The 144179-nt window shown below is 42.6% G+C and overlaps 1 protein-coding gene across 1 annotated transcript; it reads right to left on the reverse strand.

The window, feature by feature from the left end:
- Nucleotides 1–18193: 18193 nt before the first annotated feature.
- On the reverse strand, nucleotides 18194–62898 carry RAD50 (RAD50 double strand break repair protein). Its single transcript, XM_065409125.1, has 25 exons — nucleotides 62732–62898; nucleotides 61904–61987; nucleotides 60653–60804; nucleotides 59667–59852; nucleotides 59314–59518; nucleotides 55844–55972; nucleotides 54173–54338; nucleotides 49104–49297; nucleotides 47421–47627; nucleotides 45888–46070; nucleotides 45497–45654; nucleotides 42443–42618; nucleotides 41545–41782; nucleotides 39958–40147; nucleotides 38667–38793; nucleotides 38142–38335; nucleotides 37624–37734; nucleotides 36946–37038; nucleotides 36755–36868; nucleotides 33983–34110; nucleotides 32072–32296; nucleotides 24493–24578; nucleotides 23827–23969; nucleotides 19463–19596; nucleotides 18194–18641 (listed from the first exon to the last, which is right to left on the reverse strand). Exons 1-25 carry the CDS (start codon nucleotides 62858–62860, stop codon nucleotides 18455–18457), a joined length of 3939 nt encoding a protein of 1312 aa, XP_065265197.1. The 5' UTR covers nucleotides 62861–62898; the 3' UTR covers nucleotides 18194–18454.
- Between the last annotated feature and the right edge of the window lie 81281 nt (nucleotides 62899–144179).

The following is a 144179-nucleotide window of genomic DNA, read 5'->3' on the forward strand; positions in this document are numbered from 1 at the left end:
AATAGGAACTTTTGCTTCATTTTTACACCTGAAGCATTATGGCTAAGGCTCAGATTTTGTCAGGGATATTTTTAGTAACAATCACGGACAGGGCAAGGGCAAGGGCAATAAAAATTCACGGCAGCCTGTGCTGTCTATGATTTTTACTAAAAATATCGTTGACAAAATGGGGAAGGAGGGGGCTCCCCTGGCCGCCAGCTAGGGGCTGAGCCGCTGCGGGGGTCCTCTCGTTGGCTGCAGCGGCTGGAGCTGTGGGGGGCGGGTCCCCCACCATCCTCAGTGGCTGAGAGCTGCGGGGTCCCCCTGCTGCCTAGGGGATAGGAGCTGCTGGGGGCCTGCTGCCAGCAGCAGCTGAGAGCTACGCAGCCTGTCAGTGACAGCTCCAGCCCCGGGGCAGAAAATGTCACAGAGATCTCGTAGCCTTAATTATGGCATATCCTCTGCCACATCTGGCTTAATGCTAGGCATATAAAAAAGGAGGATTGTGGGTTCGGGAGCTGAGTATACTACCTAGTTCTTTGCCCAACCCTCGGCTGAAACCCAGGTTAGACTGTGGAAGCTGGTTGGAAATTATCTGAGAAAATATTCTGCTGTGAGAAAATGCTGTGTTGGTGAAAATTAAATGCTTTGTGGAAACAGGTCGGTTTTGATGAAATGTTATTTTGGAAAAAAAAAACTGAACAAAAGGCATTTTATTAACATTGAAATGTTCTGGTTTGACCTTTTAGGAATGCAATGGTTTGATTTGCCATTTTGAAACAATTGTTAGTTAATGTCTGTATGTTAATTGCATTGTATAAAATAAAAAAGTCAAAATGGGAATGAAACATTTTGATTTTTGTCTAATGTTTTGATTGACCTAAAACTAAATTATTACTGGAATGATGTTTTGTGGGAAATTGAGAAATTTCTGTTTTCATTCCATTTTGGAATGGAAAAAAATTAAAAAACTGTGGAATTGCCCGCAAAACGGAAAATCCACTTCCCACCCAGCTCTAGCTCAGACCCAGTCAGGGACTGGGTCACTCCTCTACCTGCCCACCCCGAGGTCCGACGAGAGTGGGGGGAAGCCAGTACAAATTACCGGGGCCCGGCAGTCCGGAAGGGGGCTGGGGCCCGGCTTCTCCCCCCTCTCGTCGGCCCTGTTTAGCCGATTCGCCCTTGCTGGGGGGCCCAAAAAAATTCCAGAAGGGGGCCCGGGGCCCGGCTTCCCCCCCCAGTCGGCCCTGTGTAGCCGGTCTGCCCTTGCTGGGGGGGGCCCAAATTTTTTTTTTCATCGGGGCACGAACCCGCTCTCGGTGGCCTTGCCCGCCCCACCTTCTCAGCCAGAGGTCACAGGGCTAGAGATTTAGGAATTGGCTAGGTTAGGTGTATTCCTACTGGAGACTCCCCATTCTGGAGCTTCCATGATCTCAGGGAGTTTGTTGGTGCCAGCTCTAGAAAGGTGCCTGTCATATTTGCCCACATTTGTGACTGGAAAGTGAGTGAGTTGGGGTTGTTAGGAGAATGTCTCCAAAGCATTTGGAATACTAAAAGCACTACAACGAACTGTGGTAAATATGGGTCTATCACCCAGGAGGGAGATAAAATCTTTTACCAGACAGATGACAGAATCTGATTCTAGATACTGTAACAGTTAAAGAGCTGGGGAAAGCCTACCATACTTATGTCAGATCAGCCAGTGTGGGTGGAATGCAACAGGGGAGCCTGCGGAGAGAGATTCTAAGAAACAACACTAATCTATAGGTTTAGTTACCAAAATACTCAAGGTGGAAGAAAAGCGGGCTTATCAGTTGACCCAGTATGGTGGTGTGATGGGGGGAAAAGGAAGACACAACTTCGTTCTACAGATAAAAGTGTCTGATTACTGAAAGTACTAAAGCAAATTCAGCAACTAAGGGTATGTCTACACTGCAATCACGGGGTGTAATTTAATCTAGCTACTTCAGGTGCTCAAACAGTGAAGCCATGGCAGCATAGGCCTCAACATGGCCTGTAGAAGCTGCCTCTAACCCTGGGTAATTACTCCGATTGCTAGCCTGAACTGAAGACCATCCTGTATAACTTCACTGCTCCAATACTGACTGCAGTATAGCCATACCCCCAAAGAAAATGATAAAGCATAAACTCCCACCCATCTTGAATTTGTGCAACAATTTACAATTCTATTTTTGTTTGATGGAGTGAGAAGTGTCTATTCTTTTTGCTTCTACCTTTGACTCTATAAAGCTTAATGTTATGCTATCCTGGGAATGTCACAGTGAGTCACTTCCAGTGAAGGTGAACTGAGGTCTGTCTTTATTCCAAGCTTCATTTCCCAGGATTTTCATGCAAATTTAGGTATTTAAACGTTAAATACCAATTTGTGTACACAAAGATAAGTGCATGAATGTGTGTGCATTTTTGTGCACGCAGATGGGCTCTTTATTGTTAAAATATGGCCTGGGATGGTCGATCTGGGTTTTTGCTCATTAGCAGAGTGGGTGAAAAACTTTTGAAATGAAACTAAGCAAATTTCACATGGATTTGGCTTTCATGAAAACCCCCCAAAACTTAGGCCATGTTCACTAACAGGGAGGAAGGGTCAGAAAGAAAACATTTGCTTTCTGTTGCTGCTGGAAGTAGGTGGGTGAGAGCAGGGCCGGCTCCAGGCACCAGCCCACCAAGCTTGTGCTTGGGGCGGCATCTGGAGGGGGGCGGCGCGGTGCTCCGGCCGCCGGGGAGAGCGGGGCCACGGCCGGGCTCGCCGCCCTCCCCCCGGCGCTCTGGCCGCCCTCTCGCCGCCCTGCCCCCTGCGCTCTGGCCGCCGGGGGGAGAGCGGAGCCCCGGCTGGGGCTCGCCGCCCTCCCCCCGGGGCACCGGCCGCCCCCCGCCTGGGGTGCCGCCTGGGGTGGCAAAAAAGCCAGAGCCGGCCCTGGGTGAGAGCATGATCAATTTAATTTAAAGCAGTGCAAAAAAGTAGCTTATTTTTTTAAAAGCAGAGATAGGTCTAAACCAATATAATCCCCAAATCTGGGGAAAATGTGAAGCCTGATTAAACTTCAGGGCTGGTCCATACTGAATCTCTACAATGGGTTGAGCCAAAATCCAAACACGCCTGCAATCTGAAGAGGTTCTGATCTGGACCCAAACTTGGGAGCTCAAGTCCATTAAAAGTGGCTCTGGGAAGCGCGAAAAAGCTTTCAATTTAGCGCACTGTTCAGAACCGTATCTACTAATGTGATGTATATTTCATTGCCACTTTACTCCTAAATGCAGTTATGTGAAAGCAGGATCTTTGCTTCTGAAGTGGACACGTGCTCCTGCTTTTTCCCAACCGCAAAGCACCATTGTCCCTCAATTCACAGTAACCAGCTGTGATATGTCAGAGGGACTAAGGATTTGCCCTGAAAGCAGCATTGCCTGTAATAAGCCCCAAACCCTGTTATACACTGGTGCAAAACTGCTGTATTCTCTCTGCCCACTAACAAATATCCGATAATTTGTTGTTTTAGATTGTCTGCTCTTCTGGGACACACTTTGTTTGTGTCTTTGTTTGTGTCCTGCATAGTGCCAAGCACATTGTCAGAGCTTAATAAATAATAACATTGACCAACTTTGCCTGTTTTTCTCTGCCCAAGAGAGGCAGCTGCTTGTGAGGGCATGAAGCCCCATTGAAAGCTACTGGAAAATTAAACTGTACCTACAGTGAAGGCCTTCTGAAAGGTGCGTAGCACTAAAGTTGAAGCTGAAGCCACTCTGCACCCTATGAATTTGCACACAGGGCCTTTGGGGGCTCCCAATGACGGCTGACTGTTTCAACATTTGTGCTTCTGGATGGCGACACTGGTGAAAATAAAGGGATAGCTTTGAATGCCTAATAAGGTCTCCATTCCAACTGAAGATAGACAACTCCTCCCTTCCCCTTAAGCACACAAGACAACCTTACAGCAATGAAACTATCTTTAGTTGAAATGAACCTTTACGGTTTAAATAACCCATAGTCATATCTTATTGCTTAAGTTACGTTACAGTGCATGGAAAGCTGGCACAAGGCAGCTGGATGTGGTAAGCAATTACACTGATAGTGAGCTTTGGTTTTCCTTCTGCATGATAGTCAAAGTTTTACCATGCTGTCACTTAGCACCTCACTCTTCTCCAGTGATTGATGAAGACTTGCTTTTTCCATGCACTTTTCCTTGACTCTTTTTTGATATCAGGGGTTGTCTACATAGGAAAATTTCCCAGTTATACCAATATGATGACACAGGGGTAGTTAAAGCACTATAGATATACCAGTATAACTCCCAGTGTGGATACTTATAAACTAAGCCTGGAAAAAGGACTCCTACTAGAATCAGAATAAGCGTGCCTACCTGGGGAGTTGTATCAACATAACTTCACATACTACCTTATTATAGGCAGGGCTGGGATTACTTACTGCCTATTAAGGATGCTCACCACTTCCCAATATAAGACCCTGTTAACGGTTGCTTACAACTTTGCCAAACTTCAAACATTTGGGCTGAAGTTTTCCATGCTGGATATCGGCCTCAGACTGAATTTATTTCTAAAATTTTTAGCCAGAACAGTTCAGTCATTTTGGAGAATGAAGCTAAGGAAACATATGTTCTTGGGTTCATATTAAACAATTCTTGAGACATTTTCTTTGAAATGCTCTAGTGCTCCCATGCCTTGGAGGAGGGACTTGAAATTTGGCAAGGGGTCGATCTTTGTTTCAGGGATGTGCCTTTTGCCATCCCCAAATCTGGCCATATTACAAGCCTTTTAAAAACTCTCTGTTTTCATTTGCTCAATGGAGGCTTGCTAGAGCTTAACAACTAAAATCTCCAAAAATCTGTCCTCTCTGAGCCTGTTAGAGGTTCTCACACTCCTAGTACTGATTGGACTGTGCAGGATCCATCTCTTCAGAGTGCCTATGTGTAGCTGCATACTGCATGCACTGGCCCAGACTGACTGAACATGGTCTATCCTCTCTCAGCTCCTACGTGTGACCAGCCTGCACATGAGCAATCCCCACAGAGCAAACAAGCATCCTCCAAGCCCAGGGCTACAGGGGCTCAGGACTTTCTCTGTAATTGCTGCTCTGGGCCAGATTGTGCCCCCCTTTAGGTGCCCCCCGCCTGGCACATGTCCACAGGGAGGAGGAAGCTGTTTGATTTGAATGCAGAGAGGACAAAATCTGGATCAGTGGGTAGGGAAAGGAATAGACTGGGACAAAGAGTCTGGTGACACTGGAACCGGAGTGTGGAGGGGGAGCAACTGGAACTGGGAGGGGGAGCGTGGCACCAGTTGGGCAGAGAGGCTAGAAGTGGGAGCCAGGGAAAATGAGACTGGAAGATGGTGGGAAATGATGGCGGGACTGGAAGCCAGTTCGAGTGGGGCTGAGGGAAACTCTGAGCTTAGACATGAAGATGGGTTGTGGTGGGGAGGACTGGGAGCTCTGGGGCTTTGAGAGAATTAGAACAGTCTTTAATTACATGATCACATGCTATTTTTCTCCACAGGTCCTCTGCCTCATGCCGTGCACAGGCTGGACCTGCGCTGGTGATGAATCAGAGTAATGTAGTAAAAGATGCTGTTGTCTGTATGACCCCAGCAGAAGTTGGAACGTGTGTATTGAATGAGGCAAGGGACTGCAGGAAGAGATAAGAGAGTCCCATGGTAAAGGCAGATCAGTGCTTCCCTGGAGAACTGGATTCAATCCCTGTCTCTGCCACAGTGTTACTATGAGATGCTGAGCAAGCCCTTTCAGGTGGTTGCTAACTGTATAGTCCTCATTTTCTGGGTGCCCCCACCTGAAAGCCTGGGTCATGACTTACAGAAGTTCAGAGCACCCAGAACTTAAGCTAGGTGAAATTTTCATGTGAAATGTTTTTCACCTCACAGGGGTTTTGGGAAGAAATATTAATTACTGTTGGTGAAGCCCATAAGGAAATAATTTTATCTTCATTGCAGGTTTTGACTAGGTTATAGCAAATAAGTCATGTGTCCACACAATGAAGATAAAACAAAATATTGACTGAGTACTGTCCATTCTGTGCACTGAATGAGTCTTTCGGAAGAAATAGCATGCGATCGTGTAGTTAAAGACTGTATCATAATGGCCATGAGCTCCCAGTGTGATGCTGTAGCCAAAAGGGCTAATGAAAGCCTTGGATGCATAAACAGGGGAATCTTGAGTATGAGTAGAGGGGTTATTTACCTCTATATGTGGCACTGGTGCAACCGCTGCTCCAGGACCTCAATCTATGCAGTTTAACAAAGAGAAGGTTAAGGAGTGACTTGGTTACCATCTACACATCCCTACATGGGGAACAAATATTTAGTAATGTGCTCTTCAATCTAGCAAACAAAGGTATAACACAGTCCAATGGCTAGAAGATGAAGCTAGACAATTCAGACACAAAATAAAGTGTAAATTTTTAACACTGAGGGTCGTGAACCATTGGAACAATTTACCGAGGGTTGTAGAGGATTCTCAGCAGTGGCAATTGTTAAATCAAGACTGGAATTTTTTCTAAAAGAACTGCTCTACTTCAAAAGGAATTATTTTGGGGAAGTGTTATGGCCTGTGTAATACAGAAGATTGGCTAGATGCTCACAATGGTCCCTTTTGGCCTTGGAATCTATGCATGCAGACATCATTCCATAACTTTTGAATGCTTGATTTTGTGACTTTAATAATGTTATCACTTTTCTGAGTAGGCAATTCAAGTATAACTTTCTTGCGCTGACAAGCCCTCAGAGAGAATATAGATCCTCACAGAAGGAAGGATTTTTCTAGAGTTCTTGATTGTTGCACTGATCTTTACTTTTAGAAGATGATGTAGGAGTTAAATGAATTTTTTTATAACCTGAATAGCACTAGACATGAGTCACAATATATCTCATGTCAGCATGTGTACTATCTCTTAATCAGTGGTTGATTTTATATGCCATTTCGATAAGTATATTGGAAATATACTACAGTCACATTTTTAGTAAGCAAATCATTTGGCTACATAAGCAAATGTAAATGATTGATGCAGAAAAATCTAAATAGCTATTTATTATTTTAGATAGGTCAATTTTGATGGAATGAGAGACTAAGGAGAATTGTAAATTGTATCAAGTTTGCCAAAGTTGAAACCTTTCAGTTGTCATGTACAAGTAGATGATAAAATATTGGTTAGATACATCTTGGCCAAGTAGTTAGCACAGAATTGTCATACTGAAATAGCTTAGGACAGATATTTAAGTGTTGTTTAAATAATAAACTCTTACACAGTTACAAGGAGATATTAAAAGGTCAAACATTTAAAAGCATCATCTATTTTTATGTATCCAACTTTTGAGTTTTTGCAAAGTTGTTTTTGCTTACACACAAATGGAGTAGTTTAGCCATCTAGTTATCTAATTTGAATATGCAATTCCTAGTTTTAGGGCATGCAAAAACTTTAGTGGCTATAATTATGCATGAAAAAAGCTGAACTTCCAAGTTAGAGACTATGCTGAGTATTTGTTCCTAGAAGAACCATTTTTTTCTTTTCTTTTCCTTAAGTCATTATTTTATTTCAAGTGTCAGAGAACACAGTTTTGGGAGCAAAGGGAGAATTTCCAACTTCCCTAACTGAAGAACTCTAAAATAAAGATTGAAATCTCTTCTAAGCACGGACCTTGTCTTCATATCTGTCTGAAAGAGCTTAGCACACTATTTTTGCTACATAATAAATAATAAAATTAGTCATGACTTGTGTATTTTTTTTTTCTAATCTGCTTTTGCATTAGTAGGGGAATACTGTTACTTATTTTACTATTTAATGTGAACATGAACGTATTCAATTTATTTACTGGCATTTCTATAGCATTCGTTACTGTAGTATTGGAGTAGCACCTTGTTTATTACACGTGGAGAATTCATGTAGACATAGGGCATAGCACAAGTAGCAGCCACAAATCATCAATATTTTAGAAAACATAAATGATGGATATAATGGAAACAAGCCAGTTTTAGACCATGTTACCTGATGTTTATGTTTCCCTTGTTCTCACAAGAAGCATTCTCTCTTCAGGAGGGAGACAGAACACAAGTCTGACTGGACAGCTGGCAGTTCATAGGCATTGAAATGGAACCAGAAAGGGAACCAAGATGTCCTGAGAGATATTCATGGCGCTGCAATAAGAGAGCCCAACAGACATGGTAGGCCTTATATAGGAGATTGCAGGCCAATGTTGTGACAGCCTGTCCAACAGAGAAGAGGCCAAAAGAAAATTGGAGGGAAACCTGCCACCAAAGAATGGGGGAGGAGAGCCAATTAACTCCACAGTGTAACTGAGAGAAACACAGAAGTGCCTAATGAATGAGGGAGAGGAGTTCTTTAAGTTAATCACCAATGTTGACACAAGAACAAATAGATATAAAACTGGCCAAGTTGAGGTTTGAAATTAAATGGAGGTTTCTAACCATCAGAGGAGTAAAGTTCTGGAACAGCCTTCCAAGGGGAGCAGTGGGGGCAAAAAACCTAACTAGCTTCATGATTGAGCTTGGTAAGTTTATGGAGATGATGGTATGATGAGACTACCTACAATGCAATGTAGTAGATTTGTGACTGCTAGTAGCACATATCCCCAATGGCTGGTGATGGGACACTAGATGGGGAGGGCTCTGAGTTACTACAGAGAATTCTTTCCCAGGTGTCCGGCTGGTGGGTCTTGCTGACATGTTCAGCGACTAACTGACCACCATATTTGGGGTCCGGAAGGCATTTTCTCCCAGGTCGGATTGGACTCTGGGAGTTTTTTGCTTTTCTCTGCAGCATGGGACACAGGTCACTTGCAGGTTTAAATTAGAGTAAATGGTGGACTCTCTGTAACATGAAGTCTTTAAATCATGATTTGAGGACTTCCATCATGTGCAGGAGTCAGACTAGATGATCATGATGGTTCTTTCTGGCCTTGAAGTATGAGTCTATGTAACCAACAGTATTGCCAAAGTCAAGTGTTCAAAAATTGTGTCAGGACCTCCAAAATCATGACATTGGCTTAAAAATCCTGGGATATTTTAAAAAATAATATATTTTGATTTTTTTATTTCCCTTCTGGTTTCCAGCTTTTCTCTGCCAATATGAGGGCTAGAAACTTACTTAAAACAAGACAAAAAACACAAGCAAACCCTGAGATTCTCCAGCAGCCGTGGCTTTAAGTAAAATACCACAAGGCACATGATAACTTCAGAAGAGCTAGCAACACTGTTAAAAGAAAGCCCATAGCTCCTTGACCCAAGGAAATGGGAAATTTCTTACCTAATATTTACCTTTTTGCTAGTAGCATCTCCCATAATTCTGTGACGTAAAAGCTGTTTTCACTTTTCTCTGCAGTTCTGGAGGTGGTTGTGTTGTAGTGGAGCCCATGCTTGCCATGTCTCCTGCTCTACCTTCCCATCAGAAGCATTATTCCAGAGCTCCTAGAGCATGATTGGAATCAATAACCTTAATGCTAATCATTGAATTTATGCAGTAGGCTAACTGGTCCACATACTGTAGACATAAAAAATTAAATGTCCCTTGGCTAACGAAGCCACACCGGGGAGGGAAGAATTTTGGGAGACGCTGCTATCAGAAAGGAAATGACTGAATACGAAATTTTCCATTCTGCAGCCCAGATGCCACAATTCTGTGATATTCGGGAAATAGCAAAAGCATTGAACATTAAATAGGGATGGAGAACGAAACAGACAAATAGAGAAGACTTTCCTTGAAAATACCGGTAAATGCCTGATTGGCAAGTTATTTTTGGATCAGTGGAGGCACCTCCTTCCTTCCAAAGGAAGCTGGTGTAGAAGACAGAAAATCCACCAATGTTTAATAAAAGGTGTTGATATAAGACCAAGCTGCTTCACTGCAGATTTCCTCAGCTGAAGCACAAGGTCCTTCTGCCCAAGGACCTCCCAGAGATCATGTAGAGTGCACCTCAATACCTTCAGGAATAGGTTCACTTGGTGCTTTGTGTGCCTCCACAATGCACAATTTAATTCATCTGGCCAGCATAGTTTGGATGCCTGAAAACCTGGGCACATTGGGTGAAAGGACACAAAGAAAGAGCCAGATCTTCTAGTCGATTCAGTGTGCTTGAGGTAGATCTTTAATGCTCTACATACATCCAGATTATGTGATATCTTTTCAATAGGATGCTGTGGATTTGGACAGAACAATGGGAGGACCACTTATCTTTGGTAAGAAAAATTCTGGAGTCCTTAAGAACCATCTTGTCATCATGGAACCCACAATAGGGTTCTTGCATGGATAGAGCTGCTAATTCCAAGACTTGTCTAGCAGATGTGATAGTGACCAAGTAGCAGGTGTTGATGGATAGATAGAATGGTGTGACCATTGTTCATGGTTCAAAGGGGTGGGTGGTCAGGGCTGCTAGTACGAGTGGTAGATCCCACTTTGGAAAGATTGATCTGACTACAAGTCTAGCCAGTCTGAGCAAGCTGAGAAATCTTGAGACTTAAGGATTGTGACTAGAACTCCCAAGGACCCTATTTGTAAGATAGGCAGGGATTACCTTGTGGCCAACATCTGATGCACTATTGGGCTGAAGTCCCTTGCCCGCACCATCCTAAAGAGAAACCAGAACAGCTGGAATTCCATGATCCTTAGGATCTCAGTGAAGGATGTCAAGGCTCACCGTTAGATGCAGTGGGGATTTCAACACCTAGTCTGCCAGGTCTAAAACCCATTCTTTCCTTGGCCAACATGAAGCTATCAATCTGGCTCCATACAAGCTAGAATGGTTTACTTTTCCCATGGCTAGTAACCTCAAATGCAAGTAAAGGAGGTAGGGGCCAGAGACTGCTAATGAAAACCGACAGACTGGCAACGAGATACACAGAGACAGAGCCACAGATACTGTGAGCAGGACAGGCTGCTTCTCCCTGTCAGTGATGGATTTAACAAGGCTGGAGGGAACTTAATAGCTAGCAAGGAAAGTTTAAGATGTCAGTGACACCCATGCATGTAGTTCTTTTCTTGCTTTTACCCTTTGCTCTACTTGCTTTGTGCATTTGAAGGATAAATAAATAGTGCTTTTTTCTGAAGATGCTGTTTCTGTGTCACTGCAAATGTAGATGGTCACAGGCTCCCAAAGGGAAATTCTTATCAGTGCCACAACTAAATTGGGCCAGTCTAGTTAACACAGTTGGGAACTAGGTGTGCTGGGCTGTAGCCCAGAAATCCAGTCTAAGTGTGTTTGGACTATCGAGGTTCACCCACAGTGAGGTGCAGGAAGCCAAGCCTGTCTCCTAAAGGGTGCACTCAAGCGGAACTAAAGCGGTCAAAGGCACGTTCACCCCGTAGCTGTGACACAGCCAGAACACAATCTGTAACATTGACAATTTTCTCTAAAGGGAGATTTAGACATAACATTTTAACAGATAAAGCACAAGATGAGGGACTAGTTGGAGGACAGGATGACCAGCTTCTTAGGCACCTATCTTCAATATGTAGGGAAAAAAGCTGCATTATCTTAGGGGACTTCAATCTGACATATACTGACGGTCTCATGCTGCCAGTATTAAAACATCCTTGGAATTTCTAAAAATTATAGATGACAATTTCCTCACTGAAAGAGCATTGCCTCCAATATGGGGGAATTCTACACTAGACCTTAATCTGACTGATAAAGGGAAATTAATCAAAGAATTAAAATGAGTGGTTACTTATGTGAGAGACAAGATGGTATCTTTTATTGGACTGACTTCTGTTGGTGAGAGAGACAAGCTTTTGAGCCACATAGACTGGAAGAAGAGCTCTGTATGGCTTAAAAGCTTGTCTCTCTGACCAACAGAAGTTGGTCCAATAAAAGATATTACCTCACCCACCTCATCTCTCTATTATCCTGGGACCCCAACATGGCTACAATAACACTGCATACATGGTTACTTACATGCAAGTGATTATGACTTGATCACATTTGTTATGTGCAAACAGGATAAAGCCCAAACCAGTAATACATATACTTCGTGCTTTAAAAGAGCCAATTCCTCAAAACCTGAAAACAATTATGACCAAAGCATCTGGGAGAAAGCATTTAAATAGAGTAATGTGAATAACAATTGGGAAGTGTTTAAGAACATTTTGCTAGATGCCCATAAAGCTACAATAACACAACTGAGAAAGAAGACTTCACTGATTCTAATGGAAAAAGGGGAAAGTTGATAGCAATAGATATAAATTAGAAGCTAGGAACTGTAGCAATTGATAAGGGAAACAAAAAGGCAAAAGGAAAAATCTATGAATAGCAAAGTTAAGGATAATGAGGAAGTTTTTAAAGTATATTGAGAACTAAAGGAATCGGTTCATTACTATTTGGAAATGGTAGAATTGTCAATAGTAATGCAAAAAAGGAAGAAGTGTTAAATAAATATTTCTGTTCTGTAGTTAGGGGGAAAACAGATGATGTATTCATATCATGATGATGATTAAGAAACACTTTCCATTCCAACAGTAACTCAGGAGGCTGTTAAACAGCAGCTATTAAAGTTAGACCCAGGGTCCATGGACCAAAGGTTGAAAACCACTGAGTTAGACACTTTAAAATAGGCAGCTCTGGATAACTTCCATCCAAGAATTTTAAAAGAGCTGGCAGACGAGCTCTCTGGACCATTAATGAGTTTCAGTAAATCTGGAACACCAGAGAAGTTCCAGAGGACTGGAACAAAGCTAATGTGCAAATATTTTTAAAAAGTAAATGGACTCAGCTTGACAATGATCCTGGGCAAAATAACTAACGACTAATATAAGATTCAATTAATAAAGAATTAAAGGGGGGTAATAAAATTAATGTCAATCAACACAGGTTTATAGAAACAGGTCTTGTCACACTAACTGGACATCTTTTTTGATGAGATTACAAGTTTGGGTGATAATGGTAGAGTGCTGATGTAATCTACTTAGATTTCTGCAAAGCATTAGACTTGGTACTGCATGACATTTTGATTAAGAAATTAGAACAATACAAAATCAACATCAAACATAAATGTATTAAAACCAGACGAACTAAGAGGTCTCCAAATGTAATCATAAATGGGGAAATATCATCAAACAGGTGGGGTTCCAGGAGGTTCAGTTCTTGGCTCTACACTATTTGAGATTTATCAGTGACTTGGAAGAAAACATAAAATCATTACTGATAAAGTCTGTGTATGACACAAAGATTGGGGGAGTGGTAAGTAATAAAGAGGAGAGGTCACGGATACAGAGTGGTCTGGATCACTTGGTAAAATGGGTGCAAGCAAACAACATGCATTTCAATAAGGCCAAATGTAAAGTTATATATGTAGGAACAAGAAACGCAGGCCAGGATGGGGGACTTTATCCTGGGAAGCTGTGACTCTGAAAAAGACTGCCATGGTGGATAATCAGATAAACATGAGCTCCCAGTGAGATGTTTAGGCCAAAAGGGCTAATGTGATCCTTGGATGCATAAACAAGGGAATCTCAAGTAGGAGTAGAGAGATAATTTTACCTGTATTTTGGCACTGGTACAACTACTACTAGAATAGTGTGTCCAGTTCTGGTGTCCACAATTCAAGAAGGATTTTGAAAAATTAGAGAGGGTTCAGATAAGAGTCAGACAAGATTGACTGCGACATTGGAAAACATGTCTTATAGTGAAGGACTTGAATAACTCAATCTATTTAGCTTATCAAAGAGAAGATTAAAGGGGTGACTTGGTCATAGTCCCGTATGTGGGAAATGGAAATATGATAGTAGAGAGCTCTTCAATCTTGCAGACAAACATATAATGTGATACAGTGTCTGGAAGCTAAAGCTAGATACATTTTGACTAGAAATAAGGTGCAAATTTTTAACAGTGAGAGTAATTAACATTGGAATAATTTAGCAAAGGTTGTGGTGGATTCTCCATCACTGGAAATTTAAATCAAGATTGGATGTTTTTCTAAACAATATTCTCAAGTTCAAACAGGATTTAATTCAGGGAACTCCTATGGCCTGTATTATGCTCCTATGGCCTATATTATATCAGATTAGATGATCACAATGATCCGTTCTAGCCTTGTCATTTATTAATCTCTAATTGCATCAAGGTTAATTAATATATTATCATATAAACTATCTTAATGAGGTGCTGGAGTGTTCTGACAATTTTGGAAGAACTCTTCTGTTGGCCTGAGCTGAAAAGTAAGGCTTAGGATCTGCAGTCTCAAACGACGACACTGGAGTGGCTCCAAATTCGTGATGAATGAGGAGAGAAGCTGCATAGTAGAACTGTTTGGAGTGGGCTTCTGCAATCCAAGGCTAGAAGCAAATATGGCATCTGTTTGGTGAATTGGAGTGGGAGGCAGAAGAGCGGCAGATGCAGGTGGATGAGGCCACCACACTGCCAATTACCCAATCCAGGAGAAAAGGAAGAAAACAAGTTATAAATTGCTTGCTAATTCCTAAAAACTAAACGTTGCCATAGGAAATGGTTGGGAGAAAAGCAAACTGCCACTAACTGCTGCCCTAGAGGCAGAAGTTCTGGAGGGAAGCTGGAGAAAGGGACATGCCCAGCACAGGCTATGCTGCAACACTGAATCATCTCCAGAAATGCAGAGAGAAGGGGAACAGTACATACATCACAGAACTGTGGGAGATGTTGGGTTGTAGAAATGAACTGCACCTAGTGGTCTGAGACAAACACTGTTCTTACTGGATAAGACAGTCCTGAGCTCCCTGCATCAAGATATGAAATCGTAGGGGAAATCTGACAAGTAGCTCCAACATAAAAGTAACCATGGGGATGGCTAGTTGTTCTGGTTTTAACAGCACCCACTCGCCTTTTCCGGAGACATAGGGCGAGCGTATTGTGAGGTGGAGGGTGGTGAGGTAGCAGAGCTTGAGCATGATGCACTGCTGCTGGTGATCTCTACATATTCCAAGTTATGCCAGGGGCCCTGACAACAGGCACTGACTTTTAGTTTTCCCTGTGGCACGGCCAAACAGCTGTGGCAGGTGGGTGCTGAGCACCCACTATTTTTTTCCATGGGTTCTTGAGCCCCGAAGCACCCACAGAGTCGGCGCCGATGGCCCAGACTCTCTGCCTCCTGCCCCATCCTGCCAAGGACATTTTCCTTGTATTTGTATGTTTGGGGAGTTGTTTTTGTTGGGTTTTCTGCTTCCCCCCCCCAAACAGCTTTAGATTTGTGGGTGACACTACTGCTTTTTCATGATGAGAAGCTCTCTTTAGAGATTCAAAGGCATTCCCCCACTCTTTTAAGAAAGAGCGGGTTCTTCTTCTCTGTCCATAAGGGACTTGGAGAGGAGATGCAAGGAACTCTTGGATAGGCCTTAGGTCAAACCATTTCAGGAGGTTGTAGAGCAAGGTGGTTAGGGAATGCATGCTTCCTTCAAAGAGGTTAATGTTTACTTGAGAACCTGAGTGAATATTAGAGACCTTGTTACCACTGGAAATGGGGAAAAGGTTTGGGGAGGAAGGTACTTTTTCTTTTCTCTGCAGCTCGATTGGTGGAAATGAATAGGGTGGCCATGCTAACACCCATTTATCCAATAGGACAACGGATCAAGGTTGGTTGAAATGGGAAAGGCAGCTCCCAAAGGTAGTGGCAGGCTTTGGGTTGGCTCCAGTGTGGCTCTCAACCCTCCCGTCACACTTGCTGCCTTTGTGATGGCATCAGGTGAATGATGGAGGACAGATGTCTCCTGGAAAACTGAGATACCTTCTGAGGCAAAAAGTTTTCAGCTTTGCGAGTAAAATGGCAGGTTGTCAGCCTTGTGAGCAAAATGGCATCCTCTGCCAAGGTTGGTACCTGTCTGGTTTCTGGTAGGGAGATGGTATGTAAATCCCGATCAGAGTAACATACTCCTTGAGACCTTCAGAGAATGGAGAGCACCATTGGTTCTTTGGCTAAAGAGCTACAACCTCTCAAAGGGCAGGTGACTTGTACCTCTTTGGGTAACCCAAATGCTAACAACTAAGAGGTCCATCTCATCATGATGGCCACAGCTATCAACTCTGTGACTGTGCTGGATATGTCCATGGCCGCCTGCGGTGACATTCTAGCAACCATTTGGCATTCTTACGATTTCTTGCAACTCCTCCCTGTTGTTCTCCTGTCAGAGATCTCTAATGGGAAGGGAGTGACCCTCTCCCAGGTGAGAAATGTTATATTTTGCTAACAGGGCTTGATAGTTCTGTACCTGGAGCTGGAGTCAGGCAGAAGTGTACTCTTTATACCCATACAGGTCTAATTTCTTTGCAACTCTGTCCATAGGTGTACCCTGTGATGACATGTATTTTCTACTGGACTGTGAACACCACTGAAGATCCTGGAGTTGGTGTATGGAAAAATGTTCAAACCCCTTCAGAGACATCTGGTAATTTTTCCCCACCTGTTTAGATAGAGGAGGAGAGTGGACGGATTCTGACAGAGTCCCTTAGCTGGCTCCAGTATGCCTCACTGATGGGGAGGGAAATCCTGGCTGGAGTTGTCAAACTTAAAAACCATCCCCAAAAGCATGTGGGACTTCAGTCATATTACTACTATTTCAATGTCCAGAGTCTCTGCAATGTCAGACAGGAGAATGCTTTGAAGTCATCAGCTCCTAGGGGAGGAGCTGTTGTCACTGCCTCATCAGGTGACGAGGCCTGGACAGTGATGCTGCTGGAGAATGGGATCACCTCCTCTTCCTGGATGCGTGAAAGGGGGATCTGCTCCAGGGCAGGTGCAATGACAGTCCCCAGTTAAGTCAGTTACAGCTAAGGTGACATGATTTGCTTGAGGCTGGTTGGCCCAGTGTCACTTATGCCCTGCCTGGGACGGAGATCTTAGCAAGGGACTTGTGGCACTGTCCTTGGGGTTGCTCTCTGAAGGCAGGGGAAAGGCATCCCTGCTCAATGCCAGGAAGGCGTAAGCTAGTGAGAGTGAGGACAAGTACATCACTTCAAATAGCAGTGCCATAGAGTAATGTGGCATCTGCACCAATTCTGGAACTGGTTGCCACTCTGGAGTGGGGGATGCTGGAGCCTCTGAGGGGGATAATTGGGCCTGTTATTGGCTCAGTCATCAGCACTAGTATCAGTGCCAGGACTCCTTCATCCTGTGCTACACTCTCCTTGCTAGAGGACTTGGGAGGCTCAGTCCTTGAAGGAGTTATATTTTACTTCTTCCTTGTGGGATGATCCCATGTGCTGTTTGGAGCTACCTTTATGGTCTGTGCATGTTTGTCTCTCGCACTGCCTTTCTGTATCAGCAGCATAGGTGCTAGCTCCATTATTGAGGTTGTCTGGGTCAAGGTGGTTAGTGTTGAGGACACTGGTGCCGAGGTTGTCGGGGTTGACACTGATGATGCAGGTTTTGACTATGTCCTCTTTGTTTCCTTGCTTTCACTGCCTGATCCCAGTATATGGTGTTTGCTAGGGGGAGTGGTGACTGATGCTTGCTCTTTTGGCTCCACCTTAGTTGACATTTCCTTTGGGTCTGAAATGGACATCTGCTCAAGCATGCCCACATTGGTTCCTTGAGCACGTGTAACTTGAGTTGAATGTCCCTGACATGCAGGTTCTGGAGAAAAACAACCTGCACATCAAACACCTGTCCAGAATGTGGCTCTCTCCAGGCAGAAGAGTCACAGGGTGTATCAATCACTGAGGGGGATGAGTCCATCACAGGATGGGCAGGATTTGAACTCTGATGGTTTAGAGTCAACCATGTTGGCATACAGAATCTTGCCCTGCTGTTCAAGGGTGTGTGTGTGTGTTGTTCAAGGGTGTGTGTGTATGTGTGTGTGTGTGTGTGTCTCTCTCTCTCTCCCCCCCCCCCTTTTGGGGAGGAATGGGGGACATCCAAAGAAAACATGGAAGAAGGGTGAAAATAAATTTTCTTCAGCAATTTAACTGAAAAAAGACAAGTCTGAAGCTCTGAAAAGTAGAAGATCGGAGACTTGCGACTTGCTGGGTTCCATCTTGCTACCATAGGCAGTTAGAAGGAACTGAGGGATGGTGAGACACTATGCCCTTTATGCGGCACAGGGCACGTACACAGCCCTAACAGACACTGCTATTTAAAAAGAATCTGACCTTGCATGCATGAGACACATGTGCACCTACAGTGGAATCATGCTGACACATACTCGAAGAACATGCCTTTATTTATATTTGTAAAGCACCAGGTACATTTATAGTGCTATCTAAGCATTTTGTAATAATTCAAAATCCTCCATATTTTTGTATTTATATTTAAAACAAGCACAGAAATGTGTATCTTTTAGATTTTTTTTGAAGATGCAGAATTTAACAATACAATAGTTTGATACTACTTAACTAGAATTTAAACATTAAGCTATATTATTTTTCAGTGTCCGAAAATATAGTTCCTTTCTTCATATCCAGTATCTTAATTTTTGCTGTGTTACTGAGTCATCCTACAATACAAAATTATTTGAAAGTTCTAATGAGCATAGGATCCTAAGGAACTGACACTGCACTTCACAATCTCAGAACATTGGTCAATGTTCTTCTTTATCCTGTAGAATTTCTCCACGTATTCAGAACGGCCCAAAAGCTCCACAAAATCTTCATCATGTGTTATGACAAGAAGCTGAAAGTTGCGCTGTTGTGAGCGGCTTTTTATTATCCTGTGAAAGAGTTGAAGTTTAGGACACTTTTATGGAAGTTGAATGCTAACTTTACATAACTTGCAAATACACAAAATAAAAAACTCTAAAACAACATTAATGCAATATTCTAATAAATACTGTATTCAATAAAAAAAGGTATCTTCCTAATTATTATCTCTTCATTTTTAATTTAATTTTTCATGTAAAAGAAAATGAGATTGACTACTTCGGCAAAAACAGGAATGTACTGGAAACAAATGCAGACTCTCCTTCTGTCATCTAATGAATCTGTCTGTTAGTAAAATGCTTCACAGTTCATACTCTTAGGCTCTGAGTATCAAAGATGTAGTGAACTCTTAGCAAAGATAAAAGAATAAAGAGCTGTGACCCATATTAACTGCATGACTAAAAAGCTCTTCATTGTTCCTGTGGTAGCCCTAATGTGGATGCACCAAGACAAGGAGCATAAACTGTCAAACAATCTAACAGCTAACGTTCATGTTACTTCTTGGCTATGTGTAAAATGAAAGAAAACTGATTCAATGCTTCTCTTCTCTTCCCAACAAAGCAGCAGGAATCTAAATCTCTTCCTGCCCAAAATATGGTAAGAGGTGTACAGAATTAGCAAGCCACTGGGCAAAATTAAAAACTAGTGGCAAAACTACTGCAAATGCTGGAATGTGAAATTTCTGTTCTCACTTAAAACTGTATATGTCAATGAAGACACAGTAGTGTAAAACCAAATCTATTTATAACAAAGAATCCACCTTTCTCAAGTCTATTAAAACTCAGAAGACACCCATCCCAAAAGACTCCCAATGAAAGCCGAAGTCACTTACTCCACCAGAGCATGTGCAAGAGACTCAATGTTCTCTCGATCAAGATTGGTGGTAGGCTCATCCAGTGCAAGAATGCCACAGTTGAGACAGAACGTTTCTGCCAGAGCAAGACGAATAATGAGGGAAGCAAGCACCTGAAAGAAAATAAAAACACACTCTTCAGTATGTTATTAGAAAGCACCGATGTACATAACTGTTCAATTTATAACACCAAGGACTTGGCTACACTTGCAAGTTAGAGCGCATTAAGTCATCCCCGGCCGCCCTAACTCCTGAGGTGTCCACACTGGCAAGGCACATAGAGCGTCCGGACTCCGTGGCTGGAGTACCCCTGGTAATCCACCTCCACGAGAAGCATAACGCTTGCTGCGCCCTGGCAGCGCCCAAACTGTGCTCCTTGTCCCAGTAAGGCTAACATGTCCGCGCCACTGTGCCGTGACGGGCGGGGGGACCATTGCTGCACATAGGCAAGCTGCATAAGGGCCAGGGCGGAAGCTGCATTGTAGTAGAAGACCCTCCCTTGCTTCCCAGGTCACTCTCAGCAGTGAGATCTCTTCCAGGACGAACTCATCCTGTGGAAAATGTGTGGACAGTGTTCATTATAGGGGCCACCTGCAGCTGTTGGCTCTCCCCAAGGCACAGAACTCCAGAGGACAGTACGGCCATGAAAGAATCAGTCCCCCTTACCCCTGTGCTTACTCACCATTTTGGGGCTCCTGTGCGCTCACACTGGGATGGGCAATTTCTGCTATTGTGCACAATGTACTTGTCTTTAAGTACGGTTGAATCATTGCTCTGTCTGGTGTGAACAATGCTGCCTCTGTTAAGTGTTGCATTTTGGCTTTACAGATGCAACCTTGAGATCCCAGCCGTCCTTGTTATCAACAGACGAAAGACTTCAAAGAAACAGGAAGCGTCCGCGAAGAAGCAAAGAGGACATGCAGCAGTCCCTTAATGAAAATCAAAAAGTGCAGGAGTGGCGGGAGACTGAAAGGAGGCTCCGCCAGCAGAATGCAGATCGCCGGCACCAAAGCACGGAGCGCCAGCTAAGCATCATGGAGCGCCAAGCGGACTCGATACAGGCGTTCGTAGCAATGCAGACGGAGCACATCCGTGCTCCCCCCCCCGCCACAGCCCTTTTCCCAAAACTCTTTCCCTTGTGCTCCCATGTCACCATCAACTACGGTGACCAGATGTCCTGATTTTATAGGGACAGTCCCGTTTTTTGGGTCTTTTTCTTATATAGGCTCCAATTATCCCCACCCCCGTCCCGATTTTTCACACTTGCTCTCTGGTCACCCTACCGCCAACCCACTTTCCCCAACATCTGGGATCTTATCACTACCAGCTGCCTCCAACACCTGTAGCTTCAGCACCCAGCCCTGCAAACTACGACCCTTAACCACTGCACTCAACCCCCATCACCATGCATTTTAACCAGCCTGAAGTGCAGCACTCATTGCATGGCACTCCAGACAGGAAGGCTGAGTATGATAACAGGACATACACAAATCTGTGATTGTCCCGTTCCCCACCCCGCCACCTTCCCTCCTCCCACACAGTACAGATGTGTCACAAAATGCCCTGTTTCCCAAGCAGTTGTGTTTCTTTTCAATTTGGCTTTGAAGACATTCTTTATTGCATTAAGTAAAAGATACTGTAGCCCAGGAAAGCAATAGGCACTGCAAGTCAGTGCATCATACGTAGCAAACACAGATGCCTACTAGCATTGGAACCACTGCACTTCACTCCCGTACAGGGCACCGAACATTACTGGTGGCTTTCAGCATCAAATTGCTCCCTCAAGGCATCCCTAATCCTTACAGCCTCGCACTGGGCGCCTGTAATAGCCCTGATTCTCTGGCTGTTCAAATTTGGCCTCCAGGTGTTGAACCTCCGAGGTCCAGGCCTGAGTGAAGCTTTCACTCTTCCTTTCACAAATGTTATTAAGGATACAGCACGCGGCTATAACCGTGGGGATGTTGTTATCGGCCAGGTCTAGCTTCACATACAGACAGTGCCAGCAGCCCTTTAAACAGCCAAAAGCACACTCAACAGTCATTCTGCACCGACTCAGCCTGTTGTTGAACCGCTCCTTGCTGCTGTCAAGGCTCCCTGTGTAGGGTAAGCGGGGTCTCCAAGGATCACAATGGGCATTTCAACTTCCCCTATGGTGATCTTCTGGTCTGGGAAGAAAGTCCCGGCTTGCAGCTTCCTGAACAGGCCTGTGTTCCAAAAGACGCGTGTGTCATGCACCTTTCCGGACCAGCCTGCATTAATGTCCATGAAATGCTCACGGTGATCCACAAGAGAACCATAGAGAAATACCCCTTCCGATTTATGTACTCGGAGGCTAGGTGGTCTGGTGCCAGAATTGGAACATGCGTCCCATCTATCGCCCCTCCGCAGTTAGGGAAACCCATTTGTGCAAAGCCAGCCACAATATCACGCACGTTGCCCAGAGTCACGGTTCTTCTGAGCAGGATGTGATTAATGGCCCTGCAAACTTGCATCAACACGATTCCAATGGTCGACTTTCCCATTCCAAACTCTTTAGTGATCGACCAGTAGCTGTCTGGAGTTGCCAGCTTCCAGATTGCAATAGCCACCCGCTTCTCCACCGGCAGGGCAGCTCTCAATCTTGTGTCCTTGCGCCGTAGGGTGGGGGCGAGCTCATCACACAATCCCATGAAAGTAGCTTGCCTCATCTGAAAGTTCTGCAGCCACTGCCCGTCATCCCAGACTTGCATGACAATGTGATCCCACCACTCAGTGCTTGTTTCCCGAGCCCAAAAGCGGAGTTCCACTGTGGTGAGCATGTCCGTGAATGCCACAAGCAATCTCATGTCATATGCGTTGCACGAGTCGACATCATTGTTGGACTCCTCACTGTCACTTTGTAGCTTAAGGAGTAACTCAACTGCAATTTGTGACATGCTGGCAAGACCCATCAGCATATTCCTCACAAGTTCAGGATCCATTCCCGCAGACCAAAACGGAAGACAGAGCGCTCAATACAAAAAATGTTGAAAGATGGTGCCAAATGTGGACAAAAGCATAGGGATTGCTGGGATGCGAAGTGATGCATCATGGGGCATTGGGACAGGACTCAGAATGCCCTGTCTCTGCCCCCTTCCCACAAGCCACAGCACTACAATGGGAAGAGGTGCTCTGTGGGATAGCTGCCCATAATGCACCGCTCCCAATGCCACTGCAAATGCCGCAAATGTGGCCACGCCACTGCGCTTGCAGCTGACAGTGTGAACACATGGCAGTGCTTTCCCTGCTGTGATCGCCGAGGGCTGGTTTAATTCACAGCACTCTACATCTGCAAGTGTAGCCATGCCCCCCAAAAAAGCAGCAGCAGGCTTTAGAGTTAAAAGACAACATGCCAGATGTTTGTAAATGTCCATTAACAGATCCATTCACTGTTAACAGACAGAACTAAATGAAAAAATTCTAATTTAAATTAAACAATTAATTCAAAAAAGCTATGCTAAAAGAATGTTGTGAAGGTTGGAAAGTGGAGTACTTAAAACTTAGGAAATAACAGAATTAAGTATGTCTCAGGAACCTTAATTCCGCATCTGTATAAGAATGCATTACGATACAGTCTTTAATTAGGTGATCACATTTATTTTGATCCATTCTCACACCTTTTGACACTGAATGGTTGAGATCTATGTGCATATCTTAGTGGACCCAGCCCCTTTTTGGGTTACTGAACCACTACTCAGGCTGATACTATGTTACTAAGCCTGACTGATTAGGTTCTCATGTGACCTTATGACCAAGTAAAAATTATAAACACATCATGGGAACTGTAGCAGGGGTATACTCTACTAAAGGATACTTTCCAGTGACTATATATGCAGGCATATTTCCTGATGAACTAGTTCTCAGAAAATGACTAAGAAGAAGAAGAAATGAACATGTTTCACTCTCATTTATAAAGGGCTCTCATAGAACATCCTAGGCTACTGCAACAGTATTTTTGTTTTATCTTTACACTGCTGTCTGGCAAAAGTCTTAGATTTTCCTCAAAAGGTAATGTGTGGAATTTTTATTAAAAAAAAAAAAAAAAGGGATAGAATTGCTTTCAGCAAGAGATTAATTTGAGAGCATTTCCCACACCAGCGTGATAACACTGTATGCATCTATTCATAGAATATCCTTTCAATGCATCAGTGCCATGGAGCAGCTAGACATATTTTGCATTACTCATTTTAATTTTGGGGCCATTTTTTTCTTTTCCTTATCTTCACTTCTAAAGATCCAGAGTATGCCTATTCTCTCAACCCCCCAAATCTCCCACAGACTTCTTGTCCCTCAAATGTGTATTTAAATAAAATGCTGTAACGTACCTTTTGCCCAGCACTGCATCTCCCTCGCATGTCCAGAGCAGTATCTCCTTTTATCATTACTACTCTATAATTGTAGCTCCTCCTTTTATCAGACGCTGAAACATTTTCATCTGCATCAGAACGAATTTCTACATATTCAATATCTAATATGGGAAGAAAATGCAATTTCATTATAAAAACATGTTTTAAAACAATGGATTGAGACAGTGAGGTGGTAAAATGTGCAATAGTTAAACTGAGCTGGGAAAGGAGAGAGAGTGTTACTGTAGGCAATATAATTATACAAACAATATTCAGAACACTCGTGCCAACAGATGAATTTTTGACATTGGCAGGTTAATTTAATCCAAATAGGCAAAACTAAAGAAGTGTGCTTAATTGGCACAAGTTTTTTCTTTGGAAGGATGTCTGAACTTTGGAAAACATGGGAAGAGAATGAATTACTTCTGGTTAAACCAAATCATGGTTAACCACATAATTCTTTATTACTACTACAATCTGCTCACATTTTAAAGGGGGACAGATGCAGATTTTGAAGAATGGCACTTTCTCTATTTTGATATCTTAGGTTTTTATATTTTGAGTACAGTTTTTATTATAGATCATTCTATACCTACTAGACAGCACCTGGAGACTGATAAACCGAAACTACAAAAAATAATGTACCTTGCCCTCTGTAGGTGCTTCGCCAAAGATCACGAATGATTTTGTTGATTTCTTCCATTTTCATGCTGTGAAATGTCATTATTGCTCTAAGAAAGGGGGGGGAGAAAAACAGTCCATTTGCTTTGGGTGTAACTGTGTACTGCAGCTGACTGCAAGCTCCTTGGAGCAAGCACCACTTTTCCTTCTATGTCTTCTAAGCAAACAGTTGGTACTCAAATGCTCTTTAAAATAGTAATTTATAGTGGTGAGTGTATTAGAAATATCTATACAACAAATACATTACAAACAAGTAAATATTCCCTCCCTTCGCATCCTTTTTATTTTTTAATGTTAACATATTTTCATCTTGAGAGATGTGGGAGCAATGGAAACAAAATTCTTTGTCTGCTCTTCTTAGGGCTTGTCTACATGACAATTTACTGCATGGCAATCCAGGATGTAAATCTATAGCGCACCAGCTTGCCACGCAGCAGTACACTAAGCCACCACATTCCGGGACTTTTACTGCGCTGTGGCTTTGTTCGCATGAGATGGTACCACATGGCAAACTAGCAATACTGTAGCTTCACACCCTCACTTGAAGCACAGTAACTTCCCATGTAGGCAGACTCTTAGATGTGCAATCATTCACTGAAGAACAGGGTTACGAACTTGTAATGTAATCATAATTCACATGTAAAATCTGCTTTTCAAATCTTTACCAAAAAAATTAAAGTTTCCCCAAATCTGCAGTGAATACGAAGCAATTATGATTAAGTTATATTAGGGTTAGTAAGTTATGTTTAGCATTAAAGTGGCAAAAACAAATTCAAAGTTATGGGTGCACCACATTTTTTAAAAAAATCACAGTGAACTTTCACAAAAATGACACCTGTTTAAGATTCTGAAAGTTATGAACTGTAGACTTAGGCCCTGATCCTGGAAACACTTATGCTGGTGACTAGCTTTACATATGTAAGTATCCTCACTGAGTTCAATATATGAAGTTACTCAAGTGCATACATGTTTGCAGAATTGGTCTTTCTTGGTTTCTCCTTCAGAAAAATGAGATCACAACTATCATAAACAGAGATTTGAAAGAAACTGTCTATTCTAAATTTCTAGTTGCATTACCTTTTGGTTATAGTGCTTGATGTCTGTCATTCTGGCAGACATACCATGTCTACAGCTCAGATTCTTAGAGGGGTAGTTTTAAAAGGATGGTGCTAATTACAATTTTATTAAACAGACAAACTTTTTTGTTCTTTTCATATGTTGCTAACATTTAATTTTTATTTACTTTTTTTTTATTAAAGGAACAGAATGTTGACAATACAAAAAAAAAATAGCATTGCCTATCACCTTTATGACTGATTCTACATAATGGTTTAGATTATCAAAGAAGTTCAGGGAATTTAGCTATTCATTTAAAATGAATAGAGATGCGTGGCTAAGTATCTTGGACTTTGAGAATCTCAATCAATATTTCAAAATATTGAAGCACACAGGTAATTCTTATGCACTGATTTGCAAACATAGGCAATACTTAGGCACAACAGGAAGTCAAAGGGATATCATCAAGGATGGCGGGCTTAGAAACTCCCAGAAAGACTTCTTAGCCATGTCTTGCTTCGCAGGCACACATATGCATGTGACAGAGTGTGCATATACATGTCGTCATACCTCCTGCCCCATTCTATCCATTTATTCCAGGTACTGAAATTTACCAGAGTCCTACTTTTGATGCACTCAGAGAAATGTTATATATTTTGACAGCTTGCCTATATACAAAAACAAAGCAGACTAGCAGAGCGGGGAATGACACCATGTGCAAACAGAATGGTATTTTAAGTCACATTTAGGGATTTGTCAGTCTTGCAAGTGAACCTTGTAATAATTTTGTCTTCCTTCACTAAAAATGTCCATCTTTATCAAATTTAAAAGCACAAATATGCCTTCATTTTAAAAAACACAAATAAAATAGAATTCGTTTAGAAGTGAACAAGATCTGGCAAGAGACTAATGGACATCAGGTAACTTACCACAATCAAAGAACATTTGAAGCTTGGGCTACATTTAGTATGCACTGTAGAGTTTAAAATTATGGCTCAGTCACTAGGCAAACTTGAAAAAAGAACAGGAGTACTTGTGGCACCTTAGAGACTAACAAATTTATTTGAGCATAAGCTTTCGTGGGCTACAGCCCACTTCAACGGATGCATAGAATGGAACATATAATAAGAGTATATATATATATATATATATATATATATATATATATACACACACACACACACACATACAGAGAAGATGCCATACCAGCTCTAAGAGGCTAATTAATTAAGATGACCTATTATCAGCAGGAAAAAAACTTTTGTAGTGATAATCAAGATGGTCAATTACAGCCAGTTGACAAGAGGTGTAAGGATAGTTATCATAAGGAAATAGATTCAAGTAGTGTAATGACTCAGCCATTCCCAGTCTCTAGACTCTTAGAGTGTATATATATATATATATACACACACACACACACACACACACACACACACACACTCTTATTATATGTTCCATTCTATGCATCCGAAGAAGTGGGCTGTAGCCCACGAAAGCTTATGCTCAAATAAATTTGTTGGTCTCTAAGGTGCCACAAGTACTCCTGTTCTTTTTACGGATACAGACTAACACGGCTGCTACTCTGAAACTAGGCAAACTTGTAGGCACTGACTACAATGGAATGAGGAAACAACCCTATACCAGCACATGATGGTTGGTTCACCATCCCTGCCTCTTAGCCCAGCCGAAGTGTATATTAAAAACTATAAAAACATGCAAATTAAAATAAATATGAAAACATGGTTGCAATAGAAGCAAACAAAATGTTAACTCAGTCATCTCCTTTTATTTTGACAAATTCTCATTCTTTTGGACAAGTCTGGAAAATCACTAATGTTAGGGGGCCTAGAAAAATATTTAAAACTGGATAGAAACCAAAACAATCAAGTATCTATCTCATAAGGATGGAGAAGCAAACCTTGGCAGCACATACTGTTTTCTAAAAGAGAGAGGTTCAATTTAGATATATGTTTCATACATTCATAAATGTTAAGGCCATGTTGGACCATTATGATAATCTAGTCGGATGTTACTAGTAAGGCTATGAAATGCCCAGACATTTAAACAGCAGGATATGGAAGAGGTAAGATCTGAACTCCTGATCTTTTGGCTCCCAGAGCACTGAACCTTCCCCTAAACTAAACAGTATATTTAATGTACAATCTCTTATAAATTCTAATAATTTTCCTCACAGAGAAAAGTTGTAGTGCAATACTTCCCTGTGGCAACTCTTTTGACCAAACAACAGTCTTTTGTGTCAAGGATTTCTTAATTCACACTATTATTTATTTTTTCTTATCTTTGTGTTGTCTTATAGTGTATTTTAAAACCTGAAGTAATTTAAGAGATTTTGCAAGTATCTATCTATCTTGGTGTTTTACACTGTTGCCCATCAGCATAGTATCTGAGTACCTACAAAGTAAAACCAATGGCAAAAGCAAAGTCACTAGCAGATTTAATGTAATCTCTGGCATGGTTCCCTTTTCAAGGTAAAACCTCTGCTTGGAGTAGGTGGGTGGATTTTTTCCTTTGGTTTTTTAGATATTGTTGTTGGCAGGAGTTTATTGGGTGGAAGGGAACGTCAGATAAGTGAGCATCATTCTTATGGTGGGAAGGCTTTTCGTATTAATAGTCAAAAAGGATAAAAAATAAACTTGGGTCTTTGGTTGACATATATATAGAAAGGTGAGCTCTTTTTCTCCCTTTTAGCTAGAAAAAGGAACGTTTTTGCCCCATTAGTATTTTGAAGGGGTTAGGCTTGAAAAGTCAACTCAGGCACTCACTCTGCAGTCAAGAAGTCAAGTCAATACACGTTGGGCTTTGAAAGTAGCAAGTACTGAGGGGAGATGGAGTAGTATCTTCTTGATTACAACGTGCAGGGGACTCTTCCCTCCCTTCTGACTCTACCAAGAATACTGTTTCAATCATTTGGAAATGCTTAATTCTAGTAATAAATTCCACCCACCTTGTCCTACAGTAGTAAAACGGACATAAGGACTTTATTAATCCTATATTTTATTTTAATCCTCCACCTAATAATATCGAACGTATGTTTTTTATGTTGAATCTTCTCTTTTTTTGACATTGAACCAAAGACCTGCAAGAAGTAAGCACTAAAGGAAAGATGCATTTTTGAGTTGACCTTTAAACAGAAAGCAGTGCTCAACCTGGTGTTTTGCTATAATATCAGATAAGAACATGGAAATAGAAGTAGATTGCTGGCTCACGTCATTTGCATGAAAGTTTCTTTTTTCCTTTTTTAAACTGGGGCAATAAAATGCACTATTTAAAAAAAATATTTTTCCCACCTGCCCATCAAGAGGAACATTCTTTCCCTACCTCTTGTTGGGATATACAAAATTCCCAATGCCATTAATAGGAATTGCTAAGCATGAATGAAGGAAAAAAACATCAAAACATTCTCAAGGACTTAGGAATTTGTTACTCATCAATATTTATTACCAATCTTCAAATTTCAAAACAATAAAACTATATAAAGAAGAATTAATCTCACAGCGAAACCTTGACAGCACAAAAGTGCATACAAAACGCTGCCTACATGTAGAGATTTCAAACTCTGACCATTAGAGGCAACATTTCTTCTCACTGATTATTGTAGATTACCAATAAGTGATGCTTATCTGTTTTTTCTTGAAATTACATGACTGGATTTCCTGTATTGCCTTAAAAAGACACACAATAGAATCTACACTATGCAAGTGAGTTCTGAACTCTAAAAGGGAAAACTGCAGGGGAATTCCTGGAGAGCACATCCATTTAGGTTGAAAGGTTAATAGTGTGCAAGGTTGCACACTAAATTTCAACACTCACTATTTCATGAATTTTGGAGAAGCTTACAGTGGAATATTAACAAATCTTTAACTGAAATTAATTTTTTTAGTAATAAAATTACTTCTATTATACTAATTTAGTATTCTGAAAAAAATCTACATGTAAAGAAAGTATACTTTCACTGAAACTCAACCTTTGAACACTGCAGAAAAACACAAGGTAAAATGTTCTGAATGCAACTGTAATAAATTTAAATTTTAATCCTTAACCAGAAATGCTTATAGATTGTGATGAATAAGTCATTATCAATGGAGGACTAATGTTTATATGTCTGCAGTGCATCAATAAAAGACTATTATGATTGTGATAATTTACTATAATATGTTAAGTAGCATGCCATCAGCCCCAAACTGTGCTCTGTCTCTCTAAATCTTTGTAAAATACAAAAGACACTAAAGAATATTTGTTGTAGTTTAAATTCCATCGTAAAATAAACACGTAGAATACCTTTACTGATGAAAAATTGTAAGCCCAGTAGAAAGGAAAACTAGTTTACTGCTTTTAAAAAAAAAAATTATGGAGGAAAAACTGTCACCAACAGCTTACTTTATCTTTACCATTCATTTAACACAGACCCTGGGCATGAAGCCATCAGCCCTTAGGAAACTCCAACTAGTACAGAATGCTTCATCACATCTCTTCAGAAATATGGGCTACCACAAGCATATGTAATCTGTTCTCCACTCTCTGTGCTGGTTTCCCATAGAATATAAATACGAAGTTCTCAATCCTTATCTGCAAGGTGCTCAATAGCCTAGGCCAGCTGAGCATATCAAAAAGATCAACTAAGGCTTTGGAATGAAGACTGTGGTCAACAGTTCTGCTTCTTGGGGACAATGGAGCATTCTACCAGAAGGCAAAGATCTTCTGTGCAAGAGAAAAGGCTTTCTTGAGGAGGTCAGTCTGAGACTAGAATGAGCTCCCACAGGAAGTAAGGACCATCACAAACCCCATCACGTTCTACTCTAAGGAACACTTGTTCAATCTTTTCTTCTCTAACAAAAAACACAGCACGTACATTAAAAAAACCTCAAACCCCTCCAAGTCAAAACACTACACGGCACACACATTTCTCCACTTGATATGAGAGTTAGAGAGAGCAAACCACTTGTGACAAATGCTAATCATATTGCTTGGTGCTAAGATACTATGGTACTGAGGGTAGTACAGGAACTTGTATAGAAAAGAAGAGAAAAATGGGTTTGGTATCCAAATACCTAAATAAATTCCACCGTGCTCATAACTGTTATTTTGGACTTTTTGTCTTTTGGGGCTACATGAGAGAAAAACTGCAGAAAGAAATGCCTGAATATCCATAAGACAGAGTTATACCTTGTGTATCTGTACTGAGTCAAGAGTGTCCCCCCGCCCCCAAAACTGGGAGGCATGCCAATGATCAGAGGGAGTGATAAGAAAATGAAAACTGTGTGTGACTCTCCTTATACAGTTTCCTAAAAATTCCTTTATGGGGGAAAGGATCCATAGGAGAACAGGACAATCTGCATGGAGACCCTGTGTTTCCACACCACCTTTGGATCCTCCTCTGGTTTCCAGACAACTCTGCTGTTGGGAACTGTGCTGCCTGGGTTTCCTCTGCCAGTAGCTGCCCTGGAGAACCCCATGAAAGGGGGTTTCATAGCATGGAGAGGATTCTACACAAAAGGCCAACAGAATGATCCTGTGTTATCATTTAGGTTCATTCACTGGACAGTTTTGCTGAATATAACTATATGAATCTTCTCCCATACCTCCTAACTTGTACATCTAGACCCAAAGAGTTTCTCCAAAGAACTGGAAATGAAATGGGTTTGAGAGGGTTAGGAAGACAATTTTGTTACTGATTTATGACTTAACTGGTTCAGTTGTATTGCATACATGAAAATGGAGTAGATGACATGACTACTGATATACCTTAATTTCTGGGGACATGTTTATGGTTCCAATCTTGTGCAATGTGCTGAATTATTTTCTTCATTAATAAAATTTGTTTTAAGAAAATGCAGCTATCTTCATCCTATCTTCTAGATATAAAGAAGTTCTGGTTGCAAGCTTTCAGGATAAATATTATAGAACCATTTAAAAAGAAATACCCCACATTTCTATAGGAACTTTAAACTTAAATAACTGATTTTATATCAGGGAAAGAGTCATGGTATTTTTCAAGAATGTCAAGAATTTTTAAGAATGAATTTACTCACTATTTTGAATTTATCTTAGAAAGCTTGAAATTGAAAGCTGTTTCCATACCAAAACTCCTCCCTTTCCAGTTGTGTTCACCCAATGGTTTGTTATTTACTGTTGTTCCTAAGTGTTGGGCTACTATATGAATAATTTATTTTTATAACACTGAAGAATTTGCTTTGATCAAAACCTAACCAATTTTGACCCAATTAACCTTGGGCTTGACAATGTCTTTTTAAAATTATATCTTGGGAGAAAAGAATATTGATCAGACTTTTTTTCCAATAGCTACACGTGATAAGTCAGCTTTAGTGGCATAGTTTGCACTGCAAAAGATAATATTGCATTTCAAAAATTATTTTAGTTTTAGGCTCAATAAGAGAGGTGTGTGATGTTACTAAATGTAAAACAGTCTCTAAACGTTTAGGGAGCGTCGTCATATTAAAATACTCACTTATCAAGTGCCTTGTAGTACATGTCTAGATCCCTGTTTACCAGCTCTGTTGTTCTCATAACAATCATCATTTCTCTGTACTTTTCCTCAGCATCTTTGAACTGAGATTCTCGAAGCTCTTTCTTAAACCGAATGATCTCTTCCTCAAATCCATGCTGCCGACCTAATGCCAAACTGTGATTTCTTTTAAAATCCTCTATTTTCTCCACCAGACGTTGTCGTTCACTGTCAAGTAAGAGAAGAATCAAGGTATATAAAGTGTTCTGCATTTAAGGCTTCATATACAAAGAAGTCTTTAAAAAACAGCCCTACTTCCCTAGTTATGCCAGAAAGTAACACTTTGGCCTGGTCTACACTAACCCCCAAATTCGAACTAAGGTACGCAACTTCAGCTACGTGAATAACGTAGCTGAAGTCGACATACCTTAGTTCGAACTTACCGCGGTTCAGACGCGGTCCACACGCGGCAGGCAGGCTCCCCGTCGACTCCGCGGTACTCCTCTCGCCGAGCTGGAGTACCGCAGTCGACGGCGAGCACTTCCGGGATCGATTTATCGCGTCCAGACCAGACGCGATAAATCGAACCCGGAAGTTCGATTGCCAGCCGTCGAACTACCGCGGTAGTGTAGACCTGGCCTTAGTATACAAACTTAAGTACTAGAAATTAATCCACCAGGCCTAGAGTATGTTTATTGGTCTGAAAGTTGGAAGTGTACTATGAAAGTATATTTACTATTGGCAAAAAGTGAGAAAACATTTTTGATAAAATTTGTTTACAGAATAAACTTAAAGCCACTATCTAGTTAGAGAAAACAAATTACCTATGTTGGAGGCTCGAATGCTATAAAATAACTAGTCTGACATTAGGGACCTAATTATTCATGCTGCTGCTCAGCAACAAGATTATTATTTTGATAATTTGTTAGGTGCCAATACTGTATTTGGCACTGTACAAACAAATATAAAAAATAGCTACTGCCCCAAAAAATTTACAAATCCAAGGGATTAATACCAAAATTGCTGAAATCAATGGAAGATCTGCCATTGGCTTTAATGCAAGCAGGATTGAGCATTGAAAAAAAAGACATGAAGACATGATATTCTTGTTTGGAGAAGGGAATTAATTCCCCACACATCGTTTGGAATCATGATGGAAAAATCATTGAAACCATTCAATGTGCAGCAACAAGAAAGAGGGCAAAGATACTCTGCCAGCTACATTTTTTAAAATTCGACAATCATACATGACATTTTAAATTTCATATTACAAAACTATCAGAAAAGATACACTGCTCATAAAATATTAAGCTGTATTAGACGTGGTATATAAAAGAAAATAAAAGTGGTAATATTGTTATTTTATAATTCTATCTGAAATGCTACTTGCAGGATTGGTTGCCACAGTAGTCTCAAAGTATATACGATTACACTGGGGTTTGATCCTGCGAACACACATGTGAGTGACTACTCGCATGAGGAGTCCCATCAACATAAATGGACTTATGCACGTGTGTAACTTCACTCATGTAAGAAGTGTTTGTAGGATTGGACGTTTGGAGATTTTGTAAAGCAGCAGTCCTCAAAACTATGGTTTCTGGAATATTTGCTGATCAAAATAACAAAAATTTGCTGGCCTTCCTCTTAATTCCCACTACTAAATGACACACAAAAAGACAAGAAAATATTTAATGTACTTTTAATTAGCACCACTTTTTAATTTAAGCAATAGCTTATGCTATAGTTGACACAGGGATTTTACGCACGCATGAACTTGGTGGGGAAGTGGTCTGTGTGAGTGGAAGGAAAGGTGGTCCATGAAACAATTCTCTGTTAAGATGTGGTCAACTTCTTGAAAACTCCTGCTTAACATTTAAGAAGTTATTTTTTAAAAAAAAGATAAGGTAACCCTACTTTTTCAGTTGTGGAACTTTCATTTCCCCCATCTCCTTCAAATATTGTTTTCGTTCTTCTTCAACTTCTTTTAGGTCTTCATTTCTTTTTCTTAATGTAAGGTTATCCTCTAGCCATCTTTCCTGGATCTAAAGTCAAATAAAGTCAAGCGGTTTAACAGACTAATGCATTTTTCGAATTCCATATGTTTTTACAAAATTACATAACTTTCCACATCTAAATGAAAGCTTTTGATTATTTTAATCAATGGCTCTGGATAGATAAAAGTCATTGGAGATGAAATTTTCCATGAACCATGTATGCCTCAAAATGCCTTTAGGCATTACAACGAATATTATTAATAATAAAATATCAGACATGCCAGTTGGATTTTTGCTTGTAAATAAATAAAATTTAGGTGTCACAATAATACTTTATTCTGATTAAACACATAGTATAGTGAAAAAAATGGGATAAATCCAGTATAATGCTTGAGAATATAAGTAGTGTTTGTTAAATACACTACCAAAGAATTTCAAGTATTGAAAAAGAACAAGTACAAGCTAATAAACATGTTCAAGAGTGACTAGTTGCTTCTGATGCCTTGATTTCTGGTTTCAGAGTGGTAGCCGTGTTAGTCTGTGTCAGCAAAAAGAACGAGGAGTACTTGTGGCACCTTAGAGACTAACAAATTTATTTGAGCATAAGCTTTCATGGGCTAAAACCCACTTCATCGGATGCATCCAGTGGAAAATACAGGAGGAAGATATATATACACACGGAGAACATGAAAAAATGGGTGTTGCTATACCAACTATAATGAGAGTAATCAATTAAGGTGGGCTATTATCAGCAGGAGAAAAAAAACTTTTGTAGTGATAATCAGGATGGCCCATTTCCAACAGTTGACAAGAAGGTGTGAGTAACATTAGGGGGAAAAATCAGCATGCAGAAATAGTTTTTACTTTTTGGAATGACCCATCCACTCCCAGTCTTTATTCAAGCCTAATTTAATGGTGTCCACTTTGCAAATTAATTCCAATTCTGCAGTTTCGTGTTGGAGTCTGTTTTTGAAGTTCTTTTGTTGGAGTATGGCGACTTTGAGGTCAGTAATTGAGTGACCAGGGAGGTTGAAGTGTTCTCCGACTGGTTTTTGAATGTTATAATTCTTGACGTCTGATTTGTGTCCATTTATTCTTTTGCGTAGAGACTGTCCGGTTTGGCCAATGTACAGGGCAGAGGGGCATTGCTGGCAGGTGATAGCATATATCACATTGGTAGATGCGCAGGTGAATGAGCCTCTGATAGTGTGGCTGATGTGATTAGGTCCTATGATGGTGTCCCCTGAATAGATATGTGGACAGAGTTGGCAACAGGCTTTGTTGCAAGGATAGGTTCCTGGGTTAGTGTTTTTGTTGTGTGATATGTGGTTACTGGTGAGTATTTTCTTCAGGTTGGGGGATATCTGTAAGAGAGGACTGGCCTGTCTCCCAAGATCTGAGAGAGTGAGGGATCGGCCTTCAGGATAGGTTGTAGATCCTTGATGATGCGCTGGAGAGGTTTTAGTTGGGGGCTGAAGGTGACGGCTAGTGGCGTTCTGTTACTTTCTTTGTTGGGCCTGTCCTGTAGTAGGTGACTTGTGGGTACTCTTCTGGATCTTCAGTCTGTTTCTTCAAGTCACCTACTACAGGACAGGAAACCATCATAGAACCTAATCACATCAGCTACACTATCAGAGGCTCGTTCACCTGCACATCTACCAATGTGATATATGCCATCATCTACCAGCAATGCCCCTCTGCCATGTACATTGGCCAAACCGGACAGTCTCTACACAAAAGAATAAATGGACACAAATCAGACGTCAAGAATTATAAAATTCAGAAACCAGTCGGAGAACACTTCAACCTCCCTGGTCACTCAATTACAGACCTCAAAGTCGCCATACTCCAACAAAAAAACTTCAAAAACAGACTCCAACACGAAACTGCAGAATTGGAATTAATTTGCAAAGTGGACACCATTAAATTAGGCTTGAATAAAGACTGGGAGTGGATGGGTCATTCCAAAAAGTAAAAACTATTTCCCCATGCTAATTTTCCCCCCTAATGTTACTCACACCTTCTTGTCAACTGTTGGAAATGGGCCATCCTGATTATCACTACAAAAGTTTTTTTTCTCCTGCTGATAATAGCCCACCTTAATTTATTACCTCTCATTATAGTTGGTATACCAACACCCATTTTTTCAAGTTCTCTGTGTATATATAGATCTTCCTCCTGTATTTTCCACTGGATGCATCCGATGAAGTGGGTTTTAGCCCATGAAAGCTTATGCTCAAATAAATTTGTTAGTCTCTAAGATGCCACAAGTACTCCTCGTTCTTTTTGTTTGATTTCTGGGTATCCTTAAAGGGCCCTCCTACTCAGAAGGCTCTACATGCAAAATTACTAGTCACTTCTGAAAATTTAGGCTGTTAATTACACTATATACTTATCTCTTTTGGACTACCATGTAAACTGAACATTATAGACCCAACTTTTCAAGAATGCATCTACTTTAGAATGTGTAAATCTTGAACTTTTTGGGCTGATACATGGTAATTATTCTCACTAAGGTCCTGATCAATCAAATTGATCTATGTGGGAAGACCCTTGTGCCTGCGTGGGTCACTCCTGAGTCACCGCAGTTCTGCCTGGGTGCTAGGGACCACTTGCCTGGACCCACCTACAGGATCAAGGCCTAACCATTCAGTATATGCTCTATCATAAACCAAGACAAGTAGGAACTTACCTTCTGAGTATCAATGTCTTGTCTAATTGTTCCCATTTCTTTACTTATTTTTTCTTTCTGTTTCTCACAATCAGCTAGTTGAGTTTTTACTTCATCAAGTTCAGACTCTTTTTGCTATAAAGAAAGGAAATTTTGTTAGTTTAACAAAAAATAAAGTTTGAGTATTTTTATTCTCTTTATTATAAAATTACCTTTTTATAGTCTTCTTTTCCGCCCTGAATATATTTCTCAATTTCTTTCACATAGTCATGGATATTTTTAACTTTCTCTTTGATCTCATTTATCTGTGGGGAAAAATATCTAATGTAATATAGATTTATGTCTAAAAAATATATATACTTCACAGAACTGCATAAACTTTAAGTACAGAACATTTTCAAAGTGCAGATCATTATCATAGCTAAAGCTTACTTACCTGTGAAACCATTTAGTTTTTAAAAGCCAGGTATAATCCAGTTTATCTCACATTACCATACTTTTCAAAACACATTTAAATGTTATATTTTTTAGCAGATAGATGCATAATTATTTTTACTGACTGTTGTTACACAGAGCTTTTTCCCCCAAACAAGGCTATTTATATTACTACATTTTATTGATTTTTAATTAATTGTTGTCAGAATTGTAAAGTAACCAGGTGCTTTGGCAATGAGTACCAATATAAATTCTAAACAATCTCACACATCTAATAGTTTGCTTCACATTAATCTTCTACTATGTAAATCCACGACAATTCTCAACAAGGGAAACTTCCTTATGACAAAGGCCCTGCACCTCTGTCTAAAAAGTGTATCATTTTAATTGACTGAATTTCTACTATCCCAACCTAAACAAAATACATTTTACTAACATGTGATAAGTAGTCTAACCTTCTCTTGTGTTACTTTGTTACTTGTGTTCTTTTTGTTGATTAGATCTACTCTCTCCCGCTGAAGTTTTTCTAAAGTTGCTTCCAAAGGAAATAGCTGATCCTTCGCCTCCTAGGGAAAAAAAAAAGCCAAGTTGCCTAATTTCCATTAGAAATCCATCCTTATCTTCTCAGTGCCTTAGAGATTGTTTCCTGTTATTGCTTGTAAAAATTGTGAAAAAAACACATGCATGCATGGGAACATACCTGGTTTTTCTGTGATCTGGAATGTTTTTTAAGGAAGTATGTTTATTTTTTCAGTGTTAATGAAATTGTGAATATGCAGATAAAGCAAGTGCAATAGGTCGCCAAATTTATACGGTGGCAAAATAAAAAGGAGGAATTAAAAAATAAATCTTAATTTCCATGATAACTGATAATGTTAAAATAGGACAAAGTTAATCCTAGTGTACCCCAGTTAAATTCAATATTTAACAGTATTTCCACAAAAGTAAATAAACTACTATTGGATTTTCTTACTTTGATCTCTCTGTATAAAGACTGAACCCCAGTGGACAATTCCACAGTCTGATCCTCCAGTTGTTGTCGACGCTGCATATTACTGGAAATTTGTAGCTTCTCTGCTTTAAGTTCATTCACTGTACTCTTTAGCTGCTGGATCTGAGTCTGCTGGTCCTGTTTAAGTTTTTGATTTAACTCAATTTTACCAGTAACTGCAGAAAAATAAATACCCCCCCCCACATTTAATCAAATTAATTACATTAACCAAAACCTTTTACTCTGCACTAACTGAAATCTTACTCTTAGTATCAGATGATGGATCATAACATACAAAACATTCCAATGAAAAATGAGAAGCAGTATGCCTGAAATAAGATTTCATTAAAAGATATTAAATAATCAACTATTGCTTTAAAAAATTAAAAATATAAATAAGCATATACTTTAAAATAGAAACTTTCATAAAAGAAGTTTTAAAAAGTTACTTTCAATATTCAAAATGCACAGAGGCTAGGAAACTACCAGTTTACTTGTATGATTTACCTGTATCCCACAGGTGTTTTTTTTCTTGTTTTTCCTGGCTTACTTGTATAAGAGTTCGATCTAAGTCTACCCCTTGCAGCTTATTGGCCTGCTGGGCAATTTTTCGTTCAACATCCCTTAGATCAGTCTGAAAATAACAGGAAAAAACGTTAAAATTTTTGTACTGTTGATTGCTGTATTTAATAACTTTAAGAAAACAATCTTGCACTTACCCTACTTCAAATTCAGAGCAGCTTATACTAAAAAATGTGTTTTAATCTAAAACGAACTATTTATTTTTAAAACAAATGCACAAATGGATGAGGTTATTTGAAATTGAGTTTATACTATAGACAAATTTTGCCAATTCAGAACTTCAGATGTGCATGGGAAAACAGCATTCACACAACGGTTTCTATCTGAAAAATTCAGGTGTGCAAAATTGATGATGTAATTTTGTAGTCCATGTTATTAAATTAGGCACAATTGTAAAAGCTTACACTTAAGGTCCGTTGAAACAAAGGAAGGAAAAATGTAGCCAGAGTAATAAATATATAATGATGCATTCAGAACTAAGGGAATTTTAAATCAGTTATGAGCAACATGACTGACTTCAAATCATACAGGGTGCAGAAATATATACTTTATTTCCTGCCCATTTGACACTTTTAAACACTGTGCCATGGTTTGACACAGCTGAAACTATGTCAGCTATTGTTTTGTTTAAAAAAAAAAAAAAAAAAATCAGTCAGAATTAGGAACATTCTTGAATTTATCTTCTCTTATTCAGTGCTGCATGAATATTTTCACTTAATTATGGGGCAAATGCTGCCCCCACATGTATGTGGATGGTGCTATAGCAAATGGGCACATTTGGAGAGGCACATAGTATGAAGCCCAGATGCAGGAAGAGTTGGAATAGAGTGGCAGAAGGTTAGGGCTGTAAAGGACAGTTCAGTCACTAATTAGGAGTAGCTTCCAAAGTGATTGTGTTCCCATCTGAAGGCCTGGAGAACATAGGAAAAAGATCTCTCCCCTACTTCCACCATGGTGTTCTACAAAACCCAATGATGCTTGTGAATTGTTTGTAAAGCACTTTAGGATCCTCTGAAATTAAGGGCACTATACAAGTATATATTATTATTATCACCCATAACCACTTGTGATAATTTTGGTATTCTTTTTTAAAAATCCTCTTTTTCCTCTATTGTCTTTGAGATCCTTCAACATTTCGAGGCACTGTGATGGACTGCATACCAAGGTAGCACTAATGGAGTGTTATTTTATTCATTAATAAGTCTAGTAAACTTACCTGGTACCTTTCCATAAGTGTTATATCTTGTAAACATGCTTTGGCACTTTCCTCCTCAGGCATAACTGTACCTAAGAGAGTTTCCTGTTCTTCTACATCACTCTTTAGGCGCTGAATATCTCTGTTTACATTCTGTAGCTTGTTTCTTAAGTCTGGTATGTCCTTTTCTTTAAGTTCAGCTATGGTCTGCCTTAATATAAAATATAAATCCATAATAACAATTGCCCATTTAAAAATAGTAGCTTAAGTTCAAAATAATGGGTAATTTGTGCTATGATTTAAAATTGGAGCAGATGGAACTATTTTACAGAAATTGTCAGTTACTGAAATCTGCCCATCTGGTCATCTCATTCATCAACCTATGGTAACAGATCCTATCCTTTCAGTCAGCTAAGATCAGTTCAAAGTCAAGAAAACTTATCAAAGCAATGTGCTCATACTAGTCTCAGATCTTACAGAAAACCACTATACAATACTACCACCTTGTGAAGGAAAAGCATAAAAAGTTTTTATATTGTGTACTTTTTTTTTTCTCTCTTACACACTAAGTCCCATGCAACCCTGAGCTAACCAGACTACTAGAAAACAGGCTCCCAAAACTTCTTGAGCCTGGAGACCCTTCATCTCTGCAAAATGCATGCGTTTTCCACCCCAACCCCAAATCTTGTTGGTACTGACATGAATGCTAAACTTTTTTTCAGTTTTGTTTTGGGGGAGTGGTGGGGAGAGAAGAAAAGGAGAGTAATTCAAAGTGCCTTGTGTGATACATTTTCCCCAGTTTAAAAGATGCAGACAATTTTGAAGCAAGGATAATTAATTTTTGTAGAGAGATCTGCAGGGATCCTTCTGGTGATTTTTTTTTTTTTTAAACATTAACTGCTATCTGGTGCCATCTGGTAAATTTCAAAGACAACAACAATTAAACTGCTCCTTAGAAAGATCTAATGTCAAGGGATAAAATTCAATCCATGCAGGGACGGATTAGCAGTATACAGATACAAGGATGGATTCCAAAAAAGGCAGGAACGCACGCACGCACACGCACATTAATAAATAGATTAATAAAAATAATTGATTTATATCACCTGTAACAAAATGTTTGTAAAATGGTGAGCTTGTTTCAGTTTGTTTTTAGCAACATAGTCTCCGCTTCAGCAAACATATTTAACATGAAGTAGAATGAAGACATTTTAGTAACAGCATAAATAATTTCACCATTTTAATTATATAGATGTTAAAAAGTGAAAAAAAAAGGAGGATTTTTTACACTGGACATGACCACTGAAGAAGCAACACTTAACCAATTCCTCTGCCTAGCCCTCAACAGAAATGTGAAAGTACTGGAATTGTCAAACATATAGTACAGTCTAAACTGAGTAGAGGACAAAGCTCTTAGTTATTATATATTGACGTAATGACACTTTCGAGGGTTAGTGTTTTGAGAGTTGAATTATCTACTTCCAAAATATTTTCCTCACGTTTATTCTTGTTCTTTGTAACACACAGAAACTATCATCATTTGGAATAATCTGATTCCTTTTAAAAGTGTGTAACAAGAGGCGTAGTATTCTCTGCGTGGTGCCTTACCTTATTGGTTTAAGCCCCATCATTTCATCACGCTTCTTTTCTCTTCTTTTAAGCTCAGACTCTGTTGACTTCAGTTTATCTGGAGCAAGACGTAACTTGGACTGCAGATCGCTAATTACATCTTGCAGTTCTGACTCTGTTTGAAAGACCCTCTGACAAACTGGGCAACATGACTGGTTCTCATCTGTCAGTTGTGTAATAAACTGTGAATAAACTGCTGTGGCTCCAGCAAGCATAGCTGTTTTTAAAAGAATAAATTAAAGTTTGTCAATTAAAGCAGTGAATAATCAAATCTGCAACAATAATTTGTTGCACTATAAAAGGAAACAAATGTGATACCTGTGAAATTAACAGAACAAGGGAATATTTTAGCTTAAATTGCTCTCTCTTAAATAAATGAATTGTGAAAGTGACTGTAATTTTCTTTGAATACTACCAGACTCTTCTGCTAACATTAGGCACAACGAGCCACATCTGTGGCCACGCTGGAGCTGCTCATTTGCACTGTTTGTATAGCTGGCAGATCCAGGTAGCGGAATATTCTCCCAGCTTTGACACAATCAAAGATCAGGACCTAAATATTTACTATGTCAAAGTAGTTACTAGTAAATTTATAAGAATGAAGTAATAAGGTAGCAAATTCATTGAGAGAACGAAAATATTTTCATGGCTGTTTACATGCAATATAGAAGTAAAAATAAAACTAAGGAAAAATGATTTTAATTTTATTCTTAAATATGGCACCTTGAGGTTGGGCCTTATATCAAATTTTATATTAACTATTGATCATCTCACAAGGACCCACTACTCCATATAACAGGCAGTATTACTGTCTTAAGATTTGGAATTTAAGTTTAAAAAGAGCTTTAGAAGAAAGTGAAGAAATACATAAACTTACCTCGCTGCTTTGAAGTCTTTTCAATTTCATCCTGAAGTTTGTATAGATCACTATCAAAATCTTGGCTTCCACAAACATCAAAAAGTTTGTCTTCATAATTGGACAACTGCTCTTCTTTTTTTCTTAGCTCAATAGTGATATGATTTTTATTTTGTTCTGCTGAAGCTAGTTCTTTGCTGAAACAGGAATGTGTGAATTCTTATATTAAAGAAGGGCACCAAAACAAGTTTATAAACCATTATAGCCCAGAAACTATTAGGTTAGTTTGAATCTCAAATTCACACTGGACAAATTCCTGTCAGTTCTGGCTGAAAAACTAATCTATAAGGAATACTTTCAATACTATAAGCATTGGATAACACTTTTTATTTGCTAATTTGAAGAATGGGATAATATGTTGCATTTCAAAAGTCTACCAGCCTGTTTGCCAGAAGCTGGAAATGGGCGACAGGGGATGGATCACTTGATGATTACCTGTTCTGTTCACTCCCTCTGGGGCACCTGGCATTGGCCATTGTCGGAAGACAGGATAATGGGCTAGATGGACCTTTGGTCTGACCCAGTATGGCTATTCTTATGTTCTTATGCCAAGACATTATTTTTGTTTTCTAGCTTATTCCTGGAGTCCATTTCTAAATTATATATCCATGGCCATAACTTCCTAGAAATGAAATCTGAATTTCATTTTTATTGTTGTTTACTCCACTTATATACTAACTAGAGCTGTCAAGTGATTAAAAAAATTAATCGCGATTAATCATACTGTTAAACAATAGAATACCATTTATTTAAATATGATTTCAATTACAACACAGAATACAAAGTGTACAGTGCTCACTTTATATTTATTTTTTATTACAAGTATTTGCACTGTAAAAAAAAAGAAATAGTATTTTTCAATTCACCTAATACAAGTACTGTAGTGGAATCTCTTTATCATGAAAGTTGAACTTACAAATGTAGAATTATGTACAAAAAAACCTGCATTCAAAAATAAAACAATGTACAATTTTCATGCCTGCAAGTCCACTCAGTCCTACTTCAGCCAATCGCTCAGACAACAAGTTTGATTACTATTTGCTAGAGATAATGCTGCCCACTTCTTGTTTAAAATGTCACCTGAAAGTGAGAACAGGCGTTCACATGGCACCATTGTAGTTGGCGCCGCAAGATATTTACGTGCCAGATGCGCTAAAGATTCATATGTCCCTTCATGCTTCAACCACCATTCCAGAGGACATGCGTCCATGATGATGACGGGTTCTGCTTGATAATTATCCAAAGCAGAGCGGACTGACGCATGATCATTTTCACCATCTGAGTCAGATGCCACCAGCCAGAAGGTTGATTTTCTTTTTCGGTGGTTCAGGTTCTGTAGTTTCTGCATCTGTGTTGCTCTTTTATGTCTTCTGAAAGCATTCTCCATACCTCGTCCCTCTCAGATTTTGGACGGCACTTCAGATTCTTAAACCTTGGGTTGAGCGCTGTAGCTATTTTTAGAAATCTCACATTGGTACCTTCTTTGTGTTTTGTCAAATATGCTGTGAAATATAAGTGTTCTTAAAATGAACGTGCTGGGTTATCATCCGAGACTGCTATAACATGAAATAGATGGCAGAATGCAGGTAAAACAGAACAGGAGACATACAATTCTCCCCCCAAGGAGTTCAGTCACAAATTTAGTTAATGCATTATTTTTTTAACGAGCATCATCAGCATGGAACCATGTCCTCTGGAATGGTGGTTGAAGCATGAAGGGACATATGAATCTTTAGCGCATCTGGCACGTAAATATCTTGCGGCGCCAGCTACAATGGTGCCATGTGAACGCCTGTTCTCACTTTCAGGTGACATTTTAAACAAGAAGTGGGCAGCATTATCTCTTGCAAATTGTAACCAAACTTGTTTGTCTGAGCGATTGGCTGAAGTAGGATTGAGTGGACTTATAGCCTCTCAAGTTTTATATTGTTTTATTTTTGAATGCAGTTTTTTTGTACATAATTCTACATTTGTAAGTTCAACCTTCATGATAAAAAGATTGCACTACATTACTTGTATTAGGTGAATTGAAAAATACTATTTCTTTTGTTTTTTACAGTGCAAATATTTGTAATAAAAATAAATATAAAGTGAGCACTGTACACATCATATTCTGTGTTGTAACTGAAATCAGTATATTTGAAAATGTAGAAAACATCCAAAAATATTTAATAAATTTCAATTGATATTCTATTGTTTAATAGTACGATTAATCAGGATGAATTTTTTTAACCGCGATTAATTTTTTTAAGTTCATTGCGTGAGTTAACTGCAATTAATTGACAGCCCTAATACTAACCCGTTTTCTGAAAATATTTTGAGCTGTCTTTTGGCGTAAGTATCCTTGTGAAAGGGGGCTAAGTTACATAAGCAAAAATATATTTGTTAGGAGTTCTAAAATTAGACCGCTTCCTAACAGTTATAAGCAAAGTCTATTTCAGAATGTACCTGGTACGTGGATATTTCCAATATAAAAAAATCAGACCTATATTATTGAATAAAACATTATTCTACAACCATAAGGGGAAGAAACCCAAATCAAATTGTCATTCTATTCTTTAAGAAAAGTATATTTCTTGACAGATCATTATATTTCATGTTTCTGAATCTTGCAGTATCATTGAGTCCCAAATCTTGTAACCAGATCCATATGGAGTCTCATGAACTTCAACTGGATTCTGCACAGCTATAAGGGGTCTGCCAATATGTATCCCACTGCAGGACTGGGGCCTCAATAATTTTACAAACAGAAATTATGGGCTTGATATAGAGATTTCTGGGTGAGATTTTTTAGCCTGTGTTATGCAGAAGGTCAGACTAGATTAGCGTAACAGTCCCTTCTGACCTTAAATATGCATTAATTTTAAGATGCAACAATAAATAACAACAATAATAAATCAAACAAGACATAACTGTAGTAAGGGAACAGAAACAATGGATTAAACTCTCCAACTTCAAAATGAACTAATTTCAGAAATTAATTCTGAAGCCAGAATCGAGCAAATGAATACTTACTTAAGTTGGGCAAGCTTGTCTCTTGTCTGATTAATCTCTCTAGTTTTAGCATGAAGCCAATCCTCGAGCTGTTTTTTGTTTGGAAAATATCCCAGCAATAAGGTCAATTCATCAGTATGTCTAGATTTTATTTTTCTGATCTGCTCCTCTTTGTCCACCTTGGGGAACAAAATACTCTTAAAATATACTTTTCTATATTCACAAACTATTATTTTATTCAGTGTACTTATAAAGTTAAATCTTTTTTCAAAAGCACAAAGAATTTTTTATGCAATTAATGATGTAAGATTCTGAGAAATAACTGCTCCTCATAAAGCCTCAATGAAAGATATTAACTTCATGTAAATTTCTTAACAAGAAGATACTAGGAAAATAAAAAGGAATACGCTACTTTGTCTTTCCTCAACATATCCATTTGGGTGATTGTCTTGGTATGCAAGTTTAGCTGTTCCATCTCCTGATCCAATTTCTGAAGAACCTTGTCCAGGTTTGCTTTCTCATTCTGAAGTTTTTGTACCTCCAATTCAAGAGCTTCCACATTGCTGTTCTTCTCAGCCTTATCTAGTTCACGTTCCTAAACAGAAAAATAAAATCAACCAAAGATTTATTTTTAAAATGTGATTTATAATTATGCCAATTAGAGAATAAGACTAATGAAGTCAGACTGATAATGAGACAGCAATATAACTCTGATGGATAAAGGAATGACAATTACGTGATCTGAAAGGACTCCATACAGAAGGATGAAGACTGTGAAATGGGGCTGTTAACAAGGGATGTAAAACAAAGAAAAGAGGACATGGATGTTAAGACTCCAACAAGGTTGCACAGCCGCCCCAACTGCTCATCTACTACCCTGATGGGTGCTAATATTAGATTAAAAAAATGAGTTTTCATTCCCCTGTTAAGGTGCTAGATAGATAGAACATGGCTTCAATGTGCCTCATCCACATCCTGTTTGCTCTTTGGCATCCATTGAATGATAAACTATACTTAAGAGTTTTCCTTAAGGCAGGGATGGGCAAACTTTTTGGGCCGAGGGCCACATCTGGGTGAGGAAATTGTATGCAGGGCCGGGGCAGGGAGTTGGGGTGTGGGAGGGAGTGCGAGGCGCAGGCAGGGAGCTTAGGGCAGGGAGTTGGGGGGTGGGGTGCAGGAGGGATTTGGGCTCTGGGGTGGCAGCAGCGCGCACCGGGGCCAGGGCAGGCTGCCTGCCCTGTCCCCAGTCCCACGCCACTCCAGGAAGCACTGCAGCCCCTGGGGGGGGAGAGAGGGAGGGCCGGCGAAGGGCTCCGTGTGCGCTGCCCTTGCCATGCCTCCAGGTACCTCCCCCGAAGCTCCCACTGGCCGCGGTTCCCCATTCCCGGCCAATGGGAGCTGTGGGGGGCGGTGCCTGGAGGAAAAGACCCAGGGGCCGCAAGGACATCGGGCCGGCCGCTGCTGAGAGCGGCGCGGGTACTGCGGCGCCACGGGGGGCAATCCCCTGGGCTGGGCTGGGTCGTAGTTTGCCCACCCCTGCCTTAAGGGAAAGACTATGTGGAGAAATTCCACGATGCATTAAATTCTTCAGCTATAAGCAAAGTATAAACATTTGGCTAAAAAGGCACAAGTAAGGAGGCAGCAATTAGACAACTTGCCCTTGAATGGGGATGGCTTGTTGTAAGTTTATAACTGAAAATCATGGCACCATGCTCATTTCAGTCATGATTTTTCTTGGTCCCTGATTCCAACAAGTAAAATATAGTTTACTCTCACAGAATATGATATAGGTTTCAGGGTTTTTGGGATGGCAGGGGTGATCAGGTTTTTTCATTATGTCACTGCTGTCCGCATCTGCAATACTTGATGTGACCAAAAGCATCAAGACAACCGAATATGCTTTCTGTTGTGTATTTATTTAAATTATTCAAATATAAAATCTTACAGCCTTGATGAGTTCCTGATCCAGTTCCAGAATCCTGTCTGAAGACTCCTCCAACTGATTCAGTTCATATTTCACATTCTTCAGTTCAACCTGTTTCTTATTTTGAATGTCTGACTTCAGGTCAATGGTTTTTTCCAGTCCAGTTTTCTTATCTCTTATTTCATCTATCTGTTTTTGTTTCATTGTTTCTTTTTCTGCAAATTCTCTCTGAAAACAAAACAAAAACAAAAACAAAAAAAACCATCCAAAACAGTTACTAAGCAATTATCTACAGCTGAATTAATTTATACAGAGCCCCCTACAGACTTTTTTTTTTCTATAAGCAAATCACAATGACCATATTGGCACCTGTCTAATGCAACATGCTGAAATATTTTGGAACAAATTTTCCACCAAAACGTTTTTCTGTTGGAAAATACCGAGTCGTTGAAATCAAATTATTTTGCAGGGAAGGGTTGATTTTGACAAATCTTTTGACAGAAACCAAGCAGGTTTCAACAAAAACGTGCCTGGTTTCTCGCCAGCTCATCTACCCACTTCCCTAGCTTGTCAGCAGTTCACCTGGCAGAGAGCTTGGGAGCTGGAGATGCCTTAATGCCTGAGGACCAAGCTTCCTAAGCTGGGCAGCCCAAGGAGCCATGTGTTTGGGGAGTCAGCCATCCTAGCAGAAGTCGGGCAGTCCTCTGAACAAACTAAAAAATTCCATTTAGATTCTCCTAATGTGGGATACTTTCCCCCCCCCCCCCCAATTCAATATTTTTCATAGGCAAGGAGGATTTTTTCCAGCCAATTCTAGACATTCATGTTAAACAGAATTATTATTATTTGTATTACCATACTACCTAACGTAGGCACCGACTCCGTGGGCGCTCCAGGGCTGGAGCGCCCACAGGGAAAAAATGGTGGGTGTTGAGCACCCACCAACAGCCCCCCTATCAGCACCCATCCTACCCCTCCATCCTCCTGCCTGCCGGCGGGCCCCACCAATCAGAGCCTCCTCATCCCTCCGCATGTCTCCCATCCACCGCAATCAGCTGTTTTGTGGCATGCAGGAGGCTGGGGGGAGAGCGGGGAGCAGCGAGGATGCGGTGCGCTTGGGGGCGGAAAGAGACAGGGCGGGGGTGGAACAGGGGCGGGAAGAGGCGGGGCTGTGGCATTGATGGAAGGGATGGAGTGGGGGTGGGGCCTGGGGCACAGCCAGGGGTTGAGCACCTGCCAGCGCAATGAAAAGTCGGCGGCTGTGCTACCTAGGAGCCCCAGTCATGGATCAGAACCCCACTGTGCTAGGCACAGTACAAACACAGAACAAAAAGATGGTGCCTTCCCCAGGGAACTTACAATCCAAGTATTAAATGCTTTTTCACTACATTAGAGCTTATGATAAGTTACACTATGCGTAATTTAAAAAAAACAACAACCCCCGAACAATATAAAATGTCCTCGCAAGGTCTTCCTGGCAGAAGCATCTTCTAATACCAAGCATATTCTAAAAACTGTTGACAACTGTGTGTATAATATTAGAATTGTGAGATAAGGAAGCACATAATGGTAATGTAGGTCCCTTGTGAACATTTCACTAGGAAATAAAGAACATAACTTCTGATGACTCTACTGCTGTCAAGTCACATGCATTATGAAAACAGATATTATGAGAATGCATTAAGCAAGGTGACGAAATCTTACCATTAACTGACTGGCAGTTTCCGCTTCTCTTTCTTGTCTCTCTTTCACAAGCTTGTGAAAACTGTTAATTTGCCTTTCATTAAAAGGTGTTCGTTCAAAACCATCTAATTCCAACAGTGCTGCTAAAGTCTGGATTAACGAATCCCTGGTTCTGATGTCCTGCTGGTGACGATCTGCTTGTAGCTGAAGACGACCTTCACAAATGTTTGTACACACACGCACGCACACACACACGCGCACACACACGCACGCACACAAAAATAAGCTTTACACATTTAGAAGTGTATACATCAATAAGATATTATATTGTTTATATTTGATTATGTTCAAATCACTTGGAAGGGATGTTTCTACTCAATTTTTTAAAATCGCATGCATCAATAACTGAATTTTAGCAGTTTCTAGGAATAGCTGAAGAGACTCTTAAAAGGTCTTTTTTTTTAAGAAATAAGTTTCATTTCTTATGTTACTAATGTCACTTTAGATTTATTAACACAAACAGTTTAGTTTACTTATCACTATTTATGCTGTTTACTTTTGAACTTCTCTTAGCGTGGGCAATGAACATAGACTAATTAGGGCAACTTTTATTTTTAGTCAGGTCTGGGGTGCCCACATAGTTTTACACTAAAGGTGTGATGCTAAACTGGGCAACTTTGTGTATGGACACTAAAATAATTTAAACATGACTTTTACCGGTTTAGCCTTCATTGGTAAATTTACAGAAGTAAGCTACAGAATACAACCAGGTTTAAATCAACACAAGTGTGCCCACACAGTGGGTTGCAACAGTTTACCTAAATTGATTTTTAAACTGATTTATGTTAAACCAATGTAACTTCAGTGTACAGTAACTCCTCACTTAAAGTCGTCCCAGTTAACTTGTTCGTTGCTGATCAATTAGGGAACATGCTCATTTAAAGTTGTGCAATGCTCCCTTCTAACGTCTTTGGCAGCCGCCTGCTTTGTCCACTGCTTGCAGGAAGAGCAGCCTGTTGCAGCTAGCTGGTGGGGGCTTGGAACCAGGGTGGACCGGCAGCCCCCCCATCAGCTCCCCGCTCCCCTAAATTCCCTGTGCAGCAGCTGCCAGCAGACTAGCAATTGCAGCTATCCCTCCCCCCACTGCCATGTGCTGCTACTGCCCTCTGCCTTGGAGCTGTTCCCCGAGCCTCCTGCTTGCTGTAGGGGAGTGGGGGGAGGGCAGGGGCTGTCAGGGTGTCCCCCTCCCCCCTGCTCCTACACCCTGCTTACCCCTTCTTCCCCATATAGAGCAGGGTGGGGACATGGACGGAGAGAGAGACAGAGAGAGCCTGGGGCAGCAGCTGCTGGTCTCAACTTCCTGATCCACTTAAAAAGACAATGCACTTAAGAGTGGGTCAGCTTACTTAAAGGGGCAGTGTGCATTTCTCTCTCTCTCTCCCACACACAAAGTGTGTGTCTGTCTCTGTCGGCTATGCTGTCTCCCCTCCCTCGTGTTTGTGCTGCCTTGTGTGAGAGGCTACATTAACAGCAATATGTTAACCCTTGAGGGCTCAGCTGAGTGCTAGTTCATCATTTAACACAGGGGTTCTCAAACTGGGGGTCGGGACCCCTCAGGAGGTCATGAGCTTATTACATGGGGGTGTCGCGAGCTGTCAGCCTCCACCCCAAACTCTGCTTTGCCTCCAGCATTTATAAAGGTGGTAAATATATAAAAAAGTATTTTTAATATATATGGGGGGGGGGTTCGCACTCAGAGGCTTGCTATGTGAAAGGGGTCACCAGTACGAAAGTTTGAGAACCACTGATTTAGCAGTAAGGTATTCCCTGGGAAATATCCCACCCTCTTACTTCACCACCTCAACCAAGCTTCACAATCATCATAGCTGTGAACAGTATTAAATTGTTTGTTTAAAACTTATAGAGTGTGTGTGTGTGTGTGTGTATATATAAAATATATAGTTTTTTGTCCGGTGAAAAAAATTTCCCTGGAACCTACCCCCTCCCCCGCTTATGGGGAAATTGGATTCGCTTAACATGTTAGGAATCATTAAAAAGGGGATAGAGAATAAGACTGAGAATATATTATTGCCCTTATATAAATCGATGGTACGCCCACATCTCGAATACTGCGTACAGATGTGGTCTCCTCATCTCAAAAAAGATATACTGGCACTAGAAAAGGTTCAGAAAAGGGCAACTAAAATGATTAGGGGTTTGGAACGGGTCTCATATGAACAGAGATTAAAGAGGCTAGGACTCTTCAGCTTGGAAAAGAGGAAACTAAGGGGGGATATGATAGAGGTATATAAAATCATGAGTGATGTGGAGAAAGTGGATAAGGAAAAGTTATTTACTTATTCCCATAATACAAGAACTAGGGGTCACCAAATGAAATTAATAGGCAGCAGGTTTAAAACAAATACAAGGAAGTTCTTCTTCACGTAGCGCACAGTCAACTTGTGGAACTCCTTACGTGAGGAGGTTGTGAAGGCTAGGACTATAACAGCGTTTAAAAGAGAACTGGATAAATTCATGGTGGTTAAGTCCATTAATGGCTATTAGCCAGGATGGGTAAGGAATGGTGTCCCTAGCCTCTGTTTGTCAGAGGATGGAGATGGATGGCAGGAGAGAGATCACTTGATCATTGCCTGCTGGTCCACTCCCTCTGGGGCACCTGGCATTGGCCACTGTCAGTAGACAGGATACTGGGCTAGATGGACCTTTGGTCTGACCCGGTACGGCCGTTCTTATGTAACATCATTTCGCTTAAAGTCGCATTTTTCAGGAACATAACTACAACGTTAAGTGAGGAGTTACTGTACAAACAAGTCCTAAGAGGGAGAAAACTGACAAAACATCCAAAAAACAAACAAAAAACCCAACTCACTTCTGTTGGAAATTTGTTTTTACCCACTATTGTTTCAAGTAACGTATAAGATTTCTAGAACTGACAGACAGAAAAAAAATGAGATTTTTTTTCTCTGTTTTTTTACTTTGTACATCTGACAGCACTTTGTCACTTTCGCCCCATGTAGTCAATAGGGCTGAACCTGTCAACTGAGCTCAGTCCGACTATCCTCATTTACTTGTGAGTGTTTGCAGGATTGACCCTTTATTCAGTTTCCCCAGTCTGTGTGGGTCTTTTACACAGCAGCAGGGGAGAACGCCTCCCCCCTCCCTTTTCCAATTTTTTAAAATAGGAAAATGTGATCGCTGTGATCCCAGGAAACTAGGATGGCTATCGTGTGCAGTATTCAAAACAACATTTAACTTTATTTTTTTTTAAAGACTAGATTTCAAGTTTGATGTTATTTTTCTAAAATAAATAAAAATATTAACTGACTTTTAAAAAAATAATTAAAACACTTCTACAAACAGTCTTGTAAATTCCTTTTTGTAAAAAACATTAACATTGAATTTTGTCTCTAAAGCAAGGGTTCTCAAACTGGGGTCGTGACTCCTCAGGGGATCACAAAGTTATAACATGGGGGGGGGGGGGGGAGTCATGAGCTGGCAGCATCCACCCCCAAACCCCACTTCACCTCCAGCATTTATAATAGTGTTAAATGTAAAAAGAGACTTGCTGCGTGAAAGGGGTCACCAATACAAAAGTTTGAGAACCACTGGTCTAAACTACCTGACAATGCCCCTTTTAAGGTCTATCGGCATTGCCATTATTCCCACATTTTGCAACATTTTATCATTCCCCTATTTTAGGCCCCATTTGTAGACTTCAACAAGACCTACATTTGGACTCCATGAAGGCAGAAGAGTTTTCACTAGTAAATATTAACAGCAGATCACAGCTTTTACTTGCTTTGCAATGAAACAAGGCATTGGAGTTCTCAGTCTGTATTTTGTACAGATTTAAAAAAAAATCTAAAAGCAAAATGTTTTTCTTTGACCAATTCAACAAAAAGGCATTTATTCTAATGCAGTGATTCTAGTTGGCAGGGCAAAAGAATGCAGTGGCAGATCAGCAGGAGATAAGATGCCACCAATATTTAAAATTATTTTTTACTTTTCTAAGTGCCTATTTTGTGGCCTTAATCATTCAGCCAATTCAAATTACAGAATTCTAAAAATTGCACTAAAATTGCCAGCTCACATTTACTTTCTTCTCTTTCTAAATCCACATAAAATTCAGAATATAGGTTTTAAAATTGTTTTCAGTAGAAAAGCAATAACCTCCCTCCATACCATGTGCATTACATTAATTTGTCCTATTAAGGAATTTTGGTAGTTGTCTGAACCAAGAACACAGGAGCTAAGGAGCTAATTACCACAACACCAAGAAGGAATGTCCATCGCTTAAAGGTCATGCTCTTACTACCTGAGTAAACCTGTTCCATTTTATAATCTTTCCAAAAATCATTATTACCTATACTATTCCATATTGATATTATTATAACTGTACTTATGACAACAAACACTTTCTGTTTATAGATATTTTCATAAAACTTGTAATGTACGTATCTTGAAATAATTAATAAGCTATACAGAACAAGATGCATGGTATTTAGGGAATTTTAAAGAAATCACATGAAATACAACTTTCCTGAAGTCAACCCTTTGGGTACATATGGTGCACTCACTTCCCTCCCAACAATTTTCTTGGCTAAAATCCATTAACTAAAATTGGTGACAGATCTCAATTCCTCCAAACTGGAGGACTCATGCTAACGCAACCAGCTCACAGACCAAACATATGCTTTGTAAATTGTTAGACTGATGACTTCTTGGTGACCTAGAACAGAAATGCCAAAAGTGCCTCGTTTTACGCAAAAAGTCCATAAATGAATGAGTGCACCAATGTCAACATTATTGGACAAAAGGGCAATTGTACAATTGAAATCCCATGGAGAAGACTAGTGACCTTTTGGTTATCTCTGACAGTGAAGGTCAAAGTTCAAATATGAGACTTTGACCCCCTGTACAAGCAGCCAACTGAATAAGTATACCACATTTCAAGATTCTCATCCGGCTCAAACATGGAAATTGTGTCAATCATCCTTTTACAAGTGTCTATATTATATTCTATAATCATTTCTGCATTAATTAAAAAAAAAAAAATCAGCCTATTATACCTTGTTCAACAAGCAATTCTGATTTCTCTCTGTTGAATCTCTGACACTCTTTGCTTGCTCTATCCAGCTCACGTTGACAGTCTGTTAATCTCCTTTCCTTCTCTTTTACTGTTCTCTGATGGTTCTGGTACATATCTCTTAGTTGGTCATCTGTTCCTTGAAAAACCTATGCAGTCAGAGTATACTGCAGCATTAAAAAGTTAGCTTTTTAAACTGATTTATAACAAAATACTTTGCGCCCATGCTTATAAACTATATAATGCATTTTCCAAAGGTTAAACACAGAATAAAATGAAAAAAGATAAAATATCATCCGATTTGTAATTTTTACCATAAGACCACTCAAACGGCAGTGGTAAAAGGTATTTTGGGTTAGCTTGAATAAACTTCTTATTGCAGGAGTTAAGCCACAAGAACTAAGTAAAATTATTTGGGTCCAATAAAGGGATTCCCCTTTTTCGTACTGATAAAACAATATGATACATACTTTTTGTGATACATGCTCCTGGACAAATTCTTTCTAGTTGTCAAAATAATTTCATATATTTAGCACACACATAATGAAAACCACTAACTTTTTTACTGGCTATTTTAAAGGGGAGAGAAAACAAGAAGATTTGTGATGTTAATGAGAAGAGATGTCCTTGTACTTGTAGGTCAAGTTTGGGTTGCTCTGCTGACCACTGCCAGTTAATGCCATTTACATATGGTCATGACAAATCATTACTACTCTATAAAATCGCTGACTCCATTGTTCACCACACTGAGCAGTTCATTCTACTCCATAGATCTTGGAGGGAAAGGTAATAACAAGTTTTAATCCCCATCTCCCTACTAAATCAAAAAGAAATACATCTTCATGACATTGTATCCTACCAGCTATTTGTGATATTTAAACCATTTATTTTAGGGGCCATTTTGTTGATGGTGGCCACTCCTTAATACTCGTGGCTGTCTGGTTGCTCTTCACTGTGAGAGCCACAGCATACTGAAAATTCACTTTGTAGTGCCACTGTAAATTGCTCAGAAATCATACATGCAGAATAATATTTATGGATATCTGTATTACTACCTAACTACAGTATACAACAACCTATTGCATCTTGCATGCTTGAAGACATCAACCAATGCTGGTGACTGATAATAAAAACAGAACTGATTAGGAAGGTCAGCCACACTGACCCACTTAATACTCCTAGCAAACTGTATATTTTAAAACCACAGCCACCATCTTTCATAGTTTCTTTGCACTTTATTTTACTGAGTTTTTATAAACTTTGCCCCCGATCCAGAAAAAACACTTAAGAATGTGAGTAGTCCCACTGAACTGAATGGGACTGTTCATATTTTTAAGCTTTTTCCTGGATTGAGACTTTACTAGTGGGGGGATTTAAAAAAAATATTTAATTATGTATTTACTGAAGAATACTCCATTGAGTACACTAAAAACATTCACACCTTTCTGCATTCAGTTTTACAACAATTGTGGCCAAAAAAGCTTGGAAAATAAAACCAACAGAACAAAAATACACTGTTCTGGCTATGGGTACACAAGTTTTTTAAAATTTATGGTTCATTCTATAGTAAATGTATTATTCATTCTGTAATATATGATTGCTTCTGATTTTTTAGGATGAAGGATGGTGACACATTGAATTTAAAAAAGCAAACCTTCTCCATCTTCTGTTGCAAATCCTGGTTATCTTTTTCCATCTGCCTTTTCCTGCTGTCCAGAGCTTTAATCTCGTTGTCAAGTCTCACTACTTTTGCAAGATTCTGTTCAATTTCTGCGAGACGGTTCTGAAAAGGAAAGAATGCTTAAGTAAATTGGCTTCACTACAGTTTATGGATCTTATAATCAAATTTTCTATTTAAATATATTGCATTTTAAAAATGGGTCATTTCCAGCACCTACAAGTTCATAAGGCGTTTTAGACACTAACACAAGGGTTCTCAAATCTTTTCATACCATGCCCACATATTAATCAAGACACCACCTTGCGGATCACCTCCCTTTCCTGATTAAACAACATCCCTGCAGCAACTACAGTAATTACTTAAATGGAAAAGTAATATTAGCAAATTATTTGAAAGCTTATTCTTCAGAGAATTTCCCCCACCGTTGATGATATCCTGAGTGCAGATCATGCAGGTTTCAGACCAAACCCCAGTGCCTGTGATCAAGTGCTGGCACTCACCACCCACACTGGGAACTGCCTGCTCTGAAGGCCAAAGACAGGTTCAGTATTCCTAGACCTTACTGTTGCATATGACATGATCTGGTATACAGGCCTATTATACAAACCGTCACTGGTCCCACCGAAGCGGGTTGTCATGGCTGTTGAACTGTTGCCGAGAAGTTGCTAATTTCAAATTATGCTCCTAGAGGTCCCAAAACAATGTTTTACCTTATGGCTCAATTCTAACACCAACACTTTTCAATCTCTTCACAAATGACTTTCCCAATACCACTGCCAAGCATTTTATCTATGCCATGACATCTGTCTGGTAGTACAGTACCAGGTTTCCAGTCACCTAGAAGTGCTGAATGTTGACATGAAAAAGATGGCCTACTATTGTAAAAGATGGAGACTTAAACCTAGTACCAAAAAGACAGTTTCCAGCTCCTACCATCTATACCACATAAAAGCCAACAAACTGCTCAACAGCCTCCTGAATGGACAAAGGCTGGACCTTGACCCAAACCCTGTATATCTAGCTGTTACACTGGGCTGTACATTGATTTTCAAGGAACACCTTACCAAAATGTTGCTGAAAATAAAGACAACAGACTGATCAGAAAATTAGCTGGTTCTACCTGGGAACCCAATGCACAAACACTACTCCTGGAGGGGCGCAGAATTCATAACTTCTGCTGATTTCTTGACTCCCCCGCAGAAAAATGGGGAAGCAAAAAAATCTGTGGGGAACACACGTCCCTTCCGTGGCAGCCCAGGCGCGTCTGCTGGGAGCAGCCAGCAGAAGAGAGCAGATTACTGTGGAGGGGGAAGGACGGAGGCTGGTGTGCGTGTGTTCGGGAGAGACGTTAAGGGGGTGGGGCTGGGTGCGTGCCTGAATGCGAACGAGTGAGAGAGACTCACTCTGTCCCTCTCGCTCACTGTTGCTGCGTCCCGGGCTTGGAGGCGTAGGGCTGTGTGAAGCAGGCTCTGTCCCTGAGGCAGAGCATAAATGTAACAACTAAGGGCTGGTCTACTGGCCAGAGAGGCATAACGGGGTAAGATTACAGCTCAGGATCTATTTTACTTATCCATTTAAAAAAAAAAAAGCAGGACAATGGTTAGCAAAACTGTATGGACTTTCACGTGTGAAAGTGAGCAATTTAAAGCGACATTCTACTTTACAGAACATCAAAATAAAAGTAATGTAATTTAAATGAAAATTCAGGATTATAACTGGAATGCAAGGTATTGATTACCAAGTATTTGTAACTTTCATGTGCTTAGGAAATACTGAACAGTTATTGTGATTTTTTTCTGTATGGTAGTTTAAATAAATTACCAAAATAAGTGAAACTGGTGTAATTATATTGCATTATTTTATCAAATAAAATATGCAGAACTGTACATTTTTTGGTGCAGATTTTTGGATTTTTGGTACAGAATTCCCCCAGAAGTAAAACACTCAGAAACCCTGGGCTTACCTTGTGCTATTCTGTAACAGAGTATTGCTCCCTGGTGTGTCTCATCTCACTTCACACAGGACTACAAGACACTCAGCTGAATGAAACCATGCATATAACAAGCACCATAAGACAACATTGTCCTCCTAACATCAGGCAACAAGTAGCCTTGCAGAATCTGCTCCCTAAGGTGCAAGACATGCCATATCTATCCATTTAAAGATTTGTTTAATCCACCGAACCACCATCTCAGCTCCTGGCATCCTGCTTGGACAATTCCCCTAAGGATCCGCAATATCACATCCAGGTGGCATACTAGGGGGTAAGAACAAGCTTCAAACATAGCCAATGACTATCTTATGACACATCCAACAGACCAGCCATCTGGTTTTGACCTTCTACACCATCTTTGGATAAAGCTCAATCACTTTAGATGTGGAGTGATCAGATGTGCTGCTAATGACGATAAGTAAGGCTTCTGTAACTCCCTCCTTTGCTTCTGTGGCCAGTTAGAATATTTAGGCCACATACTTACAGGCTACACCCATCGGCAAGGGATACTTGGTTCCCTCATGTATTTACGTAAGAAAGTAATGACCTTCCCTCAGCTATTGAATGGTTAAGGTGCTTAGACAAACACACTTGACTTGACTGTCTATGTAGAATCAACACAATATATAAACAATGTATTTTAACTTATTTTAAAGATAGCTAGCACTCAGTTCTCTGCATACTGTGGTTAAAAACTTCTGCACTAGGGTATCCCAGGAAAACATGCACAGTACTACTAATGGAAGAGTTACAGAGACAAGAATTGCTATCATTTATCTATATTGGTTGTAGCTCTGGAATGTGTCATGGCATCATGGTAAATACAGGCTCAAGGTATTATTTACTTAGAGGCAGGGAGAGGGTTTTGTATAGATGCTTTTCTCCGCTTTGCTGACAATATATTCAAGTATTAATATATTATCTGAGGGGAAGGTAATAGATAAGAAAATATGCCACCCTGTGAAACTAAGCAGGTTGTATAATCAATCTTCCAAAATCAGCTGTTGAATAAATGCTGAAAATTGCATTTTCCCAAAAGTTTTCTAATTAAACCAGACAGCTTAAGAGACGAAAGATACATGTGGCTTTCAAGGTTTGGCCTGAAAATCCCCAATTGGAGGTAAATTAATTTAAATATAAGAAAAAATAAATTGGTCCAAGATGGTGTAAAGATAAGATAATTTCCACCACATCTTTGAATATAAATTCTACTCATACAATTTCATTATTTGTCATGATGAAAATGGCCTTTAAATTCTGCTCTGAATTTTATGGTTAAATGAAAAAAACCAAAAATCCCCCTGATAATACAACATTAAACTGGAGAGATTTTAATCGCACAAAAGTCAGGAAATTCCCATAGCAAGCAACCTTTACTCTCCCTCTCCTAGTGAATATGTACAGTATTACAATAAAATTTTGAATTACATGATCATACAAACAAAATTACCTTTAAAGGATCAAGTTGATTCTCAATAGATTTTACATTTTCCTTAGAAGCAGCCAGTTGAGCTTCCCTATTACTAAGATGATCTTGAATTTCACGTGCTTTTTCTTTATTCTGTTTTAGATATTTCAGTTCCGTCTGACACTCTTTTACCCGCAAGCTTTGCTTCTGACGTACCTGACGAAGAGTTTCCAATGCTTTAATATACCTTCCAAAAAGAAAACCATGTGTAAATTTCAAATTCTATTGGCACATGCAGCTTTATGAATGAACATTTTTAGTGAGCATTTAAACAATTATAATTAAATGGAAGGAGTACTTTACTGTAATTATGTTAGGTATGGAAAGAAATAAACCTTGTTGCTGAGAAGATCTCATCAAATTTTTGTTTCAGAGCCCTTCCCTCACTTAAGGGCCAGTTGGATTCTTCTTGATGACAGAAAATGACATTGTTAATCACAGATTTGGAAACACCAAGGGCGCTGATCATCTCTCGGTCAATTTCTGCACACTTGGAACTGAGACTGACCTTTTCCCCATGCCTGTGTACATAGATTAAGAAAATGCTTAACAATAAGATGACTATTGGTTGCTGTACAGTTATTTTTTTCTAAAATAAATAACGTTCTGTATAATTCCAACATTCTAACTCAACCTGTTTTGATGCTAAGTCACAAATTATTATTTTTATAATGGTAAATGTTTTTTGCCCCTCATTCTTCTCTCACTCCTCTTCCACTTTTAACTCTGAATACCTCATTTCCAACTAAATGGATTTTGATACAGCACTCCTCTGATTTCAAGCCATCTTTCTGTAACTTAATGTCATGTTAGCCATGTATATAGTACCAATTTGCTAACTATGACTGCATAGCCAGCAGAGGGAGCAAAAATCATAGTGATCAGTGCAAAACAAATGCTCTTTTTAAAAAAAAGTCAGAGAGGAGAGTCAAATAAACAGAGAGATACTTGGAATGAGTTGCAATGGGACTATTTCCCCACCAAATTACTTTGACTTTTTCAGTGCCAACAGGACAGAAAGTGAATGCATAAACACCACCATCAAAACTAAACTATCACTGAGTGACTTAGGTGCCTATGTCCACGGAAAACCAATGAGACTCTGGCCATTAAATCTAGGGATTTCTTGTAACATATAAAACAAATAGACAATGCAGTGGGACTACATGTAACTTTTTGTTAGACTTAATTTAATCTGAAAGAGTAGGTAGAGGTTTGAATGAATAAATTATCCACTTATCTCTTTTCTTACATGAAAAGATACGGACAAAACAAATGGACACTCAAACTAAGAGGCAATATTTAAAAACATACAACTTACTTTGTTCTGGTAATGATACCTTCAAGAGTTTTAAATTCTGTTTTCTTGCCTTTCTGAGTACAAACCATGGATCGCTGGACAGCTATAAGCTCTCCAGTAACATCACGAAACTGCAGTCGAATCTGAGCTCTGACATCTGTTTCATTAGCAACCTTTGGCAGGAAAAAAAATATGAAAACTTATTTAACAAAGAAAACTTTTGTGGTCATCCAAACATATGTTCCAAAGCCATAAGTGAAATCTTGGCTCCACTGAAATCAATAGGAGTTTTGCCATTGACTTCAATGAGGCCAGAATCTCACCCAAAATCTTTTTTTGGCCTAGAGGTTATTATCCAGGATTCTTATGCATACCTCGCACTTTGGCTATCCCCCACACCCATCTGATAAATGGTTATCATCAGAGAGCCTTCCCTCAAGTAAACAGAACAGAAAAATAACCTCCTCAAAGTCTGACACCAAACATTCATTTCTGTCAATGGGACTACTCACAGTGTGCAAATCATTGTAGGATCCGGGCCTAAATCGTGCAGAGAGCAGACCTCTATACTGTAGGTTAACTCATATGCAACATGTCCACATTTTATTCCCATAAAATCTTAGTTATTTAGTGTATCAGTAACTGGGAAGGAATAGTCCATGTTCAAAACATTTCAGTTAAAACTATCAATTTACCAATACTGACTAAGAAAATACCAAATACCAAACAGCTATTTGACAGACTTTTTGTACCAAAAGACAATATAAAAAGTGATCAGGTCACATGTTACTTATTCTTGTATAAGTATTTCTGGCAACTAAAACTTATAAAACATATAGCCAGAGAATAATGAAACAGATATTTTCACACTGAAACTAAATACAGTTGCTAACATGAATTAGGCTTTTTTTTTTTTTTTTGAAAGATTTAAACAATTTAGCATCTCAGATACTGTACATAAAGTAAAATTAAATGGTAAATTAATCTTTCATAAAGTTAAATTAAAAGGTAAAATTAACTACAAAATAATCTAGTTTGTAATGTTACGATTGTGAGAAAAAAGACAACCAAGAAATTTAAGGTTGACAACTCACTTCTTGTAATTTCTCCCTCCCAACTTCAATCCTTGCTTTTGTATTACATTAAAATGGGTGATTTAAATAATTAACTTTTATTGTACTCCCCCCATTTCTGGCACACTCCAGTGTTCATTAAATATTTTGTCGTATCAACTACCAGTTAGACATAGAAGCTAGCCATCATGACTCGTACCTTTGGATCATGAACAAATGAGTGTCCTTTGGTTCCTGGAGGGAAATCTCCAGTGGAAATATATTTAAGGCATTCAATGATAGTCTACAGAAATGGAAATAAATAGGTATCAGTAATATCAATTTAGAGCAAGTAAAAAGATGGACTAAAGAGGGACGAGAGTAACAGTCTGTAAATACCTGAGAACCAAGAAAGGAGAGACATAATGGGATGAAATCAAGATAAGTGTTCTTTCTGAGTATTGGGAAAAGCTTCATGACAATAGCTCTACTTAGCTTGTGGAATAGTCCCACAAGTGGAGATAGTCCAATCAATAGCGGATAAAAATTAGATTTGACAAAACACTAGTACATGTACAATATGGCATAATTCTGCACTGGCAAGGAGATCGATTAGATGATCTAATGTAGTGTTTCTCAACCTTTTGGATACCAGGGACTGACTTGCTGCCTTCCTAAACTGTGTCAGGGAGATCTCAGGGACTGGCACCGGTCCACAGACTGGTCATTGAGAAACACTAAACAGATCTTTCTCATCTCTAACTTCTATGGCTCTAATACCTAGTGCATAAACAGGTATTTGTAAAACAACTAAGGGTCTGATCTTGCAAGGAGCACCATGCAGGCAGAATCCTGGGCCTACGCAGAGCTCGTTGCAGAATGCAAGCCTGAAAGTGGAGCACAAATTATGCAAGTGTCACAAAATGCAAACTGTTTAAGGTTTTATAATTTCATTAATTATAAATTCATATAAACGATCACTCATTTGTATGAGTTTTTAATTATTTATAATGACATGAAGCCTGTCTGCACTGTACAAAAGTCTTACCGTTTTTCCTGCACCATTTGGCCCCACCAAAATGGTTAAAGGACTAAAGAAAGTGATAACTTGTTTGTCTTTGTCCTCTACCCCAAAACTCCTCACTCCAAGGATGCTCATCTTATCAATCTTAGACATTTCTGCAGGATATTTTTCTTCTTTTCTGAATCTCAAAAATTAATTTTCAAAATCCTACAAAATAAACAGTTAAATTTAGTGATGATTTAGGTAACAAACATTATCCCATTTCTCCCCAAAAATCTTGTACTATCAAAAAAAAGTATGTAGTGTGTAATTTAAGAAAGCAGAGCAAAGATTCTTTGATTAAGGTGTGGATTATAGACACTCCTTTAAATTATGTTGTAATGAAAATCTTATTTTTGGTTTAGATATTTTCTCTTTTACAGTGAAAAGCCAACCAAAATATAGAATGGTAAATTAAGAAATTTACCACTTTTTACTTATTCCCCATTACAACTAAACAACTAAGGTCAGCCTAAAAATGTCTAACATTTCCTGAGTGTTTAGTAAAAGAAATATCTTGAATTAACTATAGTAAAAACTATAACTGAATTTTATGAGCTTTTGCTCAAAAGGTGTCAATAAGAAAAAGTTATAGAAATTAACACTTTTTCTTGAAAAATTTCAAAATTTGGTGTTGCACTACAAACACAGTATCAAAACTCAAGCACATATGGACTGGCTTTCACGTTGTTCTACAGTAATCTCCTTCCCCAACACACCTCCCCACAATCTAACATTTTAATTCACATGAGGTCCTAGTGCTATGAGATATTTTTGTCTTTGCTAGATTTACAGGCCTAGACCTACAATGCTACAATCATGCAGGTTGGCCCTGGCAGCCACATGGAGTTCACTGAAATCAGTGGAACTGAAATCAGGGTCATCAGCCCATATAGAGCTGTTACAAGATTGTGGGGCATAGTATTTAGGGGCAGGAGGTTTTCTTACCTATCAATATTTGTCAATATGATTTATTTACAATTTAAGAAAAATAAACACAAGAGCGGACGTCCCCAAGGCAACAATCCAGCAATGGAGAGAGTGTAAAGGGATTATTGATAATGAACACAGAGAAAGGAATTGCTGGATGAAACCAAGATGGGCATTTTAGTTGTTCGGCTGTTATTCCATTAGGTGAGGCATGGAGCAATTTGCCCTGTGCATCATTCCCTGTCAGTGATCACTGCAGCATGGTATTTTTTGAGAATGAAAGGTTATTTCCCATGACAGGCAATTTACTGCTGCAACAGATGGGGAGTAGAAAAAAGACATTTCTCAGCAATAACAGATCGCACCTGATTCCACAGATTATTTATTATTATTATTCAATTCCAGAGATTATTATCTATACTACAGTAGCTCCTAGAAACCCCAAATGAGATCAGGGCTTCATTGTGCTAGGCACTGAAAAAACACATAGCGAGAAACAGTTTTTGCTGCAAACAGTTTTCAATCTAGACAAGATAGACCAAATATGAGGTGAAACTGCTCCACAGAAAAGTGAAGTGACTTGCCCAAGATCACAGTATAGTACAGGACAATGGTTGAGTCATACACAGGACACAAGTTTCCTGAATCTCAGTCCAGTGCCCTATCCACAACACGGTAGGCAACCTATGGCACACGTGCCGAAGGCGGCATGCAAGATGATTTTCAGTGGCACTCACACTGCCCAGGTCCTGGCCACCGGTCTGGGGGGGCTCTGCATTTTATTTTAAATGAAGCTTCTTAAACATTTTGCAACCTTATTTACTTTACATACAACAATAGTTTAGTTATATATTACAGACTTATAGAAAGAGACCTTCTAAAAAGGTTAAAATGTATTACTGGCACGCAAAACCTTAAATTAGAGTGAATAAATGAAGACTCGGCACACCATTTCTGAAAGGTTGACGACCCCTGCACTAGAACATTCTAGCATGTTACTCTGGTGGGAGTGGGCACAGGAAATTTCCTGGAAAGAGCAGGACACCAACTAGTAGTGGGCTAGGGGAATTTCCCTAAAATGGCACATTTCCATGGTGGGGGTGGAAATTTTCCAGCCATAGCAGATTAGGATACCGGCTGTGGGTGCAGGCTAGTTTGCCAAGATGGCAGATTAGCAGGGTGAGTGGGGGCATTAGGCATTTTCTAGAGAGAGCAGGTTATGCGGGAGCACAATGCATTTTCCAGACATGGCAGATTATCATGATAAGAGTTGGTATGTGGTATTTGCTACTGATGGCAAGTTGGGGAGAGGTGGGCACAGAGAATTTTCCAGGGATGGCAGGTTAGTGGGTGGGGTAATTTCCAGGGATGCCAAGTTACCAAGGTGGGGGTGGGCAGGGGGCATCTTCTAGGGATGGTGTGTGGGGAGCATAGTGGTGGGCACAGGACATTTTCCAAAGACGGTGGGTTGGGGGCAAGGGCACAAGGCATTTCTAGAGATGGCGGATTAGGGGGTGGGCATGGGGCATTTCTGGGGTGGCAGTTTAGGGTGTAGGTATGGGGCATTTCTGGGGGTGGCGAGTGGGTACGCAGCATTTCCAGAGATGATGGAGTCTGGGGCTGGGCACGGGGCATTTCTGGGGGTGGCAGGTTGGGGTGGGCACAGGGCATTTCTCAGGATGGCGGGTGGGCATGAGGCATTCCCAGGGGGTGGCAGGATGGGGGGGGGGGTGGACCCGGGGCATTTCCGGGAGGGGGGTTGGTTCTAGGGAGTGGGGTCGGGGAATCTCCGGGTGTGGCGTTGACCGGGGGCTGGGACTCCAGCGCACCTTTCCAGACACATCATACCCCAGGCCGGCGCCCAGCTAGCGCCTGGGCCAGGGCGGGGAGCGGCCGCCCAGCGCTCCCCTTCACCTGCCTTTCCCAGTGCTCCCCATTCCCCCAGGAAACAGACCCAGCCCGGGCAGCCCACGGCGCCCCCAGCAGAGACCCCCGCGCCCCAGGTCACCTCACAACAGGCCGCAGCGCCGCTCACGCTGGTTGTTGCCCTCCCTCTGGCGCCAGGCCTCCAGCGCGAGCGAGCTCAGCCCCGCCCCCCGCCCAGTTCAAGAAGGGAGCGCGCCCGGGCTGAGCTGTGTGTGGCCGGGCTGAGAGCGCGGCCTCTCCTCAGGTCTGTGCGGGCCATGCGGCCACCCGGGCCCGCTGCCTAGCCAGGCACCAATGGTTCCCACACCGATCTCAGACACTCTCCCGCCACCGACCCCCACACTTACATCAGCCCCCACTATACCCACCTCACACACCCCGCATCTTCCTCCATGCCCATGTCAGCCCCCCCCTACCCACCTCACACACCCCGCATCTTCCTCCATGCCCATGTCAGCCCCCCCATACCCACCTCACACACCCCGCATCTTCCTCCATGCCCATGTCAGCCCCCCCATACCCACCTCACACACCCCTCATCTTCCTCCATGCCCATGTCAGCCCCCCCATACCCACCTCACACACCCCTCATCTTCCTCCATGCCCATGTCAGCCCCCACAATACCCACCTCACACACCCCGCATCTTCCTCCATTCCCATGTCAGCCCCCACAATACCCACCTCACACACCCCTCATCTTCCTCCATGCCCATGTCAGCCCTCACAATACCCACCTCACACACCCCGCATCTTCCTCCATTCCCATGTCAGCCCCCACAATACCCACCTCACACACCCCGCAGATTCCCTATGCCCATATCAACCCCCCACTATACCACCTCACACACCCCGCATCTTCCTCCATGCCCATGTCAGCCCTCACAATACCCACCTCACACACCCCGCATCTTCCTCCATGCCCATGTCAGCCCCCCACAATACCCACCTCACACACCCCGCAGATTCCCTATGCCCATATCAACCCCCCACTATACCACCTCACACACCCCGCATCTTCCCCATGCCCTTGTCAGCCCCCCACAATACCCACCTCAACCCTCTCCCCTGTGTCCCTATCAATCACCCATACCCACCTCAGAACCCCATCTTCCCCATGCCTATATCAAACCCCAGTATACCCATCTCAAACCCCCTCCCCCAGCGACCCCCACACTGACATCAGCCCCCCTATACCCACCTCACACACCCCACATCTTCCCCATGCCCTTATCAAACCCCAGTATACCCATCTCAAACCCCCTCCCCCAGTGACCCCCACACTTATATCAGCCCCCACTATACCCACCACACACACCCCGCATCTTCCCCATGCCCATGTCAGCCCCCCACAATACCCACCTCAGACCCTCTCCCCTGTGCCCCTATGAACCACCCATACCCACCTCAGAACCCCATCTTCCCCATGCCCATATCAAACCCCAGTATACCCATCTCAAACCTCCTCCCCCCAGCAACCCCCACACTTATATCAGCCCCCATCCACCTCAGACCCCCACTATATCCACCTCATACCCCCTTCCCCATGCTTGTATCAACCACTCATACCCACCTCAGAACCCCATCTTTCCCATGCCCATATCAAACCCCAGTATACCCATCTCAGATCCCCACATATCAGCCTCCCCAGGACACCCTCTTCAGACCCCCATCTGCCCCATACCTATATCAGTTTCCCTACTATCTACCTCAGCCCCCTAGTTCCCCTCGTAACTACCTCATTCTCCCCCTTCCCCCGATGATCTTTAGGGAACAGTATAAGATACAGCAATATATCAACCTTTTTCATTAAACATTCCCTCCGCCCCCTCGATCCCCATGCTCTTTTTTCTAAATGAATTGTTGTTGGGAAATTTTTGTTCTTCTCTGAATTGTCCATTTGTTCAGTCAGTCCCCATCTCCCTTCTCTTCCTTTTTCCTTCACTCCCTTCACTCCCTTCTTTCTTCCTTTTTCCAAGTTACCATTGGAAATGGGGGGTCAGAGGGAAGAAGAGAAAGGGGAGATGAAAGAACAACAACAAAAAATCATGAGAAATTGTGAAAAATATTTCCCCCCCACAAAAACTACAATTTCTTAACCAGCTTTCTACAGCAGTTTGGTCACCTGACTGGGGGCCATCCTTGGGTTACCGATAGGGGCTGACTGGGCTGCAGGTGCTCTTCATTGAAAGAAGTTGTTTAATCCAGCTCTGAAGATCTGAGAATGGGTGTATTAAAGCTGTCTAAATAACTAACTTATTTTAGATCAGTACATGCTGCCTCCCTGATGTCAAGTCACCTCTAGGCTTGAATTCTCACTACTTTGGCTTTAGCAACCAAGGCCAGGCAAAAACTTGGGGTTGTCCAAAACACAGCAGTCAGCCTTCTGAGTGAGGCGAGCCACAAGGAATACATTGGATAAGTGCTCTGCATTCTATGCTGGTTGATATTAATTTTTTGGTCTAAATCTTCAAAGTCCTTAATAGGCTGAAACTAGATTATTTTATCATGTAAAGCCCCCACTCCCCAAGACTACCTCACACATCAGAGACACCAGAGCAGTTAGCCCACACTAAAGAAATGAAGGCTAGATGTTATCTGCGTTTGGCCCTAGGTTATGGAACACGCCCACTAGAGATCAGAATATGCTCTAGTCTGTCCAGTTTCAGAATCCAGCACAGTCCCTCCTTTTTGTGAAAGAAGTTGTATGCTGATAATCATATATATATATATATATATATAGTTCAAGTGATCAAACCAAAGAGGAGTAAGAACACAGTCTTTTGTTTTTATTTTTAAATCCACTTACTCTGTTTAGCACTTCAGTACTGTCAAGATAATTATTCCGGTTAAAACCTAAGAGAAATGATGTTTCAGGTCAGTGGGTAAGAGTTCCATCAGAGCTGAGCTATGCACCTTACATGGCAAAATAATCCCAACCATATTCGTGGTAATTGTGCGTGTTTGAGGGGACTTTTTTCTACATTCATGGCCTGGGCTTGCACATCCGTGGCAGAGCAGCGGTTGTACCATGACGCTGATGTCAGTGTAAGCCATGCAGCTGCTCTCCCTCAGAGACAACCTTGAGCCAGGAAATGGTTACAGGTTGTAGTCTAAACAGTATTGTATGAGTTGGCGATTTATGAACTTGAATGAGAAGTCTATAAATTCATACAAAAGCCATAAAAATCCCATTTAAAATATTAGTGCTTATTGTAGGATTAGGATACAATATAGCAATGTATCTTACTGTAGGATTATTATTTTAAAATTTAATTTTAGGGACAAAAACAACTTGTCCTTTAAATCTACCTGGAAAATAAATAGTGTTTAGAGATTAGTGTTGTGCAATTAATTTATTAATCTCAGTGCCATGGGGTGTTATTGAAGCTAAGGATTTAATAGGATTCAAAAAGGATCAAACATTTAGATGAGTAATGTCATAGTGGTGGGCATAGCATAAGAACCTAAACAAGATGGACTAAGAATACCTTCAGTTACATTACATAGAATAAATAATTATAAGGGATCTGAACCCTCATGTTTTAGTACAAGTATCTGTCTCTTACATCCTTATTTAACACTAATCACTGTATTATTTAGGTGCTAAAATACCACTACTGCAGTATGAAAACCTAGATAGATAGCCTTTTCTTAACCACCTTAAGTAGGAAAATATTTTCTCCATAGGCACACTATTGTATAATTGTCTATTATGTATATTTTACACCTTCCTCTGAAGATGTTAGTATCAGCCACTTTTGGAAATAGGATACCAGACTAGAGAGTCCATTGGTCTGATCCAGTCTGGCAATCTTTATGTTCCTAAACACTATAATTGTGGTTGCAATAACACCTCCATTACAAATCCCTGTTTTTAGTTGTTCATAACTTTCTGAAAGTCTTCTAGAAGGAAATAAAACAAAAACACCTCAGCAACTTTTTCCACTGAAAAAAATTAAGATTTCTGTTGCTCATCACTGAACAAAATCACTGAACAAAAACAACTTAAAATTTTCTCTGTGTCTAGTCCTCACTAAAAAATTAGTATATTTATTTATTTGGAAAACAAACATATACCCAACTAAATTATAAGAAAATTAGAAACAATTAAAAGTTGCTTCCTGATCTATCCAAAGGGGAATTGCTAAATATCTTAGTCAAGACCCCCATGTAATTCTATTGCCACAAAATTCATCTCTCCCACAGAATTTTGCAGGTGAATCTCCTTTGGCTGGCACTCAGAACAGAGTTCAGATTTCCAGAAATGTTTTTAGTTTAAAAAGCTGAACAGATTTGTAGTCATATCAAGACATTAATGTGGAGTTGTGGCCCCTAATTTCAGACTGCCACAATGATGAGTATGGCCTGAAAGCCATAACAATCACACATTTGCACTAAATAATATGGATAATTAAAGACTTAGATGTGGATTTTCTCCCAATAGGCTAGAGACATCATAATGGGAGAAGAGGTCCACAGAAACTCATGTTCCACAGCTGTCTTTGCATATTTTTCCACACCATCTCATTATGAACTCATAATGCTACAACCCTCTTTCCTTTCAAATTCTTTTTCAAGACCCATTGTTATTATGATGCCTGCAAGAAACTGCCAACTGATGATGGATAGATAGAAGGCTAGTTTATATCTATTCAAAAAATATTGTACATTTTTTTATCCCTCTCCCACAAGCCCCATATAATGCTAGTCATCTTAGATTGTAAGCAAATTGGGGCAAGCATCTGAAATGTCTGGAAAGTGCTTAGCACATTGTATATTCTACTATAATTCAGATGATGATGATAAATAATAAAGTGTGACATAGCACCTGTTCCCCATCTGTCTAGAAGAAACATTTTATTTTATTTGTAATATTAAAACAAATAATTAACACCAGTTCCTGTTTCAGCTCTACACTGTGGGAAAAGGAAATCTCTTCTAACCAGAGAAAATGTTTTTGATCTCTGTCTTCCTTGCCAGTTGCTCAAACCTACTACTGCCTCTTTTTGTCCCTCTACCTCTAGCTGAGCCTAGGATATCCTCTTTGTGGACAATGGTGTAGGCAATGACTCCTATCTTTAAGAATCCCAAAAGGTCTTTTCATTCAATTAATGAGTTTCTGCGCTTCAGTGAATCTTCATTTTGCTGAATTTCAGAATTAATCGTGAGAGTCAAAAACATAGCTTTTAAGTTTAAATATTTTTAGCCACCATATTCTGCAAGACAAAGCATACCTATTCATATTCATAAAATTAGTACGGTATCCAGAAAATAAGTTCTGCCTCTGTATGGAGGGCTGACTTGTTTATGTGACATACATCTTTTGTTGCCTTTAAAAGGGCTCTATAAAGTAGGGAAAAGTTCAGAGTACCTTCTGTAATACAGAAACAAGGTGACTCTTCTATCCTGTTGTTCAGAGGTATGTGTTTAATCTTTTTTAGCAAGTTTTTTATGACCAATTTTTGTCTTCTAATAAGCACTTGGCAAACATATTAAGGTAGTTTTTGTTCTTTATGCAGACTCCACTGTTTTTTCAGCACATGCACCTTCCCTTGAAAAACTGAAAGACTTCTCTACACACACACATTTTAGGGAGAGTGGGGGCTTTGGTTGCTAATTTCTACTCTTATTTCTATCATGGATTAGCTAGTTGACTTTGGTCAATTCACCCTTCCTGTGCTTTGGTTTCTCCATCTGTAAGGTTAATAATACCTAGTACATTTCACAAAGGATGATGAGGGTTAATAAAGTAAAGTTTATAAAATTCTCAGAGATTCTTGGGTGTTTAAAATGAACTATTATTATTTACGAGGAAGAATACCAGCTTTACAACTGATCCAGCAATCAAATCTCCCATTGAATGGAGGATCTCATCTAAAATAAACCAAACACAAGAATTCCCCAAGTGTCCAGGTTTCCAATGTGACGTCTGTGATGTGAAAGCAAGAGCAGAATCACACATCTATATTTAACAGCACGAGGAATACTCACATTTCCTTTGTAAAAGTTTTTGGTATCTTGACAAATCTTATCTGCAAAGGTATTTTTCCCTTTTTGATGTCAGAGTGAAAGGAAACCCCCGGCTCCCACAGTGAGGCCTCCCACAATATGTAAAATAATTAGCACTTGTCCTTTTCCTATATGAGAAAATTTTCCCTTTATCATACACAGTTAATTCAATATTCAAGATGTAGGTGAGTATATATAAACAGGTTCTGATGTCAAAAATGCATGAATCAGATATCAGCTTTCCTAGAAGTGAAAATGCTGTTTCTCTGTTTGTTCTTGTTGAGTTGTTGCCTATCACTCTCTGCGAGCAATGAGATAGAAGAATTTAAAGAAAACTTGGAAGCTTTTGTGAATTTGACAAAAAAACAGGTGGGCCATTAACTTTTCCCCTTCGTTTTCTTTTGCTTTTTTGCATTGTAGCATAAAGTTGGTGTTCGCGGCTTTCAACTCTGGTTTACAGATATGGTTTCTTGTTTATTACAATTGAATGTTCAAGGTAGTGTGTGTTGAACCCTTTTCTGAAGTCTATGCGGCAATTGCTTCCCCAAAGGAAGTTCAGAAATAGAAATGTAGATGAAGATGATATGAAGCTAGAGATAATGAACAATGGCAATGTACATTTAAAAGTATCTGTTTACAATATTCCTTTTTTTAAATTTTAGATCTTTCTTCCAATACTAAAGAAAAATGAGGTAAGATTTTTTTTAAAGTTTTTTTATTGTTATAATTATTTCATATTATGGAAGTCCACCTAATGCAAATTATTGATATTTATCTGTAACACACTGTTAAAAAGAAGAGAACTCAGTGACAGTAGAAGATATGTACTGTAGTTTAGTAGAAAGATTATATTAACATAGACTACTATAGATTAAATGCAGTTTATATATTTGAAAGGTTTAATTATCATCTGAGATACAAGTATATTAAAATTTGTCCATTAATTAATTATTTATTATTATTATTATTAATTCTGTTACACTTTAATTGAATGGTTGTAGACTTCCAGGGTCATATTTAATGCCAATAATGTTGAGGACAATAAATTGTTAAACAATGCCATGAAAAATCTGATCCTATTACCACTGAAATCAATGAGAGTTTTGACATTCACTTTAGTAGGAGCAAGACGGAGCCTCAAAAGCCCTGATCCTTTTAATACTTACTCCTTGGCCTAACTTTCTGCATGTGAGTAGTTTCACTGAATTTAATGGAACTACTTATGTGCGTAAAGTTAAGCACACATAGTAAATCTTTGCAGATTTGGGGCTTTATTCTGTCTAGCATGTGAACTGCAGTGCATATAGTTGGTTACAGAGTTGTATGTGAGTGATTAATATTTAATTTGTTTGAGTAGAATATAATTTTGTCATTGTTTTATATTATAGTGCAAATGTGCTCATGATTACCTCAGTAATACTGAGAAATATCTGGAAAAATTAACAGAAAAATTTAACGATGAGCCAAAGGCGAAGGAACGTCTTCGTCTGATGCGATTCAATATGAAGCAGCTGATGCATAGATTAGAGAAAGGAGATAAAGTAAGTTTATTGGTATGTTTCTGATAATGGTTACTCAGGCGGAAACCTGAGATTACTACTACAGGTTTGCTTATTTTGTCTCCATTAATAAAAACAAAACAAATCTGGACAAAATCCTGGCCCCTTTGAACTCAATGGCAAAATTCCTGTTGACTACAAAGGGACAGAATTTCATCCTCTGTACCTACGAATTGTGCAGACAACTAGTCTATACAAAATCATATTTATATCACTGTTTGACCAGCATCTTCTCTCGCCCCCACTTGTTTGTTTCTCCTACCTGTTCCAACTTGTCCTCAACTATCATTGTAAACTCTTTAGGGGCTCAATCCTGCAAAGTACTGAGCTCTCTGTCTCCCATCCAGCAAAGCACTTTTGCACATTTTTAGCGTTAGGCATATGAATAATCCCATAGAATTTAATGGGGTTTGGATCAGACCCTTAGTCCCCTAAAAGATGTATTAGATTTTAAACTAAAGGTGCACTTGAGATTAGCTAAAAGACCAAAAAGACGTGTGATAGTCAACCAAAACCCATGAAACAGACACACAAAATAACCCAAATAGAAACGTTCCTGTTTTTCCAAGGTCTTATTTTCTTTATTCACTTATGTAGATGATTTCTCTCTCCTTACTGAAAAATTTACATTGAACAAAATGTCATTCTTAATTTATGCTGCTTTTTTGTTTCAACTAATGTTTCCTTTTTTAAAAATGTTGATTGTTTATAGCAAGCACAAATATTAACTTTTTAATTTTTCTAGGTAAATCCATCTAAAAGCTGTGGGAAAACAGAAGTAGGACTGAGGAGGGCATTGAAATTCTATAAAGGCTTCTTTGAAAGACTGAATGAATTTAATTGCATCAAATCCCAATGAACTGAGACGAGCAACACATCCTAGTTGGATGTATGTTTTAGGTAACACATTATTAAGTATTAAGAAAATATTGCAAAATTATCATGGAAATACATAAAGACACACACAATGTTAACGTGAATATCTAAAACATACCAAATGTTTGTAACTTAAATTTATAGTGCATTTATTTATATATATATTTATTTATTTATTTTATTATTTTAGAGGGTGCCTTTATATTTATATAAAGCCAGAGCATTCAAACTATGTTACAGAATGAAAGGGGCAACTAAAATAATGAATTCCATCTTATTCTTTCCTGAGGTACTATAGTATTTAGTATCTTTTAAAATGGTCAAAATTAAATCCTGTAAATGAAAATGATTTAAAATGCATATTAGATGGTCGAATTCAGAGTTCTGTCTGTCGACATCTTTGAAAACAGATAATAAAAACTGGCCTAATCATTACAGCCTCAACTCACAAAAGCACTTCAGAAAATACTTACCTTTAACTCCCATCGATGTCAATGTACTTTCCTGAATCAGGGCCCAACTGCATTTCTATGGCACCCATTATGGCTCATTATATTTATTGTATTAATGTCATAGCACAGTGATTTTCAACCTTTTTTTATTTGCGGACCCCTACAAAACTTCGAATTGAAGTGTAGACCCCTTTGGAAATCTTAGACCCCAGGTTGAAAAACACTGTTACAGTATATTTATGTCAACATATTTATTGTGGAAACAGAATGTATATATTTTATATAATTCCAGAGTAATATTTATTGTCAAACTGTGTTAGATTGTAAGCTCTTTGGGCAGGGACTATGTCTTTGTATCTGTTTGTACAGAAACTAGCACAATGGGGCTCTGATATTAAGTCTTCGCACTACTACAATATAAATATTATATTAGAATAATAATAAATAATTATAATAATTTAATGTTTAATTTGGATGGACAATTTTATCAAAATTTTTGTTTGGAATAGTTTTGAGTTAGTATTTTTATAAAATGAATTCTGTATTCATGATTTATTTTCATAAATAAAGATATTGCTTTGCATACACTAACTACAGTGTGAGATGAATAATTTGTGGATTTTTTTCTCCAATCATGATTAAAAATGATACTCTACTCTACTCAATGAGTAGTGATCAACGGCTCGATGTTTAGTTGGCAGCCGGTATCAAGCAGAGTGCCCCAGGGGTCGGTCCTGGAGCCACTTTTGTTCAACATCTTTATTAATGATCTGGATGATGGGATGAATTGCACCCTCAGCAAGTTCGCAGATGACACTAAGCTGCGGGGAGAGGTAGATATGCTGGAGGGTAGGGATAGGGTCCAGAGTGACCTAGACAAATTGGAGAATTGGGCCAAAAGAAATCTGATGAGGTTCAACAAGGACAAGTGCAGAGTCCTGCAATTAGGAAGGAAGAATCCCATGCACCGCTACAGGCTTGGGAACAACTGGCTAAGCAGCAGTTCTGCAGAAAAGGACCCGGGGATTACAGTGGACGAGAAGCTGGATATGAGTCAGCAGTGTGCCCTTGTTGTCAAGAAGGCCAACGGCATATTGGGCTGTATTAGTAGGAGCATTGCCAGCAGATCAGGGAAGTGATTATTCCCCTCTATTCGGCACTGGTGAGGCCACACCTGGAGTATTGTGTCCAGTTTTGATCCCCCCACTACAGAAGGGATGTGGACAAATTGGAGAGAGTCCAGCAGAGGGCAGCGAAAATGATTAGCGAGCTGGGGCACATGACTTACGAGGAGAGGCTGAGGGAACTGGGGTTATTTAGTCTGCAGAAGAGAAGAGTGAGGGAGATTTGATAGCAGCCTTCAACTACCTGAAGGGGGGTTCCAAAGAGGATGGAGCTCGACTGTTCTCAGTGGTGGCAGATGACAGAACAAGAAGTAATGGTCTCAAGTTGCAGTGGGGGGAGGTCTAGGTTGCATATTAGGAAACACTATTTCACTAGGAGGGTGGTAAAGCACTGGAATGGGTTATCTATGAAGGTGGTGGAATCTTCATCCTTAGAGGTTTTTAAGGCCCAACTTGACAAAGCCCTGGCTGGGATCAGGGCCGGATTAACTTTTTGTGGGCCCAGCACCAAACATATTTGTGGGTCCCCGTTGGGGAAATAGGGCATGTGATGGGGGGTGGTCCGCAGAGCAAGGGGCCTGTTGGGGGCAATGAGGCGCAGCGCAGTGGGAGTGGCCCCACTCAGCCCAGCACAAGGGCGCTGTTTACAAACCCACAACTGCTAGACGCACATTGGCCCACCCAGCCCTGTGCTGCCAGCATGTCCCTTCCCCCCTGCCCAGTGCCCTGCCCTTATGCCCAGCACCCCCTCACCCAGAGACTTCCCCCACAGATCCCTATGCCCAACGCCCCCTCGCCTAGAGACCTCCCCCACATATCCCTATGCCCAATGCCCCCGGACTCACTATGCCCAGAACCCTCTGCCCAGAGACCCCTCCCGCTGACCTCCCACCACAACTGCACAGCACCCTGCACACCATACCCCCTGCCCAGCTCCCCCACCCACAGATCCCCTACTGTCCAGCACCCCCTTCACAATCCCACCATCACAGCTGTACAGCGCCCCATATTCCTGAGGGAATTCTGCATCAAATTCTGTGCATATTTTAAAATTCTGCAATTTTTTTTTTACAATAAATAAATGTGGAAGCTCCACCATGGCAGTGGGGAGCACAGGCCACTGGCTGCATGGAGGTGGGAGAATACCCTGCAGCCTCCCCTGCCCCCCTGGGACAGGGACTTGGCAGTGAGGCTGACCCTGACCCTGACACAGCACAAGGGCCATGCCTGCCACAGAAACACCTGGGGCCCTGCCCCTTTTGCGCCAGGCACACCACATGTGAGCAGGGAGGCTCAGCCCGGCAGCAGGATCCAAGTGCAGAGGGACTTAGTGTGGGGGGGCCAGATGAGGGTAAGAGGGTTCTGTGTGGGGCAGTACGGGTGCAGAAAGCTCAGTGAGGGATCTCGATGCACAGGGAGGTTCCAGGTGCAGGGGCAATGGGAGTCTGCAGGGGGGACCAAGTGAAAGTGGTTGGAGCTCAGCAGCGGGTGGGTATGGGGGGGGTCTGGATGCAGGGGATGTGGGGTTCATTTGGGTCGGGGTCCAGGTGTAGGTGGTTGGGGCTCAGTGGGAAGGGTGTCGGGGGGGGCTCATCGGGGTAGTACAGATGCAGGGGAGGTGGGGCTCGTCAGGGTGAGGGTTTGATGTGCTTGCTTAACAGGGGAGCCCCAGCTGCTGCCAAGGGGATCCGCATGCTGGACCCCGGCTCCCCCTATCCCCTTATCTTCCCCATCCCATCCCCTTTCCCTACTGGAAACCAGACCAGCACCCCTGTATGTTAGTATTGTTCAAGATAGTTAGACTTGTAAGGATGTGTTTAGACTCAATAAAATGCTTGTAAATTGCCGCATACATTAATCTTACTTGTAATGTATATATCCCATGCAATAAGGTAATATGTAAGTTTTACTTTATAACTGTAAAAATGCCTGCTCTGAATTTGTGAACTCAGGCAAGAGGAGTGGTTCTCCCACCCCCCAAGGAGGACTATCAAAACGAAGTGGGCCATTGTGAAGAATCACGATAAAAAGACTGGGCTAATGGCTAGGGTGACCAGACAGCAAGTGTGAAAAATCGGGACAGAGGGTGTGTGTGTGGGGGGGGGTAATAGAAGCCTATATAAGAAAAAGCCCCAAATATCAGGACTGTCCCTATAAAAACGGGACATCTGGTCACCCTACTAATGGCCCTCTCACACCTATAAAGGTGCTATGTGCAAGGAAGCTTCTCCCATCAACCTAAATTCTGGAAGAAGGAAATAAAGATCTCTGACATGAAAATTCTTCATCTCTTTACTGTATGAACTCTGACAGGGCTGGGGCTAGGAAACAAAAGAAGAGATTCCTGGGGTCAACTTGAATTAGCCCTGAAAGACATTCGGTGCTGAGAGATTACATCTCCGTTACCTTTTGGAACCATAGATGGCAACTCATATGTGTATATATGTTGCCTGCTTCAACCTGTAAATAACTCTCATTGCTTTTTCCTACTTAATAAACCTTTAGTTAGTTTATTACAGGATTGACTACAAGCGTTGTCTTTGGGGTAAGATTTAAAGTACAAATTGACCTGAGGTAAGTGACTGGTCACTTGGGACTGGGAGCAACCTGAATATTTTGTGATCTTTGGTGTAAATGACCATTTATCACTAAGTCCAGCTTGCCTGGGTGGCAAGGTACACTGGAGTCTGTGACTCCATGTTAAGTCTGTTATAGTGCTTCACGAGTTAACATTTGTTGCTGGGTTGATGAAATCTACTTATAGAACATACCACCAATTTGGGTGTTTGCCCTACTTTTTGACAGTCCGCCCTGAGGTTGTCACTCATAGTTGTGAACCACTCCAGACAGGGTGACAGAGCCAATGAGTACTAATAAAATGATCTCAAATTTCAATTTTGCCCTTTCCAGCAGGGGTCATCGAAAGGTAATCAGTCTTACATGATTTTAATCAATTAAAGATCCTTTGGCTAGGGTCTGGATATTTAGTATACTTGTTAATTCAGGGCTGCTGAATACAGAAAAAAATCTGAAATTTGAACTCTGAAATTTCTGCCACACAGGTCACCGATTAGTAATTGTGATGTAGGGCCACATGCATCCCAGAGTAAGAAATGGAAGGACTCAAGAAATAGAAGAGCAAATCCCAGTTTAATAGCAACAATTAAAAAAACCAACAACTTAGAAATAACCTGTGCCTCCAGACCAAGCTCCCTTCACAGAGGCCTGCATCCCATACTGCAGTGCCTGCATATCTTACCAGACCTTGACCCAGACTCCCTCCAATCTGTTAATTCTCTAATTTTATACATTGGATAGGGTTCCCACCACCCCCTTCCTCTTAAAGGGATAGCACCCTATCAAACTGATCAATCTAGTTTTACAAAAATTATATTAATTTCTTCCATGAGGCACATTGGGTAAGTGGCCTCCAATTTTTGACAAATCAAAATATTTTTAGGCCATCAGTTCTGCTGATCGGATTTTTAACCAACAAAACTGCCAGAAGCAGGTGAGTGTGCCATAGGAAGCAACAATGAGAGTCAGATTCCCCTAAAACTCTGCAAACACACATCAGTTTTCTATGGGTTATCTGTTCCTCATGCCATGCTGCACCTGATCCCTTTTCTCCCTCCAACTGGCTCAGGAATTGGGGCTGAAATAGAGGGAGGGAAAGAGCTAGAGAAAGAATGTTGCAGCTGGAGGGTTAAATCAAAAAGGTTTGCAGACTGCTTCAGATTTTCTTACACCAGTCATGGGTAATACTAAGTACTGGCATGATGAAACTGACCAATAGCTACTCAGATGTTGGTAATACAGAATAGGAGGCTCTGACATGTATTTTTAGAAAAGGTGGAGACTAGAACTGGGGTAAGAAAGGAGGTGGACTGTGTGTTCCAAATAACCTGTGAAGCAACAGAAAAGGAACAACCTCTGCCAAAAGTGGGAGCTGAGGTCTGCAAGGTCGTCACAGCTAGTAGAGGAAAGAAAGCAAATGGATTCACAGAGGTAAATGGAGTCTTGCAATGGAGAGTCTTGGTACAATTAAATTAATTTTTGTAGTGACTGGAGAGCTAGTGGAAGTCTTTCAGGTTGGGCATGATGTGACATTGGTATGAATGGATGAAAGGGCATGCTGCAGAGTTCTAAGCAGGATGGACTTGGGATAGGTGTGATTTTGGGAAGCCACAGAGGAGAGACTGTAACAAAGGTAAAAAGTAACAAACCTATAAATAAGTAACGTGGCAGAGTAAGGATCAAGGTGTTGGCCGAATCAGGCTATGTTGCAAAGATCATACTAGGCAGATATGCAGAGTGCAGCAATGTGAGGAGAAAAGGAAAGCTCAGATTTGAAAATGACTCCAAGATTACAGATAGGCAAAAGGAAGATCAGAGCTGAGGATGTCCATCTTGGGATTTTCAACTGAAGAAAGCTAAGCTGGAGACAGGTGTTTTGGTGGAGACAGATTTGAGGGAAGTCAATGGAGAATTGAAGGGAAAGAGAGAGTTGTGCCATTAGAATAAAAGTGGCATTTGGGGTTGATTTGCAAAATGTTAGGCCCACATGGGAAGAAATGTGAAGGAGGAATGCAAAAACTTGGGACAATCCCACTAAGGAGTAGTTTAGTGTCCATGGTGAGGTCACAACTAGAGACAAAGGTAGTGGTGGAGAGAAGGGAACAACCCCAAATGAGGAGAGAGCCATCAAGACTAGAGTAGTGTTTAAAGCATTCAGGAAATTGCAAGGCATTTAAGGTGTGGTCCAGATGCTTTAGTGAACACCTGGAGGATAAGTAATATGAAAGAGCCAGAAGCAGCAGAGTAGAGGAAGGTGGTTCAATGCTGTGGAAGAAATGGAAACCAGAATGGAATGGATCAAGGATTCTGTGGACAAGGAGGTGGCTGGAGAGCTGGAGAGGCCCGCGCCAGTATTTTGCTAGGAAAGCATAAGATAGACACAGAGCAGTAGGGGTTGAGGGTGTTAGGTGCACTGAATAGTGTTGTGCGTGTTGCAGTGGAGGGCAAGTTTGTTGAGAAGTGTTATGTCACCTGCAGTTTGGTAAGAATATTGTGTGCACTTGAAAGTATGATGTGTTGGATTACAAATACCCCTTGCCTTATTTTTACTTGCTTATTGCTGAAAAATGAAAGAGACAGATTTTGTACCAAACGAACATCCAGTTTGTTAAAACTAGTATCCTCTAGTTTTAAACTGAACATAAAAGTGTTCTGATACGTCAGTGTTAAGTATAGTGTAAGCAACTCGGACAAATAGATACATACAATAAATATGTGGTAATGAGTTTCATGTGTTAATTAGACATTGCACAAAAAAACCTATTTCCTTTTACCTTTTAAATCGTTGCCTTTTCATTTTATCGAACATCTTCTTGATCTTGTACCTGGGAAAGAGCAAAGGCATTCAGCTGGCCTTCACCATATGTATTATTTATTTTTCATTCAAACCTTTCTAAAAGAAAAGTTTCTCTTTTAAGTTTTCTCCTTGTTACGAAAAACCCCCCACACCACTCCATTCTGTTTTTGTTTCTCTTTCTGATTCTGCCAGATGAATGCCTACTATCGGTTTATATTGCAACCATCAAAATATCCCACATATTATTCTTTGTCTCTTGGTTACTACGATCTACCATATTATCTGCAGAGCTCTTATTCATTGCGCCCTAATTATCAGTTTGAGATGATTTTCTATGCATCATTCGGAAGATTTGGCTGTAGCACTTCCTGAGAATCAAGGGCTTTAGGAATTTGTAAAACTGTAATGTAGCAAAACATCAAGTTCTAATCTCATCAGTGACAATGATAATCTTGTTCATTGTGGTGTTTGATTTTAGTAATCTACATCATCACTAAAACTGATTGAAAATCAAAATTTCCACATCTGTTTTCATACCAAATCAGGGCAAAGTCAAAATACTGAAACTTTTAATAGAACAAAAAGTGCCCCAAAAATTCAATTTAGAAGTGTCAAAATTAGGGCTGTCAGTTAATCACAGTTAACTCAAGCAATTAACTCAAAACAAATCAACTTGATTTAAAAATTAATCACGATTAATCACAGTTTTAATTGTACTGTTAAACAATAAAATATGGTAATGCCCATTCAAATTTACTATAAATATTTTTGGATGTTGTGACGCAGTAGGGAGCAGGGCGGATTGACCTGGGAATATCATCTAGTTTTACTGGGACTGTCTGCATTGGGGTGGGATAGCAGGGGATGACTTTTCTTGAGGGATGATACCTGAGCCTGTAACCTGAGCCGGGAGGGGGATGGGGCCAGGTGACACCTTTGCCCGGGAAACTGGACAAAGGCTGGAGGAGGAGCTGGGGGGAGGAGGAGTGAAACTGCTGGAGGGGTTTTTTCCAGTCTTGGGCTGGCTGGGGAATTGGAGGGAACCCCAAGGTTTGGGTCTAAGCTCCCTACCCCCCAGAAGGACCTGACTAAGGGGTCCTGTTTATGCCTACAAGCTCTGGTTTGGACTGTGTTCCTGTCGTCTAATAAACCTTCTGTTCTACTGTCTGGCTGAGAGTCACGGTGAATCGCAGGAAGCTGGGGGTGCAGGGCCCTGTCGCCCCCCCAAACTCTGTGACAGATGTTTTTCTACATTTTCAAATATATTGATTTCAATTATGCTAAACATTTGTAAGCCCCTTCATGCTTCGGCCATCATTCCAGAGGACATACTTCCATGCTGACGAAGCATGAAGGGGCATACAAATGTCTAGTATATCTGGCACATAAATACTTTGCAATACTGACTACAACAGTGCCATGCGAACACCTGTTCTCACTTTCAAGAGACATTGTAAATAAGAGGGCAGCATTATCTCCCATAAATGTAAACAAACTTGTTTGTCTTAGTGGTTGGCTGAACAAGAAGTAGGACTAAGTGGACTTGTAGGCTCTAAAGGTTTATATAGTTTTATTTTTGAGTTCAATTGGGAGTGCTTTGTTCCAGGTGGGCCTTGAGTGGGCCTGACTGGTATATAAGGGCAGTCAGCAGCGAACCAGCTGAGCGGCGAACAGCAGAGGCTAACAGAGGGAGTTTGCCTGGGAGCTGTCCGAGAGGAGGAACGCTAAGTGCTGCATTGGGGGGCTGTGTTGGTGAGTATCTGAGTGTCTGTTGCTGGGACAGTTTGTCAGTTTGACCGTGTGCTTGATTGCTTGCTTGTTTGTTTGAAAAGTGTGAATTGGGAGTGCTTTGTTCCAGGTGGGCCTTGAGTGGGCCTGACTGGTATATAAGGGCAGTCAGCAGCGAACCAGCTGAGCGGCGAACAGCAGAGGCTAACAGAGGGAGTTTGCCTGGGAGCTGTCCGAGAGGAGGTACGCTAAGTGCTGCATTAGGGGGGCTGTGTTGGTGAGTATCTGAGTGTCTGTTGCTGGGACAGTTTGTCAGTTTGACCGTGTGCTTGATTGCTTGCTTGTTTGTTTGAAAAGTGTGAATTGGGAGTGCTTTGTTCCAGGTGGGCCTTGAGTGGGCCTGACTGGTATATAAGGGCAGTCAGCAGCGAACCAGCTGAGCGGCGAACAGCAGAGGCTAACAGAGGGAGTTTGCCTGGGAGCTCGCCTGGGGAGAGCTCACTGAGGCTTTCATCTGCAGGTTTCTCTGAGTAGTTCTTGCAAGAGCTGAGGAAGCTCTTAAGAGGAAGGTGATATGGAAGGTGAGCGATCAGCTGTTGTAACCTGCACAGGTTGTGCCATGTTTGTCTTTCTTCCACAGGACAGAAGCGACTTTGTCTGTACAAAGTGCAAGCTGGTCTCCATATTGGAAGAAAAGGTTCGAGGTCTGGAGAAACGAGTATCGACTCTGCGTTGCATAAGGGAAAATGAAGATTTCCTGGACAGACGTCAGGAGATGCTTCTACGGCCACAATGTTCTGAAGATTCAGAGCAGGCGCAGCAGGGACAGACGGATGATGAAGAAGTTTGGCAGCATGTGACCTCCAGAAGGAGCGTCCATGTACCAGCAATGGAGATACAAGTGAGCAATCGTTTCCATGTTCTCTCTACAGGTACTAATGCGGAGAGTGGAGTAGATGACCCATCTGAGGGAAGGGAGCAGAAGGAGACTCCACCGATTGGAAGGCAAAAGATGCACTATCCTAGGGATGGGGGTTCCACGACCACCACTCCCAAGAGGAGGAGGAGGAGGGTGGTGGTGGTCGGGGACTCCCTCCTCAGGGGGACTGAGTCACCTATCTGCCGCCCTGACCGGGAAAACCGAGAGGTCTGCTGCTTGCCAGGAGCTAGGATACACGATGTGACGGAGAGACTGCCGAGACTCATCAAGCCCTCGGATCGCTACCCCTTCCTGCTTCTCCACGTGGGCACCAATGATACTGCCAAGAATGACCTTGAGCGGATCACTGCAGACTACGTGGCTCTGGGAAGAAGGATAAAGGAGTTTGAGGCGCAAGTGGTGTTCTCGTCCATCCTCCCTGTGCAAGGAAAAGGCCTGGGTAGAGACCGTTGAATCGTGGAAGTCAACGAATGGCTACGCAGGTGGTGTCGGAGAGAAGGCTTTGGATTCTTCGACCATGGGATGGTGTTCCAAGAAGAAGGAGTGCTGGGCAGGGACGGGCTCCACCTAACGAAGAGAGGGAAGAGCATCTTCGCCAGCAGGCTGGCTAACCTAGTGAGGAGGGCTTTAAACTAGGTTCACCGGGGGAAGGAGACCAAAGCCCTGAGGTAAGTGGGGAAATGGGATCCTGGGAGGAAGCACAAGCAGGAGAGCGCAAGAGGGGAGGACTCCTGTCTCATACTGAGAAAGAGGGACGATCAATGAGTTATCTTAAGTGCCTATACACAAATGCAAGAAGCCTGGGAAACAAGCAGGAAGAACTGGAAGTCCTGGCACAGTCAGGGAACTATGATGCGATTGGAATAACAGAGACTTGGTGGGATAACTCACATGACTGGAGTACTATCATGGATGGATATAAACTGTTCAGGAAGGACAGGCAGGGCAGAAAAGGTGGGGGAGTTGCGTTGTATGTAAGAGAGGAGTATGACTGCTCAGAGCTCCGGTATGAAACTGCAGAAAAAACTGAGTGTCTCTGGATAAAGTTGAGAAGTGTGAGCCACAAGGGTGATGTCGTGGTCGGAGTCTGCTATAGACCACCAGACCAGGGGGATGAGGTGGACGAGGCTTTCTTCTGGCAACTAGCAGAAGTTGCTAGATCGCAGGCCCTGGTTCTCATGGGAGACTTTAATCACCGTGATATCTGCTGGGAGAGCAATACAGCGGTGCACAGACAATCCAGGAAGTTTTTGGAAAGGGTAGGGGACAATTTCCTGGTGCAAGTGCTGGAGGAACCAACTAGGGGCAGAGCTTTTCTTGACCTGCTGCTCACAAACAGGGAAGAATTAGTAGGGGAAGCAAAAGTGGATGGGAACCTGGGAGGCAGTGACCATGAGATGGTCGAGTTCAGGATCCTGACAAAAAGAAGAAAGGAGAGCAGCAGAATACGGACCCTGGACTTCAGAAAAGCAGACTTTGACTCCCTCAGGGAACAGATGGGCAGGATCCCCTGGGAGAATAACATGAAGGGCAAAGGGGTTCAGGAGAGCTGGCTGTATTTTAAAGAATCCTTATTGCGGTTGCAGGAACAAACCATCCCGATGTGTAGAAAGAATAGTAAATATGGCAGGCGACCAGCTTGGCTCAACAGTGAAATCCTTGCTGATCTTAAACGCAAAAAAGAAGCTTACAAGAAGTGGAAGATTGGACAAATGACCAGGGAGGAGTATAAAAATATTGCTCAGGCATGCAGGAGTGAAATCAGGAAGGCCAAATCACACTTGGAGTTGCAGCTAGCAAGAGATGTTAAGAGTAACAAGAAGGGTTTCTTCAGGTATGTTAGCAACAAGAAGAAAGTCAAGGAAAGTGTGGGCCCCTTACTGAATGAGGGAGGCAACCTAGTGACCGAGGATGTGGAAAAAGCTAATGTACTCAATGATTTTTTTGCCTCTGTCTTCACAAACAAGGTCAGCTCCCAGACTGCTGCACTGGGCAGCACAATATGGGGAGAAGGTGACCAGCCCTCTGTGGAGAAAGAAGTGGTTCGGGACTATTTAGAAAAACTGGACGTGCACAAGTCCATGGGGCCGGATGCGCTGCATCCAAGGGTGCTAAAGGAGTTGGCGAATGAGATTGCAGAGCCATTAGCCATTATTTTTGAAAACTCATGGCGATCGGGGGAGGTCCCGGATGACTGGAAAAAGGCTAATGTAGTGCCCATCTTTAAAAAAGGGAAGAAGGAGGATCCGGGGAACTACAGGCCAGTCAGCCTCACCTCAGTCCCTGGAAAAATCATGGAGCAGGTCCTCAAGGAATCAATTATGAAACACTTAGAGGAGAGGAAAGTGATCAGGAACAGTCAGCATGGATTCACCAAGGGGAAGTCGTGCCTGACTAACCTAATTGCCTTCTATGATGAGATAACTGGCTCTGTGGATGAGGGGAAAGCAGTGGATGTGTTATTCCTTGACTTTAGCAAAGCTTTTGATACGGTCTCCCACAGTATTCTTGCTGCCAAGTTAAAGAAGTATGGGCTGGATGAATGGACTGTAAGGTGGATAGAAAGCTGGCTAGATCATCGGGCTCAACGGGTAGTGATCAATGGCTCCATGTCTAGTTGGCAGCCAGTTTCAAGCGGAGTGCCCCAAGGGTCGGTCCTGGGGCCGGTTTTGTTTAATAGCTTTATTAATGATCTGGAGGATGGTGTGGACTGCACTCTCAGCAAGTTTGCCGATGACACTAAACTAGGAGGCGTGGTAGATACACTAGAGGGTAGGGATCGGATACAGAGGGACCTAGACAAATTAGAGGATTGGGCCAAAAGAAATCTGATGAGGTTCAACAAGGACAAGTGCAGAGTCCTGCACCTAGGACGGAAGAATCCTATGCACTGCTACAGACTAGGGACCGAGTGGTTAGGTAGCAGTTCTGCAGAAAAGGACCTAGGGGTCACAGTGGACGAGAAGCTGGATATGAGTCAACAGTGTGCTCTTGTTGCCAAGAAGGCTAACGGCATTTTGGGCTGTATAAGTAGGGGCATTGCCAGCAGATCGAGGGACGTGATCGTTCCCCTTTATTCGACATTGGTGAGGCCTCATCTGGAGTACTGTGTCCAGTTTTGGGCCCCACACTACAAGAAGGATGTGGAAAAATTGGAAAGAGTCCAGCGGAGGGCAACAAAAATGATTAGGGGTCTGGAGCGCATGACTTATGAGGAGAGGCTGAGGGAACTGGGATTGTTTAGTCTCCAGAAGAGAAGAATGGGGGGATTTGATAGCAGCCTTCAACTACCTGAAGGGGGGTTCCAAAGAGGATGGAACTCGGCTGTTCTCAATGGTGGCAGATGACAGAACAAGGAGCAATGGTCTCAAGTTGCAGTGGGGGAGGTCTAGGTTGGATATTAGGAAACACTATTTCACTAGGAGGGTGGTGAAGCGCTGGAATGCGTTAACTAGGGAGGTGGTGGAGTCTCCTTCCTTGGAGGTTTTTAAGGCCCGGCTTAACAAAGCCCTGGCTGGGATGATTTAGTTGGGAATTGGTCCTGCTTTGAGCAGGGGGTTGGACTAGATGACCTCCTGAGGTCCCTTCCAACCCTGATATTCTATGATTCTATGATTCAGTTATGTACACAAAATTCTACATTTGTAAATTGCACTTTCATGATAAAGAGATTGCACTACAGTACTTTTAGGAGGTGAACTGAAAAATACTATTTCACCTACTACTAAGTCACCTACTACAAGACAGGCCCAACAAAGAAATTAACAGAACGCCACTAGCCGTCACCTACAGCCCCTAACTAAAACCTCTCCAGCGCATCATCAAGGATCTACAACCTATCCTGAAGGACGATCCCTCACTCTCACAGACCTTGGGAGACAGGCCAGTCCTCGCTTACAGACAGCCCCCCAACCTGAAGCAAATATTCACCAGCCACTACACACCACACAACAAAAACACCAACCCAGGAACAAAACCCTGCTACCAACCCCGGTGCCAACTCTGTCCACATATCTATTCAAGGGACACCATCATAGGACCTAACGACATCAGCCACACCATCTGGGGCTCGTTCACCTGCACATCTACCAATGTGATATATGCCATCATGTGCCAGCAATGCCCTTCTGCCATGTATATTGGCCAAACCGGACAGTCTCTACGCAAAAGAATAAATGGACACAAATCTGACATCAGGAATCATAACATTCAAAAACTAGTAGGAGAACACTTCAATCTCTCTGGTCACTCAATTACAGACCTCAAAGTGGCAATTTTTCAACAAAAAAACTTCAAAAACAGACTCCAACGTGAAGCTGCAGAACTGGAATTAATTTGCAAACTGGATACCATCAGATTAGGCCTGAATGAAGACTAGGAGTGGTTGGGCCATTACAAAACCTAAACTTAATTTCCCCAATACTAATTTCTCCCTACTGTTACTCACACCTTCTTGTCAACTGTCTGTAATGGGCCACTCTCTTACCACTTCAAAAGTTATTTTTCCTCCCTTGGTATCCTGCCGGTAATTGATTTATCTTGTTAGATTGACCTCACACTTGGTAAAGCAACGCCCATCCTTTCATGTATTTATACCTGCTCCTGTATTTTTCACTTCATACATCTGATGAAGTGGGTTCTAGCCCACAAAAACTTATGCCCAAATAAATTTGTTAGTCTCTAAGGTGCCACAAGGACTCCTCGTTTTTTTACTATTTCTTTTGTTTATCTTTTTTATAGTGCAAATATTTTTAATCAAAACTAATAATATAAAGTGAGCACTGCACACTTTGTATTCTGTGTTGTAATTGAAATCAATATATTTGACAAGGTAGAAAACATCAAAAAATTTTAAATAAATGGTATTCTATTATTGTTTAACAGTGCAGTTAAAACTGTGATTAATCATGATAATTTTTTTTAATCGTTTGACAGCCCTAGTCAAAATGTTTCATTTTGAGTTTGTACATCATTAAACTGCATCTTCCTTAGATGCTGTGGTGTCATGGTGCACTGTGATGGCTCAGCCAGAGAAGACTGCAGTGCATCATGGGAGACACAGTCCAGCCACATAGTCTGCCTGATAGAGGAAAAAAGGGGCATGAGGCACTTGAATGACAGCTTCCATGAGGCATTATAGCAGATGCAGTTAAATGTTGAACTAATTCAAACCGAAATGTTTCATTATTCATTTCATTATTCATTCAGCATTCCATTTCAATTCTTCCAAAATGCCAAGAAAGACCTCTTGATGCTGAACTGCTTCAAGATGAAGTTTACACTAAAAAAAGATTTGCTGATTTACTATACCAGTACAGCTATAACAGCAAACCCTCCTAGTGTAAACGCAGCTTATACTGGCAATAAAGTGTTTTTGCAAGTTTAATTTATATTGGTTTGGCAAGCAAAATAAGCTATACTGGCAAAAGTACGTTGGTATAACTGTGCCTATGCTAGCGCTTTTGCCGGAATAGAAATGTTGCCAGAAAAAAAAGGCACACTCCTAAGGTGCCATACTGTCAAAAGTTCCTAGTGTAGACCTGGCCCAAGGCACACAAGAGGTAGGTAGTCACTTGTAATAGCAAATAGCCTGCTGAAAATATTGAATGGAAGCTCTCAGCAAGTCCATGATGGCAGGGTGCGGACTATAACCAGGGGATGAAGGAAAATCCAGAAGTCACTCTCTAAGGACAATCTTAAAGAGCCTGCCTGGGACCCAGTGAAAGGCTGCAGGCTCCCACTCAGATTGGGAGTAAAAGACATCACAGAAGCGCTCCATAGTGAATGTGGTGAAAATTCTCAACAGTAAACACAAGGACATGAATTAAAATCTGAGAACCTTGGAACACCCCTGGATCTGGTGCATAAGGACTTAGGTGGGAAGAATTTTGGAGGTAGATTTCAGAAGCTGCATTCCCCATATGACGATCCCATTCACCAACTGCAAAGAGGAAAAGGTGGAAGATTCAGAAAAGATCTGTCAGACAGAAAAGCTAAAAGAGGAGGGAAGTTTACTAATAAATTGCTCGTGGGCCACTTCTCAGGAAATTAGAAGGTTAAAACACTGATGGTGGAATGGGGACATTGCATAGAACAGTTGGGGGAATATCAGGGTGGGAACAATGAGGGGAGTGTTGGAACAGTGCAGGAAAGAGTGGGGTGGAAAGTTGGGAGTCAGGGCTGTGCAGTGGTGGATGTTGGGGGCTTCAGCCCTGTCATTCTGGCTGGAGTGGGAGGTGATGGAGCCTGCTTGGAGAAGGGGTGCAAATTGGATGGGCCAGAGTCATGGAGACTATGTTAAAAACCTTACTAAAATCAAGATAGATGTGATATATCAGTTTTAGTAAGGCTTTTAACACAGCTTTTAACACATGACATTTTCATAAGCAAACTCAGGAAATGTGGTTTAGATGAAATTACTGTACAATGGGCATAGCTGATTAAAAGTTCTCACTCAAAGAATAGTTATCAGTGGTTTGCTATTAAACTGGGAAGGCGTATCTAGTGATGTCCCACAGGGGTCTGTCCTGGGTCAGGTACTAGTCAATAATTTCATTAATAGGTTGGATAATGGAGTAGCGAGTATATTTATAAAATGTGCAAATCACACCAAGCTGGGAGGGGTTGGTAGCACTTTAGAATTCACAATGATCTTGATAAATTAAGGAATTGGTCTGAAATCAACAAGATGAAATTCAATAAAGACAAGTGCAAAGTACTACACTTAGGAAGGACAAATCAAATGCACACATAAAAAATGGGAAATCACTGGCTAGGTGATACTACTGCTGAAAAGGATCTGGGGATTAGAGTGAATCACTAACTGAATATGAGTCAACAATGTGATGTAGTTGTAAAAAAGGCTAATATCATTCTGGGGGACATTAACACGAGTGTTATATGTCAGATATGGGGGTGGGGTAATTTCCCCACTCTACTTGGAACTGATAAGGCCTCAGCTGGAGTACTGTGTCCAGCTCTGGGTGCCACACTTTAAGAAAGATGTGGACAAATTGGAGAGAGTCCAGAAAAGAGTAACAAAAATGATTAAAGGTTTAGGAAACCTGACCTAGGAGGAAAGGTTTAAAAAAATGGGCCTGGTTAGTCTTGAGAAAAGAAAACTGAGGGGGGACCTGATAACAGTCTTCAAATATATTATGGGTTGGTATACAGAGGACAGTGATCAATTGTTCTCCATGTCCACTGAAGATAGGATAAAGAATAATCAGCTTAATCTGCAGGAAAGCAGATTTAGGTTAGATATTAGGCAAATCTTTCTATCAGGATAGTTAAGTACTAGAATAGGCTTCCAAGGCACGTTGCAGAATCCACATCATAGGAGGATTTTAAAAACAAGTTAGACAAACACCTGTCAGAGATTGTCCTGCTTGGTCCTGCTTCAGCATGGGGTGCTAGACTAGTTCTAAAGTTCCCTTCCAGCCCTACATTACAATGATTCGATAGCTTGGGAGGCCAGGCCAGATTGGGGGCAGGGCGCCCAGCTGAAGTGGAGGAGCATCATGGAGCTACAGGGTCTATCGTGGTGTACAGCTTGACCTGTGTTACCAAGGAAGTATGTGAGACTCCAGTAACCAGCTGCCTCTGATATGAGTTTGCAGCCTCAGAGAGCACCAGATAGGAAGAAGCAACTTTTTAGATGCTTACTAATGGCTTTTCAAGTGCTAATGGCTTAATGGGACCGCAGCACTGTTAACCCCAAAGGGTCAAAACTTGAGTCAGACCCCCAAAATAATAAGATTGGCTCCCAAAATCATGAGTGGTTATTTTCTTTTTTTAAGATTATATTATGTTTTTTTGATCTGTTGTTTGATTTTGGAACTCGCTCTGCTCATCTCCAGGGCATGTACGTGTGTCACAATTAGTATTGCCCACTCGCTCAAATGTAGTGGGAAAGGCCATTTTGGGCCTCGCTTAGGGTGACCACCTAATTGGGCAGGACAGTCTCAAAATGTACATTTCAAGTCCTGGTCCGGGGCTGAATTACTCTGGGACAGCATTTGTCCTAGATTCCCCATCTGCCCGAGGCTCAGGGGCTGTACCAGCTTCTTCCTGGTGGCGGTGGGGGATGAGGTGGGTCATAGCCCCCCTTGCCATGAGGCTCCACCCCCTTCTCCTCCTCTTCCCCCTGAGGCCCCACCCCTGGCCAGGCCAGAAGCCCAAGCCAGGCAGTAGTAAGAGTCTCCCAGAAAGCCCGGGCTGCTGTGGGGAGCCCTGAAGTCCTGTACCCTCGACCTGCCAAGGGCGGCATGCCCTGGGGGGCAGGGATATGGTCTGGGGGCTACTTTTGGGCCTCCTAACCCCCTGCCCAGGGCAGGTGGAGGGTCCAGGGTTCCCCACAGCGGCCCAGACTCCCTGGCTGGTTCTTACCACTGCCCAGCTAAGGCTTCCAGCCTAGCCAGGGGGCAGGCTCAGGGGGGACTAGGAGGAGCAGGGGGCTGGCCACAGGCCCTGCATGTGTCCCATTTTTGCATTTTGAAATGGTGGTCACCATAGCCTCGCTGCAGGTGCTCTCACTCCCACATCTACCCATCCCCTGCCCAGCAATTAGTTCTGTGCCCTAGTCTCCAAATCTATCCTGTCCTCCAGTTCCGACATCAGTTCTATCCCCCCAAGCTTGGGTGGGGGCAGATGCAGCAGGGTTCTCTTCTCCCCCTTCCTGGGACGGGTGTTGCAGGAAGGGAAAGGGGGGGGGGGGTTAAGCAGAGAGGAGCCTTGTTGTTACGCAGAGGAAGGAGAGAGGGGCTGGGTGCAGAGTTGTTCTGAACTCCCGGGCTTTCTGCTCCCTCCGTCACCATCTTTTGTAAGAATAGTGTCAGCCCCTGAAGGGAGAGGGAGAAAGTACTGCCCAGGGGCGGGCAAATGGGGAAGACAGCCAATCAGAAGGATTTCCCCTCAAGGCAGGCCCGAAATTGCTGAGTGGGGTTGGAGCGTCTTGTGTCACATCAAGACCAGCTCCAGCCCCAGCTGAAATTCCATAACTCATGAAAAAAATCCCAAGTTGGTAACACTAGGACAGGAAGGGGAGAGTTAGCTGAAAATGTTGGCGGGGAGGGGAAACTATATTGTGGGGTATGGTAGGAGAGGGGAGTGAAGAAGGAGATTGACACCCCAGTCTTCACTCACATGCTTAATATTATTGCAACCAGCAGATGGACCATGTTGTGGTTTCTCTCACTGGACTCTTTGGCCAATCCCCCCTCCAAACATTTAAAAGCATGATCCTTATCACCATTCCACCACAACAGAGTATATAGGATGGGGGAGAAGTCTCATAGCATCCTTTATCTTTAGCTAGCTACACCAATACTTCTGCTGAAACCTATGTGACAACTACAACTTCCTAAATGACTACCAACTGCTACAAAACACATTTTTCTTTCTGGTAAAAAAAGCAAACAAAAACAAAATTAGGAAATTCACTGACATTAAATTTTGTTGACACAGAGTTAAGGTTGTCCTGAGAATTGTGTGCTCTTCTGGAACATCAAGTTCAGCAAAACCAAACCTCTGAAAAGTAGAAAATAAAGAAATCAGGTGCATGCCCACACAACCTTAATTCCACCCAATACACCCATAATAAAACATCCTTGCACTCTGCCTTTGCCTGGGAAAGGGGCACATGATGACTGGAGAACAGTCTAAAGCCTTCATTTTTCTAAAGCAAAACTTGTGTCTCGGTGTTCTGAGCAGGAGCTACCCACAGCTGCCATTCACGTAGACACTGAAGCTATTCCACAAAACCCCACACCTACTATGTTTTACAATCCCTTAGCCCATGCTAACAATGTCACCCTTACACACAGGCTTCCATTTAACACAGCACTTTTCCTCACCCATCAGAATGTCCCCACACCACTCTCAAATCCCATCTCACTGCTGACAATCCTCACAGGAAGGAAATTCCTGGGTACCGCTACTGACACAGACTACACAACTCAGCATTGAAATGAGGCGAACTGCATCCCTCAGAGTACATGTGCACCTGTCAGGGCCGCCCAGAGGATTCAGGGGGCCTGGGGTCTTCGGCGGGGGGGTCCTTCCGCTCCGGGTCTTCGGGGCACTTCGGTGGCGGGTCCTGGAGCAGAAGAAGCCTTTGCCGCCGAATTGTCGCCGAAGACCTGGAGCGGAAGAAGCCCTCGCCGCTGAATTGCCGCCGAAGACCCGGAGCGGAAGAAGCTCCGGGTCTTCAGCAGCGGGTCCTTCACTCGATCCGGGTGTTTTCGGCAGCACTGAAGGTCCTGCCGCCAAAGACCTGCCGAAAACTCTCGTGGGGCCCCTGCGGGGCCCAGGGCCTGGGGCAAATTGCCCCACTTGCCCCCCCCCCGGGCGGCCCTGGCACCTGTTTCCTTTCATTACTTTCATGGGGTAAGGGGCAGACAGAGGCACTCAGATCTGCCTCCCCGAGAGGCAGGGCCTCCCCATGTCACCTCATGTTACAGTCATAGCTCTGCCAAGCTTCTCCAATTAATCCCTCCACCATTCAATACAGCTACACCTAACACACTGATGTTGCTAGAGTGTATGCAGATAATTGCCAGTGGTAATAGCAGCTTTGTGGGGGCCAGAAATAAGTTTGCATTGGCATGTACTGGAACCTTATTTCCTGGTTTTCAGAGGTTTGAGTTGTACTGAAATCAATATTCTGTAGGGCACAAGATATCCCTGGGCAATCTTAACTCTCTGTTAAATAAGTGGGTTTTTTTTTTTTTTTTACTGTGAATACACTTTATCTGATCTACATAACTGTATGCTTATCTAGATGAAGTGAGCAAAAACTGCCATTGCAGACCGTTGCAATTTCCACAGAATGATTCCAGCTACAGGTTTTAGTGTTTATATAGTACATGGTAGCCTGACAGCAGTTCCCGTAAATAATTTTACTTCTATCCCCTTTGTATAGTCCAAAATTAGTAACGGTAAGGTCATTCTTCAACATCCTTTACTGTGCTTTTCACTTTTCAAGGGTTTGATTCTGCGTTCTGCAGGACCCAGACTGCAGTATGTGTAGGCACAAAGGATCAAAAGTGATCAGCAAGGGAGAAAATCTCAGAAAGGACCCAGGCCCCGCATCAATGAGGGTGCTGCTGGTTGCTGCCCAGTAGCAAGAGTGAAGCTCAAGAGGTGACCAGATTGCTAAGCACCTCATTAGCATGATGAGTTTCAAACGTAAACCTGGTCATTGGAGAGTAAAGTAGCAAGGCCACAGTGAGCAGAGACTTTCCACAGCCTACTGAGTTAAAATTTTTATTAAAGTTAATGTTTAAAATCACATTTACACAAGTTAAGAGGGAAGGTACTGTACATCTGGGGTCGGGCTTGGGTTATGGGGGATTACAAGTATCGGTTACAAGGTTCACAAGGTACATACATATCACATAACCAGCATAGATCCAGATTGGGGTGTGGGAGTTTTTAAAGTGTCAGTGGATATGTGGGCTCGGGTACGCCACCCATGGAATGTATTAAGGGTCCAAGTCTATATTGGTGTAGGGCAGTGTTTCCCAAACTTGGGACGCTGCTTGTGTAGGGGAAAGCCCCTGGCGGGCTGGGCCGATTTGTTTACCTGCCATGTCCGCAGGTTCGGCCGATCGCGGCTCCCACTGACCACGGTTCACCGCTCCAGGCCAATGGGAGCTGCTGGAAGCGGCGCGGGCCGAGGGACGTACTGGCTGCCACTTCCAGCAGCTCCCATTGGCCTGGAGCAGCGAACCACGGCCAGTGGGAGCCGCGATCGGCCGAACCTGCGGACGTGGCAGGTAAACAAACCGGCCCGGCCCGCCAGGGGCTTTCCCTACACAAGTGGCGTCCCAAGTTTGGGAAACACTGGTGTAGGGAATAAGTACATGGGTAGGGTGCATCCCTTGGTTCATCAGGGAAGGAAGTGGGTTATTTCCCTGGTTGGCAGTCTCGGTTACTCGACCTGGTACTGGCGGTGTCCCGTGATATGTTCCATGTAGATGTCTCTGAACCACCTGATGGTGTCGGACACCATGAGCTGTCTCATGAGCTGGGTGTAGCATCGACCGACTCCGCACGCTCTCAGTACCGGCTCGTTGTGAGGGTTCCATGCGCCCAGGGCTCCCACAATCAGGGCCTGTATCTGGACCTCGTAGCCCTCTCAGGGTGTCGGCCAGCGGGGTGTACTTCCACGCCTTCCATGCTTGGGCCTCATGGAAGGCCGGTGACCTGGACTACACCTAACACTTCGCCTTACTTGTAGCCGCATGGATAAAGAAACTGTGTGTCATGATTTTATCAGACCAGTCCTCTTTTCCACATGATGCCTCAAGGTCCCAAGAACTTCCTTCTGAATGCCTGCAATGTCCTGGTATTTCAGTTCATCAATCAACGTGTTCAGGGTTTGGGTTTTTTTATGAGTACAGTAGAACCTCAGAGTTACAAAAACCTCGGAAATGGAGGTTGTTCGTAACTCTGACCAAAACGTTATGGTTGTTCTTTCAAAAGTTTACAACTGAAACATTGACTTAATACAGCTTTGAAATTTTACTACGCAGAAGAAAAATTCTGCTTTTAACCATCTTCATTTAAATGAAACAAGTACAGAAACAGTTTCCTTACCTTGTCAAATCTTTTTTTTTAAACTTTTCCATTTTTTTTAGTAGTTTATGTTTAACACAGCACTGTACTTTACAGTACTTGCATTTTTAGTCTCTGCTGCCTGATTGTGAACCTCCAGTTCCAAATGAGGGGTGTGGTTGACCCGTGAGTTCATAACTCTGTTGTTCATAACGCTGAGGTTCTACTGTACAAAAGATGTGTTGGAGACATACTGCATATGTTTCATAGATACCTGTTCCATTCTTGTCATGTAGCAAGCCTGTTTCATGTCAACCATTGTTCAAAGCCAAAGCTTGTCATAATGTGCCAGGTGGCAACACTACAATAGAGTTCCAATGAACTCAGGACTTGGGTGGAGCTGTTCAAAGTAAGGATCCAGAATGAGGAGCACCTGAGTATTTCATGACTCCAAAAAAGGTTATCCCAAAGCTGTCCTGATATATTTTTTTGAAAATATGACACCTGTAGCTTCCACACACACTGGCGTTAGAGTTTCAAGAAGCTTGCACGCCATGCTGCCCTAGGCAACAGAGACTCAAAGGGTCAGACCAATGTGTTAGGGACCAATCATACTTCTGTTTAAGCCAAATGGCCCTACCTTTAATGCTAGCAAGATTGGGCCCTTTACTTTTAATTGTCTTGTCTTTATAGTTAGGGAGACTTAGGAAATAAAACACAGCATCAGATTTTAATTAATTGACTGCTAAGTATTTTCTTATTTCAATTATACAAAGTACATCAAACATCTTTGATGTACTTCTGCTGAATATCTATTGTTTGATTCAGTGCTGTATCCAAGACTTCTGATCTCAGACAGCAGTTTGCCATAGATGCCCATACAGCTGGCATCACATGCATTTAGCTGGCATTTTGAATACTTTCAACCCTGTTTCATTTTCTTATTCAGATCATTATCCAATTTCTTCCTTTATGTCAGACTGTTTTATCAGATGTGGAAATCACGCACCAGCACCAGAGTAGATGTTTTACCCGTTATGATTTTTTCATTTGATACCAGTTTCCAAGGTCACAGATTCATTCACTAGTTTATATAATATCACTGTTAATTCCAATTTTTGGGGGGTCACCAGGGGTCAAAATGCCAGCCTCCACTGGTATCCAGAATGTATCCTCTTTTTCTGCCTTTCAACTTGGAAACATTTCTTTTTGCTTCCTATTTCTAGTGGTGCTGGTGCTTAATACCCTGATCCTGCCAACTTGTACACATCTGAGTAGCTTTACACACCACTGAGTTCAATGAGACTATCTCCATGCTTAGATTCATTTACATGCATAAGTATTGGCAAGATCGGGGCCTACACTTGCTTGTATTGCACTGTTGTTTTTGTCTATCTATGTCTAAGCATTGCACTCTTGCCTTCTAGACAATGTTTTGACATGTGGACAGTGATTTGCAAGTCAACATATCACAATAGGAAGTCAGTGAGGTAGGGGGTTGGCAGCCTGAGGAGCAGGGGATTCCTTAGGACACCAACAACAGAAGACTTTAGAGTCATACTTTCAACCCACAATGTGTACTGGACTTAAATTAGTATACACCCAGCTCAGCCACCCCTGCCAATATGCCTTGAAAGCAGCACCTCTAGCACTGAGAGTGGAATCCATTCTCCATTGAACATCTATTTACCTTCCAAATGCGGCACATTGCTCTCCTGCATAAGAGCTCTTTCTGCTTTAGGTGACGTTATAGTTACAAACCAGTGGCCTTGCTTCTTTACATTCTGCTCCCTTCAAAGCCACTTCTGATGAAAAAGAAGGGCCAAATCCTGGACCACAGCTCAAAGCATGAGTAAATAAAATACACTGCTCCTCCTCCAGAACAAGGGATCACCAGACCAGCCACTGCTACAGCCCTCAGGCTCAAATAGATGGGGATCCCAATTAAAATAATTCCTTTTCTCGCTGGGGTGTTGTGAGGATAAATTCACGTCTCTATAGCACCACTGCAGTTTTTCCATCCCAGCCACCCCACCAAGCAATGGTGGTGCCAAGACCACTGTCCAACCAAGACAATACTGAAGCTTAATGTCTTGAGATGAAGCCTCAACTGTATCCAAGTTGTGCTTGGCAGAGCTGAGGAAATGGGGGGCAAAGGTGGCTGTAAACCATTTTTATGTACTCTGGGTCCTGGGGTCAGTTAACAGTTGCTTTGCCCGTTAGCACAACTTGGATATGTCTGCAGGAGCCACAATTCCATGCCTTGATAGCAGCTGATAGCAGCGAAGCTGTGACGACATGGGCTCTACAAACCTACTTGGGATCCTGGGTAATTAATCAGGTGGCTAGCCCATAGTGAAACCTGTGCTGCTACAGCTTCACTACTCCAGTACCTAAGAGCTAGCTCAGGTATATTTGCATGAGCTGTGATCACACCCAATGACTGCAGTGTAGACATATCCCTGTAGTTACCTGAGGTTTGCTACAAGTTGGACTACTTGGTAATGACCCCAAAGGGGTGGTTCCAGAAACTCAGGATTGCCAGAAACCAACAGTCCTTGAGCCACACCCCTTACAATAGAGGAGTAGGGTGCTTGTCAGGAGTGTGGCTGGTGAAAAGGATGTGGCTGAAGGAGTGCCCTCTACATATCCCCTAGAGAAGGACAGTCCAGTGGTTAGAGCACTAGCCCAGGCCTAGGGAGATCAGGGTTTAAATCCATGCTCCTCCACAGGCTTCTTGTGTGACCTTGGGCAAATTACTTCTTCTCTCTGTGCCTTAGTTTCCCCATCTGTATAGTGGGAATAACAACACTGCCTTACTTCACAGAGATGTTGTGAGGGTAACGACATTAAAGATATTGTGGTAGTGGCCATATAAGTACCTAAAATAGATAAATACACTGGAACAAAGAGAATGGGCAGAGCACAAAGCGGCATCTGTTGAATTAATACCACCTTGGGGATTGCCCTACACTGGGAGAATGTCCAATTGGCCTAGGTAGTACAGTAGCTGGAGATTTATGAAGGAGACCCCTTCCAACTTCTGGGCTCTATGTTAATTTTTGTAAAATAATGTGAGATTTTGTGGATTTTTGGATATTCTAATAGAATTTTATAAAACTCTCACAAATGGCTTTTGCTACCTTACTTTTTTTTTTTTTCTGGGCAACATTCCACGTGTTTTGCATAAAACTCCTTTTTAGCACAGCCTCTTTACACATCAAAACTATTGTGTTCTTCTCCTCGTTACTGAATGGGCTGGCTTTGCGTTTTGGGAAATTAATCAGAGTGGCAGCTGTTCAACAACAGGTCAGGTCATTATTTATTTAATTGATAATACATAGAACAAAGGTCCAGCTCCTGACATTTTTTGTTACTCACTTCATTGGAAGTTTTACTTGACTAAAGAGTGAACATGAAGGTGAAAAAAAATTTACTGGAAATATTTTGTTCCAGAAAGTCCCACACAGTGATTGTTTTATCAACCTCAAAAATCAAGATAAATTATTCATTTCCTTAAAGAGAAACCATAAAATGGTAGTGGATAAGTCCAGGAGCATGCGTTTTCAGACCCACTTTGAGCATTTCAGAACAATGACGTTGAATGTATATTTTCTTTTGCTAGCTTTGAGCGTCTATGCTGCTGCTGACAAGATTATGATTGCTCGAGAAATTCTGATTTCAACAAAAAATATTAAGCATGTAATGAAAGATGATCAGGTAACTGTCAACTTAAACCTTTCTAAGAATTGATACATGCAGTCATTTTTCATCCGTGTTATATTTACTTTTTACTGAGATGTGAGGATGTTAACTTACTAATACTATACCATATCTTTTATCAGTGTTAATGAAAACAGTATTTGAAGACTTTAATTGCTATTTTCTCTTTCAGAGGTTGAGGATACCAACCCCAGTTCATCAAAATGTAAGTAAAAATGTTGATTAAAATGAGTTTCATGATACTAGAAGAGTACACATTACTAAGTTGTAAAGTCCTAAAATTGTGCAGCCAGTAGTTTAGAAAAATGGGTTGTTCTTTCAATTTAATTTTCAAATGAATATTTGCCTTTTTAAGGCAATTATATTAGTCACCATGAAATTAAAAAGCACTTGCTCCAAATAAACATTGAATAAACATTAATTCTAAGAAAATATTTTGTGATATGAAAGGAAAGCAAGGACAGTGAACAGCTTGTTTTTATATTTTACACATACATACACACATTTTGTGTAGAAGTGACATGTTTAAATGAGTAGATACTTTGATCCAGGTCCAAGAATACTTATCACAGTAATAAATCACATTATAAAATACTTATCACAGTAAAAGGCAAACAAAAAGGGAAATAAGGATAAAAATGTCAGCACATTTCCTGCATATGCGTATATGTTCTGCGCACACAAATACATTCTCAGTATGATTCACAAAATTACAGAGCCTCAAAATGTTTAGTGTAGTTTTAATACGGTTTAGTTAGTTATGGTTTTGTTATACTGACATCCAAGAGAGTGTTTAATAAAGTAATTTAAAAAAATGAGATATCAAGGTGTATGCTTATTAGATATTAACATTTTTCCCCAAGTAGTAGACGTGGTTTAAACACTTTTGTAAAACGTTCTTAAGAAGTTTTCTGTATGAAATGTTGTTACTTCCATATTACTGATTAATTTCAAGAGAATTTAATTCCTCTCTCACTCAATGTAATATTTTATCAGTCAGTTTTAATTTCAAATATGTGAAGAGCCTTAAATTGAAACTGCAGCCACAGGGCTTTACCCTCTTGTGGTGTAAACTGATGTAGCTGCTTTACTTCATCTGACCTTAAGGCAGTGAGGATCACGTTTTCAAGCAATCACGCACCTCGTTTGCTTAAGAAATTACAAAAAAATCATTCCTGGCAGATCAGCCATTTGCACATTGTACTTAATGTGTGCCTGCAGTGTTGGTAAATATACATACAAGTTAGGTATACAATTGGTTGCCTAAATTACTTGAAAATCTGGCCCTTAAATATCAGAGCCAGTTTCACAATCCATTTGTCAAACTGGATGAAACCTAAGTCAGTATTTTTTGAACCACACATTTCCATTTAACAGTTGACAATTCTTGAATCTCATTTTGAATAAATATCCTTCTTCTGTAACTTTTCCCCCCTTAGATTGTAGATTGTGCCAGCACAATCATTGACGGGATAGAATACCTGGAAAAACAGCCTGAAATGGGAAAATTCTCAACATTTTTTCTCAACTTCAAAATACTAAAACCATCACTCCAAAAGAACATGAAAACACAGGTAGCTTTTTATTTCCTCACTATGTTTATTCTTCCAGAGATCACACATTCTTCATAGGCAGCATAATTTAATGGATTGATCAGGAACTTCTTGGGGTCATACCATACCATTGATTTTTAGACTGAACACTAAGTTGTGTTGAATGGGGACTTCTGCTTAAAACGAGATGGCAAATTTTGACTCTGCATTGTGATTGCTGTAGCATGGACAAGTCATTAAACATCTCATGACTCCAGCTTCAGCTGATCTCAATGTAGTTTGTTGTAGGCAGACAGAATATTTAGATGTCTTTTCTCTTTTATCTGTTCTTTATCTCTTTCTACTGAAAGTTTAAATCAGTTCATGAATTCCAGTTCTCTCTTTCTGCCACTGTGACTGACTGTGTTTCTGTCCTCCTTTTTCTACCTCTCAGTTTGACCCCTCTGCCGAAAGGGGTCATAGTACAGTACAGTAGAGCCCCATTTATCCGACTATCCATTATCCGGCTCCCCATATTAACAAAGTGCATACACAGGATCGTTACAAAGCATTAAAACCTACCCCCCCTTCACTTACACGTACACGAACTATTACATCTAGTAAAGAATACGATACCAGTTTTTAAAAATGCAGAAATGATAAACTCAATCAACTCAAAAATAGTAAGGATTGCTGTTGTTGCAAGTAAAAATGATCATTTTTGCATTTTTAAAAACTGGTACTGTACTCTTTAATAGGAGAACTGGTTCATGCATACTGTAAATAAAGAAAGGCGTTATGTTTTAATGTTTTTCTGGGAGGGGTCAACTAGTTTAAAAGCAACTCTGCATCTTAAAATAACAGCTAGAAAGCTTTTTGCCCATTCTCCGGGTTATCCAAATTTTTGATGATCTAATCTGGCCTCAGTCCCAATTAGATCGACTAAACAGGGTTCTGCTGTACTTATGTGCATACGTACATGACTGCGGGGTTTGCAAGGACTCGTGAACGTTTGTCCAATGTTTTCAAGATATAAAGAACTATACATGTTAAGTATTTATTAGGTAATTTCCAATTTTTGGTTTATTTTGCAGGCAAGGTGTGATACAGAAAATGTGACTGTGAGTAAATTCATAAACAAAGTGGAACATTTAATCAGAACACAATTCCTAAGAGCAAACTATTGAGAATGACGTTATTAGATTCTACAGTCAACACAAATTTAAATGAACAGGGGACATTCATATTTCTTTTAGAGTTATTCTTTCTCTGTCTGAAGACATGCATATTATCACCTCCTCAGGAACTGTACTGATTTGTGTTTGGAATATTACCTTTGCAACCATCGGGACCAAGAATGTAATTTTTGTTTTTAAATGGAATTTTAATGCTGCAGAAACAGAGAAATGCCAGTGTGGTATATTACCATGTCCCTGCTCAGAATACCTGTTTTATCTCATCTAATGGGTCAAACTCACCTTGGTATAACTATGATTTCAGCATAGATACACAGCGGATAATTTGGACTACTGTGTCTAAAATATTTGTGCTTTCCTTGTATTTTGAAGAGCATTCGTCATGATAGAAACAATAATGTAACTGGCATAAAAGTGACTTAGAGATGTCCACAAATGCAGTATAAAGTCCATTTGAATATTATATACACATACAAATGAATTATATTTATACAACTTATTTTATTATGAGAACTATTGCATAAACTCTTGTGTTATGTAAACTAAGGTATAAAGTTTGAGTCATATACAATGATTATGATAATAAGATGTGGTATAAATATACTTCCTTTGCATTTTAATCTTGCAAAGATTATCTATTTATAGGGATATGTTTCATGAAGGGACCAAATGTAGGGGATGGTGTGACAGGATTCAGAACCTTTCAAGTTTAAGGCCAAGCCTACATTAGAAACATGTGCCTGTATAGTAGTGGTGGGCAACTTGTGGGAAGCGGCAGCCAGCATGTCCCTGCAGCCCGCGTTGCTTCCTGCCGCTTCCATTGGCTGGGAACGGCGAACCACGGCCACTGGGAGCTGTGGGTGGCTGTGCCTGCAGCCCGTCAATGTAAACAAACTGCCTCGCAGCCCGCCAGCAAATTATCCTGATGGGCTGCATGTGGTCCATGGGCCGCAGGTTGCCCACCACCGCTGTATAGCAATGTCAGTTAGGGGTGTGATTTTTTGCAATATTTTCATACCAACAAAACTCCAAATGTAGATGAAGTTATACCAGCATAAAAGTGCTTTTTCTAGTATAAGTTAGTTTGCCCAGGGAACTGGCACAAGCTATACCGGTTAAAGCACTCTTTTGCTGATACAAGCTGTGTCTACATTAGGAAGCAGCAAAGAGTCCTGTGGCACCTTATAGACTAACAGACGTATAGGAGCATGAGCTTTCGTGGGTGAATACCCACTTCTTCGGATGCATGCATGTATTCACCCACGAAAGCTCATGCTCCTATACGTCTGTTAGTCTATAAGGTGCCACAGGACTCTTTGCTGCTTTTACAGATCCAGACTAACACAGCTACCCCTTTGATACATTAAGAAGGTTAGTCGGTATGGCTATACCGGCAAAAATTTTCTACTGTAGATTTGGCCTTCGTCACTGGTTTGAAATGAACTGAGGATAACTAGCAAAATTCATTTTCACCTGCTATTTGTTTGGTGGTCTCTCTAGCTTTGGCTGTAGAGCTTATTTTGTACAATGATCAGCAAAGAGTAAAAGAGCACAGCTGTTCACAATGATGTAGGTGTTGGTGTAGACAGTGCTCAGCCTGTTCATAGACTCATAGACTCATAGACTTTAAGGTCAGAAGGGACCAATATGGTCATCTAGTCTGACCTCCCGCATGATGCAGGCCACAAAAGCTGACCCACCCACAACAGAATCTTCCAGCCTGCGACCCCTGCCCTATGCTGCGGAGGAAGGCGAAAAACCTCCAGGGCCTCTGCCAATCTACCCTGGAGGAAAATTCCTTCCCGACCCCAAATATGGCGATCAGCAGAACCCCGAGCATACAGGCAAGATTCTACAGCCGGACCCTCATTTTACCCGCGATGGCATGTTAATGCCTAATTGACTAAAATCACGTTATCCCATCAAACCATTCCCTCCATAAACTTATCAAGCCTAATCTTGAAGCCAGAGAGGTCCTTCGCCCCCACCGTTTCCCTCGGAAGGCTGTTCCAAAATTTCACCCCTCTGACGGTTAGAAACCTTCGTCTAATTTCAAGCCTAAACTTCCCCACGGCCAGTTTATATCCATTCGTTCTCGTATCCACATTACTACTAAGCTGAAATAATTCCTCTCCCTCCTTGGTATTAATCCCTTTGATATATTTAAAGAGAGCAATCATATCCCCCCTCAGCCTTCTTTTGGTTAGGCTAAACAAACCGAGCTCCTCGAGTCTCCTTTCATAGGAAAGGTTTTCCATTCCTCGGATCATCCTAGTGGCCCTTCTCTGTACCCGTTCCAGTTTGAGAGAAGGGCCACTAGGGCCAGCATCTGTTGCAGCATCTTGTCAAGAAGATTTGGCTACATTAGATGTTGAAGGTGGTGCAACAGCATCCATGGACGAAGATTAGGTACAGACTGTGTGTTAAAGTACACATGCCACCTCATAAAACTTACCACCTCTGGACCAACTGTTGGCAGCAATCTCTGCAGAGAAGCCAGGGACTGAATGAGCCATCAGGACTGAATTTCCTCTTCCCCACAGAGGAGGTCTTCCAGGAAGGAGATGGAACACTGAAGTTGGATGGGGGAAAGCTTGTACTCCACCGATTCTATGGGGAAATGGAGAACTTCAGTCTCCTAAGCCATCAGCTCAACAACTTTCATAAGCACTAAATCACTTAGAAAATGTATATATTTTCCTAATATAATATGTAATAATGAGTGCTCAGCTCACTCAGATAAGAGAAACTTATTTTGTGACGTTAACTTAATTATATTACATTTTACCGGTATATGTATTTTGTGGATAAATATTTATTCTATATTTTGTTATTTTTTAAATAGTGAATAAAATTGTTCTGCCTCTCAACAAATTTGCTTCTGTACATGTTCATGTCTAGCAATTGCCAAATCAATTATGTGAATTAGACTCCTGGTTTTTGAGAAGTCTGAGTAAAGTTGTTGCTAGAGTTAGTTTTTAGGGAGGCACAGATTAAGCAATAGGCAACAATAGGATGTACACTATGGTGCCTGCCTTGAGTGTGTAAGGGGACTGTTGCCCCCTTACTAACATCCAGTGCGGGTGTTTTGGTTGGCTAGCTCCCAGCACTAAAAGGGGAAGCGTTGATGGGAAATCAGGAGCCTGAGACTGACAGTCCCCAGGAACAATGGGGAGAGGCCAATGCTCCAGATCAGCCTGATTGACAGGGCGGGCAGGCTAATCAGAGAGTCAGGAGGCCAGGGGGGTCCCGTCCTCCGTGTGAACTGGAATTGCCTGAGTCAGACAGAGTGGGGCCGAGTGAAGGAGAAAGCAGGGGCCTGAGCTAAGTTGCTGGAAGCAGAGCTGCAGCCCCAAAGCCAGAGCACAGCCCAGAGAGAGCAGAGCTGCCCTGGGAGGAGAGCTGCAGCAACCAGAGCCAGAGGGGCTAGACAAGCAGCCAGGAAGCAGGTCAGAGCTGGGAGCAGAGTCACAGAAGCAGACTGCAGAGCAGACCTGCCCTGGGGGCAGAGCTGTAGCAACCAGAGCCAGAGAGGCCAGAGAAGCAGCCCAGGGAGCTGAAGGCAGAGCAGCAGCAGCAGCCGTGCTGAGGCAGAGTGGAGCTGGAGCTGGGGCTGGAGCAGTCCGGAGCTGGGTGCGGTGAGCAGCTGGGGAGAGGAGGGGGACCCTGGGCAGCAGGCCCAGCGCAGGGACACACCTCAGCCAAGAGGCTGTGCAGGCCAGACTTGGAGGGGGATCGTAACCCTGACAGGGCGGGGGCGACGCTGGGAAAAAGGGTCCTGCCACCTAGAGCCTGAGAGCGTGTGGCCACCGCCAGAGCAAGTGTCCAACCCCCAGTGTCTCTGCAGCACAGCCAGGGCCTGAGAAGGAGGCCTGGGACCTACAAGGAACAGCCTGTGAGCTGCCCTGACGTTCCAGAGACACTGTTTGTAATGTTCCCTGCCACAGAGCGGGGTGATGTGTTTCCTTTAACCTTTCCCATTTTTCCTTATTCTTTTTTTTAAAATTAATTGTTAATTAAACAACTGGTATTTGCTTTAAATTGTATGAAATGATCAGTGCGTCAGGGAGGTGCCCAGTGCAGAGAGAGTACCTTGGAGTGGGGACACCTTAGCCCCTGGCCTGGGTGACCACAGCAGGGTTGGGGGTCGAGCCCCCCAGGAATCCTAGGCCCAGCCTTGTCGGAATTTACAAGGACTCTGCCAGACAGGAGAGTGGAAGGGGAGTCCTCAAGGGCAGGGAGGCCTCTGGGTAAAGGAAGTGGGAGCGAGGACTCAGATCCTTTCGCTAGCCCACTTCATCGGGGTAGTGCAGAAGCCAGGAAAGTTCCCCACAATAGCGGGACCATTCCCCCGCTTACAAGTGCATTGTGAGGCAGGAGACAAACTGCCTGTAGCTACCAGCAGCAATAGCCGATCATTGCACTTAGCAGAGCCATCCAAGAGATGAGAGGTTCTCCACTGGTGGCCTACAGAACATGGACATGTGTTGATGAGCCATGGAGACCTGGCTAGTCACATGTTATTGGCTCCTCCTCCTCCTTTCCGGCTCTTAAAGTGGGAGGGGAAGTGATCCACATGACAATCCTGCTACAAGATGTGCCCCCATCCAGTGATAAAGTTTCAGGCCCTTTGGAACAGTAAAAGCCAATGGCCCTGCTGTTATATGCCCACCCTCAAACTCAAGAACTGCCAATATTTTAACGAAGGTCTCTGTCACAGAGTGATTGGCTCCTTTAAGAGGTAACTGGTCCATCCCTGCACATGACTCATTCATCTCTCCTCCCCTGATGGGGAAAATTAGTGTAGTCACCTGACAGGAAGGTCGTGTGGTTAAATCAGTCCACCCTGGAGACAAATGAGAAGCCTCCTGAAAGACAAAGAAGGGAGACTGCAAGAAGGAAGGCTGTCGGACCCCAGAACCAAGGAGTAAAACCTTGCAGAATCACAGCACAGGCCCCAAGAAGGAGGGCTATGGGGCCCCAGAAGCATGGACAAGATATCTTGGGACTGAGGGGCCAAAGAGTCTGTATTCTGAAAAGACTTAGCAAATAAGATCCCATAAAGGGGAATCTTACTTTAAGTATTCTGGCTTGTGAGTAAATTATTGCAACAATCATGAGGGAGCTCAGGGTGGGATGGCTGCAGGGCCATGAGGTGCCATAAGGGGCCATGCTCGGGGATGGCACCCTGCTAGTCTCCCCAACAAATCCTTGAATGTAGCCTTCAGTATACGCTATGTAGCAGGTTGGCAGATGCTGCAGAAAGGAGTGAAGACTAGAGAGTCCATTCATTTAAAGAAAAATGCTTTCTTACATCCACAATAAGGCAAGAGGCTGCACCATTGGGCAACCATCTCCTGGAAATAGCTTCAGTGGGTCCCTGAGAGCTGTACTGTGTTTGTTGGTAAATTTAGCACAGCCTGACAGCATCCAACTTGTGTAGCTGGAAGTATGGGACGGGGATGATGAACATGTGGGGAATTCAGAGGATCCACTCCTCTGAGAAAAGTTTGGAAAAATCCCTGCCACTTTGTGCAATCTGGTCAATTCCAAGGGCAATTTTTTTGCAAGATTCTTAGGAGACCCAAGGGTGAGTTGTCTCTGGCATAGATAACTAAGTAGCATCCAGAGAGGGGTTGAAGTCCACCGAACAAGGACTGAGTGGTAGAAGCTTAATGCAGTGCTCCTATGAGCCATTCTATCACATTACTGCTTTGTAGCACAAAATAGCCCTATGAAAGGAGATTGGAAAACAGCAGGGGAGTGTTCTGCTGTTGGAAGTTAATTAGAAGTAAACTAATTGACTATGAGTTTGTTACTTATCTCCTTTCATTGTTTGAAATTGGCTGGGAGTTGGTGTACAGCTCTGACATCTCTAAAAGACCACAGCAAAGGCCGTCAGAGCCCGGTTTAGGTCAAGCAGGGCTTGATTTTTAAATATCATGTTCATGTGGAATTGCAAAAACATGTTTAATTTTCTGCATGTCCTTACTGTGACTGGGAATACAAGCCAGATTTTTGTGTGCACAAATGGCCACCCTCATAAACATTACTACCAGAATGGTTCAGAATACAACATCCATGCTTTTCTGTAGAAATTATTTGATTAGATCCTTTTATTTGTTTCACCCAAGAGGTAATAGATTCCCAATACTCTCCTTGAATCTGGACACAGCAAATCCTTGTTTATCATATCTCTTCTGGGTTAGCATTGGGCCACTTCTTTCCATGTTCTGGTTATGTGATGATATATCTTCTTCTTTAAGGAGAGCTGAATTACTCTTGCTATGTGAATTAGTTGTGCAAGTCTCCTACCATTCTGAGGTATTGCTATTATGAAGTATAGTATACTCAAGGCAGAAGGTGCCATTGTCAGGGAAAGGCCCAGAATCAGATAACTTTCTAATTAGAAAGTTATCAGTAATAATGACTCAGTGGGAATACTTTCCCCCCAGCTCTATGCACAATATATAAAGAAAGAAAAATCCCAAACACTGCACTGAACCAAATACCCCTAAACTTTGGACAGGTTCAAATAGGACTTAGTCACCTAACCTGCTTATGTGTTCTTGATGTTTATGTATTCCACTAGGCCTCTATCTGCATCTTTGGGCATCTAAATACCTTTGAAGATCTGGCCTTTAGGAGCCTACATTCCATTTTGACAAGTGACTGAAACATTTAGGAACCTAGGTCACTTAGCCACTTTTAAAAATTTTACTCCTAGTCAGTGATTCGTGGTGTCAAGAATACAACTGCAAGAGACTCTTGTGCTAAAAGTCATAGGTAGATCTACCTTGGATGCTTCTAAGGTGCCATGGTATCTAAACCCTATGGGAGGGGCAGGTCAAAGGGGTGATATTTGTTAAACTTGTCAGTAGATCCAAAACCATACCAGAGCTGTTTAAATCCACTGATCATTTCACAATCATCTCTAGAGATCAAATAAACTGATCAGAAGTAACTTTATCAATAGGATACTTCAAAGCATGCTTAAATAAACATTTCAAGTGCTCATCTTTCAGTCTGAAGTACCTAAGTCAGTTGAAAACACATTTGCAAAAACCTATTAAAACAAACACTGCCACCATTAATTCTGGGGCATTTAACCATCTCTGTCAATCTTTAGCAGGTGGATAAAGGGCTAGTAAGTTGAAGTTGAGCCTTATCACTTAAATCAGTGTTTCCCAAACTTGGGACGCCGCTTGTGTAGGGAAAGCCCCTGGCAGGCTGGGCCGGTTTGTTTACCTGCCGCGTCCGCAGGTTCGGCCGATCGCGGCTCCCAGTGGCCGCGGTTTGCTGCTCCAGGCCAATGGGAGCTGCTGGAAGCGGCACGGGCCAAGGGATGTACTGGCCGCCGCTTCCAGCAGCTCCAATTGGCCTGGAGCAGCAAACCGCGGCCACTGGGAGCCGCGATCGGCCGAACCTGCGGACGTGGCAGGTAAACAAACCGGCCTGGCCCGCCAGGGGCTTTCCCTACACAAGCGGCGTCCCAAGTTTGGGAAACACTGACTTAAATAATCAAATGGATTTGGAAAGTGGGAACAAAACTATTATGGGGCAAAATCAAAAGGGCAGTGTCAACTTGACTTTTTTTAAATGGACTAATTTAAAACATTGCAGTTCCTGTTTGAGCACTGTTCAAATGGTGGCCCTGATTCAACAAATTCCTTAAGCATATACCTAACCTAACCTAAAGCATGTAAGTGGTCCCACTACAGTCATTTAAGTTAGGCACCTCATTCAGTACGTTGCTGAATCCGGATCAGTCTGTTTTCAGAATATGTATATTTTAAAATTCTTTAAAAATAGTTTTTATACAGATTATTCCAGCTCTGGTGATATTTATAAGGGTCTTCTCAGCAAGAGAGAGACTATATAGGAGAACCTAGTGACACTGATTACCCAGAAACTGCACAGAGTTTAAAAAACAAAACACCACACAGAATTCTGGAAGAAAAAAAAAAGGGCGTTTTCATTACCATCTTTCAGTTATCTTATGTGTCACTAGAATTTTCAAGGAAATGTGATTATCAGACAGCAGCCATTTAACATTACCAGAATTAGCATTTGCCTGTGCTATGCTAGAAGGCCAATAGGGGAGAATGAGGGAGATCTCTATAATATTTTTATGATTATTATATGCACATCAGTTTACCTGCTTGATATTATTCTGTATGAGTTACATCAAAGGAGTTACATCAAAGGAGACTATTAGGGAAAAAACAACATGCAACAAAACAATGACAGAGATCGAATTCCTCCACAGAGAATACCAAGGATCCGTAGGAGAACAATGGAGGACTATTAATTGGGAAATGCCCACCTAACTGGTTCCAGCCAATTAAGCAGATTTGTTTTCTCAAGGCCAGAGCCTAGGGTCAAAGGGACACAAAATCATTAAAACCCTTTTGAGAGGAAGCTGGGAGCAGGCAGCAGCTGCTCGAAGGGAGAATGCAGTAGTGTAGCCTGTTGGGTGAATAAACAATACATGTTTCAGAGGGGTAGCTGTGTTGATCTGTATCAGCAAAAACAATGAGGAGTCCTTGTGGCACCTTAGAGACTAACACATTTATTTGGGCATAAGCTTTCGTGGGCTAAAACCCATTTAATCTACACAAAAGAATAAATGGACACAAATCAGACATCAAGAATTGTAACATTCAAAAACCAGTAGGAGAACACTTCAATCTCCCTGCACACTCAATAAAAGACTTAAAAGTGGCAGTTCTTCAAAAAAAAAACTTCAAAAACAGACTCCAATGAGAAACTGCAGAACTGGAATTAATTTGCAAACTGGACACCATCAAATTAGGCCTGAATAAAGACTGGGAGAGGCTGGGTCACGACAAAAAGTAATTTTCCCCTCTGCTGATACTCACACCTTCTTGTCAACTGTTGAAAATGGGCAATGTCTATCTTGATTGCATTGGCCTCGTTAGACTACAAAAGTAATTTTCCTCCTTTGATATTCACCCCTTCTTGTCACCTGTTGAGAATAGGCCACTTCCACCTTAATTAAATTAGCCTCGTTAGCACTGACTCCCCACTTGGTAAGGCAACTGCCATCTTTTCATGTGCTGTAATATATATATACCTGCTGCTTTCTGTATTTTTCACTCCATGCATCTGATGAAGTGGGTTCTGGCCCATGAAAGCTTATGCCCAAATAAATTTGTTAGACTTTAAGGTGCCACAAGGACTCCTTGTTGTTTAAACAATACATGTGAGTCACTTTAATCAGCTACTGGCCATAGGCTCTTGGAGGGAAGCTTTCATGCAGTGCCAAATACATTTGGACTGGTCACGTTTACATGGTTGGGAAAACAGGGGACTGCAACCCACTGATCCAATCCAAGAGTGCTGTTTCACCCTTCAGAGAGATGAAAAATGCCAAGCATGTCACCTGGCTGTGGCACACTCGAGAGGCACTGGAAAGGTGTAAAAGGCAGCGCACCCTGTAGCCATGACACCAATGTTTTCAAAATCCATAGCACTAGGCATCTACATCGTTACTGAGTTCAATGGGAGCTGCAGGTGTGTGGCACAGTGGAAAAAACTGACCAACTATTTAACTGCTTAAATATAGGTTTAGGAGTCTAGCTTGAGGCATCCAGCTTTGAAAACCTGGACCTGAGAGCATTGCCAAAAAGATTTTCTATTATTCCACAAAAATTAACCCCTTAAAATAGGTCAAGAAATGAATCCAGGATTTCCTCTTCCTTTGGCTTTTATTAGAACCAACTGAAACACCAATTTCAATGCTTGTCAGAAGAAGGGGTACTTATCCTGTGGTTCTGACCATAATAGTCCTATCTATCAGCTATTCTGAAGGGCAACAGGACCTGGAAGAGAATCTAAAGAGAGCTGGATTATAAGCATCGCTTCTGTAGACAGACACCAGTATGAAGTAATTCAGCCTTTAAGATATGGAAATACACTCCCGTGTAGCTAGATCAAGCTATCTTTTCTGTACAACAGATATTTAATGGTATGTCCTAAGCTTATACATTCTACAAGGGAAATGCTTTACCCACTCCCTTCCCCTCCAATTTATCACAACAATGAATATATCAAGCTGTGATGTTGTCTAATTAAAATATAACCATGCAAGCCATTGTTGCTACCACTGCTATGTAATTGCAGCAAATCTTATATAAAATATAACTCATGGCCAGAAAGGGTTAAACAGCTTGCAGGCAGAATGACCCAAAGCCCACCTTTAAAGTCATGTTAGAAAGGTATGCGAATGGTCATGAGAAGTTAGAAGTGATGCTAATTGTGTGCATCTTAGATGCTACCTGTCTGACATGATAGCTACTAATTCAGAGATCAAAACGCAATATGAACATTTCGATGAATCTTGGGTGAAGTAATGTCATTGTCTATATGTCTCTTTGTCGTTTGTGATAGACTGCCTAATGGAAAAATTGCCCTATGTTAATTTGTGTAACTAATTACTAGTGGTGTTTAGAAAGCAAAAGGTTACATCAAAAGCCTATTGATTATCCAGGACTGCATGGTGAAGTGGATGCTAGAACACTGTAGAAAAAGACCCTTGGGACCTGATTCTGTCATTTCAGATCTGCTTAAGGCTTCATACAGGGGAAGCGTAAGCCATAAGAAATAAGATCCCAGTCCTAAGCTGGAACACTCTGCAATGATATTGGACATTGGACTATAACCAGGGCCGTCCCTAGCCATTTGGGTGCCCTATGCAGCCCCCCCGCCCCGGGTCTGGGAGGCAGGAGCTATGGGGGGCCACTTTTGGGGGCCCCACAGGCCCAGAGTGGCACGGGGGATTAGCAGGGGGCTGGGAGCAGCCCACTCCGCTTCCCTCACCTGGCCCCAGCCGTGTCACTCGGGGGAGGGGGTTGGGGGAAGGGATTCCCCCCCACACACACACACTCACCGGCAGCGGCGGGAAGCGGAGCAGCCCAGCCCCAGCCTGCTCTACTCCACCAGCTCCCAGCCGCGGCGCTCCACTTCCCACCGCCGGTGAGAGCCGGGGGTGGTCCTTTCCCCAACCCGAGCCACATGGCTGGGGCCGGGGCAAGAGAAGCGGAGCGGGCTGGGGCCGCGTCTCTCCATTTCCAGCTGCCGGTGAGGAGTGGGAGGCGATCTTTTCCCCACATTCACCAGCGGCGTGAAGCAGAGTGGAGCAGAGCAGGGGCCGGGTTGCTCCGCTTCCCGCCGCTGCCGGTGAGTGCAGGGTGGCTGGGGGAAGAGGTGGAGTGGGGGCGGAGCAGGGGGGAAGGGTAAGAGGCAGGGCAGAGGGAGTTGTCCAGGGCCCCACACCTCCCTAGAGACAGCCCTGCCCCTTGCAGGGGGGGCTGGCCGAGGGATAGGGCTGGTCACCGGGGCTGGTGCTGCCACGTATGCAGCACGCAGCTGCCTAGGGCACCATGCTCCAAATTTCACGGTGCCCTAGGCAGCTGCGTATGCTGCGTATGCCTAAGGACGGCCCTGACTATAACCTATTTCTGAAAGAACTCTGCAACTACAAAGCTCGCGATCTCTGCTGTGAATCTAAACCTTAAGAATTAAACTCATGTCTGTATGTATATTGATCTTTTAGCCTATACTCTCTCTCTCTCATTTTTTAATAAATTTTAGTTTAGTTAATAAGAATTGGCTGTATGCGTGTATTTGGGTAAGATCTGGAATATTCAGTAACGTGGGAGGTAATGTGTCCGATCCTTTGGGATTGGTAGAACCTTTTATTTTATATGATGAAATAGGATTTTCAAAAATCTTCATTGTTGTCAGTAGCTACCTATGTGGTGCTCTGCTCTTGTTCGATGATGATAACAGTCGGCTGCGTGCGTGTCCCCTCTGTGTGCTGCCCCAGCTCTGCGCAGATAGCTGACACAGCAAACCCCGAGAGAACCCCCAAAGACCACAGACTCTAGTAAGGTACGAAGGAATCTGAGCCAGGTTTATTGTCAAACGAAGCACAGTAATAGTTTCCTATAGACTCTACAGGACATACTACGAATATGTGCCCCCTGGCAATGGACACAGCTCAGTCAGTGGCGGGACACTCCACTGCCCCCTAGTCTGGACAAAGATGCGCACTCTGGGACCTACTTTTATACAGTTACAGGACAGATTACTCATCCCTACTGACGTATTGAAGTACAGCCCCTTGACTCATTGGGGGCTGTCTCCTCCTTTGATCATGTTGTTTCAAACAGACAGATCTATCCATCATGCTGTCCTTTTGACCCTGTCTTTAAGATGCACCTGCCTGTTCCTTGTTATGTCTATGGAGTGTCCTTGTATCGGGCTGTCCAGGTGCCATCTTGGCCCAAGTTCCTCTTATTAGCATTTATATGTGAATGCACCTGCTTCTAACAACCCTCTTCTCGCCAACTTCTGTGAGTGAGGCCTGCCTCTGGCTCACAGCCCAGCTTTTGCTTAGCAAGGCCTGGAAGTACTTTGGTTCAGGCTTCAGGCCTCAGGCTGGGCCTCTGATACAAGAGGTTATGTTTCAGGGCCTCATCTTACTACATTCTTCATATTTGACTTGGGTACCTGGATGGAGGCCTGAGGCTGGGTCACTTTAAGGGAACTGTGGTGTTGGTTTTTGGGCAACCAGTGAGGTAATAAAGAAGCTGTTTTATGCTGGCTTGGTAAATCTAAGTATTGGAATAGCCACCAGCTTTGGGATTTGTCTGCCCCATTCTTTGCAGTTCACCCTAATTGAGTGACCTCGGCTGGCCCCCACTGGGACCCTGGTCACACAAGCATAAGAAATTAGTTCAAAATAAAATGATATTTAAGGGGGGAAATGTTCAGACCCTTCCCCATTGCACCTCAACATGGCAAAAAGCCATTTCTAACTAGGAAACAACCTGATTATCCTTTCCTTACAGAATATCACAAGGAATGACATAAATGTGAGCTCTACTGGTACACAGAATAATAGCAGCCGTTTAGGCTAAATTAGCAGCATCTTCCCGCTTCGCTGCTCCAGGTTGGTACATTGCGATGAAGAGAGAACCCTGCAGCACCACTCCACAAAAGTAAAAGGCATGGCTAGGAGAAAAAGCCCAGTCCCGTGTGCTCCTCTCCCCATATTATACATTGTTATATGTGTGTGCATGTATATATGGATGCACAAACCCCAATACAGATACTTTCCAAGGGGAAATCCATGGGAAATATTTTTGCTGGTAACTGATTTGGGAGCGATTCACTCCTACAGTAATGAATGTGCAAAATTACAGTATAAGGTAAAATGTATTGTAACAGTTTATTATTTCATGCAGTTTACATTATGGCTACATTTTATCATTTGGTTCACAGGAAGCTGACTTTTCCTTTGGTAGGCATACACCTAAGGGGATTCTGGCTATATTACTTTCCCCTGTGACAGGTAGCAAATGTCTACAGTCAGCAGTTTTGTTCTTGGAATCGGTTTGCATTTCAGTGGGTTCCAGAGTATGCATTGTACAGTGATAAATAAATCCTAACCCAGCTATACCGATTAGAAATCAGTTAAGGCATATTACATTTTCTAATAGATTGTGGCAGTACAGGCTGATATTACACACAAAACCTGTTCAAATAATGTTATTGAGGTTGCAAAGTCAAGCACTCAGAAGTTAAGAAATGCCAGATTTATGGTGAAGAAAAACAAACATTATTATGTACAACTCTCCCTCCCCCCATCATCCGCAAGCTTTGAAACCTGAACCTTCAGCATTGACACACAGACTGCTGTACTACTCCAGCTAAAAGGAGTAAGATGGCAGCAAGAGGAGGTTGTTTTTCCAGAAAGGGTGGGGATTAGGGTTACCAACTTTCTAAATTGCACGAAACCAAACACCCTTGCCCCACCCCTGCCTCGTCCCCTCCGTGAGGCCCCACCTTTACCCCGCCCCTTCTCCGAGGCTCCGCCCTACTCACTCCATCGCTTGCTCTCCCCCACCATCACTCACTCGCTCATTTTCACTGGGCTGGGGCAGTGGTTGGGGTGCGGGAGGAGGTGAGGGTGAGGGGTGCGGGCTCCGGGTGGCGCTTACCTTAGGCAGTTCCTGGGAAGTGGCCAGCATGTCCCTCCAGCTCCTAGGTGGAGGTGAGGCCAGGCAGCTCAGCACACTGCCCATCCACAGGCGCCGCCCCTGCAGCTCCCATTGGCTGCAGTTCCCTCCTCAGGTTGGAGGGATCCCAGCCTGGCCCCCTTTCCTCCCTCCCTCCCCCTCGCTTTAGAGCTTAGGCAGCTCCCGGGTGTCTCCGGTGCCAGGTGTGCTCCTGCTGCTTGGGGAATGACATGAGCCCAGCCTGAGAATGTTTAGTGACTTTGGCAGTCTGCCAACATTTTTACTGAGGAACACATGTGAGAGAAAGGAAATAGCAACTTTTAAAGTCGGTATCTGACCTAAATCTTAATGGAATTTTGTTGGGACAAAGAAAAGGCAGTTCCGTAGCCTGAGGTGATTCCTGCTGCCAGATATCAAAGGCTTGATGCAAATAATGGTGGTGTGAGAGCGTCTCAAAAAAAAAAATGTTGCAAGAAACCGTAACAATGGAAAGTTGTTAGGCAACCAAAATCTAGGATCACTACAAGCTCTCCCTGTAGTGTGTAAATGTATGTGTAACAATCTTTCTAAAAATATTATGTGCTATGTTATTTATGTAGCAATAGTGCCCAAAATATGTAGTTAAAGTTGATCAGCACTTTCCATTATAAGACCCTGTTGTCAGTTGCTTATAACTGCTAGACTTAAACATTTCAACCTGAACTTTTCCATGCCAAATGTTTGCCTGAATTTTTTTTTTTGAAAATTTCAGCTAAAATGGTTCATCTGTTTCCAGGAATAAGATTAGGGGGAAATACATTGTTTTGCCCAGGTTAAAAAAGTTCTTACAACGGTTTCACTGAGAAGCTCTAGTGCCCTCTTGCTTTGGAGCAGGGAATTGCAATTTGGCAAGGGAGTCACTTTGGTGTCACTTTTAGTCATCCCGGTGAAAATTCACCCAAATTTGACCAAGCTATGAGTCTGAAAAAATTCATTTCCTCTATGCCCAATAGTTTGTTAGAGTTTGACAGCTAAATTCTCAAGAGATTCTGTCTGCATTGAGCATGTTCCAGTCCCTATTCTATTCTAGATAGGTCTCATACTGCGCTATCATACTGTTTGTTCTGTTCTCCTCCCAGGGAGAGAAGTGTGTGCAGGGGAGTGTTTTGTTTTGGGATTTTGTTAAGAGAGCATGTGTGTGCTAAAGCTGCATGGGGACAGCGCTAGATTACACAGCGGAGTGTACAAACTGATAATGCACGGCCACTGGACATCTGTTACCTCGTACTATCATTAGCAATCTGAATGAGCTGCTGTGTGACTGGTTGGGTCAGTGTAGGGAAGATGAGAAGCCTCTGGGGAGACCAGGGGGACAGATCCTATTTCAGAAAAGAATTTTGAAAATACCTGCTGTTTGATGCAGTCAGGTAGACAGCTATTCTGATGGGTTAAATCCTCTCTCCATCCATCTTAGGGGTTTCAGCCCAAACTTCCCTTCATTTTGTTGGCAGAATTTTAACAGAGTTTCTAAGAATCACTATCACACATTACAGTTTCTCAAAACAGTTTCTGATCCAAGCAGGTTTTGCAGCTGCTTTGCAGCAGTTATATCAATTATGCCGTGTCTTTGGACAGTATAGAAATGAGGTGTTCCATGGGAGTTACAAAAAGCAGATACTCTAAGATGTGACCCACTAGCTGTGATGCAGATCCCTATCCTTCTTGGCAGGTTAAAGGAGAGTCTCAGGTAACTGGGCTCTCCATGTCAAGAAGGAATGGAGAAGAACTTCGCTTGAGAGACATTAGTCACTGTTGTTACACAATGTCTGCAGGGCCACTTTGATGCCATGGTGGTGAGTGGGATCTAGAACCTGAATAGAGAGAATAGTCTGTAACTCCACCGGATCAGAAACGTACAGAATTTTAACATGGGGTTTGTACTTCCCCTTTGCTACTCAATGCTGACTGCAGCCTTTATCCATGATGGTTGTGGAATCTCCATCATTGGAGATTTTTAAGAGCAGGTTAGAAAAACACCTGTCAGGAACGGTCTAGGTAATGCTTAGTTCTGCCATGAGTGCAGGGGACTGGACTAGATGACCTCTCGAGGTCCCTTCTAGTTCTAAGATTCTATGATTCTATGTGTAATTTTTTTGACTGAATGTGTATGCTCACAACTCAGCAGTCCAACATGAATACATAGATTCAAAAATCTAACAGCCTCAGACTGACATCACTTCAGAACCAGTGGAGTGTTGATTCTTGACAGGCACAAGAGGATTAAAGTATTTTCCAAATGTCAAGTGATTCACAGAAGATAAGAAGATATTTAAATCAATACATACAATAGGGGTTCCTGGAGCCCCTACTGAAATTGCATCAGCTGGGTTACAGACCAAATCCTGCTGAGAGGTGAGAACCAGGGACTTTCAGTCACATAGGGCAGAGGTGTGAGACAGCACAATTATTCTGGGAGACCACGGAGACGATATATGTGGTCCTGGGGATTTCACTAACAAAACCCACATATGTTCAGGTTAGGTCATTTTTTCCACCAAACAATTTAAACAGCAATAAAAAAAAATGCCTACAAAGGGTTTCTTTCAAATTACTTTACTGCAGGAGTTAACTCGGGCTCTGACTTGGAGTTGCCTCTATCCCCCCTCCAGTCCACACACAAAACTCACTCACCTGAAACGAGTAATGCTTTCAGCTCAGGCTAGCTGGCCCTGCTTGGGCTATGGGTTAAAACCTGTGTGCTGCTTTCACTTAGGCTAGTAACATATATCCTCACGGCAAAAGGAGCATGTTAGTAACATGCTCCTTTTGCCGTGAGGATATAGGCAAAATCCTGAGTACTGTATTTATAGTCCTCCAAAGCCTTCCCACACTTCCTCATGCCCCCACAAGGACAGACAAGTTCTCCCACAATTCAATGGGGGAGAATCAGAGCGTCTCAGCTTACTGCAAAACAAAGAACCATGGAAGTTCATGGAAGCCCCCAGAAGTTCTAGCAATGCACATGGGAAAGCGCATCACCAGTGAGGATATAGTCAGGCATTGCTGTGTGGCTGCTCACACCTGGGGTAGGCTAACCGAGGGGCTCAGATCCAGGTGCCAGTCACCTGAGTTAACTTTGCATTGAAGGCATACCTTATTGGATCATTGGAGAAGTATCTGAAACAAAGTGGTCCCCTTTCATTGATACTTATGATTGACTAATATAAAAACTATGTGTTTCATTAATCCTGAGCTAATGGCTAATGACAAGAGAGCAATGTCTATCTTGGCCTCTGATGCACAACTAAATAGTATGGAGTAACATGTACCAATTTTTAATGTGTATACAGCTATGAATTGTTTCATATTCCACAAATGGGACCTGATGTTTTTTTTAAAAAAAGTGTTATAGGAACAGGACATTACATCCATTGTGAAATGCATTTAACAATTTGCTCTGAAATATTGACAAACAAGTGAAACAAATATTTGCAATGTTTGCATCAGACTTGTTAGTCTATTTTGTCTTGTGGTAGTTGTATAGACTCTGAAAGATGAAAAAGACTTAAAGAAAAGCTGAAGTAACAGGTATAACTTGCTTATGTTCTTTCCCTGTTTCCTCTGATTTTCCGATTTTCTTATACATAAGACTGATCCCCTATGCTGAAGAGTTTACAAGCTATGCAGTCCCCCTTCTGAGCCCAAGGACAGGAAAATGCACAAATACTAGACATAAGGACTAGAAATGTGGAGAAGACACAGAGTTGCTATCCAAACCGATTTTAAATAAATAATTGGTATTCTGATTTTATATACAAAGAGGCCTGAAGCTTTGAAATTCAGATCTAGATCAAAATCTCACCAAAGTTCAGGAGGATTATGACCAGTGTTCTCATTTGCGGCCATCTCTAATAAAAACAGTGCCTGGTGATTTAACCTGTACCAAATTTGTATTGAACCTTATGAAAGAGTGTGAGCAGGTGATAGCAGTTTAGGGTCCAAGCACCACTGAAGTCAGGGTAAACACTTCCAGTGACTTTACTGGGTTTTGGATTAGGCCCTTGAAGGAAGAGAACAATCTAGCCAGAAAAGGTCAGCCAGCGGCCACTGACACTATTAAGTCACTCTCACTCTTTCCAGCTCTCGGGGAGAAACGTTATTGTACATCCTGCTCCAATGCGAAACCAAATCTATGAGTCAGCATCCTTAGAAATCATAAAGGGCAAGTCTGTTACTTACCTTGTGGACCTACACAGGGAAGCAAGATAAAGAATTGTGTGAATCAAAGATAAAATTACATAAGTCTGCCATCTTCTGGTGCGCAGGACAAACACCCATTTCCAAATAAGCACAGACCAATGAAGGGAGGACAATTAACCTGATGTCAGCCTATCCCCACCAACAGAGTGTTAATACTTTAGTGTTATCCCGCCCTAGTCTGCCAACCAACCTTCCAAAATGAACTTCAGAATCTAAACTTCCATTTCTGAGCAAGCTGAGCAAGCCAGGAAAGAACTATCTCCAACCATACCCATCAGCTACCAGAAAGAAGAGGGGAAAGAGGCTGCATAGGTTATGCTGATCCAGAATGACCTCCTCTTCTCCATGACCCAGGGGCATAGATCCATACTCATTCTCTGCATTTGATTCTACTGAACATGAAATATGACTGTCCCTCTGTAGAGACATAGTAGTGAAAAGGATCAAGCTGAAATAGCTCTTAATCTTCCTCTGAGAGGGTCATTATGAGCAACTATTCCTCCCCTTCAGACCAGTTTCAGGATTATTACCTTACTGAATGTTTCCATGAAGTCACTGGGGGAGACCATGTGTCAACACATACTCAAATGCCAGTAACACAAAGACAATACCTAACCCTACCTCTTCATGGAAAGGCATTATCTTCCAGCTCATTGCCTGGAAGACATGAAGCCCTGGAGAAAGAACAGCTGGCTGAAACTGAACCCAGACAACTCTGGTGGGAAGAAGAAAATGTTCTGAAGAGCATTCCCTACTATCCCCCTCCATCATGGTCATCTGCTCTCTGATTATTAAATCAGGCTGCAGTACCTGGATCCGCCTGGACTCCTCACTCAATAGGATGTTCAAGTAACCACAACATAACCGTGTAAAATGCCCTGTTCTATCAACAGCTGGCCAGAAGACTGCCCCCCATGCCATCAGACTCAGGCTTGGCTATAACGATCCATGCATTTGTGACTTCCAGCTTTGATTACTCAAGAACATTATACCTAGGAATGAAGTTGCTCTCTCTGAAAAAGCTCCGAATGGTACAGGGAGCATCATCCCACAGGACTTGGTCTATGCCTGCACTTATGGCAGTAGGTAGAGTACATACACTGCACGCCCCCCTAGCACATATAAATAGTGGTGTAGATGGTGAGGCACTGTTTAGGTGAGTACAGAACAGACATGCCAGAAACGTAGGGTCTGTACCATACACGGCTCTCCACATGCCCGAGCCATGCTGCTCTGCTGCTGTTTTTAGCAGTGTAGTGTCCCACTGCCTCCCCACTGCTGGAGCTTTCCCTGCTGCAGGGAAAGGATCTGGCGGCGGGGAAAGGCTCTGGTGGGGGAGGCAGCAGGAAAAGTCTCCGGCAGCCTTTCATTGCCATGTGTAGCTATTCATCAGTGTGGATGCAGCCTTCTTTTCACTGCAGCATGTACCTACGCGTACCCTGTCAACATAAACAAGGCCTAAAAGCACATCACCATAGTGTTCAGTTCTCTGCACCTGGGCCCTCTTGAATGCCAAATCACATCCAAAGCTTTGGACTTGATATTCAAAGCCTTTCATGGGACTGGTGCAAGCTACCTGTGAGAGATCACCTCTCCCTCTGAAGCCATGACACCCTGTGACAGCTATGCCCCTCAGGAGAAACAGCTGTGTAAATGACAAGCATGAGAGTCTCATGAGCACAGGAGACAGCTCTCATAACGGCTGATCTCAAGCTGTAGACCTCATTTCCCTACAAAATTAGAATGACAGCAAACCTCAGCACCTTCCCAATAAAGGGCAAAGCTCGCCTCTTTGATTTTACTTTCCACAATAGTTAACAGATTTTAAAAATGTATTAAAGCTAACGTTAAAAAAAATGTATAGTACACAGGTTAAGAAAAGAGTGTCTGTACATCTGGGTATAGTGCTTGGATTATTTAAAAACAAACTTTGTAGTTGCAAAGTCATAAGATACATATAGTGCATAATCAGCAATAACCCAAATGTAGGTGAATAAATTTAAAAATACAGTTTACATATTAGCATCCAAGTATTCGGGGACATCACTCATGAAAAGTTATACAGAGAGTTGGATGTGGAAAGCAAATATATCAATGAGTGAAGATTGTCCCTCAGTATTGAGAATTTAGGGTAGGTTGTTGTGACGCTCTGTACCTCAGGGAAACACCTACACCCCCATGTTCATCTTTATAAAATGATTTTGTGATATCCAATGCAAAGTTTGTCATGTTGGATGTCTTCGGAAGGCTCATAATGCACTGAGCATTGCTGTAATAGTGATATTATAGTAATTGTTACAGTAATGTTATAGTATGGTTATAGGTTATAATTTCATGTGTATAGTTATGAGGCTGAAAATGTATCCTCATGGCTTAAAGCAAGCCCATGCAAAAACTCTCCAAGAGCAGAGAGGCAGTTCACACCTTGTCAGGGCATGGATGGGACAAACGCAGCCCAGCCTCACAGGAACAAAGGACACTGACTTAGGCAGCAACAAAAGAATCTGTTAGACCAGGGGTCGGCAACGTTTGGCACGCGGCTCGCCAGGGTAAGCACCCTAGCGGGCCGGGCCAGTTTATTTACCTGCTGACTTGACAGGTTCGGCTGATTGCGGCCCCCACTCGCCGCGGTTCGCCGTCCCGGGCCAATGGGGGCGGCGGGAAGCGGCGCGGGTGAGGGATGTGCTGGCCGCGGCTTCCCGCCGCCCCCATTGGCCCGGGACGGCGAACTGCGGCCAGTGGGGGCCGCAATCGGCCGAACCTGCCGTGTCAGCAGGTAAATAAACTGGCCCGGCCCGCTAGGATGCTTACCCTGGCGAGCCGCGTGCCAAACGTTGCCGACCCCTGTGTTAGACCCTCGAGGGAGTCACCCCCTTCCTTTGGTCTGTTTGGGACTGCAATGAGGTAATGCTCATCTGACTCTGAAGGGGGGTGGGGGGGCAAAGCCAAGAGGAAAGAAAGGACATGATAAAGGGAGAGACATTTTGCTATGCTCGTTCTCTTCCACCTACATCTACAGACACCACCACCACCAAGCGACTGAAACGCTGATCAAAGGGGAGAGCCTGACTGAAAAGTAACCAGCCAGCCTGTGGTGAGAAGCATCTAAGTTTTTAAGGACATTGAAAGTGTTAAGATCAGCTTAGAATGCGTTTTGCTTTTATTTCATTTGACCAAATCTGACTTGTTGTGCTTTGACTTATAATCACTTCAAATCTACCTTTGCAGGGATACGCACTTCCTAGCACTGAAGCGGAGTCCCATCCGGTTGGCAGTCTGACTGGTGATGTCAAGCATTTGTTGGAGACTCTCAGAGTTGTCTGCGTAGGCCAGGATATTCTACTACTAAAAGCAACAATACTATAATTGCCACACCCAACATGCAATCAACGGGAGAAAAGGAGAGAAACAGAGGTAGATTTTAACTTTAAAACAGGGCTTTGGAGCGGAGCAGCTCCGGAGCAGTGGAGCTGCAGGTTTTTGCCTGGAGCTGGAGGGGAGCCGGAGCACAGCTCCAAAGCTCCAAAGCTCACAATGAACTTACGGTCATTGTGAGATAGATTTATAACTCAGTCTGTATACCAATGTATTTATGTGTATAAAAACTGTGCTCATAACCTGTACTACAGTCTCAAATACACCTCACAACAGAGAGGGGCACCTCCTGGAACCTGACCCTCTTCCATTACATTACAGCAGCTCTGACTTTAGCTGGTGAGTGCAAAAAAGAGTTCCCCAGGAATATTCATTTGGTGTTGTTAATGAATTTGCCTTCACTGTCTTCATGCTCTGTTTGTGATCCCTTTCTACAAATAAGATTTGCTGGCACAAATGCTCATGAAAAGTGAATTTAAAATGTGAGCAGTGAAGAGGGAAAAATGGGTTTGTGCTCTCTTTTTGTCTCTACAATGTATACAAGCAGCCTGGAAGGTTTCTTATTAAAAAAAGAAAGGTAGTGATCATAGTAGAGGAAGGGGGTTCCTCTTGTTTTTAAGAGGAAAAAAAAGGATTTCAGACCCTAGAAGACTCTAAGCTGACTAGAAAACTACTGAAATTATGAGATCACAAGAGACTGAAATTGTGCAACTGAAAGAGGAAGAGAGTTTTAGTTAGATTGTTTAAAACTATTCCTATCTGGGTGTTCTTGTTAGCACTTATATTTAACTACAATGAAAAATACACAGTTTGGACAAATATTGTCTTTGTTAAAGATTCAGCAACCTCATCCCTTCAGTAAAGATGCCAGGCTCACATTACACATGCTCTGAGTTTCTCCCAATGTCAAGAAGTCTTCCTGCAAAACCTAGGAAGACTAGTCTTGACATTCTTAATTTTTAGGTAAGAAAGTAAAACTGTAAAAAAAACAAAACAAAACAAAAACCACCTGTTAGTCTCTTTATACAGTAGAAGCAAAATCTCTCTCTCATACCCATTACTGTGTATCTTGGCACCTCACAATCTTTAATGTATTTCTCTTCATAACACCCCTATGAAGTAGGGAAGTGCTAGTACCCTCCTTTTACAGGTGGGGAACTGAGGCACAGAAAGACCCAGTAAGTTATACAAGATAGTTAGTAGAGCAGGGGATTGGACCCAGTTCTCCCAAGTCCCAGGCTAACCATTAAACCATCCTTCCTCTCAACATTTCACTTATCTGTTTGAGGACAATATGTGTGAGAGAAAGAGGCAAAATTAATCAGCAAAATTATTCATTATGACTTGTTTGCTATATATAACCTATCACTTCATGCACCTAAATCCAATCCTTGAATTTCTGAGTTCTGAAACACCCTCTAATATTCCTAAGGGTAACTATGGAGTAATACATAACTACAGCAGAGGGTAATCATTCAAGCACAAAGAGAATACAACTTTCAGACAGCAGATGGCAGCGTTAGACTAGAAATTGAGAAGGACAAGGTGGATGAGGTAATATCTTTTATTAGACCAACTTCTGTTGGTGAGAGATACAAGCTTTTGAACTTACATAAACCCAAAAGGTTGAAAGCGTGTCTCTCTCACCAACAGAAGTTGGGCCAATAAAAGGTATCACCTCACCCACCTTGTCTCTGTAATATCCTGGGACAAACACCACTACAACAACACTGCATATACAAATTAAGAAGATTTTGGGCATCAGAACAACTGCACAGTGTATTTTCTTGGGTTAAAAACAAAAGTTATATGATCCCCCTTTACATGCATGGAGAAACTTTTTTTATGCTTGTGGAAAATCCATGACATCCAGTTATCCTAAAGTTAGTTAGTATTATTGGATTATCAGTTCTAAAAAAGTCAGTGCCCATTTTGTAAATATACAACACAGCACTGTGTGCGCTGCCAGGTGTGAGTATCAGTATCAGTCAGCCACCAGGCAGCCTGCCTCTAATCCACCTTAAAAGATCAAGTTAAACTAGATACCATGGTTAAACTTCACCCCAGGTGTGGTGGAGTTGCACCAGGCATGAATTTAACCCAGTGATCTAGAATTTTTCTTCAGATTTCACACAATCACACTACTACAGATGCAGCTCCAACCAAGCTAGCAACAGTAGGAGTGCTAATGCAGACAGGCTAGGTCTACACTTAAAATGCTACAGTGGCACAGCTGAAGCATACATAATACACCTCCCTGAGAGGCAGTAGCTAGGTTGATGGAAGAATTCTTCCACTGACCTAGCGCTGTCCACTCTGGGAGTAGGTCGATTGAACTAATCTCTCAGGGGTGTGGATTTTTCACACCCCTGTGAAATGTAGCGATGCCAATGTAACTTTTCAGTGTAGATCAACCGTAATGCTGAGCAGGTGTAGGTGACGTTGTGGCTCAAATGCAAGTGGCCAGCCTGCACTAGCTCATTTCCCATCGCTGTCCCTGATGGGCTGCACCTGGCGGTGCAATGGTGGGAAATGTGAAGAACAATGCTAGCGCATTCACAGCCATCGTGTCACGTTTCACTCATTTTTCTTACTTCGCTTTTTAAAAGCGCGTTAAGAGCCAGAATCTTGGAGTTCTACAAGTTTCTAAATACAGGACATATGGCTGTTCCTGGATGTACATGGCTGGCAACTCTGACCTGGGCCCTCCTTCCACGTCATTATCTCATTGTATTATAGCCAACATACCATTAACTTGCCTGAAACTTCACCAGTGCCTCACACAGCCTAAAAGAATAGGAGTTCCAGAAAGGGCCCCATCCTGCGAGCAGCTAAGTGCTCTCAGTCCCACTGAAGTCAACAGGAGTGAGTGCTCAGCAGCTCACATGAGTAAGGGCTGTGTAAGCAATACTAACTATGTGCCTTAGCGGGTGTATCTGGTTATAAAATCTAGTGTTTACACAGTGTCGTTATAATTTCAAAATGTGGTTGAATTTTATTACTTTGGCTACCACAAGAATAGAGAAGGCACCAGTCACCCACTGTTAAATAAAGCACCTGTCATGTGCATGTTGAAGGTGTGTCAGTAAGGGAATGGGCATAGCCAGAGTTCACTTAGCTGGAGGCCATCAGGGAAGCCCATAGGTAGTCATTCGAGACTGCCATAATTCAGAAAGGAGATAAGGTGGGTGAGGTAATATCTTTTATTGGACCAACTTTTGTTGGTGAGAGAGACCAGCTCTAGAGCTTACACAGAGCTCTTCTTCAGGTCTGGGAAAGGTACGCCGAGCGTCACAGCTAACTACAAGGTGGAACAGATTGTTTAGCATAAATAATTAGCACATATTCTAAGGGACCATTCAAGGGAGAGTAGGACGGACAGCACAAACAACAGGGGAGCACTGAAAGCTGAAACGGAAACATCGAAGTGAGGCAGAGACTCATTTTAATACCACAAAGCCATTTCTGAGGAGCCAAACTGAACCAAAGAGCAACAAACCAATGGGTGGGAAGGTAACAATGCTGTTGCAACTATGAAAAGCAGAAGGCATTCCCAAGGGTTACCTCAGAAAGGATGTCAAAATGGAACAACACAGGATTCTGCTGGCAAAACGTCTTGTTAATTACACTGGCGCTTTGCTTTGGGTCTCACTGAGGCTACATCTACACTACGGGGGGGGGGGCCGATTTAAGATACGCAAATTCAGCTACGCGAATAGCGTACCTGAATTCGACGTATCAGATCCGACTTACCCTGTTGTGAGGACAGCGGCAAAATCGACTGCCGCGGCTCCCAGTCGACGGCACTTACTCCCACCTCCGCTGGTGGAGTAAGCGCGTCGATTCGGGGATCGATTGTCGCGTCCTGACGAGACGCGATAAGTTGATCCCCAAGAGATCGATTTCTACCCGCCGATTCAGGCGGGTAGTGTAGACCTAGCCTGTGGAATGGATAAAACTGGTGACAAAAGACACCTGCAACAAGACTTTTCCCAAGATTTTTCTGTATGATGGTGTGTCCTCTGAAACGCAGAATTAGTGAAATTTCAGGAGACTGAAAATGTTGGGGGTTGAGTTATGAGACAAATGCAAAGTGCTTATGAAATCATGACAGTTTCACCAGGAAGCATAGCGGGAATTTTCAAAGTTGAGGCCTGCAAAAATTTCAGTGAGGAGGAATGGTCTCTCCTCTTCCATCCCACAAAAGCCATGTGAACTACTGAATTAAAGACAGGGCAGAAACCAAGGAGGCCCCATGTTCTAGTCCCACTGATTGGCCTTAATACTTTACAAAGATTATTTAATTATTATTGTCCCCATTTCATATCTGGCAAAACTGAGGATCAAAAGTGAACCAAGGTTAAGTCACTTGCCGAAGATCATACAGCAAATCAGTGTCAAGGAAAGATTACAATCCTGCTCTAAACAACTGTACCATAGTGCTACGAAAAGCAAGTAATTGAACCTCTGAGTCTTAATCTCACAATTGGTTAAAAAAAAAAAGGTGCTTTTATTTTCCACAGGTAAAATTTGCTATATGCAGGATTTATGTTACCTACAGTTACATCCAGGCTGGTTAGTATTATTATCTCAAAAAGATGCTACAGATTTTAAAAATGAGGCTCAGAACATGTAGGTAAATTTCTTGAGGTGCAATGGAAGCGGCTCTGCGGGTTAACTCTATTTTAAGGCAATATTTTACATGTAATAATAATACTATTTTCATCTTCCTTCTTGAGATCTCACAGAACATTACAAAATATTATTGTTGCAAACATCTCTGCTGGCAAGACTCCCATCTACAAATGGAGGTATTAAAGCTGAACGTTACACAGGGAGCTTAGAGCAGACTTGGGAATAGAATTCAGGTCTCCTGACATCTTCTGCCCTGTTCTAATCACCTGATCGTACTTGCACTGAAGTGCAAAGATCTTTTCTTACACATTGGCTTTAAGACCACATCATGCAGGCTAAGAAACCCACTAAAGCACATTTAGGATAAGAGATGCTCAAATATGGGGCATGAACTCAGTCCCTGGCAGGACAGGATGGGGGCCACACAGAACCCTTGGCCGGGGGATAAATTGGGGGACCTTGGCATGGGGGGAAGGAAAGAATGGGGGCACAGAGGAAAGAGAGGAATGGGGGTGCACACAGAGCCTCTGCCAGGGAGAAGACGGGTATGGGGGGATAGACAGAGCCCCTGGTTTGGGGGAGAAAGGGGGAAACTTGACATGGGGCAGAAGGAACGCAGGTGGTGGAGCGTGGTGAGAACGGGGGCACACACAGAGCCCCTGCCATGAAGGGGAGAATGGGGGACCTTGGAATGGGAGGGCACACCCCTGGCAAAGGGAGGCTGGGGTAGTTGCAGGGAGGCCCTGAAATAGACAGAGTTTGGGAGGATGGCACACTGAGGTCTGGTGGGGTGGAATGGAGGGATGCCAGGAGCCCCTGGTGGGTGCAGTGAGCTTGGCCAACAGAAGCGATGACGTGGGTGACCCTCTAGTAATTTTCTGGTGTAGATGAGAAAGTTCCATCGAGTGCAATCCCCTCCTGCACTCTTGGGACTGTCTAAACACACATTGCTGGATTAACACCTGCGTGCTATCTCCCTGCACAGGTACCAATGTTTCAGTTTCAGAGATAGACGCCTTTATCAAGATCAGTGTTTCAAAATGATACTTTTGCGTGTGTGCAGAGAGCACAATTCTCATTAATATTTGAACTAGGTTAGATTATTTGGTGTGAACCTGTTTCCACATATTTACTTACATTGGGCTGTATGTGTTAGCTGGAAACGGCAGGCAACTGATGGGAAAACAGGTGTGCACTAACACATCAGACAAATGCAAATACCCAGTCATCTCATAAAACATGGTATAAGCTACACGTACAAAAGTACTTAAGGTAAAAGGCAACACTTCAGGCACCAACGGGTTCCATGTACTCGATTCCAGTAATAGCTGGCATGTAAAGAAAGAGCCTTGAACAAAAGCATTCTCAGTTTACAAGACTAACGAAAACCAGGAGCGAGCAACAATAAATGAATGCAGAATGAAATACCCAAATGGAAAAGAGCTGTGGTGAAATTAGTATTATGCATTCATAGATTCTAATTGAAATCCATCCACATTAGTCACATAAACAAGGCAGGTCATTTATCTTTGAAAAGCAAAACTTCCTACAGCCTTATAAGAGCTCTCAGATTGGTCTGGATTTAACAGAGAGCAGAATTCTGGCCAATTTTTTCCCCAGACTCTCACCTTACACCATAATCTACAGTGCACAGTGTAAAGGATCACTGCTATATTATACAGAGTACCTCTTTCTCAATAGGGAAAGCTCATAACAGCTGTCTCAGCTGACCTCTGATAAGTCCCAGAAGAATTGAGATACCCTTTAAATTAAAGACCAATGTCACAGCTTCAGGCCAGCTGTACCTGTGTTCCTTTGCAGGAACAAACTCTAGGCTTCCAGCTCCTGGCTCTCACCTCTTCTGGGTGGAGACTTGTGTCTCACTCCCTCCTGAGCAGGGTTTTAAGGCAGCACAGCTCCCTGATCTACAGTGCGATATCCCCAGCAAGCCATACTGCCTAAACAGGCCAGTGCCTGCCCTTTGCTTTCTCTCCAAGGGCTCTGAGCAGTGTATTGCCTGCAGTTATCAGTTACCACACAGCTCCTTCTAAGCAAGCACATTTATTTTTAAGGTAAAAGCATTACAGAGAAAACATGTAAAAACAATAAAAGTTCCTAAACAAGTGCTAAAAGATTACCGGATCTCACCCATTAGTCTGATCGGGCCCTAGTAGGTCAAGTCCTTCCAACCCTTCTGCACGGATTGGGGCCCTCCTTAGATAGAAGGTCCTGTTGGTTTGCTGGATTAAAAAGAATCTGTTTAAATTCAGGCTATTTATCCAAACGTCTTTTCTTTGTCTCTGCAGCATCTAGTTTGAACTAGTATATGCCAGCCTCCCCAGAAGGGAGTACCTCTCTCTGCAGGGTTACAACCTGGCTGATCTGCCTTTATTACCCCCAACTGTTTTTAGCTCTGGGAGGACCGGTGGTAGTCCCTCCCCCTCCAGTCCCATGGAGCAGAACACAATCATACATAAACCATAAACCCCAAAGATACTGCCTGGGGTTTCAAGATCTGTCACGTCTCCCCTTTAGAGATGCTGGCTCACAAGAATACATAAACTTAATCTGATAAAGTCTTTCAAGGATATTGCAGGAAATGCCAGATCTGTGCTGGCCGCTGCTTCCCGCAGTTCCCATTGGCCAGGAATGGCGAACCGCAGCCACTGGGAGCTGCGGGTGGCCTTGCCTGCAGACGGTCAGTGTAAACAAACTGTCTCATGGCCCACCAGCGGATTACCCTGACGGGCCGCATGTGGCCCACGGGCTGCAGGTTGCCCACCACTGCACTAACCCCCCTTTTTTGTCCTATGACTGACAAGGTGTTAACTGGCCTCTTCACCTTGATTGGTCCTTCACAATATGTATTAACTACTTATGTTAAATAAGCTGTTCCACCTTGTATTTAGCTTCGACACTCTGAATACCTTTCCCAGGCCTGAAGAAGAGCTCTGTGTAAGCTCAAAAGCTTAAGCTATGTCTATACTACAATGATAATTCGACCTATGTTAGGTCGACTTACAGCCACGCCATTAATTATTGGGGTGGCTGGTGTCCACACTACCCTCCTTCTGTTGGTCGTGCGCATCCTCACCAGGAGCGCTTCCACCCACTCAAGAGGGGCAGTGTGGGGGACTGAGAGCCAGGGCTCTCAGCTCTATGCAGCTCCCAACCGGAAGTCCAGCTTCCCCCGCAGGGCTTCTCGCCTTTCCCCTCCCAGTCGGGAGCAGGGGGGCAGTCGCTGGGGGCTTCTCGCCTCCGGTGGAGGGATCCATAACCAGAGTCCAGTCAGCTCCGTCAACCTAAGCTACCACCTTTTGGAGAGATGGATTATCTATGCCAATGGGAGAATCCCTCCACCAGCATAGGTGGTGTCTTCACTGAAGCGCTCCAGTGGCACCGGGTGCAATTGTGCCACTGTAGCAGTTTATGTGTAGACATACCCTCAGGTCACATTTCAAAGTTTATCTTTGCAATCATAAGGTCAAGAGGCTTAAATTTAAGGCTTAGATTCCAGAACACAATTAGGCAATCTTGAAATATCCAGAGTTATGAAGCAATTTGTGCCATTACACATGGGGTGCTGCTCATAATTAAACGTAGTTGCTCTTGTCTGAGTCTCAGGGTCTTCATCTGAGGAGTCCATGGCCATCCAAGACAAACTTCAATTATCATAATAAAACTTGGTATTTCTAAAACACCCTCTCATACGAGGCTCTTAGAGACCTTCCAAACAATTAAGTAAGCTTCACAACACTCCTGTGAGGTTGGCCAGCATTAGCATTCCCATGTTACAGATGGAGAAACCATAGCACAGAGAGGGAAAGGGACTTGCCCAAAATCACAGAGGAAATCAACGGCAGATTCTTCTGGACTATGTCAAACTGTCTCATATAATAACACAAACAGGACACGCTTTGATCTAGAGAGAGTAAGATAAAATGTTTCCATCTGTACTAAGTAGTAGCTGCCCTTCATTTTTAATTTGGGGACATTTTGTTTCCGTGGAAACTTTTGTCAAACTGGATACAATTTTGCCAAAATATTCAGTTTAACGGAAACAGGATTTTCCAACGAAAAACTGTTTTGACAAAAAAATGCTGGTCAGCTCGACTGCTAAGTGCAAACATACTTTCTCTACCAGGAGGTTGACAAACTACCCTTGGGTGGGATTATTCCAGTTCTGACAAACCCTTTCAGCTTGCCCCGATACCAACGATAAAGCACTCAGGAGCCATTTGGATTTCTGGTCTCACCTCAATAGCTAAGGTTCTATACAGATGGTGTATCATGTCCTGGGGCTAACTGGTCTTAGAATGTCCCACTGGAAAGGGTGGGATGTTGCACTGTAATGTTACAATTTCTCAGCTGTAATAAGAGCATGTATTCTGTTACTGTCATTTTATTCATTAGTTTTATGCATTATGATAGATGGAGGTGGTGCCCTGAGGTTCTCCTATTTGCTGTTTGTTTGGAAGCCACCGGTCAGCTTTGTTTCGTAGTCTCCTAGGCAGGAAACAGAACCTGTTGCTGTAGTACTGAGGTACCCGCCCCCCGTAAGCAACTCAGAATTATGTAACACAGCACAGAAGTAGGTGCAGGTAACCAGGCTCTCCACTGCTTAAATACTGCAGAGCCATACACAAGGATCTGAGGAGGTGAAACACAATATGCCCCCCACACACACACACAGACACAGAGTAAGGACAAATAAGCATAGTCCTGCCTCCCAGGCTGATCTCCCCTGCAACACTGTCCTGAGAGTTTTCAAACTATGTAAGAGCTACAAATAGGGGGGGAAACCCAAACCTCACAGGGGGAGTTTGCTAGCGACTGCATGGTCAACAGTTACAAAGCTGTTTAGACAGACAACACTGCAGAGTCCACTCAGCTGGTTCTGATTCAGTCCAGTTTTGGGAGCCTGTGGGCAGCATCACTGGGTAATACCTAAGTTCTCCCCAAGCCCATGCTGTCACCATACTCTCCTATTAGTTCCTGAACTCTTCAAGACAATGCTTAGGCCATTCGGGGGAACAAACCTTCACCTGTCTTATCACAGCTAGTTAAGTTCATCTTCCCTATAATAATAGTACCTGAGGTCACCACCTCGTCAGCCCAGCCGCAATCACAATCCATTCCCCGAACCTCCTTCCTCTTCTGTACATCCCTGGGAGATATGTGGCCAAAGCTACTCAATGGGCCTCACAGGATCTTGAGGCTTTGCAGTGGGCAGATGCTGTGATGGGAAGAGTTGTGAAAGGAAAATAAAAGGCCCAACTATAGCATCTCAGGTCACAATAGGACCAAATTCTCAGCTTTAATTCATAGGGTATTGGGCCCATGCTGTTACACTGAGGGTTCTTGACACTGCTGAGACAAGGTGCCTTGTTTTTACACCACCGGAGTGGTTCAGGGAGCCTCAGGCCCACGGATTTTCAGGCCAATGGAGTCCACTGTGATCATCTACTCCAGTGGTCACCAACTGGTCAATCCTAGAGGCTCTCCCAGTTGATCGCGATCTCCGGAGGGAGCGCAGTGTGGCTGCCACTAAGGCAGTCGCCCTGCCTACCCTGGCCCCACACCGCTCCCGGAAGCGGCCACTGCAGCCCCGCGGCCCCAGGGGCCGGGGTCTCCCTCCGTGCGCTGCTCCTGCTCGCAAGCACCGTCCCCACAGCTCCCATTGGCCAGGAGAGCTGCGGGAGCGGTGCTTGCAGAGAGGGGCAGTGTGCGGAGCCATGTGTCCCCTGCCCACTCCACTCCAGGGGCCGCAGGGGTGTGTTGGCCCCTTCCGGGAGCAGTGTGGGGACGGGGTAGGCAGGGAGTCTGCCTTAGCCTTGCTGTCCCTGCCGCCGACCGGGAGCCACCAGAGGTAAGGGCTGCCTGCACCCCCATCCTGAACCTCAACCCCAACCCTCTGCCCAAGCCCCGTGAAAGTGAGTGAGGGTGGGGGAGAGTGAGCGACGGAGAGAGGAGGGGATGGAGTGAGTGGGATGGGGCTTTGGGGAAGAGGCAGGGCCTTGGGGAAGGGGCGGAGTAGATCCTGAGTTGCCCTTAGATCCAAAAAGTGATCTTGGGCATAAAAAGGTTGGAGACCACTGATCTAGTCTGACCACCCTGCCTAGTACAGGCCATAGGAATCCACTCAGTGGTTCCTGCAGTGTTTGTAAAGCACCCTGAGACCCTGGGAGCCACATGAGTTCCCAGGAGTAACCGGAGAAAGGGTTTAAAACACAGACATGGCTGGTGGTGGTGGGAAAATCCTCAGCAGCCGCAGCACAGAGAGGCTGGATTCTGTAACGATCGCTACCAAGAGGGAAGATAATCGTGAGCCCCAGAGAGAGCCCTAACAGGTTGGAGAAAGCTGGTTGTTTGTGACTGCGGCACAGAAGGCTCACTCAGCATCAATTTTGGAAAGCAAGGGATCGGTCTCATGATTTGTTGGCTTATCTAGTGCCCTGCACAAGCCTCAAGGTGCTTTATGAAGTGTATGCAGGCAGGTCTTCACCCATCACCGAGCAACAGCCACTTCTAACGTGGGATGCAGCGTCCATTCTCATGGAGCATACACTACCACAGGTACTGAAAAATACCTTGGGCTACTGACACGCAGCGTAGGCCCAAAGCTGGAATCCGGCCAGGGCACTGGCACCAACAATACTCTGACTTGAGCCGAAAGGCCCCATCTTTCACAATCCCAAATGAGTAAGGCCTGTTTTAAATCTACTTCAGAAATGTTTACCGGGAGCTTGGGAACCCAGCTGGGGTATTGGTTTAATAGTACCTCAAGGAGATTGCATTCAGAGAGAACAGTATTAACTACTGAAACTCCAACTCCTCTTCTTGAACACCTGGGCTTTTCCTGCAAGATCTTCTAGCTAAGCACTGACTCAGCCTGAAGATGCCTAGCTAATGAGATTTAATAAATCCACAGCCCAAGGCAGAATAGCTGCAGAGCATTATTAAATTATAGAAATCAGAGATGGGAAAGATGTATTAGGTCATCTCCCTGCCAATGCAGGATTAGTTCAGAGGGAGGAGGCTTAGAAATAACCTCAAATACAGTTCAGCTGCAATGGGGCAGCAGGCATCATAAGGCATCCAGAGGCCAGCTAATATTTAGCAGAAAGAAGTTCAATTATGTTGGTCACCGATACTGTGGAACAGTTCGATAGAGATTATAGCTGTGGGACATCTACTGTGGATATTGTGGTTGTGTGAATGATCCTGCACTAGCCTATAAGTGAGGGGTAGAGGGATGTGATTTTAAGGTGGCCGATTAGTACAGCTAGTCTCAATCTGACCAGGAGGTGTCTCTGAGTGAACAGGTCCATCCTGGGGAACGCTCAAGAGACAAAAGGATCACAGTGACTAGAGAATCTAAGGATGGGTGTATAGAGCTGGAGAACAGCAGGTAGGTAACTCACATGGGGTTAATTTTTTTAATTGTCTAATTTTGTAATGAACATATGCACACAGAGACAATGTGGCCGTACACCTCACCTTTGTGCATGCAAAATGGGTACCCAGGTATTTGTGTGCTATTTAAGCTTGTAACTCCTTGGCGCAAGGACCCTCTCTTATTTTTGTTTGTAAAGCAAAGTGTCATTTAAAGGGAACATGTGTTTATTAATAATATTGATACATGCTGTAAATAGCTTTTGATGGGGAACCCTTTACATCAGCGTAAATAAAACCACCCCTATTCTGGGAATGAATTCCACCACTAACCAGGTTATTTTCATAGACTGAGCCTGCATTTCACCCTGACTCATTTCACACCGCCTGCTCATCCAGATTGCAAGAGAGCCTCTCGTGGTTAGAGCGGGAGGCTGGGAGCGATCTGGCTCATAACTCACAAAACCTTTACGGATGGTTGCAGTATCAGAATATAAACAGAGCAGATCCACTGCCCCTCTCTGTAGCTACCTCGCAGGGATGTTGCGAGGCTGAATTATTTGTTGGTGAAGCTCTTTGAGATCCTACAATGAGAACCCCTAACTGTTACAGGTAGGCATGGCAGATGCATCAGCACCATAGACAGACAGCTGAGAAGAGGGGCTAATTCCTATTAAGAAGGCTGGCTCAGCCCCTATCAGTCGGTGCCTGAGCAAGTCAAAGCCGCATTATTTGTACAGGCAGAGCAGGGTGTTGGGACAGCCTGGCTGCAGCCATGCAGAAAATCCCTCTCCCTTGGGTTGTCAGCGCCCCTGGACGGACACAGCTGGGGCTGTTGGACAGTGGAGCCCCCCTACCTGTGAGCCTGGCTGTAAAACAGCGTCTCCCTCCCCCCATTTCGGCAGCGAGGACGAGAGTAAACAGCCCTCTGGAAAGTCAGGTGCATTCACGCAGGGCTTTCCCCCACGGCACGGATTTTCCCAGTCCCAGCGCTGCCCTGGCTCCAGCACTGGATCCCTGCCCACCCCTGACTCACGGCTCGCTCCCCTCCCGCTCCAGGGATTCCCCAGCCCCCGGGCTCAATCGGCTATAAAGCGCCTGGCAGAGACACCGGGCTCCGCACTGGGCCACGCCGGGGGCTGCTGCCTGCCAGGGGAGGCTTTAGGTTAGGGCAGGAGGGAGGGTCACTGAGCCCCTCCACCCTCGGTACCATCAAATCTAATCCACTGCCCGCGGGCCAGCTGCAAACCCGCTCCTGCAGCTGACAAGGTTTAATCGGCTGCACAGAGATGATCACCCAGGGTCTCGGCCCCAGAGACTGGAGCTGGTAGGAAAATGGGGACTACACAGGATCCCACCCAAAGAGATGCATCCCTCTACCGCCCCCCCCTTCCAACACAGACCAGGTTCTCTGCACCCCGCGACTAGCCCGGGGACCCCCCAGCCACACTGGGTGCGGGCTGCTTTCCCCGCCCCAGGCACCGATCTCCGCCCTGCCGCAGAAAAACCCCCTCGCTGACCTCTCCTTCCTCGCAGCTGTTTGTGTTGGTGCTTGCGCAGGCGTGTGACACTCCTCAGTGGCTCAGCTTCTGCCTCCCCCTGCTGGCCTCCTGCGGCTGTTACCAATTCCCGGAATATTCTCAATTTCATTCACAACGCTCCTTTTGCAAGAAACCGAAACTCCAGACTACCGGGGAGCGAGAGCCCTGCCCAGGAAGAAGGGAGCGAGAAAGAAGTTTCGTTGGCGGGGGCCGGCTGTATCTTGCCCCGCCTTTAACCGAACAATGAACTCACAGCTTGTGACCGCTGCGAGTTTTAGTAACTCGCCAGAGTTTTTAGAAACAAGCGAAGAAAGAGGAACGAATAACTGGCCCCTTGTAGGGCAGCCAAAGTCAAGACTCGTAGAGCTAAAGCCCGGCACTGAGACTAGGTTAGTAGCAGCAGGTCCCAGGGCTGGCAAGCTGCAAAGAAGCTTGGAGAAAGAGGCTTTATCTAGGCTAATCTACAGAGGTCAGATATTGGAGTGCTAGGTAGAGTCTGACTTTAAAGCACTATATTGATAGCAGCATGGGCTTGTCTACACTTAAACCACTACAGCACACTGTACAGAACATAAGAATGGCCCTACTGGCTCAGACCAAAGGTCCATCTAGCCCAGTAGCCTGTCTTCCGACAGTGGCCAATGCCAGGTGCCCCAGAGGGAATGAACAGAACAGGTAATCATCAAGTGATCCATCCCCTATTGCCCATTCCCAGCTTCTGGCAAACAGAGGCTAGGGACACCATCCCTGCCCATCCTGGCTAATAGCCATTGATGGACCTAGCCTCCATGAATTTATCTAGTTCTTTTTTGAACCCTGTTATGGTCTTGGCCTTCACAACATCCTCTGGCAAGGAGTTCCACCGGTTGACTGTGCGTTCCTTTTATTTGTTTTTAAACCTGCTGCCTATTCATTTCATTTGGTGACCCCTAGTTCTTGTGTTATGAGAAGTAGTAAACAACACTTCCTTATCTACTTTCTCTATACCAGTCATGATTTTATAGCCCTCAATCATATCTCCCCTTAGCTGTCTCTTTTCCAAGCTGAAAAGTCCAAGTCTTATTAATCTCTCCTCATACAGAAGCTGTTCCATACCCCGAATAATTTTTGTTGCCCTTTTCTGAACCTTTTCCAATTCCAATATATCTTTTTTGAGATGGGGCGACCACATCTGCACACAGATGTGGGCATACCATGGATTTATATAAAGGCAACATTATATTTTCTGTCCTATTGTCTATCCCTTTCTTAATTATTCCCAGCATTCTGTTCGCCTTTTTGACTGCCGCTGCACATTGAGTGGATGTTTTCAGAGAACTATCCACAATGACTCCAAGATCTCTTTCTTGAATGGTAACAGCTAATTTAGACCCCATCATTTTATATGTATAGTTGGGATTATGTTTTCCAATGTGCATTACTTTGCATTTATCAACATTGAAATTTCAACTGCCATTTTGTTGCCCAGTCACCCAGTTTTGAGAGATCCTTTTGTAGCTCTTCACAGTCTGCCTGGGTCTTAACTAATTTTGTATCATCTGCAAATTTCGCCACCATACTGTTTACCCCTTTTTCCAGATCATTTATGAATATGTTGAATAGGACTGGTCCCAGAACAGACCCCTGGGGGACAGCACTATTTACCTCTCTCCATTCTGAAAACTGACCATTTATACCTACCCTTTGTTTCCTATCTTTTAACCAGTTACCAATCCATGAGAGCATCTTCCCTCTTATCCCGTGGCAGCTTACTTTGCGTAAGAGCCTTTGGTGAGGGACCCTGTCAAAAGCTTTCTGAAAATCTAAGTACACTGTATCCACTGGATCCCCTTGGTCCACGTGCTGTAGCTCTTCAGGCCATGTCTACATTACAAAATTATGTCGAGCTAATGTACGTCCGCAGTTGGCCACCACAGTTATTAAATCGCGTGTGAGTGTACATGCTTGGCTGCTTGTATCGGCGGTGCGCGTCCTCACCAGGAGCACTTGTACCAATTGCATTGTCAGTGTGGGGCATTGTGGGACGGCTCCTGAAAGCCACCAACAGTCGACGTAAGCAATGTAGTGTATGCACTGACACTGCATCGCCTAATTACATCAACCGTGACACTACGTTGCTCGGTGGTGTCACTAAATTGGCGTAGAAAAGCACTTAGGTCAGCGGGAGTCAAGTTTAAATGAAGATACTTCCACAGCTAGGTTGACGCAAGGCAGATTATGCCGACCTAACCCTGTAATGTGGACCAGGCCTCAGGTACACATCTCCTATGCCAATAGGGAGGGTTCTCCCAGCAGCCTATGTAATCCATCTCCTCAAGAGGATTTAGGTCAGTTTAACTACACTGCTCAGGGCTGTGGATTTTCTAGCACAGACCAGGCCTTAGCTTATGTCGCTTTGGAAGCAGTTTACACTAAACCTGGAAAAAGCCACTCTTATTTCAGAATGAGGCCTGGCCTACACTAGAAAATTCTTCCGTTGACCTAGCTACCATCTTTGGGAGCGGGGGTGGATTACCCACACCGACCAGAGAACCCCTCCCATTGGCATAGGGAGCATCTACACTTACACGCTACAGTGATGCAACTGCGCTCCTATGGCGTTTCAAGTATAGACATGCCCTAAGGCCTGGTCTTCACTAGGATGTTAGGTCAGTGTAACTACATCACTCAGGGGTGTGAAAAATCCACATCCCTGAGCGATAGTTAAACCGACCAACCCCCCCGCTGTAGACAGCGCTAGGTTGACAGGAGAAGTCTCCCATTGACCTAGCTGCTGCCTCTCAGGGAGGTGAATTATCTACACTGACAGGAGAGCCCATTGTATCAGCATAGGTAGCATCTTGACTGCAGGGCTACAGCAGCTCAGTTGTGCTGTTGCAGTGTTTTAAGTGTAGATAAGCCCTAGGTGGGGAGTTATACTAGTATAACTATGGCACTTTAACTATACCTGTATCATTTTACTGGTATAACTGATAACACTTTTCTTGCTGACAAGCTCTGAATTGCTAGCCAGCATTAAAGCAGATTGGTTTCACACCATTTGCTTTGGATATGATATGATTTTCTCCCACCTTCTCTACTAAACTTGGTTTTCTTTAAGCTATATGGGTGATTTCATGTGGATGTCTATTCTTGGAGGAAAGAAAACATTTCTGACTTTGCAGGGGTTGTGGGGGGCGCAAAAGGATGGGGGAGAGGTACAGTATCTGAGCTGGGAAACTGGGTAAAATGGCAAAGGGCAAAACATTACCCATCCCCAAGGGATATCTGGGGCAGCAGGGCATGTGGACAAAGCCCGATGACCACTAGGATTGACCCAAAGTGACACGAGCGCTTTTATCAGCTTCTAGTGATACCGCAGCACTCAGGCTCGCTGTGCTTTGCAGAGCACACAAAGACAGCTGGGCCAAAGCTGGACTCTCAAATCCACCCCTCCCCCCCTTTGTGGGGATTAAGGGATTCACAATCTACGCCACCAACCTGAACCAGCCAAGAGGGTTTTGGTTTACGTGATACCAAAAAGCAGTAGGTGCCTATTTTCTGGTTTGACACAGCCAACTTCTTGCAAGAACAGCTGATTTCACAAGTTTCCCACCATTTGGGGTGGAAATTTCATGAGAGCTGCTTGCAAAATTTTGATACCCTAGTCATGGTTCGGCTTTGAATCCAGATCCCAAGCTCCAGCCTAACATTAATCTGGATTCAAATCCAAACACCACCTCCTGGAGTACAAGACAGTGGGCAAATTTACTCCTGGGGAATTTAGCCTGGTGTTGCTGCCCTGAAGAATTTACTATCTGAGGCCCCTTCTAAATTGTGCTGGTAGCCACATTCATCGAGCTGGTTTACACTAACTTGGCTGAACTCTAGTGAGACTGCCCAGTGTGAACAGGGCTAAATTTGTCAGCTAAACCACATTTAAGCCATTTCAGCTTGAACGTCTTGAAAACCATGTTTTAAGTGGTTTCAGTGAGTAGTTTGAGTCCCATTACAAGATGGGGCATTGGCAACCCCATGCCATTCAAAGGAAGTTTCCATTCACAGGGAAGATGAATGACAGAGACCAGAAATTGCTGACTCAACAGTGAGCAGGTTCCTTCAGCGAAGTGCCATATCATCCATCAATATGCTAAATGACAACTTCTCCATTCAATCCAAATAAGTCAGCAATTTTGAGATGGAAAAAAGTTGGGTAATCAACACCACTCCATGACAAATTCAGAACGAAGTTATAGTCACTCAGACAGCACACGCCTCCAATATTAAACTGATAAAACTTTTATCAGAGAATATTATAGAGCACAAGTTATTGAATACACATTATAAATATGCCAATTATATCAGTTCATGTTTGTCAAAAACAAGGTTATAACCATGAATTGCAAATGAAGAGAGAGAGAGAGAGAGAGAAAAGTTGTATGAGCTGACAATTGCCCACAGTAGAAAATACAGGCAAAAGGATTAGTGGTTAAGCATATAACAGGAAAAAAAAAGTAGACTAGTTAGTTAAATCAGTTCAAAGATCCTTCAGTCTTGTTGCTTCTCAGTTAGTGGTCTGGATCATGTTATCCTCATACTGGTCGTGTCCAGTGACATGTTCAATATAGATGTCCCTCGATGAATGGATGGTATCGGAAACCATCAACTGCCTCATCAGCTTGGTGTAGTGTCTGGGCACAATACAGTCCCGGAACACAGTCTCATTCTTGGGGTCCCAGGCGCCCAGTGCTCTGATGATCAGCATGTGAACGGCAGTAGAGTATCCCCCTTCTCACAAGGTATCAGTCAGGCTTGAGCTTAGCCAAAGGACTCAGGAGAAGTGAAGCTGCCTCTCTGCCATGGCACAGTAGCACTTGCCTGAGATTGTAGTGCAGGGCAGGGGGAAGCCAACAACTACTCTCAGAATGTGCACCAGAGGACTTTTTAAAAAATGCTTACGATATTTGTTTGAGTATAAAGCTTAGACCAGGTTACGGGCAGGGGAGACTTTTGGGGATGGGATTGTTTAGGGGTAGTAAATGAAAGTATGGTGGGGTCACCATCCTTTAAGACATTTTTCATGATGGAGCCCCTACACTAGAATTCACCTCCCTCTCTTGGTCTGACACAATCCAGAAATGTGGTGATCTTCAGAGTGTTCCGCAAGCCTCCTTTGTTTTCCCATCCTTTTTCAGCTAGGGGACCAAATGTGATTGAAGCGAAGGGAAGGAGAGAAGTTTATTTTGGTGGGTTGGAAGGGCTTTTGGACCTAATAAGTTTGTCTATTTGTTTATGATGACTGCCCAGCCCCTGGAGACAGCAGAGAGCCTAAGGGCACGTCTTCACTACCCGCTGGATCGGCGGGTAGCAATTGATCTATTGGGGATCGACTTATCGCGTCTAGTGAAGACGCGATAAAATCGATCCCTGATTGCTCTGCCGTCAACTCCGGAAATCCACCGCGGCAAGAGGCGGAAGCAGAGTCGACGGCGGAGCGGCAGCGGTCAACTCGCCGCCGTCCTCAGAGCCAGGTAAGTCGACCTAAAATACGCAACTTCAGCTATGCTATTCACGCAGCTGAAGTTGCGTATCTTAGGTCGACCCGCCCCGTAGTGTAGACCTAGCCTTAGAGAGGTGCCTTTTCTCTCTCTGCCTCCTTTGAATCTTCAAGGACTATCATCTGCAGGAGCCGGCTACCATTTTGCATTCATTTCATGGCAGGTTGTTAGCAAGGGTACAATGTCATGTGATCGCTCCTCGAGAATGTACTGCTTCCTTTTGTTTTTTTTCTTAAATCTCAAATCAAAGCTCGTTCTCACCAAAAATATCTTTGTGTATGGAAAAATATTTAATTAGAGGAATTCACTAGAGTACGGATTCCTTGGTACATATTGCACTCTTATTAGTTTTAGCAGCCACTCACTGGATGGCAAATGAGTTGTCTTTTGAGAGACAACCCCTTTTGGGTATGTTTTGGTTTAGTATGAAGTGAGGAGATAGTTCTGGTTCTGCACATTCCCTTGGGTTTCTCTTATGTCACTTATTTGATGTACTGATACCAAAGAATGTGGCAATTGTTTCAGTATCCTCACATGCTGCATGTCTGAGTCCAAAAGAACTGGACCCCTGCCAGCTTCAGCAGAGTGGAAGTGAATCATCATTGGAATCCCTTTCCTTATTGGAAGGGGATATCCAAGGGATTTTTATTTATGTTGCCACAACATTTTATTTATGAAATGCACAGGGACTGAGTCAGAGAGGCAGGAGCTGGATTTCTTGTTTGCTTTTCTCAT

This window comes from Emys orbicularis, chromosome 8 (genome assembly GCF_028017835.1).
Source record: "Emys orbicularis isolate rEmyOrb1 chromosome 8, rEmyOrb1.hap1, whole genome shotgun sequence".
Classification (NCBI taxonomy): Eukaryota; Metazoa; Chordata; order Testudines; family Emydidae; genus Emys; species Emys orbicularis.

What these genes read in the sequence shown, in the direction of transcription:
- RAD50 (XM_065409125.1), bottom strand. Translation starts at nt 62,860, where the DNA reads ATGTCTAAGATTGATAAGATGAGCATCCTTGGAGTGAGGAGTTTTGGG. An exon ending in ACAAAGTAACACAAGAGAAG is followed by an intron (nt 37,039 to 37,623) that starts GTTAGACTACTT and finishes TTTTCCCCACAG; the next exon opens with ATAAATGAGATCAAAGAGAA. An exon ending in AAGACATTGATACTCAGAAG is followed by an intron (nt 34,111 to 36,754) that starts GTAAGTTCCTAC and finishes ATTTGACTTTAG; the next exon opens with ATCCAGGAAAGATGGCTAGA.